This window comes from Magnolia sinica, chromosome 10, assembly GCF_029962835.1.
Source record: "Magnolia sinica isolate HGM2019 chromosome 10, MsV1, whole genome shotgun sequence".
NCBI classification, from domain to species: Eukaryota; Viridiplantae; Streptophyta; class Magnoliopsida; order Magnoliales; family Magnoliaceae; genus Magnolia; species Magnolia sinica.
In genome coordinates this window covers 13366893-13511071 of record NC_080582.1, presented here as the reverse complement: position 1 = coordinate 13511071, position 144179 = coordinate 13366893, and the positions used below count along the sequence as shown (strand labels likewise).

The following is a 144179-nucleotide window of genomic DNA, read 5'->3' as shown; positions in this document are numbered from 1 at the left end:
AATGGCCACATTCGAAGTGGAAGAAGCTGTGGTCACGATCGAAGCAGATTAATTGGTTACATCTACCAAAATCGTGTCATATCTTAATAACTCATGGAATTACAAATTGATGTTTGGATAGGTATGTTTGGATAGCAGGGCTTTTAAAAAGTACTTAATAGTTAATACACTAAATGTTTCAAGTGGAAATAAAAAACGGAAGCCACAACAATCAAGCTAGGGTTTTTTAGCCTTCTACACAAACTTGATAATCGATATAAAAATAATTTTTAAAAAAGATTGATTTTTCATTCGATATAAAAAAAAAAAAACCTAGATTTTTATAAACAAGCAAGATAAGCTATGATAAGAGAGGACAACCAAACATGCCCATATTTTATAAAGTTGTGATAGCCGCAATTAGTTGTTGGTGAGAAGTTCATGTAGTTATCTGAGTGTGGAAACCTACCCGGTGCATATACATCATCGAACAGGTGAACACCCCAAAAGTTAAGCCGATTCGATCATCAAGTGGGGTTGGAGGTTTTTGGGTAGTTGTCCATTTTTTATTTTTTATTTTTTATTTTTTTTATATGGTGCGGCTTCTTTGATGGTTGGATTAGCATAATTTTTTAGTTGTCCCATTTCATGATAGCATGACCGATTGGATGTTAGTATAAAAACTCAAAAACTCAACCTGATATCTAGTTGGGGTAGTTCGCTTAAATACTCAATTTCACTTGACTAGATGTTTAAAAATTAAATTAGGAATTTAATTACACTACTAATAAATATTTAAAATAGTATGAATATAAAAATATAAAGTGATATTTACTGCAAAATTCTTTACGTTTTACCAATTAATGCACAGAAGATTAGGAATATCAGGGAGAAAATAACAAAAAATGTCCTCAGCTAATTTTTATCTTTAAAAACTACTGGAAAGTAAGATTTATTGGACCCCCATGGTATGCATATAACATTCAATCCGTCAAACATATGCACCCCACCATTTAGATGGACTAAACTTGAATAGGGATATTTTGAATGGTGTATATCATTTTTTGTGGATTGGCTCACTTTATGATTTGATTCACGGTTACTTTGGTTAATCAAATAATAATGTTCGTATGCATCTGTTGGATGGGTTGGATGTGAAACAAATACTGTGTGGGCCTTACAATTCTCGGTTCTCCACTTCATTGGAAAAAAAAAAAAAAAGGGTAGTAATGTAATTTCTTCTCCACAAAATCGAATATTGGTTCCTCGAGGCACTATCTAGTAAAATCTAAATCCCGGTAAAATTTCGGGATAAAAATCCCAAATACAAAACCAATTCTTAGTTAATTGGTAAATCTTCTTATTAAGCTTGGCACATGCAATTTTCCTTTTAATTAATTTTCATGCCAAGTCACGGCGAGTCGACTCGTTGTCGAGTCTAAACCGAGTCAGCCAATTCATATTCTAGGAGCACTTAGAGAACAAAGAAACAAACCCTATCCATTTTTGAAGAGCCGTGTCGGATGCATGGACCATTTATGTGGCGACACATTTTGGTCCACCAAGTTCGACATGTGGACGTATTCCACCCACTCACTCCTTCATTTCATTTTATTTTATTCGAACCGCTACGTCACCCCCAAAAAATGACAATGTGATGATTCGGACGGCGACGTTTCGCTAATTCAGAACCTTAATTAAAATTAGGCATTTGTTAAAGAACTTAAGCACCTTTATTTTCTTTGTTGTTAGTGGATGAAGACATTAATAATCGTACGTAAGCAAATATTCATGCGTGAAATCTTCTATTGCTCTGTAATGCACCCAACACCAATATAAAAATACACCCACCAAAAAGGAAACATAGATTAGAAATAGACGACAATGTGAGCCATTTGCTATGTATACATATCCAAAAGTATCATTACCAACAAGAATAATAATAAGAGAAATGATAGGTTAAGCCCCACTGATCTGTACCTTTTTTCCTGCAAATGTATAATGTCTGTGGGAAATCTGTGCCATGGAAAAGGTGGGGCCTCACCACGAGTATCACCTGGTGCAAAAATCAGGCGAATCCAGCCGTCGGATATGCCAAACCTATGCGTTGGTTTAGATCACAAGCGTCCATTGATTTATATGGTATGGCCCACCTGATTAATCAATCAGCACCATTTTCTTGTGATGTGATCTTCAAAGTGGGCCCACTTTACTTACGTGCCGGATGTTCACCGCCTGTGACGTGTCGGCGTAAAAATGTGTAGTACATAAGTTCATTGTACTAAGAACAGCACCTTATCACTGATTAGGTAAGAGGAAATCCCTAATCAACTCTTACTAATCTAATAGAATAATTATGTGGTACGGATCCCTACATCTTTACATGGTGTACATGGTTTTTCAACTATGACAAATGACCCTATAGAAGATCGGAACCGTTGGTTTGATGCATACCTGTGGATGGATAATTACCCAAAAACAGTTTTCTATTATTGAAAATGGGCCGATCGGAACCATTGGTTTGATGTCTGTCTGTGGATGAAAAATTACCCAAAAATCTTTCAGATTGGAAAGTCCTAGTGACCAAAATTAGTTTTCTTTTTAATTGTCTATCTACAGGCCACAAATCCAAAAAATAATGTCCTAAAAGATAAAATTTCTTATAAAAGAAATTTTAGAATATGGTCCATTCAAGGATGGACAGAGAAACCGATAATCTGAATTACTGAATCATGGGACCCACTTAGCAAATTTGAATAACCATGTGTATGCTAGATGTAGGGTACATATCATATCATTCTTAGATCTAACAATAGCATTAAACTAAAAAGCTTGTTGAAATACATTCCACCGTATTAGTGAAGTATGCTTTGGGATTATAGACGTTCGATGTCAGGTCATATTTAGTAATTCAAATTGTTAATATGATGAAATACAAAGATGAAGGTGTCTGCATCAAAAAATCTTTGGAGATTGAAAAATCTTAGCCTTTTGATTGAATAGCTCACAAAGCAACAGCTAAAGAGATAGTCTATACTCAGAAAAAGGTTAAATAGAGAAAGTGCTAAAGTATTCTGACCGGAAATTTCATTATTAGCTATCTTCCATTGACAGTGAGGCCTTAGTTTTTTTTTTTTTTTTTTTTTAAAATTTATTATTATTATTTTTTTCTGTTAGCTTGTTAGTACATCCACTGTAAGTTCACACTTTACTGTTAGCCACCCTCACTAGGGAATCGATACCAAAACCTCAGTGTTGAAGTGAGGTATCTTTCACTCAGTCTACCACTTGAACTATGGACCTGGGTGTTTGTGAGGCCATAGTTTGTGAACGGTTAGATTCACTAATGACTATAATATCCTATTGCAATATATGATGTATTCTAGCAAACTTTGTAAACTAACACAAGGTAGCAACGTATAAGTAAACTTGCACACTCTCGTGTGGGAACACATCACATGTGTGTAAGATCCATGCTGTTCATCAGGTGGGCCCCACTATTTATGTGTGGGCCGAAAACTAGTTGGCCTACTTATACGATGGTCATGTAGACAAAAGAAATGAATGGTTATTATTGAGTATGTATGATGGTCCATCTTAAGGTTTGTGTTCTGATTTATTTGGGTAGAGGAATCTGTCTTTTCAAGTAGGGAGTAAATAGGTTGTTGGGCCATGTATCGACGTCACTTACGAGTCAATCAAACAAGAATCACATTCTCTGTGATGTGTGGCTCACCAGATGACATTGTGGGGCCTGATGATGAAAGACTTGGATCTTTCACACGTGTGCCATGATGGGACTTGTTAGTGGTGCATATGAGAGAGAGAGATAGAGAGAGAGAGAGAAGCTTATCCTCTCTCAGCCAATCTCATCAAATCCCAAAATCACATAAAAGAAGGAGAGGAGATTAGTGGGGGAAGTGGAGACAAAACCCATATGGTGGTACCACGAAATTGCTACTCCATCATCTGAAAATAGAGAGAGAGAGAGAGAGAGAGAGAGAGAGGAGCACTGGCCATCGATGGCTTTTGGTTGAGTTGACGGGTCACTCAATCAGGTGGCACCGTGGTGCACTCTGCACCCACGCGCGTCCGTTAAAGGGGCCCGCGACATTATCCTGCGCCCCCCTCTGCCTGTCTTTCTCGAAGGGGTGGTTTCTCTTCGGTTCGTTGAGATTAAAATGTACTTGTTCGTTTCGACTGAAGTGTGTCACACACGGGACCGTTCATCTCGTGGGCCCTGTTTGTACGGTCCACGTCCGGAGAGAAAAATCATAGGATGATGCTATGGGGACTTTTACCGTTTGAACGTGGTCCTTTGACCCTTTTTTACTTTTACCGTCCATCTGACGACTACGGACTAGAAAACTACTTTTACATTGGACTATGAATTAATTACAACCGTTTCAGTTGCCTGGACTGAGCTCCATCCATCGCTAGCATGGTGGGATTTGATTGGATATCAGGGATGGAGCTCACAAAAAGCATGTTTGCAAGTTGTTTTCGTGAAATGACTCAACCTATTTTTAACGACATTCAATTATCGAATTAAATCCTACCACGTCAGAGGAAAGGAATCTCTGCCCGCAGTACCCAAACTCTGTCCGCTGCAAGAGCTGGTCGACTTAAAGAAGCTTTTGGGCTGTTTGTTTTTTCAAAGCCAGTGTATTTACACCGTAAATAAGTAATTATTACGGGTCACCGTGTTTGAAAATTTATAAGAACTTGTGCCTTTGAAACCGGTTTGAAAGAGCTAATTTTAATTTTTGAACACACAATAATGTATATGATATTCCGTTCTATCCATCTATTTTACTACAATATTTTGAAGCACGAGATAAAAAAATGAAGCAGATCCAACACTCAAGTGGCCCACACCAAAAGAAACAGTAGCCCCATAAAGTTTCAAACGGTAAGTATTCGATTCCCTTTTTCGTATGGCGTGGTCCACTTGATTTTTGGATATAACTCATTTTTTTGCTTATGATATAAATTCAGCTGGAATAATGGATGAACGGTGTGGATAAGCGAAATGCATCACAATGGGACCCACGGATGTTTTGTAATATTCTCAATTTTCTTATAAAAAATTAAGTTGTCAAATCAGGTACCGGTGAAAATGTTATAAAATGCATGATGAAATAATTATTACTCTTTTACGTGGTATTTACCACTGCATTGAAAAATCAAACAAGCCCTTATGGAACTCACCATGATGGCGGCATAATATCTATTCTCTACATAGATGTATATCAGCTTATTTTAGGTCAAGTAAGGCCTATCTAAAACTCAAGTGAGCAAAAAGAGAAGAAAAAAAACCCAGTAGTGATGAGAATATTTGTCTATCATTGAAAGCTTCTTTGGGGCCACTGAAGTTTCAGGTCATGTTGATATTTGGATTTTCCTTCGATCTAGTGGAACTAACCTTATGAATGAGTTAGATGATTTATAAACATCACCGCTGGTATATGAAGATTTCAGTGGTGACATCCCCATCTTACTAACCATTTGGGTGTAGCCTACTTGAATTTTGGGTCAGCCCATTTTTTTGGATTCACATCCTAACACAAAGTAGCATAAAAGATGAACAGAGTAAATGTTATACATACGTCCAGTGTTTAGAGTGTTGGTATTGTTTACACCCATTTTTGGTATCCTGATGTGGACCAATTAAAGACCGCCACGTGTCAACACCATGAGATTGCAACTGGTGCAAGACATGTTTTTACCTGAGATTATCGTTGATTGTGTTTCCTTGGGCAATGTGCATTCGGTCATAAATTTAAAGACACAAGTCTTTATGCCTAGATTTTGGAAAGTAAATTGTCACATGCCGCGTGGCCACGATTATCATGTTTATTAATGGATAACGTGTCCACTATATCTATAAGAGACTTGTCAAGAAAACAGATCTTATCATAAATTTAGCGATGATACTCTTGGTGAGGCCATCTCTCACAATCATTCTAAAATATGAGATCTTTCCATATACGTTAAGAGAGTGTAACATTCCAAATGATTCCAAAGACCCGAAGATCATACTAGTATCCAAGCGAACCTAGCCACAGGTTAGACCCGAGATAGATGTATCGGTCCGATCAGGCCTTTCTCCCCATACCTTAATCAAAATAAAGAGAATGAGAGAACTAGATTCAGAATCTAATTTGACCACTTCCCGATCAAAGGTTTGAGAGATCTTGATGTGATGGATCTTATATATCCATCTATTTCTTCCAGCACTCCAAATCATCAAGATGGCGAAATCTTGCAGATGACTGACCTCAATTTCTTAGGGGGATCCCTTCCAGATTAGCTCATGAGGTTTCTGAAATCCGATCGATAGCCTAAATTTAGAAAAACTTTAATGATCTCGAGCTTGATCTTTAATAGTACATGAAGATCTTTACAAATGATTAGTTATGAGAAGAAGATCTGGGAAGCCATCAAGTACAAATTGAGTTGGAACTCTTTCTTTTCAATGCAAGCCGTAGTTCTGAAGCGATTAAATGGATATTCACATATGTAGAATAGTGATGTAAGCACGAAAGATTTATAAGCAACAAGGAAACCCTTGTCAAATTTTCTATTATCGTATTTATTTCATACTTTCTTTACAGAGATATTGTACACATATATAGGGAGATTAACAACCCTATTCTTGGCTATACATAAATATTATATAATCAATCAATGAGTTGTACAATCACAAATATAATCTTTCTGATTTTCTCTTAATTGACAACTCATTGATTGATTTGACGACAACTCATTGATTGATTTGACAACTCATGCCAACACTCCCCCTCAAGTGAAAGCATCCAAATTTTCAATGGGCAACTTGTTTAGTGAGTTGTAGAAATCCTTACTTGATATGACCTTTATAAGAATATTCGTCAGTTGGTCTTCGGACTTCATGAATGGAAATCGAATTATTTTATCTTCAAGATTCTCTTTGATAAAGTGTCTATCGACCTCCATGTGTTTGGTACGATCATGCTGGATTGGATTGTGAGCAATGTCGATAGCTGCATTGTTATCACAAAGAGGTCTATCTCGGATGTAGGAGCAAACCTAATTTCAGTTAGAAGTCTTTTGAGCTACAAGAGTTCACAAAGTCTTTTAGCCATTTCATGGAACTCTGCTTTAGCACTTGATAATGCCACCACTTTTTGCTTCTTACTTCTCTATGTAACAAGATTCCCTCCAACAAACATAAAGTATCCTAATGTGGATCTTCTGTCTGTGGTATTTCCCGCCTAATCTGTGTTTGTATAACCATTAACTCTAAGATGTTTATTTTTTGAAAATATAAGCCCTTTTCCTGGAGAGGATTTCAAGTATCGTAAAATCCGGATCACCGCCTTCATATGATCCTTACTAGTTTGATGTATGAATTGACTTACTACACTCACTGCGTAGGCAATATCTGGACGAGTATGAGAGAGGTAAATAAGTTTACCAACTAATCTCTAGTACCTTCATTTGTCCATCGGCATTTGGTTTGAATATTCTTCGAGCTTGTGGTTCTGAATGATTGGAGTGTCTGCTGGCTTACAATCCAACATTCCAACCTCACATAATAAGTCTAATATATATTTTTGCTAAGAAAGAAATATAGCTCGCCTTGATCTAGCAACCTCTATTCCTAGAAAATATTTGAGTCCTCTTAGATTTTTCATCTCGAACTCAGCTGCCAATTGTTTCTGAAGCTTAATGATTTCCTCTTTATCATCCCCTGTGATGATCATATCATCGACATATACAATTAAAGTTGTTACCTTGCCCTGTTGGTGTTTCAAAAATAATGTATGATCTGAATTACTTTGGTGGAAGCCATATTTCTTCATTGCCAGACTGAACCTCCCAAACCATGCTTGTAACATCCTTGATTTTCATTGTTTTGGATTTTCAAAAATCCATCAATTTTTTTTAAAATTTTATTTAATTAACCTAAATATTACTTAACGACCATTAGCACTTAATGTCAGTGTATACAGGGGTGGTACCAGTAAAGAGCCGCACCAGTCCGATTAATCAGCCGTAGGAAGCTAATGAATCCACCCGATTACTTGAACATCAGGTGTAGTGTAACGTCCCGCCTGACCAGAACAGTGTCCTGAGGCGTTCACGTAGGATTTGCTACAGGACTGTTTGTTTAAGCCACTCGTAGTGAGGTATCACAAATAAATTAGACCAAGATTAGCCTAATTGAATAGCTCAGACGGGTCCTGATAGATCCTGGTGCGGGCCTCCAAGCCAAATGGCCGTTAACACCTAGCGACAGCCCGTGCAGGCTATACCGCGACACGGGAATGTCAGAAAATTATAAAAATTTAAGGAAACATAGATCTCATTGGGCTTGGGGATTATCGCGGACCACGGACCCAGTGAACACCCAGAAGTGGAATCTTACACTTGCTAGATGCGCCCCACTAATGCCAGAATTGGAATCTGACACGGGTAAATAAAATTAAGATTTCAGGCATTTCAGCCGTCGGATTTCTTCCAAATTTACGGTAAAGGTCTAATATATTTTTCTACGCCCACCCACAAAATCTGGGTCCCGATCGTGGTACGGTGATCGTTGATCGCGAATCAGACCCGTGCGACCAAACCCCATATCCGATCATCCCCAAAATTTGCATGACCCTTCATTGGGACATAGAGCACTTATCCTATAAGTTTCATGTCCAAAGGGCCACCAGAACTGCCCTAATTCTCCAAACAAACTCTAGACCGCTTGTTGGCGGGCCACTAGTTCCAAAACTATAGAATAATGACCGTCTCATTGGGCTTGACGTCTATCACGGGAATCGGACCTGGGTACTGTCCAGAACCGGTCAACTTGAACCAAAGGACGAGTGCATGAGAAGTGCAAATACCCTAAAGGATGGAGTTGGAACTTAAGTGAATTAAGTCGTCCACTCTTATGCAAAGTTGAGGATTTTGGACCGTCGGTTTGCGACTAAACTTTACCCATGGAGTAAGGATATTTTTCTGCTCATATTCGTATAATCGCGGCCCTGATCGACTATCGGTGACCATTGAACAATTTTTTAATTATATCTGTCGATCGACGCGTCCAAATGGCGGGCCGATCATATACCTACGTAGATCATCATTAGGACCAATTATCTAACGGTGGGTGTCGACTCCTACACCCCATAGTGGGCCTTAGAGCTTAGAAAAATTCTCTCATAGGTCTAGTATAGTAAAAACCTAGCACTTGGAGCCATTTGCACCAATCTGGCATTATAAAAGGGCATCATTTGGGACACCCCTCTCCCCATACGAATTTACCCTAGGAAGAGAAAGAGAGAAAGAGGAGAAAAGAGGAGAAAGAGAGAGGGAGAGTGAAGAAGGGAGTGAAGGTGGACCCTAGATCGAGGTGGGGCTCAAAGAATCAAACCCCACAACTCCCTACCTCTTCTCCAAGAAGAATCTCTCCTCTGCGGCCCCCCATTCATCCCATTGATCGTCTAGGTAAGACCCATCGCCCCTTTTTCCTTAAAATCCTTGTGATGAGAAGGAATTTCATGAATTTCTAACATGCAAATGGTTGTTTTAGGGAATCCGACCGTCCAACCCCAAAAGCCCTCATTCCTAGGTCGTTTCCAAGATCTCAACGATCCATAGGTACGAACTATTATCCTTAGGTGGCCTAACACTAATTATAGTTGGAGTTTAATGATTTTGTTTGCTTGGTATGTTGTATGGAAGAATCTAGAGGAACCTAGGGATGATACGTTGTTGGAATTGTATGAATTGTATGTTTATTTCTCTTTGATGTTAATCTTGTCTCTCATGATCTAGTGTATGGATGATTACATGCTCATATTTAGTTGATTTCTTTTTCTTATATGTGTTGCTTCATATTGTGTATGATTCATTTGCTCTTATGTGATTGATCCCTTGAGGTGTAGGAGGTGTTTAACTTCCTCACCAACCCACACCACACACATACACCTTATTCATGATATTAATAATTTTCTTGCTAGAGAAATTTGAATTGTATGTTGAGCAACATGAGAACGTGGTGTTGAATATGCTTGATGTTACATTAGTAGTTGGCATCCTATGAATCACTATTCCTACCCTTGGGTTGGTCAGGAACATGAGGAGAGCGAAGTTGGTTCCGTTGGTAGGACCACCTTGAGGCTAAACCCATGGGTTTGGGCGAGTACGTGTGGGCGACAGTAGTTAGACTACATGGGTCGCTTGTACCCGATGTCGTTCCGCCACATACTTGCTTAGGCTCGTGCGGTTTAGTCCACTGGCTGACCCACCTGGTTTGTTAACCTTGTTTGCTCACATATGTATGGAAACTGGAACACCCTACCACCGTTGTAGCCCATCGATACCAGATGGAATATTGATCCACAGTCTCGTGAGCTGGGCATGGTGGAATGGGATATTGTGTCCGAGCTGTCGGCCTACGCTGGGGTGACGCGCCTCCCCGTAGTGACCGCGAGCGATCCCACATTCAGCACCCCCCATGTGCTTGAAGTCGGGGATGGGGAAAACCCGACGGGGTCAAGGATCGCGAGGTCTCGGCCTCACACATTGGGGGGCCTTGGCCTCACAACTAGTTCAGGGCATTTGATATGTGGGGTGTATTAGATTCCCAAATCTGCTGGATGAATGGACTTAACTAAGAATCCGGTTAACATCATCATTGCATGACATTAGCTAGGTTGGCGACTCGGCAGTCGAGGTCGCTCTGAGGGAGTGTTGACATATGCGATCGTTAGACGGAGTCGCTCGAGGGAGAGTTGTGGTGAGGGTATACATCATATCATCCACCATGCATGTGCATTAATAAGATTAGTTAGGTATCTGTGAATGATTGCTTTTCATTAAATTTCTATTATAACTGATGCTTGGTGCAACTTAAGACTAATAGCACCCACTAAGTTGATCACTCACTCTCACTCTGGGACGGTGTTTTAAAACACCAACCAGACCCGTTCATAGATGCAGGTGATACAGACTTCGTGGAGTCTGGCGATGCGAGCCTTGAGGAGGAGGACAAGTTCTCTTACTTTCAGCTGATGAACGTGCCCTCATCGGACCTGTAGATGGCACGTTGGGTCGCTGCGCAGAGGGCTCAGCTTTATTCTTTTTTGGACATATTATTCTTTTGTGATTTTGTTAGGTGATGCCATGTGCAACCCTTTATTTTTTTTAGGCATGCATACATGTGTGTGTGTGTATGCTAGTTCTCTTTCATTTCAGTCGACAGGTGCCGTTGTGCTTCATGTTCCAGGAACTCCAGGCTGCGCATTTAAACCCGATTAAATGCATATTAAGGAAAATCGGTTATAAGTGACACCCGGGGACTCGAGAGTCGAGTGTATGCGCGACCCCCGATTTCCAGGGTGTTACAATGCTCGAGGAGATTGTTTTAATCCATATAGAGCTCGCTGCAATTTGCACACAACTTCAGCTTTTGAAGATGCTGTGTAGCTTGGAGGAGTATCTATGTAAACTTCCTATTCAAGATCTCCATGGAGAAATGTGTTCTTTACATCAAACTGGTGCAATGGCCAGTCCAAGTTGACTGCGAGAGATAACAGGACCCTGACTGTATTTAACTTGGCTACTGGCAAAAAAGTTTCTTGATAATCTACACCATATGTCTAAGTATATCCCTTTGCGACTAGCCTTGCCTTGTATCGTCCTATAGATCCATCTGCCTTGTGTTTAACAGAGAAGACCCATTTGCACCCAACTATTTTTTTTCCTTTGGGCAATGGAACCAAGGTCCATATTTGATTCTTTAGTAGTGCTCTCATTTCTTCCTCTATTGCATGTGTCCACTTGAGATCAGCTAAAGCTTCCTAAACTGTAGTGGGAATATGACATGTAGACAGCTCATGTGAGAATGTCTTGAGAGGTTCAGGTAGCTTTTCGGTGGAAACATAGTTGGCAATTGGATACCTCGACTTTCTTTCTTCAATGTCTGGAGGGTATTTGTTTGGTGGCTTGCCACGATTATACCTGAAAGGTAAGGTATACCCAATAGACGTATATATGTTATTCATAAATGAGGGTGTAATGAAATTGTTTACCTCAGGAATATTCTCAGGAGATGGGTCTGCAAGCACTGAGAGATGAGAGATGGGGGGATTCGGGTTCTTCTCCTGATGATGTGAGCTCAGTTGCCAAAGGCCTTATAGATTCAAAGGATATGTCAGGCCCTGAAGATATATTTTTCGATTCATCGCCAATCATTGGTGTGTCATTCCGATCTTCAAACTAGTCAAAACTCAGTCAATTCAACTCTTCATCTAGTGTCTCCCCCTGAAGAGAAAAAGTGGATGCCAAAGAAGGATAGAACAGATCGGATTCCAGAAAGGTGACATCCATAGTCACATAGGTACGCTTGGTAGCAGGATCATAGCAGCGGTAGCCTTTTTGATGCGTAACATAGCCCAAGAAGAGGCACCGAAGGGCACATTGGTTAAGTTTGGTGCGCTGGTTCTTAGGGAGGTGCACATATGCCACACACCCAAATATGCGAGGAGAGAGCATTAGGGTCGTAGGTAGAGAGACCAAGGCTAACAGAGACTGTAATGGGGTCTTAAAATTTAATATTTTGAAAGAAAAGCGATTGATTAAATGTACAATAGTGGTAATAGCATCGGGCCAATGTCGTGTGGGAACATGAGTGCCTAGAAGGAGAGCCCGGGCAGTCTCAAGAATATGCCGATTCTTCCGTTCAGCAACTCCATTTTGCTGAGGAGTCTGAGGATATGAGGTCTCGTAAATAAGACCATATTGTTGAAAATAGGAATGAAAGTGGTGATTAACATATTCACCACCATTGTCAAAGCGGAGAATCCGAATATGAGCGGAAAACTGGGTCTGAACCATAACATGAAATGATTGAAAGATACGAAACACTTCATCCTTATGTTTCATCAAATATAGCCAGGTCATCCGGGTGCAATCATCAACAAATATCACAAACCACCGTACACCAGATATAGTAGATAAAGGAGAGGGTCCCCATACATCAGAATGAATTAAAGCAAAATGTGTATCACTTTTATTTATACTTAATGGATAAATAACATGATGACTTTTTGTTAAAATACAAATATCATAGTGAAATTCAGAAGTCTCCACATTAGAGAATAAATCAGAAAATAAATGCCGTAAATACCCAAATGACGGATGTCCCAACGACGATGCCACAGCCAAATCTGTCGAGCCTTAGAACCAAGTGTAGAAGACATGTGATGCGCACGACCCAAACTGAAATATTCCATATAGTATAATCCCCCCTCTTAGTACCATGCCCAATTATCTCTTTAGTGAGAATATCTTCAATAAGACAAAAATCAGAAAATATTAACACCACACAATTTAGATCTGTAGTAACTTGGCTACCAGATAATAGTTTGTGAGATAAAGAGAGAACAAGCAGAGTGTTGGGTAAATGAAGAGAGGGTGATAGGGTTATAGATCCGACTCCTGTGACAGGTGAGGTCACTCCATTAACACTCGCAATGCTGGTGCGCCTTGGAGGTGAGTGATGGGAGAAATCTGTGGGATCAAACGTCATATGATCCATGGCCCCAGAATCGAGGAGCCAATCACTACTGTCCACATCATGACTACGACTAAGCAAGGCATGACAGATGTTACCTAGATCCGCAGGAGAGAAGTCTGATTTAGGTGATGCAGTGGGTGGGATGAGAGAGAGATAAGGTTCGGCTGCTGCCACAGCAGCCTTTCCCCCGCCTTCAGCCGTACCATCTCATTTTTTTCTGGCTTGAAGCTCGTGCCACCAATCGGGGTACCCATGCAACTGGAAGTAGTTTTCACGTATATGCTTTATATTGCCACAATGAGAGCATTTGAGACCATCAGATAAGGTACGGGCTTTAGAGGAAGATTTTCCAGTATACTGAGAAGTCGATCCAGACAGTCCAAGTTTTAGGCCTTTCAAAGCAAGCACCGCCCTTGGAGGTGGTTCGTGGTCGCCAGTGTTCATCACCACCTGGCGAAGAGCCTCCCTGCGGACATGGGCATATGCTTGCTCCATGGTGGGAAACGGGTGCATCTGCAATACGCCGCTGCGAATATTGTCCAACCTGTCATCAAGACCATCCAAGAATACATAGACCCGATCTTCTTGGAGAAGATTATTATAACGTTCAATATCGGCAAGGCACTCCATCGGATTGGGATGTCGAAAATCAATCTCACGTTAGAGGCCTTGCAAATCGGTGTAGTAGTTTTCCAGGGAGCCACCTACTTGGCAGAGACGTGAGACGCGCCGCCGGAGATCATAGACTTGAGAGGTATCGCCACTATCAAAATAGGTGGTAGCAATTGAATCCCAAACCATTTTGGCCGTGGAAAATTGAATGAAATTGCCAATTAATGCCGGATCCATGGATTTAATCAACCATCCTTTGACAATGGCGTTGTCAGTACGCCATTTGTGAAAGGAAAGATTAGTCGGAGATGGCGGAGGTAACTCGCCATTGATGTAGCCTAACTTGTCTTTGCCAGAGATGTACATCTCGACAACTTGAGACCATAAAGCATAATTGGAACCATCTAACTTGATGCTGATCGGGACAGTCGCAGGTTCAGTAAACATGGTCGAGGCCTGAGCTTTGGACAGAGCTTCAGCCATTTTTGTGGTGAATATTTCAGAGAGGAGCGTATTATGGTTGATGGAGGAGTCACCGGACTTCGTCGGGGTTTTGGTGTCTCCCATATGTGAAGGTGGCGGCGGAAGAAGGCTATGAACAAGGGTTAGACGTAAACCAAGAGCCAGAAATCGACTGGCTCTGATACCATGTCAAATTTTCTATTATCATATTTCTTTCATACTTTCTTTACAGAGATATTGTACAAATATATAGGGAGATTAACAACCCTATTCTTGGCTATACATAGATATTGTACAATCAATCAATGAGTTGTACAACACGAATATAATCCTTCTGATTTTCTCTTAATTGACAACTCATTGATTGATTTGACAACAACTCATTGATTGATTTGACAAGTCACGCCAACAACCCTAACAAGGGTTTTCGCCGCCTCAAGAAGCTATAAAAGGAGCAATCGAAGAAGAGCACATGGCCCTACGCTAAACACAATAATTTATCTTTTTATTTATCTTTCTTTTTCCTAGCATAATGTAGCTTAGTTTACTGCTACTGCCTAGTGGCTCTTGCTACAATTCCTTAGAATAGAGATAGGCTTTCTGCAGTCTTAAGTTATAGATCGTGATCATCTAAGTTTCGATTTGGTTGATCATATTCACTTTGTTTCATCTGTTCTGATAGGTGTATTAGGTATCAATTATCTTTTGTTTATTCATTTGGTTATATCGCATTTTGTCGATTATAACAAACATTATTTCATAATATTAATGAAATCAGTAACATTTTGCCTTTCTTTAATTTGAATGTGTATCTTTGATCCTTTGAGAATTATTTTGAACTTTACGTGTTGGTGAAAGAACAAGTCCTTAGGTTTGTAAACTCATGTTTATTAATATTACAAGGTAAAAAGAACTCATTAAAAAAGATTAGCCTTCTTACCTTTTACTAGTTGCTTGAATGGAGCAAAATATTAGTGATTGAGAGGACTCTGGACCTCCGATCATAGTCTCCAATCTATCTATCTTGAAGAAGGGAACACCAATAATTCAATCAACCCCTGAGTTAGGTAGACTCTACATGCTCGTGCATCCTACTCATACACATGTATGCAAAATCTAGACCCTCAGTCACATAAGTGGATTAGTTTGATTGAATTGAGTGCAGCAAGTATTATAAGATGTATTGATGATGGGGATAAGTAAACATGTAATAGTGAAGTCAGAGCAGATTGTGTCCTGCTCTCGCCCAGACGAAATCAATCCAAGCAAGGGGTCTATGGGGCCCACCACGACGTATGGGTCTTGTCCACAATGCTCATCCATTTTTTTAAATCATTTTAGGAAATGAGCTTGAAAATTAAATAGATCCAAGCTTCAAGTGAACCATAAAGTGGGGATTGAATGCCCACAATTAAAAACTTCATAGGGTTTACAGAGAAATTTTTAATCAAACATAAATTTGGGTTTTCCCTTCATCTAGGTCTATGTGATATCATGAACAAGTTGGATGACAAATAAACACCATGATGGCCCTAGGAAGGGTTCAACCGTGGGTATCATTGCCACCGTTGTTTCCTGCGGTTTGGTCCACTTGAACCTTGGATCTATTTTATTTTTGGCTAATACCCTACAATAATATATAAAAATTGATGAATTACATGGATAAAACCCATACATCATAATGTGCCCCACGGAGCCTTGCCTGGACAAAAATCCTTGCGTGGACCTATTTCTGTCTAGGCAGGTGCCAAGACACAATCGACTTTCAAGTGAAGCATAGGAAAACATTGAGCAAATGTGAAATTTTTTTATGAAACTTAAGGAGATTTCAAAAGACATGTGTTTATCATGTAAAATTAAAAATATTGTAAAAAATAATTATACATAATAAATTTTTATTTTATAATAGTTTAACAATGTATTGTAAAAAAATAAAATAAAATCATTTAAAGTAAATATTTAAAATTTGTACCAATCAATAAGCTAACCAACGTTTATTAATATACAAAATTTTATTAATTAACAGTATTAAAAAAAAACATTTTTCAATATAAAATTTGAATTTCACCAATTTCTCCAAAATTTTCACTTAAATATTAATTTTTACCGACAAATCCATGTCAATCATGAAGATCATGCATGGACACAGATTTTCATGCAATCTATGATAACATCTGAGGAAAAAGAAAAGGTTTCCATGGATTACTGGTTACCTTTGATTCAATAATAGTAAAAATGATCAAAATTACATCAAAAAAAGAATTTAAAAATGAAATTATTTTAAAATTTTAAAAATTTCTACTACTTTTCAACAGATGCTTCATTATTACAAAGGATATTATTGATGATATCATGTATACTAAGAAACTTTTGTAAGGAATACTTCTCAAAATATTATGGATATCAATATTGCCAAATATTATTGATATTGTTGAAAACGAAGTTCCATGACATCAGCTATATTTAAAGAAACTGGATGGTGCCACCTTGGTTGTGTTGACATCACCAAGTTCTGTGGGCCCCATCATGATGAATGTGTTATATCTACACTGTTCATCCATTTTGTGAGCTTATTTTAGTCCATGATACCAAAAATGAGGCACTTACAAAGCTCCAGTGGACCACATCATAGAAAGTAGTGGGAATTGAATGGCTACCATTGAAAACTTCTTGAGGGCTGCATAAGTTTTGGATCAAGCTGATACTTATTTTTCCTTTCATCTAGGTACGTGTGACATTATGAACAGGTTGGATGGTAGATAAACATTATGATGGGCAGTAGGAAGGTTTCAACGGTCCCCACTGCTTTAAGTGGTGGGGTCCACCTGAGCTTTGGATCTGTATCACTTTTGGGCTGACTCTCTAAAATGATCTCACCAAATGGATGGATGGTGTGGATATAACACATACATCACGGTGAGACCCACAAAACTTGTTGACGTGGACAGCGGCACACCACACAATTCGCTTCCACATGTAAAATAATATATACTTCGAAAGTTTGGCCCACAAATTTTTTTGTTGTATAGGCTCCTCACAACCAATTGAGACACGGAATTCACGTCCATCTCGTTGAGACTAGGACCCACCAGATGAACGATCCGGATTAATAGACTGTACGGATACTTGTATGATGGACCGGTGGCAACGAACCGGTACGGTACATTGCAATTTGTCCTTTTTATCATTATCATTGGGTTACCGCCGGTAGCCGTTAAATCGAGTCTCCTCCGTACGTGACGTACGCGTCACCAGGAAATGTCCCTTGTGCACCTTTTCCACGACCCCAACCTTCCCATCATCTCTCCTTCAAATTCTCCTATACACTGCGAGAATATGGTAATCAATACACATGCATTCAGAAATCTTGTGTTTAGAATATAATGACTAAAAATAAACCGTTCGAATTCCTTGAAACTACATATGAGTTTCATAAAATATTTTTTATTTAACGATTTATGCCCTTGATTGTTGGTCTTGTTTTTATTGAATGTAGAGTGTTGAATTTATCATTCAAATATCCACTAATCGACAAGTTAAAAACTGAAGTCCGTATCCCAATTGAGTTCCATTAATTTTTACGGTTTGATTTGAGTTTCATATATACCACGTGGACAATTTTTAGTGCCTGCGTATCATCTATTATACACTCTGGCAGAGTATCGAAGTTTTTTTCTCAATGCGCTTACTCAAGCGAGAAAATACCTTTCGACGCTGCTCTAGCACATGAGCATGTATATTATCGGAAATTTATCGCTTCATATCATATCGGGAGAAATTGAAAATAAAGCAAAAATAGCAGCAGAATCTCAGGAGAAAATGATATTGAGACATTAGGCCTCGTCAGGGGTGTCAATGGGCCAGGGCTCGGGCCTACAAATTCAGGAATTGAATAGGGTCGGCCAGACAGTTCAAAATCCAGACCAAGACCAACCCCAGGCTCGACCTGTTGACAGCACTAGGCCTCGTTTTAGTTGGGGGTAATTTTTTACTATAGATGCGACCTTCCACCCACTTTTCTTTTTTAAGTTCAAATAAAATTTACTTTACTAATCTAGACTTTTATCCATGCGAACAACCTAATAAAACCGAAAATACTTCTACTTTTCCAACTGCTTTTACTTAAAAATTAAGAATATTTTTATCAAAAACTCTCTACTTTTATAACATATGTTTTCGATGGTTTAGGGAAAAAAAAAAAAACCGCATAAAAAGTAAGCGCCTACCGTGCTAATCTTTTCTTTAGTTTGAGAAATACTCCAATGCTCTCATGAGCACCAAGAATGATAGTGCTCCTAGTTGCATTGGTTTATATGGACAGATCATTTGATCAATCTAGACCGTTGATTAACTCAAAAACATATTTCATAGTTACCACATAAAGTTAGAACTGATCGTATCATATAATCCATAATTAGTTAATACTTATTCTCTAGAGCCTTCCATTTTCGATGCCATGGATCGGACAGTACAATTGCTTAAAAAAAAGTGATGCTTTAGAACAATAAGCAATCCATGATGGGCATACCAAGTAGATTCGGTCGAATTGTTAAATGGACCTATTTTCGTGTAAACAATATTAACTGTCCACATTAAAGACCATTAATCAAATGGTTAATTTTTTGTTGTATTATTGTGATATTTTCCGTTTAGCACATGAAATTTACGTTGGATGTAATTAACAGTCTAGATCAATGGATTGAACAGTCTACATGTCTCAATACAACTAAGAGCCCTATGACTTGTAGTGCTTTCATGGAGCATTTTCTCTTTAAATCTCTTTTGGGAGGCCTCATAATTAGAGTAACGGATTCGCGCCGGTGAAATCGGGTGCTATTCGTGACACATGTGCAAGCGGCATGCGCGTTGAATATCCGAGCCATTTGTCGTATGGAGCCACCATGAAAATACCCTGTCCAAATATTCAGGTCAGTCCACCGATTAGGAACGCACTTGGTTAGCGTACCATCTGGTCTCTGAGCTAGAGCGTGGTCGTGGGCCCACATGATTAACGGACTGGATATCGCAAGCGTCGTTAATGTGGGCACTTCTGAAGTGAAGATTCCTTGTATTTCATGCGCTCGAATCCATCATGTAATGTAGTGGCGTGCGGGCCCGCTGACGAAATCGGATTGAGTACTGAATAACTTGGTACGCTTTTATCGCACTGAGTAAACTGTGTTGGACCCACTGTGAATATATGTGATTTATACACACCGTCCATCCATTTTTCTAGCTCATTTTAATGGTTTATTCAAATGTTGAAGCATATGCGAATATGAAGTTGAACACACCAGAAGAAACAGTGAGAATAATGATATCCACCGTTGAAACCTTCCCAGGGCCCACAGTGATGTTTATTTGTCATCCACCATGTTCATAGGATCACACAGACATGGATGAAGGAAAACAAAAATTCTATGGCCCCTAAGAATATTTCAACCGTAGATGTTCAATTCACACTGTTTCATGTGGTGTAGTCCACTTGAGATTTGGGTATGCTTCATTTTTGGGCTTAAGCCCTAAAATTATATGATAAAATGGATGGATAGTGTGGATAAAATACATAAATCACGGTGGGCCCCACGATCGTACTGAGTTACTTAGTATGCAATCCACTTCCCCTGCTTGGTGCTCATGAGATCCGAGCTTTCATCTGGTGTGCCACATTATTTAGATCTTCTAGCCTAAAATTATGCTATTTTGCTCCTCAGGTGGGCCACACTATTAGCCATCAATCTATGGCCCACCCGAGGAATTAAATGGCCTGATTTTTTCAATAGATCTAAGTAGTGTGGTCCACCTGATGAAAAGCTTGGATGCCTCACATGTATCGTATTAGCATGTAAAACATGCATGAGATCCAAACCTTGCACCATACTAATTCTGAAATTGCGGTGGAACCACTATTACTGAAGTATGTCCAAATGTCCTAGAGGGGTGAATATGACTTTTTTAAAATTATTTTCAACTAAGAACAAACAATGCCTAACTTTAATAGAAAGAGTAAGGCAAAGTAACTCTATGGCTTTCAAGCCAATAGAGGGTTTAAATCCCATAGGCTTATGCATGATTTTTATATGAAGAACAAGGCTATAACGAATAGTATATATGATAGTGTGTATGATGTGATCTCTATCAGTACTTATACATCAACCAAATCATACGACATACAAGATATTTAATAATCATAAGCATAATTAGAATAATGCACAACAAGCAATCACAAACACAATCATATATAGTGGTTCGGTTACTTGCCTATTCCACTCCCGGCCGACACATTCTCTCCTAGAGTGTACCGATTTTACTATCTAATGGTTTTAAATCAGGTTAACCATGAACCTTCACAACCTTTATAAGGTTAACTAAGGGACCTACATAAGGTTCCCTTAAATGCCTATACAAGGCGACGAGTACCTAAGGCAACTCGTCGTACACAAGGACCACATATTCTCCCGTCGGAGGCCTACAAAGAGATCTTGGTGAGTTTGTTACTCAAACTCTGAATCTCAATCCTATACAAGAAAATGGGTTTAAACTCGTCAGACTCTGTATACTTACAAATAAGTGAGTGAGCCCCTTTCTTACACGATATGAAGATGTTCGATGATAATGAAGAGTCTTCAGCTCCCTTGAACCGTAATCGCTTATGATGCTTCGATGAATGCTCCAGGGTTGGAAGGTTTAGGATTTTATTCTTCTTTATTTATATGATATATATATTATCTTAAATACACATAGAGAAGGTTCTCATGAGCTATGCATTCAAGAGTTTCAATACTAAGATTTGCCTACAAATAGGTCAATTGGAAACTCAATGAATACTAGAGTTCATAATTCAATCTAAACACATAAGATGATGAGTCAATGCTTATGCTAAGATTGAATGGTGAACTTTAGTGAGAAAGAGAGTATAATCTCTATGAAATAACTCTCTCAAACTCTCTTGATTTTTAGCTCAATTTATTAAGAGGCAGCTTATGATATTTATAAAGAAGGAATCCTAACGGTAAAAAAATGAGCAGAAACCTATCATTGTCGATGTTATCGAGCAGACTTTGATTATATAGAAATTTGAATTTTGATGTTATCGAGCTTACATCGATTGCATCGATTTCTTACACACATATTCATTTTTGTATAGAACAGATTCTGGTTGATTTTATCGAGAGGTAGTTCGATCCAATTAGATTTCCTTTAGAAAATTACCTTTGGTTACTGGAAGATTTTGTGATGATATTCGATGATATCGATCATTATTTAATGCAATTGAATTTTGAATTTCAATGTTGGTATTCAATGTGATCGAAGAGATGTATTTTGCTGGGTGATTTGTTGGACAAAATATTTCTTATTTTCGATGTAATCGAACGGGCTTCGATACTATCGAAAACTTACTCTTAATGTAATCGAAGGTAACTCGATTATATCGATGAATACTTTTAAAATGTTTTCTGTGTAGAGGGAGTGCCCTAAGTCGATATTATCGAATAGTGTTTGATTCTATCAAAATTTGAATTTTGATAAGATCAAACTCCATTCGATAAAATTGAGATTTCTCAGCAGATGGTTCTTTTGTTGCTGGACAGAATGGACCTTATCTTCAATGCAATCGAACCATGTTCGATAGAATCGAAAATGACTTCGATTGCAAATCGATGCAATCGATTTTACCTGTGCAGTTCATGTTTTACTCTAACATTCCAAGTGTTCAACACTCAAGCTTACCAAAAATATTTTTCAATGAATTGGAGGTAAGACTAAGTTAAATGGGGCTCATTTACCTCAGGGGTTTGGTTAGGGAAGTGAGACTTCACTTATCTGTTCGGAGCACTCGAGCTTCTTCTTAATTGATGTCTTGATCTTGTAATCTTCATCTTCAGGCTCATTTGAAGACTGACTCAACACTCACGTAATTTAACAAACTATGGCACTTTCAGATCCTACTTTAGATACGGTTGTACTTTAATAGCTGTCTATTTTATTTCCTCTATAAGGTTCTCCAATGGAATGATAAAGACCTAGTTAAAGACAAACAATCATGTCCGGGGCTCTTGGGGCTCATTGTGATATACGTGTTTCGAACAAGAAACAAATGTATTATATTTGGAGAAATTATTTTATTCGAACATAACAAAGAGAAAATATAAAACAATTATTGTATTATTAATACTGAGTCCATTTACATCCTATAGTATCCCTTGATTCTAAGATAGATCATTTGAAATACATAAATTGAAATTAACAAAGCTTAGATGTTGAATCTCAAATTCTGCAGCATTTCGACAGTTGCTTCGGTCATCTCTCTAGGAATGTTGTTCAACCATTCAACTTTTCCTTTTTGAGCTTTGTCTTTTATGTGAAGGAGAGCTTGGAGCAATGAAGGTCGAACTGGATAATTTTAATAGCATCTCGACCCCTTTTTATAACTAGCTTCGTAATAATCTGGTTGCGTAACCCGCGCAACCAATTTGTTGGTTGTGCAGTCCGCGCAACTCATTAGTGGGTTGCGCAGCCGTGCAACCGATCTCCTTCTTTTCTCCTTACCTTCAGTCTTCCCTCAGAGCTTTGCTCTTCTTTCAGAATTCTTCTCTCTGTCTCAAATGAAAGGGGGAGTGGGGTATTTATAGGCCTCCACACGTGCCAACCCTCGATCTTTGTGTCATGGGGCCCACTTTGCATCAGATCTAACCGTTCATCTCGATTACTGTCTATTCTTAATTGCACTACCCGCGTAATAGTAAAATTGGTTGTACAATCCGCGCAACCCCTATAATAGTTAAACTGGTTGCGCGATCCGCGTAACAGATTACACTCTTTATGCAGTTAAAGTAACATATAAATAGTTGATTTTCTTCTTTCTCATTTCTTCTCTCCGTACTATCTTTTGATATTTAATCTTTCTTCATGATTTTTATGCTCTAACAGATGGCCCCTTGATCCGTTCTTTGTTCCCTTGAATCAAAGAGTCAGGATCAATTCTTTCCAAATTTCTGCACTTCCTTGAAGTCGTTGCGCGACCCGTGCAACGGGCGCCCGAGTTTGTACTCGACCCCATCTTCTATAAATAGTCGGTTAGATTTTACTTCTTCACTTTTTCTATCTGTAGCGAAACTCTATTTCTTTGGTTCCACCCCGCGCAACCAACATCTGCTGCGTAACCCGCGCAACGACTTCTCGTTCGCACAAGGATTTTAATTGTTGCCATGCAACTGACACTTAGGCTAATTTCCCAGACTTAGCCAAATTTCTGAACTTCTTCATTTCAGCATGGCCTGTACAAAAGAACTTTCATTATTGTCAATCCTCCCTCCGATCAACCTTCCCACCAGGAATTGCCAGATTCTGAGCCCTTTCAAGCTATGGCATCTCAAGTAACAGAATCCCATCAGGTAAGCGATTTAAAATAACCGCTACGTGCCTTGCTTATATAAAAGAACCAGTGCTCCCCACCTCAACTTCACTCAACACATTGAAACACTACCATCTCCCATCCACAGAGCCATCGCGATGGGGGATCTTGAAAGACCTCCAAAACACGGTCGTGAATACGACTAAGAAGAATGATTGAAGATGACAGCGCATCATTAAATAATCAGCCAAAAGCCTCTTGCCAGAGAAGATACTGCTCCCCCCCTCTAGACCAAAGAAGAATCGTCGAAACAAGGTTCATGAGTTTCAAGAGAAAATCGAGGAACGTAATAGGAAGAAACTCCACAATTCTTGGGAATCAATTCGTGCAATTCAAGGTGTCATAAAATTTGACAACCACTACAAGCAGGGCATTGTAGTGATTCTAGTCAGCATTCATCGCCATCACTCCATGCTAATTTGTGAGCCTAAGGATCATCTGACCACAGATTGGCTTACGCAGAGTCTTGGTCGTTCAGGGAACTAAGATTATTAGAAGGTATTCTGCAGCCGCCGAAACCAAGACAACAGATTGGTGACATCCATTCTATGATTTTCCTTGTCCCTTCCTACAACCTTCACAGCCTATATCTAACTTATTTCTATGAAACACTTCAGCAACGTTTCAGCAATCGTCGCCTCATCTTAAGGCCAGAGGAATTCAGAACAAGAGGTTTCCTGACTCCTCATAATTATTATTCCGAATGGGCTACGATGGTCTTAGTGAAACACGCGGGGACTTTGTCGAAGATTAACATCTTCATCGCGATTGAAGCAACGTCACATCCTTTCTACAAGGAGTCTTCCATTTTGAAAGCTTTTCTCAACTACTGGTCCCCTTCTACCAATTCTTTTCACCTCCCAGAAGGCGAAATGAGCATTACGCTATGGGATATTCACAGGATCACCGGTTTGCCGATAACCAAAAAATTCTTTGATGAATTTGTCCCCACCAATGAGGAACTTGCCTTAGTCTCTTCGCTTGACTGCATCCCCTCTATCTCAGAATCAACTACCGAACTTTTTAAGAAAATGTCGAAATTTCTGAACATTCACAAGATTCAGCCTATGCAATGGCTGGCTCACTTCAGCAGAGCTCTTCGGTAATTTTTCTTCTTCTTCAATTAACGCCTCTATTGCACCTTGATACATAATCTCGATTTCATTTGCTTATCTCTTTTTCTTCCAGGTTTAATAACAACCATTCATGAGAGCTTGAACGTCTTCGGAAGGGTATGAAAGATCATGCTGAGTATTCTGTTTATGGGGAGCTCGCAACGTTCATTGCTTACTGGCTAAGCATAGTGGTCTTCCCAAGCTCTAAGTCAGTAGACGCCATCCGCCCTTCGTTGTTTGTAGTAGCAGGTGCCATGGCTAAGGAAGTCAAATATTCTCTTGCTCCTCCCACTCTATGCTCGATTTACAGAGGTTTTGGAGAGATCGCTTCTCATGTAAAAAGTCCCTTGGTCAGTTCTGCTTCGACTTATATGTCATGACATTACTTTCTTGGCTGGCTTGGTGTCTATTTCCTATGGACTTTCGAAATGCCGGAAAAGGCTTACGTCCATCCTTCTCAAGTCCCTCTGTATTTTTTCATAAAAGAGCCATGACAAAGAGATCCTATGACTGGGCAAAAGATGTCATCCTCTAATGCTAAGATAAATTACTTTCATTTAAGTCTGCCTCGTTACATTGTAGACACAGAGAAATCAGACACAGAATCGCTCACTACAGGAGAAAGGGGATTCTTTCTGTCAATTAGATCATACAGTCTCCTATCGAGGGAAGGGACAGAGTTCTGGAGAGAACCACACTATCCTAGCCATTTTACCTGTCAATTCGGCTTCGATCAGGAAGTTCTAGAAGATTGTGGTTTTGTTACTTGAAGAATGCAGAGCTATGACACTGGCTCATTTAATTAGGCAATGGTTTGAAAGCAATTGTTAGGCCGAGCCGATTCTTCCTTCATCATCTCAGGTTGCGATCGTACTCCTCGAGCTTCATATAACCATATGAGATGGTAGGTGCACCAATCATATTTGGTAAGGAAAGGTCTGCTAATAACTAAGCCCATATGGCTTCCACCTCCCAGGCTCAAGGGTCACACCATTGAAGAGGGAGTCAGTTTCATAGCGGAGATCAGTCATGCCCCTTTTGCTGGCCATCACTGTGTAAAGATATCTGTGGATGAACCTATTCATGAGAGGAAGCCTGATAACACTCTCGAAGGGTGGATAGCCTGTAGTGACATTCGCGAGTTTGAAAAAATTCCTCTCCATCGTCCATGAAGAGAAGAAGTCACAGAAGATGCTTCCCCTTTGCCAAAGAATATCACTAATCCTCAAGATCAGCCAACCTCTTCTACCCATCCTCAACAACAGCCGACTTCTTCTCCTGCCCCTAGGACTGTCCATCATAGTCCTTATTCACCTATGACAAGGTCTCGAGCGCGCGCCCAAGCTTCTCCCCAAAAAGGGACCACTGCTAATGCTTCTACAGTTTTGGCCACTGCAGATCCTCAACCGGAGAGCCATCAGTCTCTTCCTTCTAAAGGGAAACAAGTTGTTGTTTAAGAGTCTAGCGAAGGAGATTCGGACGGTGAAAGTTCAACTTCTTTGTCTGGACATACTATTTTCGATGAAAACGAGATAGAAGGTGAAAATCAAGATGATGATTATGAGGAGGGGGAAGTCGATATTAGCGGTGAAGATAATACAATTACGGAAGATGTTCCTGCCGATGAAGGACATATACTCCCAACCTCCGAACCCCTATACTATGGGGAATATGATTATTCACCATGTAAGAGAACCTTACTGTCTTTGTTTACTTTTATTCTTTTCTCCTTTCCTGTCTTACATATTTTATTTCAGGCGATCATATTGCCAATACGAAGGCAAATAACACTTCTCCCATAGATTTACCTCCCGTCATACCAGCGGCTTCACTGAGATTCTTGATGCCTCCACGAGCAGTGGCACGTGAAATTGGCTTTTCGGTGGAGTCAACTGATTTACCAACTCCCACCACTGTCGATTCAAGTACTGAAGCTAGGGCTCCATCTTTTGCTGAGATGGTGGAACCTAATCCTTCTCTCGTTAGAGAGACGCAGCTGCTGTCTGTTCCGGCACCAGCAGAAGGTATATCCTTTTCCTCGTTTATACTTTCCATACTACCTGCACATACAGTTTTACTATAACTTTATACTTCTTATTTCTTAATAGGGAACTTACCCCAAAGTGGTACGGCAAGTTCTGGCTCTATTGAGACTTCATCAAATGTGTTGTCCTTTGAGAAGGTTTCTGCGTACAAATTGGCACTGATCAGGAACTTTATATTAGCTATTGTCGAGATATTCAAAGATCTTGATCAATGGTCAGATCTGGCTGTCGCTTTAGATGTCCTAGACAGTGCTGCACGGATGGCTAAAGTCGATGTTTCTTCTGTACGCGATGCTCTCTTAAGATTCCATAATTCGATAATTGTTTTGTCATCAGCTGAAATTACGATTGTCCGGCACGAAATTTTGGAGTATAAGAAGCAGCTTGCGTACTCTAAGGAGAAAGTTTCTTAGATTACTCCCCTTGTCTCTCGTCATGATCAAGAACAGTTATCTTTGTGAGAGCAACTGAAGACTTTTGTTGATAACAAGACAGCTATTTAGGATCGTATTACTCTTTTGAAGCAAGAAATCACTCCATTGGAGAAGCAAAGTTTGGAGGAAGATCTGAACATTGAAAGAGTAAAGGAAAAGATACAGTGCAGCCTTCACTCTATGGATTCTGAAAGATCTGAATTGGCTAAGAATGAAGAATTAATTGCCTCTTTGGAGGAAAAGCTAGTTGGTATCCCGGATCCTACCAAAATTATTTCAAATGCCAGACTAGAACATGCAGCTGCTCAAGTTAATCTTTAAAAAAATTTGCAACAATACTTAGCAGCATTAGGCATTACAGGAGAACTATAAGATGTGAAATTTTGATATTTTCTCTTTTGCTACTATAAGTACTTTCAGAATTGCAAATTATACAAGTATCTCATGATATTCTTGGTAATGATGCTCTTGCCTTGTTAATGTGATGTTTTGATTGATGCGTTATGATTGATGTATTATGTCTCTTTTTATTTATTTATTTATTTCTTGATATCCTCTTATGACTTGTGAGTAAGGGATTTCCTATATGATTCTTGTCTTAATTGGCGCTGCTAAGTTTTAGTTTAGTTTGATAATCACACACAGTTTAAGCTCTTGAGTAGTGGAGCCCACGCAGTTTTTTAGACTCTTGAGTAGTGGAGTCAGGTCTCACGTGATGGTCTTTATAACTCTTAAAAGTTCACTGGACTTCTCACAACTTGGTGAGTTCACAAACCGCGATCCATTAGAGGGGCCCAGTGAAGCTATTGGGGCTGTGAACTCGGTTGGATTTACGCACAGGGTTGGCCGCAGTAACTCTCTAGAGTTCATAGGGCTCGCAAGGCGACCTTAGGGGTACAAAATATAAGTCTGTCAGTCATCAATGAGTAGGTTTAAGCCCTTTCTCATGAGTTAATACTGAAATCAAGTCAGAAATCTTGGTGGTCTTACACATGGTTGGCCTATCTATGGACATGGCCAAAAAGTTCACACTGTAGCCCGCGTTTTCTTCGCCTATAAGGTTAGACCATTCACAGGAGGGCATTTTTCTCCGTTCCTCGTGACGTTATCGGAAAGCTATACAGACGGCATTGGTCTCACGTGTGACTGGCCGTTGAGGACTTTTAGTTGCTGGTTCCGTCCGCTGCCCGCATAGGTATGCATATGATGGCCTTCACGGGCTTTTTAGGGCTACTAGCTTCTCACTGCTGCCCGAATGGCGAAAGTGATAGGCCTTATGCGTAGCTGACCATTTTTAGGGCTTGGCTAGGCTACCTTAAAAGATAATAGTAGGTGGCCATCGTTGTCGCGAGGATGATAGACATCTCTGACTGAGATTGATACGTCACCACTTCTACTAATATCTTCAACAGTATTCATATGTGTTGTTCATAATATATTAGCTTGGTGATGATACCAATTTCAACAGAATTCTGTAGAGCTCGCCTGATGATGACGATGGTCACTTTCTTTTCGCAAAGGCAACTAGTATTCTTTCTTGATGCGATTGCAATCTTTGTTGGGTGCCAGGCATTCTCATCAAGCAAATTTAACTCCTTCAGTCTTATTTTTTACATTTTCATTGTCTGTAATGGACTGATGTACTGCTACTTTGAGTGACGGTACTTGTATTTCAATGGGGATCACTGCTTCTACGGTGTTGCTTTTGTTACTGTCCGGTGGGTAGTTCTGTATGCCCACAATGCTTCTTGTAACTTCTCATCCCAATCACGCTTGTTTCCTGTTACTATTTTCTTCAATATCTTGACTATCGTTTTATTAAACGCCTCTGCTAATCCATTGGCCGGTGGATAGTAAGGTATTGAAAACGAATGATGTATGCTGAATTTCTGACATAGCTTCTCCATGCCTCTGTTTTTGAAGAGAGTACCATCATCTGTAATAATTTTTCTTGAAATACCATGGCGGTATATTAATGCGTGTCATATGAAATTAACCATATCTTTCTCCTTAACACTGTGTAATGCAACTGCTTCTATTTACTTGGAGAAATAATCTGTTGCTACTAAGATATACTGCTTTCCTTTGGATGAAGGCAGATTTATAGGACCAATGACGTCAAGTCCTGAAGCAGATAAGGGCCAAGAGGCGACTGACTGATACAGATCTTCTGGAGGAATGTGTATAACATCCCCGTGAATCTGAAATTCATGAGACCGCTTCGCATAATCTATCGCGTCTTTGAACATGATAGGCCAAAATACCCCATTCGATGTATTCTATGGAATAAATTTTGACCAGCTTGATGTGCCTCACATTCTCCAGAGTGTGCTTCTCGCAATGTCTGGCCTGCTTCTTATTCGTCTAAGCAACGTAACAGCATTCCATTGTAAGATTTTCTATACAGCACTTCGGTGCATATGATGAATCTACTTGACCTTGCTTGATTTGTTATCTCTGACTGAATCTTCTAGCAAGATATTATATTTAAGATAATCTATGAAAGGCTGACGCCAATCATCTATCATTACTTCTAAACACGATATAGGAAGTGTCTCCACAATTTCATCAATGACCTCTAAAGATGACAAAAATCTTCTTTCTTTTATAGTTACTTGGAGAGAGCTTCGATTTGGGCAGGACAGAGCCGCTGCCAAGCTGGCCAAAGCATCTGCTCTTGCATTTTCAGACCGCAGCATATGCTTGATTTCGACATGACAGAACTGTTCTAGCAATTGCTTTGCTTTTCGACAATATGGTAAAAGCTCTTGCTTTCTCATCTTGAATTTAGTCGTCAATTGATTTATGATCAATTTAGAATCCTCGAAGATATGCAGCATTTTTATCTTTATTTCCTGAGCTATTTCCATTCCGATGATGAGGGCTCTGCATTCGGCCTTATTGTTTGTGCATGTAGCTCCCAATGTGAAAGAGTAAGGTAACAAATCACCTTGAGGAGTAATAAATATCACTCTTGCCCCCGCTCCTGATGCTTAAGAAGCACCATCAAAATACATCTCTCATAGGCTTTGTGACTCAACCAACATAACTTGTTCATCTGGAAAATCATCACTGATGGTTTCACATTCTGCTACAGGGTGCGCTACAAGGAAGTCCGTCACTGCTTGTCCTTTTACCGCTTTTACCGGCTTATATATAATAATATATTTCGAAAGTAACAACATCCATTTAGCCAATCTCCCAGACAACATCAGTTTTGTCATTAAAAACTTTATCAGATCTGCTCTTGAAATCAAAGTTATGTCATAGGAGAGACAATAGTGTCAATTTTTTACCGCAAATATCAGCGCTAAACATTCTTTCTCGATTGGAAAGTAGTTGCATTCCGCAACCATCAGAGTTCTGCTTAAATAATAAAGAGCGGTCTCTTTCCCAGATTTATTCACCTGTGCCAACAAAGCTCCTAAAGAATTCTCGGCTGTAAATATATACAAAATCAGTGGCTTCCCTTTTATTAGGGCTATCAATACCGGTGGTTGTTTGAGCAATTCCTTTATTGAGTCAAATGCATTCTGACAAGCTTGGTCCCATACAAACTCTGTACCTTTCTTCATCAAATGAGAAAATGGCTGACATCACCCTGCCAGATTTGAAATGAAACAGCGTATGTATGCCAGCTTTCCTTGCAAACTTTTCAATTCTTTTAATGTCTTTAGTGGCGGCATATTTTGAATGGCTCTGACTATCCCTGGATCTATCTCAATGCCCCTATGTCAAACAACAAAACCGAGAAATTTACCTGAAGACACCTCAAATGCACATTTAGCTAGATTCATCTTCAGCTGTTTCTTTCTAAGTCGACGGAAAACCGTTGCCAAATGTTTGTGATGCTTCTGATGATCTCCTGACTTGACTACTAAGTCATTGATATAACACTTAACATGTTTGTGTATCATGTCTTAAAAGATATTCTACATTACTCTCTGATATATCGCCCCGATATTTTTGAGACCAAATAGTATAACTTTATAGCAATAAATTCTCAGCGAAGTTCTGAATGTTGTTGCTTCTTCATCTTCAGGTGTCATTCTAATCTGATTATACCCTGCATAGCCATCCATGAAGGACATGATAGCATACTGAGTCGTACTGTTAATCAGTAATTCAGTTATCGGGAGAGAATTGGACAGGCTTCCTTTAAATCCCTAAAGTCAATGCATACCCTGACTTGTCTATTTTTCTTCTTCACTGGAACAATGTTCGATATCCACTTGAGATACTTGACCTCCCTGATAAACCCAACTTTTATCAACTTATTCACTTCTTCTTCTATCAGGGAACCAAGTCCGGATGAAATCGCCTTTGCGCTTGTTTAACTGGCCTTTTCTCTTTAGAAATATTTAATCAATGCATCGCTACGGAAGGCTCCAAACCCGGCATCTCTGCATATGTCCAAGCGAAGACGTCTTTATTTTCTTTGAGAAGTTGAACGCATTTCTCAGACTTCTGTTCAGAAAGACCAACGCTAACGAATGTGTTCCTCGACTCTTCCTCTGTACTCAGGTTTATTTCTCGCAAACTTTCTATCGTCGGTTGCCCCCCGTCTTCCATTTGCTTCGGAGCCATTTCAAGATGTTCGACTATTTTAGGACCTTCCAATAACTGCTCAGTTGCAACCATGTTCACTGATGATTCTCCCCCCAATCCTTGAAATTTTTCTCGCTTTTCCTGACCAACTCTAATAGGAATTTGAATTCCTCTCCCATGATTCAAGCCGGTGGGTTCTTCGTAATCAAAACTCATGTTTCTCATGATTTTCTTGCTTGTCGGGCTATATTTTTTGAGATCTTACGGTGTCAGCATACCGTGGTACACATTATTCTTGGTCTCTTCTCCTGTCTTTGCTTCCACTGAGGCGTAAAATTCTATTGGTTCTGGGCATTTTGCGCTAGCCCTGACCTGAAATCTTCCTCGAGCAGCCGAAAATGACTTATTTCTTTCAACATATGGCAATGGCACTGTATAATTGGATTGTAAAATTTTTAATTGTTCAGGTGATAACAGAGTTAGTGGCGGTTGCCCTGGTTGTCTCAGATATTTCGGCACAAAATAGAATTTCTTCTTTACTTCTGTAGTCCTGGATGATTCTGCCTTTTCTGTTTCTTCTTTTATCACTTTTGCTTGAATGTCCTTTAGGACTTCACTTTCATCATTCTTTCTTTCTTCTTTAACGAACCCTTTATAATAACTGGCGTCTGCAAAGAAGGACTCGACCTCTGTATATGGCTTCGCATCAGCCATTACTTTATACTGTATCCCACCTTTAAGTATTTGAAACATTGATGCAGAGTAGAGGGTACAATGTTGTACTGATGTATCCATGACCTTCCTAGGAGAAGATTGTATGTTGTCACTGCATTTATAATGTGGCATACAACATCAGTAGTCAGCTCTCCTATCTCCAGCGTCACTGTAATTTTACCAAGTGCACGTTGCCTATCTTGATTGAAGCCCTATATGATCATTCCACTAAGGCGTAGATCAGAACAACGATAACCTAGTTTACTCAACATCGAGAATGGTAAGAGGTTCACCATAGACCCATTATCTATCATAATCCTCTTAACCTTTTTTCCACGGATATGGCCTTCTATCATTAGCGGCCTGTTATGCTTTGCATCGCAGATCAAATCATCATCGGAGAAGAAAACGAATGGTAGATAGTTTTCTTGCTCATCATACTCTTTGCGTTCCATCTCTGCCAGTAAGATTTCTCTGACATCATGATTGGACAATGCTTGGACCAGGCTCTGCCGAAATTCCTCTGACAACTTAAGTGCATCTTAGACGCTTAATCGAGCCAGTATACCATTCAAATGACTTACTACATCATAAGTTACTTTAGTCGTCTCACTCTTTTGTTCTTTTTCATCACCATTGTTTTGCCTTTCAGCGACTTCTTTTCTCATAATCCATGCTTTCTACTTCACAGGGCTTGTTATTTTCTTTTCCGATCGTAACGTAATCACCGCTACCCTCTTTGTCGTCTTACGATCCTCTTTCTCTTTCATTTCTCGGATCGTGAGCATATTCACCATCGTCATCGTACCCCTTTCTTTTTCTTTTCCAATTACTATTTCACCCTTGTCTATTATTCATTGTATTATACATTTCAATGTATAACAATTCTCCGTCGGATGTCCCACCAGGTGATGATAGCGGAAAAAATCTCTCTCTGGTTCTTGTCACATCTTCAGGCCATTTGGGTTCTAGTAATTCCATCATACTGGCTTTTAGCAGTTGGTTCATCATAGGAACAACATCTTCCCTATCGAATGCGAACCCCTGGTGAGAATTGAGCATCTTGGGCCCTTTTCCACTACATCTGTTTCTTAGCTGATTTAATTCTTTCCGTTCCGGCCTCTTATCTCTTGAGTCTTTTATATCTTTGTTTCTCTTTTCACAATCGACGGTATTTACAGCCATCCTGATGGGTGCCCTCCTAGCTGTCTCATAGTGAAACGCTGGCATCTTCCGAGTCATCAATTCTAAAGCATAAGCCTTAGTGGCTAGGTCACAAAAAGTTCTAATATCGGCGCTGGTGAGTCCAAACGCGATTCTCGTTTCTATAGAGTTTAGACACATCTTGACCTATTTCTTTTCTTCCGACAGATGCCTACACGAGGCTCCCAATGTCTTCCATCTGTGTATAAACTTTTCTACTGGTTTGCACGGAAGCCAATTCCGTAATACTAACATCACATTCTAAAGAGAAGAAGTTTGACATAAAGGCATCCTGCATTTATTCTTAAGTACGTATCGACCTCGGGACCAAGCTAGAATACCATCGGAATGCTTTATTTGTCAGGGATGACCCGAACAATCGCAAGCAATATTGCAGTATCATAGAAAAATTTTCCATGCTAGTAATGAAGTGCATTAAGTGTTCCTCTGGCGATCCTTCTCCATTAAACTTCTGAATATTTGGATATTTGAAGTTATCTGGAAACGGGATATCTTTTACCTCTCTTAGATACAGCGTTTGGTATCTAAAATGGCCAATATTTTCACGCTCTCTTTCCACTCTGACAGTTTCTTCGACGTCTTATGTCATGGTTCTCGTTGCTGAGACAAACCCCAATGATCTTGTCCCCTGTGGTTGAAAGCCTTCGAGTTGGTTTTCTTGTCCATTCATTGTGCCCATCATCGGGGGAGCCGCTATCTGGGCTACATTGTGTGCGAGGGTTGTTAAGGCTTCTCTGAGGTTTCTACACTCTTGCATTAGTTCTCTTTGTGCTTCTGTCATTTCGTTCATACGATCTTCCGTAGTCGACATATTTTCTTGGCTTGTTTCGGCCATATGTATTGCAACTTCTCCACTTTTCGACGAAGCTATAGTTGGAGTGGGGTGGGAATATGTCAATGTGATAGGACTTACGAAGAGAGAGGAGGATGGAGTTTCATTCGACTTCTCTACGCTTCTATTGCCATTGATCGATTAGGGTGATACAGACATTGGTGAACTTGCTAATAATGTCTTACCTTTCTGCTCTTTCGTCCAGGTGACCCTTGGGGCGACCAAAGCCAGGAAGTGCACGACGTTAACTATGGAACTATCCGCCTGAGATATATCACAGGAGGGGCGAGTTCAGGATTCCTCCTAGCTGCATTACGCGTTATCGGCCCTCTAACTCTTAGCGATGGTGGATTCATTCTGGGGCTTCTTGTATTCCGTGCTCTTATCCTACGAGACATCACAACAGTCCAACCCTTATCTCGTTCCAGTGATTGAGGCGAAGCAAATACAACCACAACTATTGCTCGAGTGAGGTTTTTTTTTTCTTGTAGGAAGTCGAGTCATGTAATCAGGGGGTTGGTTCAATGCATATTCTATCGTGAATCTGATCGGAGTGAAACGGAAGCTCACTTTCCTTGCAAAGATTACCATTAGTTGTAATTTGCAGTTGGATTTAGAAACCTTCAATTATAAAATATAATTATAGTTAGTACTTGAAAAATTGAATAATCTATCTTAGAGATGAAGGGAAGATGTTCCTACTGAGAGTTGCCATTTTGGCATCGAAAGTCGCCAAACTACAATGAAAATTCTATAATACTCTTAATGTTGGTATTGAAATAACAATAATTCCCCAGCAGAGTCGCCATTTTGTTGCAAAAAAAAATAAATGCACTATATTTGGAGAAATTATTTTATTCGAACAAAAAAAAGAGAATATATAAAACAATCATTGTATTATTAATACTGAGTCCATTTACATCCCTTTAGTATCCCTTAATTCTAAGATAGATCATTTGAAATACATAAATTGAAGTTAGCAAAGCTTAGATGTCGAATCTCAAATTTCGCAGCATTTTGACAGTTGCTTCGATCATCTCTCTAGGAGGAATGTTGTTTGACCATTCAACTTTTCCTTTTTGAGCTTTGTCTTTTATGTAAATGAGAGCTTGGAGCAATGAAGGTCGAACTAGACGATTTCAACAGTATCTCGACTCCTTTTTATAACTTGCTTCGTAATGATCTAGTTGCGCGACCCCGTAACCAGTTTGTTAGTTGCACGGCCCGCGCAACCAATCTCCTTCTTTACTCCTCACCTTTAGTCTTCTCTCAGAGTTCTGCTCCTCTTCCAGAATTCTTCTCTCTGTCTCAAATGAGAGGGAGAGTGGGGTATTTATAGGCCTCCACACGTGACAACCCTCGATCTTTGTGCCATGGGGCTCACTTTACATCAGATCTGACCATTCATCTCGATTACTATCTGCTCTTGATTGCGCTACCCACGTAACGGTAAAATTGGTTGCGCGATCTGTGCAACCCCTGTAATGGTTAAACTGGTTGGCGATCCGCGTAACGGATTACACTCTTTATGCAGTTAAAGTAACATATTGCGCAATCTGCATAACTACTATTGGTTGTGCAACCCGCGCAACTTCAATTTGGTTGCGTGACCCGCGCAACAGCAAAACACTTGATTTTTTTTATTTCTCATTTCTTCTCTCCATATTATCTTCTGATCTTCAATCTTTCTTCGTGATTTTTATGCTCTAACAATATGTGTTTTATCAAAGCCGTCCATCCATTTTTAAAGGTCATTTTAGAGCATGAACCTTTAAAAAAAAAGATCTAAGGCTTAAGTGGGCAACACCATAGGAAGCAGTGGTGATAGTCACCTCACCTTTGAAACCTTCCTAGGACCCACAGTGATGTTTATTTTCCATCTAACCTGTTCATATGAAGTAAAAACATAAATATCAGCTTCACCCAAAACTTCTATGACCCTTAAGAGTTTTTCAGTGGTAAACATTCAATCTATATTGTTTCATGTAGTGTGGTCCACTTGAGTATTTGATTTATCTCATTTTTTTACGTAATCACCTAAAATGATTTTTTCAATATGGATGGACGACCTAGATAAAACACATACATCACGATGGACCTTAAAGAGCCCTTGAGAGGATCGTCCGTCTCTAGCCAAGTCCTGGTGGGGGTAGTACCCAATCCTTACCCAATAAAGAGGACTGTCAGATCGGCACAATTTTTGTATTATGGCACATCAAAGGTGGACCCTTCCAAATAATCAGTTCAGATTTCATGATTTCATGTATGTTTTCACCATCTCACATGTATATGGATGGTGATCATTAAATGAAACTGATAAGATGGTGGCCCCAATGATTTATGGACACCTTACATGGGATGATCTCGTCCCCATTGTTCATCACCAATAATAAACAATTAAATAATTAAACCTTAAAGTAAGGGATGCAACTCAGGCTGGTTAGGTTGGTTTGGTTGGTGACTCCAAAGCCAGCTAGTTAGCTGGTGTTAAAGCTCTGTGAGCCCTACCATCACGTATGTGTTTTATCCCCACCATCCATCCATTTTTCCAACTCATTTTAAGGCATGAGCCCAAAAATAAGGCAGATCCAACAATGTAATGGATAAAAGGAAGAGATAATGATGTCTCTCTCTACACTGTTTGTAGGTGATACTCAAGAGTTGAATGTCCAAGGATTTATTTTTCTTTAATATCTTGGGCAAAGGAAACATTAAAGTCATCCACACAAGTGGACCATATATGTCTAAAATGTGTGACAGATAAAAGGAACAGATAATAATCTCTCTTTCTCTCTCTCACATTTTCTTCTTTCTCTGCACTCTCTGCAAGTGATGCCTAAGGGCTGACTGTTCAAGGCTTTCTTTTTCTAATATTTAGAGTTCTTCTCCCTCTACATTAGGATTTTTATATCAGGATGAATTAGACTTTCACAAAACACCAATTATTGCTCTCTTCTACTCTATTGTCTTCCTCATGAACTATTATATTAAAAGTATGTAATTTATTTATATCTAATGTATCCAAATAAATTTAATCATTCCACTTTTATGGCTATTACTATTGACACAAACTCATGCGAATCAAATGATGGACCACATCGGGTCTATTCTATAAGAACATTACCAAGTATACTCAAAATCATTTTAATAGTTCAAATAAGAGTTTAACGATTGAAATTATTTGTAAAACCTTTTAAAATTGTTTGAGTAATAAGTTTAGTGAAAAATTACTTAAAGAACATTTGATATCCATGATCTAAATTATAAATAAGTTTCTAGAAAACTAGTTAATCCCTTATTGACTTGCCTGAGTTTCAACATGCTTTTATAGATGCATCTACCCACGCCCATTTTTATTAGCTACATAATGACCCTTTAAAACAAGCTAAGGTATATGTAATCAAGATCTTTATTTCTTATACATTTTCCAATCTAATGATTACTCAAAGATAATATATCATAAAGTCGATCATAGTCCGGGCATGATGAGTTTTATGATTTAGACACTTAACCTTGTCACCCATGTAAGTGCTCAATACATTTTATCCAAGAGCATATTTTTATATCACCCCCACACTCATATGAGGGATTGAAAAAATGTATATTGATTTTTCATACTCAATAGTGAAGATTTTTCAACTTCACTCGTCATTAGTCCCCTCACACAAAATAACTACATACAAACGAATAACTATATGTTTATCTTATAACTTGCTAGGTGGTCATGATTAACAGAGTATTGAATTTTATAAACCATAACTAACAATTGTATCCACTCTCAAGTAGCAAAGGATAATCAATGGAATTCGTCTCTTTTAATCCATATTTATGATGATCGGAATAATCTTGCATATTAATTATAACATAATCACATATACATTTAGGATTCACAATCATCATGATCTAGGGTCAAGATCATCAATATCACTAGAAACCATCAATGTCATCAATGTATAAGATTCATATTAGTTTTCAAGAGCACACTCTAACAAGTCATTCATGTTAAGTTATTAATTTGAGCTCGATTGATAATTTCTTTTGATCTAATAAACCCAACTTGCACCCGATTATATTATATTATACTCCCGGGTGGTGCATATCGAAAGAGGAAAGTGATTTACATGATAGAGAGAGGCAAAAGAACAGAAGTTATATGATTATTTAGATGACTAAGATGATTGGTACTTCTACACTTTGAACTTCGTGGCATATGTCAGCTTAATCAAATTGTCAAAGTTGTGGAACCCACCTTAGATATACTAGTCTTTTAAATTTATGTTGATTTGATGACTCTAGTCTCTAATTAATAAGCATTTATTCATTAAATTTCATCTGTTAAGTATTTTCATTTGGCTATTAATATTCACCCAATGGTCAACCAATTAAAAAATCAAATTACAATTATATTTAATATCATTTTAAATCAAATTCTATGATTCTTATAATTTATTTGAAAATTTTAATTTTCTTTCGTACAATTGTTTTTTAGTGACAATGTATCAACCATATTACTGTAATAGAGTACTAAAGTTTCAATCAAGAGTTGAAGAGATGTATGGTAACCCAACACTACATTAAATGATATCAGATCCAGTACAAGGTTTGTACGTACACAAAAGCATACAAACCCTTATCTACCATCCAATTGAAATCCAACGGTGTGCATCTTACCCGTTGAAGAGGGAACTTTACCAATTTAAAATGTTACATGCGAGTAACTTACAATCCCTTGAGCGCGCGTATCCCAATCCCCCATTAAATGTTTACGCACATGGTCCTTGGGAGTTTGGGCTCCTAAAAACCTTTGTTGGGCCCACCATAATATGTATGTGAAATCTAATTCGTCCATCATTTTCATGAGATCAATATGTGACTTCATATTAAAAATTAGGCTGATTGGAATATAAAATGGGTTATATCACTAGAAAATGTAAAGATGAAATACGTACGATTAAAATGCACTTCTTACTAATTGGAGTTTTGAATGAAGCTAATATTTTATTTTCCCCTCCGTCCTTATGGAACTAATCTGCTAAACATGTTGGATGACATTTAAACATAATAGTAGGCCCATGAAAGATTCGTTCATAGGCATTCTCAAATCCAATGTTCCGTGTTGTGCCCACTAAAGCTTTAGATTTACTTGATTTTTCTAATGAATGAATCAAATGAATATTAAAAAATTATAGACAAAATAGATATTACGTTAGGATCATTGTGGGTCCTATGGGAACATTCAACTTGTGTCTACCTAATTTATAGTAATTTCCTTCCATAACAATGGCTTAATAGAATACATTCTTACTTATTGTAATAGAAAACTATGTACTATATTCATTGGAATTGAGTTTTTTTCTCAATGATCCAAATTATTGATAAGGTAGGTTCCCCCTTAGATGATGGATATTTCAAAGATTGATAAGATTGGGTATTTCAACCCTTCTATTACACAAAAATTATGATAACGACTGTCTATTTTAAAGTAAAACAACAAAATTTCAAATGGTTGAAATAATCGAATATAAGAGATTTTATTTGTTGTAATTACTATTGAAGTTGAGACCAATTATATAAACGATTTAGATCATTGAAAGATTTTGTATTCAATGGATAAAATATTGAGATATCATATTATAATTTGTTGAGATGTATTTGAGTTTCCACGCATAGCTCACTGGTAGAGAGAAAACGTTTCAACAATGAGGTCATGAGTTCAGTGGTAGACCATTGATGGTACATACCATAAATGGGAATCTCTAAATTAATCCTAAAACCTAAGCCCTACATGTTACATATGTAAATTCACTTTCTTTCTCATGTGATAACTTATATCTAAATCTAACATACCACCAATGAGAACCTTTAAATTTCTCTTAACACATTCAAATCTCATATGAGAACCCTTATATAAATGGTACATACCATTAATGGAAGCCTCTAAATTGCTCCTAAAATTTCTAAGTTAAATGGTGTGGCCTTGTTGGATTTTCAACTAAGATAATTTGTATATTCACTTCACCGTATTGAGTTACACAAATAAATGGTTTTAATATATAGTAACTTATTGTCTTGAGTTTTCGACATGATAATTTGTATCTTTACTTCATCGTAATGAATTATACAAATAAACAGTTTTAATGTATAGTAATGCAGACCTTTTAATAAATGTCATCAATCTCATCTTTAAAATTACCCTATCGTGATATTAATCTTTAATACCGGTTTAACTGGACCATTAATTACTAGTTTTTAGGTTGTCATGTACTTGTCTACCATTTGCTTGTCCCACATGCACTTTAATTTAAATTGTCAAAATTGTTTATCTTAAATATCAACAAAATCTAATTGTTCCACCTCAATATTAAGCCATTTATCTCAATGTCACTCTAATTAAATAACCTTTATTTACACTTCATTATAGTTTAATGGAGTTTGACAGACTTTGTGGACTCCAACATACATTAATGTACTTCAACATTTTTTTAGTTAGCTTGTTAGTACACCCACTGTCAGTTCACACTTCACTATTAGCCACCCCCACTTGGGAATCGAAGTCAAGACCTCAATGTTGAAATGAGGTATCTTTCACTCAGTCTACCGCTTGAGCTATGGATCTGAGTGTAATGTACTTCAATATACTTCAATGGTCTTTGATGGACTTTGACACACAAGTTAGAGTGTATCAAAGTCCACATAAATCATTCAATTAAGCTAATATTGATTATGAACTAATTGATTAAGCCCATATAAAAGAAGAATGGTTGGATTATATCTATTGTAATATAATATAATTGGATGCTTTTAAGAAAGAACTGTATAATTATACTAACACTGAACTTATACACCCCAAATGATGGTATTGAAGAGCGAGGGAGACATACTAAGAAAGTTTTAAAGTGGTATAATATTTAGTATCAAATTATGCTGATGGAGTCTATATTTTGGAATTTCGATATCTCATGTGCGGGCACTCATGTCCTCCTTAGCCCCTATTCTAATTATTCATCGCAAACTATAATATAATTGATACATTCATCTTTAATATTATTTTAATTGTTATATTTGTATTAGTATACTAAAACTATCATTTTTTTATTATGAGTGCGCTTTGACTCATCATTTCAATAAAAGTGAAATCGAACCTTTGATCTTGGACATTAGTCTTATCTTTTTAAAAAAAATATATAAGTCAAATCTAGCTGTTCAACTTCAATATTAATCTAATTAGCATGTTCATCTTTAATATCCTTTCAATTAAATGAACTTAGTTGACTTTGACAATATTTATAAGTACCTAAATACAATTTCTCTTAACACATCCAAATTTTAATATAAGTGGAATTGAACCTAAATAGTCTTCAACAAACTTTGATGAAAAACTATCAAAGTTTATCAAAGTCTATTGAAGTATGTCAAAGTTTGTTGATATCCATCTAAGTTAATTGAAGTTTATTGAGATGTGTCAAAGTATGTAGTTGAAGCTTGTCAAAATTGGTCAAAGTATATCAAATATCATTTAATTCTTTTAAAGTAAATCGAAGTTTTTTTTTTCCAACTACATCAAAGTATGTCAAATTTTATCAAAGCACATATAAGCATAACTTAAGGTTAATATAAAGAAAAAATAGTTTTATAAGGCGAAAATTCAAGAATAACGATCAAATTTTAATGATGTTTAAGATGGGTGATCTAATTCCACTAATAGTGAAGTCGAACAATCCAAACAGATCGGCAATAAATTGATGGTCCAATTAGGCCAACGTTAAAGATGAAAAGTTATGATTAATAATCAATTAGATATCAATCATTAACCAATCAAAACATCATTTTACTATAATTTTTTACATAAAATATTTAAAGTATATAGATGGTTACATTGAGTTATACATAAGGCATATTATAAATTTTTTTAGTGCATATACATTGTGTATAATATCTTTCTCAAATATAAAGCATTCTAATAAATTGTTCCATGCAAGTAAGTATTCTTTCAAGAGTACATTTGAACCCTTTTAGTTTGAATATTTTTACTCCCATTTATATATATAAAGCTTTATATTAGATCAAGCATCATATTAAATTATTAAAATACATTCATTTGGGTAAAAACTTTTTCTATGTCAAATAAAAGCTAAAATTTTAGCTATCCCTAAAAAGTAACTATGGAGTTAAAATAGTCCCTCCTTACTAGCATTATATAAAATATATAGTATAAAAAATATTTATATATACCAAATAAGCTTTGTTAAGCCCACGTGTACACAAGTCAGTGAAGAATCGCACCACGGTATACGACAGGTGCAATATCCAAGCAATCCCTTAGTAAGGTACCCACTATGGGAATGCAATATTCAAGCTATCCCTTAGTAAGGTACCCACTATATAGGAATATAATATCTAAGCTATACCTTAGTAGGGTACCCACTATGTAGATTGTCAGTCCCAAGAATTAGAGCCTAATTATGTTTATATTATGTTCTTATACATGTATAATGAGGTTGTCCAAGGCTCCACATTATTGATCGAGATGAATGAAAATGAAGAATTAATTAAGATTGTTGATGCAAAGGTATTCTGAATTAACCATTTTTAATATCATGCGTCATTAATCCAAGAAAACAAAGAGATTGAGAAAGATGCTTCTCATAGAATTAGGGTTGGATGATGGAAGGTAGGGATGTGTCTTTGGAGTTTTATGTGATTATTGTATTCCAAAAAAATTGAAAGTAAAATTTTATAAAATAGCGATATAACTATTAGTGTTTTACCAGATAAAATGTCTAGTCATTAAAGAACAACGTGTTTATTAGATGAGTATATTGGAATTCTTAAAATATTTAGTCATTAGATCCATAGCTCAACTAGCAGACTAAGAGGAGATACCTTGTTTCAACACTTGAGCTCTTGGTATCAATCCCTAGTGGGGGTGGCTAACATGGAGTGTGTGTACTAACAAGCTAACCCAAAAAAAAAAAAAAAGATGTGATGGATGAGTCACAAGACAATGATAGAATTAAGAATAAATGCCTATATTCAATTGGTAATATCAGGGGCAAAGCGCAAAACAATGACAAGAAGTAGTAAGAAGAGACTTGAGTACCCATAGTTTAACAAAGTTTATGATATATAATAATTTTTTATAGTTGATTCCAATTAACAAAGATAAGGTTTTGACGAAAATTTATGTATGATCTAGGCCATCCATCAGAAGAGACCACTAGGTAAATTACCCATGGTTGGTTTACTACTCAAGTGGACTACAATCAACTAAAAAGATATATAGGAATTGGCTAAAATTTTCTAATTTCATAGCACACCTACCTAGTGGACCACCTTTATCTTAGTATTTATACTGGGAGGCCAACATGGAGGCCAACATGATGGACGGCTTGGATATTTTACCAATGTGCCCCATGGTGGCATTCTACATGATAGCAAAGCCTAATGCCCAATATTTCAATTACTTTATAATAATTAACGAATAATTAAATCTAAATATTGTACTTCACAATGGTACATGCACTATATATGCTACTCCATTTATCCAATGAAATAGTGCCACCATGAAAGTGGGACACACTAAAATTCAAGCTTACCCACCTTCATAAGGGACACCGGGTACGTTCCCAAGTTTTTGGGTGGATCTTCATTGTTTTGACAACATGGACCACTTCATGATTAGATATATAGTCTTGAATTTTGGGCCATACAATAACCACGATGGGTCTCAATCAATGCATGTGTTGGGTGGCATACACATACCACGATGGACTCCAAATCAAAGTGCCTTAAAATGAGAATTGAAAGGTACCTGAGAAAAACTTCAATGCTTGACAAAGAAGTGGGACGTATTGATAACGATATCCAACACCCTAAGAAATAGTGGTATGAATATTAGTGCAATACCCATTAACACTAACAAGTACAAATACAAGAATAGGTTATTGACTTATCGGGTCCAAGCAAACTCCGGCTTGCCAAGGACCCGCCTACACCCCTGACTCACCCCGACTGAGTCAGACCCGGCTCGACTCAGGAGAGTAGCTAGAGTAGAACTATAGGTACAGGTGCCCTGTAGCAGACCCGAACCCGGCGCATTGCCACCCCTGTCTGAAATGCTTATCTGCATGTAGGACATGACATTCGTTTGTTGAATTTGGTGGTTGATTATTTTCATCCTGACCGTCCAATTTATAAGCTCTAAAATCAGACAGTTGAGATCATTTATTTTATATGATTTCAGGCTAAGGATACCTCCGTAGTGGGCTCCACAATCTGGACGGTCTGGATGGAGGAGCGTATATGCCACAAGTACATCGTTGGGTGGATGAGTACGAGGTGTACTGTACCCAGTACGTCTTCTTCAAGGACCACTAGTTTCTCTCCACGTGATAAACACATTGGAATGTATTTTTCGTTCTAATATCTCGTCTGGATTATCTCGTGATAATCTCGTCAGCAAAATCGCTCATGTACTCAACCTGAGCATATGTACATTTATCCTCGGGCCAGCTGTTTGTACAAACGAACTCATGTTTTGATGATCCAGACCGTTGATCTAATGTTTCAAAGCATTAATCATCCGCCTTAAATTACTTTTAGTTGGAAGATCCTCACCGTCCAATATTGATCTTTTTATATCGTAATTCTTTTCTTAACCATCTATACGCAGATGGCCTATTGCAAGGCCATGATTCTCAATAAGGCATAGTTCTATAAGGCCCACCAGATCAACGTTCGAGATCAATGAAGAGTGGTCCTTACTTGATCTACGAACCTGGGCTAGGGAGTAGGGATCGATTGCCTGAGAATGTGCCAAATATCCTCGGGCCCTGAGTTCCTAAAGGTGGAGCCAAGGGTTGAGTGATTCAGACCGTTGATGTGACATGCCCCACCATGGGTAGACCGTATCCCAAATATCTCTCGATGGGACAATCCTAACCCTTGGATTAGCACCCTGAAAATATATGGTCAGGAGAAAAAGGGAAATGTCCACGTACAAACACGACATGTGAGCTTTCACATGCGTCTTTCCCTCCATTTGGGACACCGGACTCATGCAAAAGATGCGCCATGACATGGAGATCACCTGCCATTGGCTGTTGATTGATTTCAACGGTGTGAACTGACCAACGAATGGATCAGCTTGATTTTTACCTCAGGTGATCTTCATCGCATGGTCCACGTTTTGGACGGATCAGATGTTCTGTTTAAATGGAAAAAAGGTTAAAGATTAGATAACATGGATCTTCCAATGTACGGTGGTCTATCCACAAAGGACCTATCAGATTCTGTCAATCGCGTACTACTGAAGATCGTGCGATTAACCTCACTCATCACAAAGATTTCTCTACGCGTTCGTCATCCATTTGAGGATATTATATAGGGTCCTGACAAAGGACTTGAGTGATGTCTTGACAAGTGGGGTCCATTTTTTCATGTATGATGGCCCCAGCTTAGATGATGGTAAATTCCGTAAAATTTTCACAGGTTGGAAGATCCTAACCATTCAATCACTGGCCCTTCACTGGGGAACCTCCATCCATGATGGGGCCCATCAAATCAACGGTCTGAACAGTCGCGATATGATCCAACGGACACTTGATGCATCAGCCTCTACAGATGTACAGTACATCTCTTTGGATTTTCAGTTCGTGTAAGTGATTCAGTAATCCAAACCATTGATATAATGGGTCCCACTAGGGATCACCCACTAGAAAGTTCTGCAAGAATGGCGAAGATCAACATCTCCAATTTGGGGTCCATTACAAAGATCATCCCTCTAGAAAGTGAGTCCAATCCACTCATTGCATGCACCACACCTGTACATCGATTCAGACCACCACATCCGTCCATTTATCTCAATGGTGTGGCCTTCCAAACATGCAGACCGAACAGATTTCTATGGCAAGTGATCTTCATGGTGGGGCCCAACATTTTCACGGCTCGGATGCCATACAGAAATGTCATTTTAGCAGGAAAGAGGGGCTGTACGCAAATGTTACCATGCAGCCGACTACATGTAATTATTATCAGTTCTGATAGTAAGATATAGTGATGCCTCATAGAGAAGGGCAAGGGCAGAGAAGAAGAGAAAAGTGTAAGGGCATTTTAGGAACTCTAATAACTAATATTGGCTGTTTGATTGTGATGGGGCCCACCTACAAGTGGTCTTTGAGTCATCATGTATTTATGCAGAAAAGAGGTTTCCCCCAACTCCCCACCTCATTACGTCAGATACGGCTTTATTATCTCACGCTTGCGACTCTAATCTACAACTAATTCCAATTAGATTATTAGATATTAGAACTCTTTCCCTCTAGTAGATGATCTGGTAGAGCCTGCAGTACAGGAATTTGGTACATCCATTCCTCCGTAATACAAGTATCAGAGTAACCTGCCGATCTGGACCGTCTATTTAATGGGCACGATCATGGATGGTACATGTTTCACAAAATCACATGCTTTGCTTCACTTTATCTTGTTGAATTTCAACCGTTAGGTTTTGGAGCAGATGACTTGGATGGCTGGTATCGTCTGACCCATTTGTATTTTGATCGGATTTCTATCCGCAATAGGGGGGAATAAATGGACGGTTCAGATTAGCACATCATCATACAGATGTGTAGAATTTGAAGAGATGGATGTAGCGTAGTACGGATGTACTGGGTCTACCGTATCATCTCCTGATGGAGATTGACTTGTGGAGATATGTGAACTCGTTTCTGCCTTCTTTCTTTATCAAAACATTCCCTATTTAATAATTGTCATTCCACAAGAAAACAAGTTTCTTTTTTTATTCTCCCATGTAAGGATTTGAATCCATGGGGGGACCTTTGGCCCACCTGCACCATCCATCCATCCATGCATGGATAACCCATGGATGGATATGTATGGATAATGGATATTATAGTTCAGATAAGAGAAGCCTATCACCCATCTGCCTAACAAGTTGCATACAAGTTGCATGCATGCATGCTTGTAAATATCATCCGAGCCGACTCAGCTGAGTCATCTCGACCATAGTTCAAAAACCCGAAAACCAGCTCTACTCAGGTTCATCCTGGTCAGGTTGACTCAAAGACCCAACCCGACTCGATATTTAATAATTATGTAAATTAAAAAATAATAATAATAGGAATAGATACTTGACATATTTAAGATAAGTAATATAAATTGCAAAAACTAGAACCAAACACTTCAATGATGCTTTGGTTAGGTGCATCTCTCCTTGCACATGACTCACAAGGTGACTCAATTCAAGTCACTAAGGGGGTTTGGATCATAAGTTGCTTAAGATAAGTTACTTACGCGGGCAGTAGCTTATCTTAGTTTTTACTTATTAAGAACATAAGTATGTTTGGTATAAAAAAAAAAACATACCTACCAGCTTCCTCTCTTTCATCTCTCCTATGCCTCCCTTCAACAACCAATAAAAAGTAAAAACGCTTTAAAAAAAAAAAACTATAGTAATTAAGGTTCAAAGTATGATATCACTACAAGTTTCATTGACTGAGGATGTGAAAACAATATCGATCTTGCCAATAATATAGCCAATAATTGAAAATGCGAGGGAAACCATGAAAAAAAACAGTACAATTTTTAAATGAAACTTCAGTAAATGCTAAAATATAAATATTTGCATATTTAGGAAATATCAATTACAAAAAGAATGCACACATAATACTTTCACATTTAATGAGGGCCTAAAAACACGTTATCTCGTCAAAAACTGAAAAGGAAACAAGACTCTAGTCTTAATATCACCCATGCTGCATGCTGCAGTAAATGATAATATCGTGATATGATTGATATTATTGTCGACAATTTGTACACCACATACAACCCTGCGCTCATAGAAGAAAATTGAAATGATTTTTTTTTTAATACACAGATTTTTGGTAATCTCAATATATCGGCGATATTATCCAAATATTGACAATAAATTAGTGATACAAGTGACATCTGGAATTAAAACAGTTGAATACATTAGTCAAATACATTGACCACATAAGCAACACCTGAAATTTTCACACTCAAAAATATTGGTGGTACCTTGGCAATATTGAGTGATACACCGCCGATAATTAGAATTTTTGAGACTTAGTGTTATCGATATCATTGAGCTAGAGATACGGATAATATCGAGGATACTCCGAACAATGACAGCAAGTCACGTGGAGTCGAGTCGACAAGTCATTATAAGTGACTGTCGAGAGACACAGACAGAGTTTCCAAATGACTTAGCTCAGAATCTTGCTGAGACGACTCAGCTGAGTTTTGAGTCGATATCAAAAAAGAAGGTGCTTGACGAACTCCAAAACCACTATTTAAAAAACCATGCTTGCATGTCAAACACACTAATCCATGCATAAGATGGTGTGGGCTCGTATGCATCCATTCATGCATGTATTAATGCTATGTCACTACGTACATGTATGTATGTAACTGCACCAACGCATGTATACAAATTTATAAAAGATTAAAATAAAATAAAAATAAAAATAAAAAATAGATGCAAACCATACATACATGGATCTTCATTGGACATCATAAGGGAGGAACCTGAGGCCTGGAGCTTTATAGTGTCCTTGTACCCTGAGTTTCTCAAAGCGGGCCCCATGGGATCCACACCATTGAGCTAATGGCACCCACAAAGGATGGCCCATCACACAACTTTTCCAAATCGAACGATCCAGACAATCCAATCTCAAAACATTTTTTGTTGAATTGGAACAATCACTGACTGCCAATCACAAGTTCAGAATTCTTTACATCATGAGAATTTTGGGGAACAGCCCATCTCTGGTGGGACGCATCATATCATCGGTCTGGATCACTGAATGCCACGCTCAACATATACAAACTCATGTGAGAAGTCTACACATAGATGCTGTCGATCCATGGTACAATTCCTCTAATATATGGTGTTGATTGTCTGCTCTTTAAGCAGCTGTGATACTGTTGCTCTTTAGTTGCTGATGGTGGGCCACATCCCCGGGCCTTTTCTATTCTATAAAAACCCCCACCACTCCCCACTCTTCCCTCCCTTAATCTCAACAAACTGCAATTCTCTCCCCACCCAACCTTTCCCACTCTTCATTTTCTTCAACTCCAATCCTCTCCAATTCAACACAGAAATTCAAAACCATGCATCCCGGCGAGGTTGCGGGCATGCGATACCTACAACCCGTAAGCCCACCTCCCTACCCGGCTCACTTTAGCGCAATGCAAAACAACATGCCCGCCTTCCACTACAACAGCTTCCTCAGGCCTTATCCTACACCCACTTTCCACATGACAGCTCCCGTCCATGAATTCGCCCCACAGACACCGTCCCTCAGCAACAACTCGACTTCTGACGAAGCAGATGAGCTCCAGATGAGCGTGATTGATGAGAGGAAGCAGCGGCGGATGATATCGAACAGGGAGTCAGCCCGCCGATCGCGGATGCGTAAGCAAAAGCACCTCGATGAGCTCTGGTCGCAGGTCCTCCGGCTACGGACAGAGAACCGCCAGCTCATCGACAAGCTGAACCACGTGTCCGAGTGCCATGACCGGGTCCTACACGAGAACGAAAGGCTCAGGGAGGAAGCTTCCGATCTCCGACGGACACTCCAAGACCTGCAGCTTGATGATCCTTACACTGTTTTGAGAGAGATGGAGGAAGTCCCCTGCAACACTGCGCATCTCAGAGCCGAGTCAACAAACCAACCTGTCACTTCTTCTATGAATTTGCTTCATTGAGAGTGGATCTTCTTTCTTTTCTTTTCTTCTTTTGTTCCTGTCCTGTCACAAATGAAGGTTCACTCCCTCCTTCCTTTCATTTGAGCTGTACGGAATCGAAAATTGAGCATGCAATAACAGCTTTTGAGTATCTCATTTCAAATTTCCAGTGTTGAAAAGAATCTGAACTTGATCACGACATCGTGAATTGAATATGAGGACACATTTGGGTGTCCCGTTACCCAAGGTGAATGGGACATGTTACATCCAAATTGCAGTTGAGCGGGAAAAGTAGGAAACCAAAGCAAGCTTAATACAGGCTTTCATTTCCCATGCCGACCCAAACACAAATTACATCCATCGAGTAAGATGCCGTGAAATTGGGATTCAGCCTAATCTAGATTTCAGCGGGCCCCATGCCCTCTGCATCAAATTCAGCACACTTTAAGCACCTCTTTCCTGTGGATAATTGTGGTTTCTGTTTTAGAAAGAAATTAAACCACACCTTCACCCTCCCTCCATAACTGAATTATGAAGAAGAAAGCATTAAGGGCAGTGAATTTGACATGAAGAGCATAGAGCCCACCAAAATCAGGATTTGGCTTAATCCAATTTTCCAAGATCTCCTACCCAAACAAACTGTAATTAGGAATCTCACACAACCACAACAACTGAGCAGCGTACCCAACGGACCCTAAGATCTTGGGTGTCCTCCTGATTCATATATATATATATATATATATATATATATATGAAAAAGAAAGAAACAAATCTGCTCTCGCATCAGTTTTCATCTCATCTCTGTGGCACACACCTCATGGCCCAAAGAAGAAAGTACATTAGGATGGTGTCTGTGCCAGCTTGTTTGATGCACATGAGCAGGTTCTGGCATCACCGTCTCTTCGACAATCATTTTGAGCACACGCCGGAACCTGGATGAGGGACAAGATTGAAATTCATTGAGAAAAATAAAAATTTAACAAAATTCAATTTGTTTCCAGGCAAAAGGAAGCAATAATTCTATCAGGTGTACTGAAACAAAGGGGAGCGGAATTCAGAGTGGGTAGCCCTTGTTGGGGACATGTTACAGAGAGACTGCAGGTGGAGGTCCCAAGGGCCTTGTACGATGTTTGGACATGGCAGTGGAAATGACGCTGGTGGTAGTGACATTTCATAACAGGGACATTACCATAAGAAGTAAAAGGAAAAGAACACCTGAAAAGGCCTCTCCACTAATAGTCAGCATACTGTTCTTAACTTTTGATGAGAGCATCAGAACCTGGCCCCGGCTTGCTGAGTGACTGGGTCAGCTGGGCTGACTGTTTCCGCATCTTCTTTTCTTAACTTCTCTTGAAATTCAAGTTTCCATCATGATACACTGGACCAGTGTATACAGGAGAAGAGAACATGCAGTAGCTCCATCGACTGACATAATGTCCAGAGATGGGTTTTTAGTTGTTTACAAAATGTCATGGGAAATGTAGAGAAAATCTTATACATTTTCAACACCTGACAATAAGCATTATGATCCAGAAACATCTCTACCGTGTAACAGAAATTTCCAGGGGCAAAACATTGGATGTGTTCAGTCATTCAAAACGATTAAATCATGTAATATTAAAGTAAATGAGAAGGGCTTTTAATCAGCTTAAAGGGCTTTTAGGCCCTGTTTCGGATTCAGGAAATGAGAATGTGAATTCGGTAAATCCATGAACTTGTCAAAAGCATGGATTTTCGTTGGATTTGGAATTGAAAAATTCCAAACTCCACTGTTTGGGAATCAAACTACAAATCCAGGGATTTGGGGAGCATTTATTGTAAGTGGGAGTGCATTTATTGCAAAGTAGTTACGTTTTTTGTTCTTATAAGAGTTCCTCATTTTGAGGATTTGCTGAGTCTTGGGTATTTTGTGGATTTGGATTTGCCCAAAATTCATGGATTCACGGAAATGTTGATTTGGAAAATCCAAGAATTTGGCCAAATCCCCAACAAAAAACAAATTGGGGAGACGTGAAATCCATGGATTTAACAAAGGGATTCCTCAAATCCCTCACTCCTAACAAGGGAGATTTGGAATTGATGGATTTGGCAAATCCTCAACAGAAAACAAACAGGAAATATCGAAATCCATTGATTTCACAAGTCCCTTCCCCAAATCCCTCACCCCAAACAGCCTCTTACGTAATTTGGGATAAAGCTATGTCTAAGACCTTTCTCCACCAAAAGAGATTTTTTTAAAAGTTTCTACAACTCTTTAGGATAAAGCTATGTCTAAGACCTTTCTCCACCAAAAGAGACCTACTTTTTTTTTTTTTTTTTAGACAACTCCCCCCTCTCCTACCACTTGCTCTCTCTCCACGTGGAATGCACATGCCAGTTTTACTAGCGAATCTAATGCTCCTAGGAAAACACCAATGGTGCATGCATTTGTGCACTACAAAGGATGAGGTAATCCTAAAATATGGCTGGTGCACGATTGGAACAGCTCACCAACTGGTCCATCATAAAGGTTGCAACTCTCTCTCTCTCTCTCTCTCTCTCTCTCTCTCTCTCTGGTCGACCGACCTCCCTCCCTCTCTCTCTCTGGTCGATGGGCTTTTGAGTTTCTAGATTTTGCGCAGCCCTAGACCCTACAAGAAATAGACAACACACAACCTCCATCATTTAGCGGTTCCAAATGATCTTCTGCCGCATGTCTACGTCAACAAAGGATTGTCTTAAGCGACATACTCACAAGCTTACGATTTTGGGAAAACATCGAACTTATTATATATTGCTTTGAAATACAATCATGTTAATATGGTGATTTTGGATAGAAGTATGAATATGATATGGTATGATAGGTTATGAAAGATTTGTTTGCATCTAATTCCTTGAGATACTTTGGGTATTTTTCAGACTTCTGAGACTTGCAATTAGATTCAACACCCTTACGATTATACAATTCAAAGTGATCTCGACAACATTTTCAAACAACGTTGAAAAATGCTGTTGTAAAATAGAAATGGAAATTCAGTTGAAATCCTGTTACACTGGACAAGATTGGTACAAACCAAGAATACATAGAAATAGTAACTCATATTAGATCAACCACTACTCATTCTCATACATTTTTCCAAATCTGTCTGATGCTTTAATCCTGGTAGTTTGATGCAAAACCCTCTGTCGGTCTTTCATTAGCATGTTGTCTTCTTCTTGCCTAGTTTTTCTTGTTTCTTGAACTTGCTTGTTTGTCTTTCAGAGTGCTGAGCTCTCTCCCTTGTGTTCTTCTTCTTTAAGTGGTCAACTCTCTAACTCTTACTGATTGTTGTTCTCCCTCCATCTAATAAGGCAGGTAGTTCCTATAGTTATTGCATTGCACTCATTGTCCATTCCGTTCTCTCTCTTCTCTTTGCTTATAAAACAGGGTTAACGTAGTAAGAGTACAACCAGTAAGTGCATTGCTAAGATTAGAAAAGACCAGAATAGTGGCCAGCAAAAAAAACTAAAGCCCATCATTGCATGTTCAAAAAGTGGAACACAGGTCTCACCCACCTTATCCCTATCACATTCAAACTCCTCAATCCCATTCCCTCAGTAACTTATCCAAGAGAATCCCTAGAGAGAAAATAGAGAGAGGTGTAATGAGAAAATTCATTGTCCATTAGGCCACCTCTAAATGATCTAAACTGTTGATCATGTCCAAGGAACATCCTAACCTTAGAATCAAAGAGGTGATCAAATCCTTTTTGCTCCCGTAGTAGTAAGGTGGACCGTTGGTGAAGGCCGTCCATCTTCAGTTTTGTACCAGGGTCCCTAAGATCATGTAGATACCATCAGATCCTATGGGCCACCCATCTGGGCCTTTCAAAGTGGTAAGCCACTGTGCTACTCAATCCCTTCCAAGGTATTAAAAAACAGTTACGTAACAGCGGCAACAGCTATGATGTAACGGCCAATATGAGCTTAAAAAATGGCCTGTAATGGCCATAACAGCCATCAAGGGCCTGTAACGGGCCAATATGAGCTTGTAACAGACTGATACAGGGCCGATACATCTATTCCTTTAAAAACATTTTCAACCATTGCAGGGCTGTTATCACCCATATTATAGAGGTCATACAGCTGACTGTTACCATTACCAAATACCTTGAGAGATGATCTACTCTGAGATAATCTTCATTCACCTCATGTTAATTCAGATTCTTGGATGTTTGTTTTCCTTATTTTCTTCTGCACAGGAGCGAAGATACACTACTGCTTTGGATGGTATCTGGCACTTTGGAAAGAAAGAGCCCAAAGAAACAAAGATAGTAACCAGTATTTTTTCTGTACCCCATGCTGAAGATCTGCTTCTTTTTCCCTGAAAGGTTATGAAAAAGGCTCAGAATTAAAAACAAAACTACAACCAAGACAAAAATGACCACGCAAACCGCCGTCTCTGCCTCCTGCTCACAGAGGTATCACATGTTAGGAATTACCATAGAGTGCTTTTGCAAGTTATCGATCATCAAGACTTTCTTTCTGCCCACCAAACACGAGAAGACCACAACTTTGGGAGCAATATCATAATGCCAGAAATGGAAGGCGTAATTCTCCCCACCACCCCAAGCGGAAGAGCAAATTATCTTGAAGAAGGAAGCAAGTGAAAACTTCCCTGAACTATGGCATTTCCAAACCATTTCATCTTTACCACCAGGAGGAGACATAAATCAAAGCCTCTCCAAAAGGGACGAGCTCTTCAAATTCCAAGTCGGACAAGCCTCTTCTACAAGGGGGAGACCAGCATATACTTCCACCCAAACCCGAGAAACTTTCCACCACCTTAACATCTACTGATGGCGCTAGCTGAGCTAGGTGAGGGTAGATTTGAGAGAAGGGGATGTCACCTCACCACTAATCCGCCCAAAATCTGACCCTAGAACCATCGCCTATAGAGAATGAGATTCCCTTTTTGAATTCTGCCAATAAAGCCATAATCGACTTACAAGTATAAGAAGCTTTGTAAAGTGAACTCCTTAGCTTCCCATCCTCTCTAGCTAATCCCATACTTGGATGGAATGACTTCCCTCCAAAGAAAGCCTTCCTCCGTGGCGAATCTCCATAACCACTTTGCAACCAAAGCACGATTCATATTGAGAAGATCTCACAGCCCAGCCCCGCCTTCTTCAATAGGTTTGCAAACATCTTTCCAACTCAAAAGGTGGAATTTGAAACCTTCATGGCAGCCTTTCCAAAAGAAATCCCTTCTTAGCTTCTCCAATTTGATTCTAACCAAGCTTGGGCGTTTGAATAAAGACATGAAATAAAGCGGCATATTGGAGAAAGCTGCTTTAATAAGAGTTAACCTCCCTCCCCACAAAAGGTAACGGCTCTTCCAAGAGGCCAATTTTCTTACTATCCTCTCCACCACCTTATCCCAAAGGTGAGCAGGAGGTTTACCAATACATAAAGGGAGCCCCGAGAAAGAATAAGGAAAAGATCCCACCTTGCATCCTATAATCGAAGCCAACGAGGAGACCTCATTATGGGCTAAGTGGATGCCCAAGACCTCACTCTTTTCCATGTTCACTTTCAGCCCAGAAACCGCCTCAAAACAGACGATGATCTTACACCAATTGTCCAACATGAAAGGATCAGCTTCACAAAAAATGGTGTCGTCCGCATATTGAAGGTATGATAGGGGCTTCCCAACTTTCAACACTTGAAACCCACGAAAGAGATCTGAATCTTGACCTCTTGCTAGCATACGACTAAAAGCTTCTGCCACCACCCTAGAGGATTTAAAGAACCCTTTCGGACTTCAATTAATAAGCACCGAGAAAATCACGGAACTAACACAAATGTGGACCCATTTTCTCCATTTGTCGTCACACCCCATCCTTGCTAATACATAATCAAGAAAGTCACATTCCATGTGGTCATACGCCTTCTCAATGTCCAACTTGAAAACTATACATGGCTTTCTATCCTTATATCTGGCATCCAAACACTCATGTGCTATCAACGCACAATCTAAGATTTGCCGACCTCCCAAAAACGCTCCTTGATTATTAGAGATGATATCACCAATAATTTCCCGGAAATGTAAGGCCAAGATTTTCACTATAATTTTGTGAGGGCTGCCTATTATATTGATAGGGTGGAAATCTTTTATATTCTCAACTCCCTCAATTTAAAGAATAATAGCAACAAAAGACACACTGTAAGCTAGATCAAGGCGACTCAAAATTAAAAAAAAAAATTCTTCTTTAATGAGGCTCATCACATCTTGCCTTAAAATATTCCAAAAAACTTTGAAGAAAGCCATTAGTTTTGTTTCTCTTCTTTACCTTTATACTTAATCATTGCCATTTCCTATTACTTTAAATTGCGTTTGGTTGCACCAAATATCATGAAATTTGTTAAATTTCATTATTAATTGATCTAATTTGGCGCAACCAAACACAACCTTGATTAAAAATCTAGTAGTGTGTACGTTACACACTATAACGCTATGCTACACACTATTCACTATTTAAAACGTTGGTTAAAAACATACTTGTTGATGAAGACATCACATCATGTATACCTTTGCGTACGTATCAAATAAGGAGGTGGGTTGTACCAATTTCTCTGTGGCTAGGCGAGTATCTATATTGAAGACCCCATGTGCATGTGTGAGCATCTGGAAGACCCCACACCAGGAAGATGCACATGGGTTGCTTTAGGGAATGATTTGGACAGTTGGATTTGAGGGACATGATGATCGGGTAGTTGGATCGCATGGATTACATGATCGGTTTGTTGAACATGAACCATTCTCGTCATCATAGAACACGTTTATGTTTTAGGATTTAGTTTATGATTGATTTATGCTTTAGGACACCTTATGTGTGGTTTAATTTGATTTTTCATTAAGCTAGGGTTATTTTGTAATTTTGAAAAGTCTTGAGACTATAGAGGGGGGGGGGGGGGGGGGTTTTTTAATTAACAAAAAAAAAAGGAGAACTCTCTTGTTTTCTCTCCCTAATCTTCATGTGATGTAAGGATATCTTCCATGTGACTTAAAAGGAAGATTGGTACGAAGCCTATCTTCATCACGGAAGTGCGAGGCTTCCTTCTATTCCCATATTTATATCTTTTCGTCAACAATTGAGATATTTCTTCAAGTTTCCTCTTTTCTTCTTCCTCCTTTCTCCAAAATTCATCAACAACCTTCTGATTCTTCCCCTTTACACCTTTCTCGACAAGCCGAACCATAAACAATAAAAAACCCAACCCTACCTAGCCCACACATGTAACCGTACAGCCACACATGTGAATCCATAGGGCTAGCTGTACGGTCCCACCCATTGTCCCTTTGGCCTTCCACTACCCTTACAACAAAACGCCTTCCTACCTATAAAGCCTAACCCTAACCTTAAAATTCTCAAATCTCTCAATTTCCCCAAATTCCCAAACCCTAGATCTTCAAATCCTTCAATTCACCTAAAATTCCTAGCTTCACCCACCCCCAAATCTAGTAAACCCTAGATAGTATTAGACATTTCTCTTTAAAATAGGCCTAACCCTATGCTATTGGGATGTTTCTACATCCATTAGATCCTATTTTCTTATGTTTAATGGTCTTGCAGGATGATGCTTGGCAACATAGACTTAAACTATACATGATTTCCTTCTAAAATCGTGATATTTGTGATGATGGTAGCAAGGTTTATAGTTTTCATTAATTAATTTAAATTTGTTAATTGATCTCTCACATTATTTGAGTTCATGCATTGGTCCTACATCACTCACACTGTCACACACATACTAAATCTCATTGTATTAAAGCATTCTTTTGCATAATTTTATTTTATGATATGAAGTTCGAGATGAATTTGGAAAATTACAAAAAAAGAGGACTTAAATATGTACAAGCTTAAAATTCTAAGTCACGAAGAAGAAAGCTATGGTTTTTTAGGGGCACAGAGATGAAAAATCTGATTTCTGATGTGTGGATTATGAAGTGACCGGATTTCAAACCTGCCAATGCAGGAGCTGATGCTCATTTTACACAACCCAAGGAGGATGTAGAAGAGGATAAAATGATAACTCCAAAGAACTATTTATTGAACAAACAGTTGAGGAATCTATCTCCAATAAGAAAGCTTTGGATGTTACCCAGGAGTGCCAGATCAATTAAAGAAAGTCACAAGCAGACTCCTCGGGAGCTGTTTGGTAGATGCCTAAAGATGAGTTCATGTAATTTTAATTAATTGTAATTATGTATTGGAGATGATATTCCCTTTTGGTAAGGATTAAAAATAATCATGATAACCAACAATCATGATCTCTAATACACAATTATGATTAAGTAAACAAGAGATGAACTCATTTTTAGGCATCTACAAAATAGGCCCTAAACGTTTGAAGAAACCTTGAAATCTCTTTATGGCAAAAACCAAGCAAGATCTTTTCAAGTTGATGGAGATTGTAGGCAAATACAAGGGCATATAGTCGTTAAAAGATAAAAAGATGGTAAAGGAACACACAAATCTGACAGTCTGACCATTGAATTTTTATCACTGATGGATTAGATGTAGATCCAACCAAAGGATCTCAACGCTCAACACTAGATCTCAAGTCCCATAACACATCTAATAATCTTCCTGTAAAATGTACCAAAAAAATAGCAGTGCTGTAATCCAAATCAATCCAGTAATCATGAACTATATCATGGAAAAAATAGCAGAACTCATAAAAAAAGGGTTCAGAACCCTAAACAGGGTCATGCCATCTCTAGTCAAATGGTCTATTTGCTTCAAAAGAAAATCTAATCACGCCTTTCTTTCTCTTGGAAAGAACTTAACATATAAAAGAATCATACAGATATACTAAATCTAGACCATTGAATAAATCCAATCCTAGAGCACTACATAGATCTAACATAGACCAATCCACTCGTCCGATCATTGATCCATTTTACTGAATAATCTTTGCTTTTGCACAAGAAGCACAACCTCCAAGTTTTATCATGATTTTACCATTTTCACCCTTACACATCCCTATCTGATCTAATGGCTTCTTGTCATATCTATCGGCTGCAGGGCGTCTCTAATGCAATTGCATGGAGTCCAAAACAGACCCACCCACTGTTCCTCGTATCATTTTTTCATCATGATGAACTCATATCTGAATTGCATCAGCCCCAGTTGGAAAGAACTTTTTTTTTTTTTTTGTTAGACATTGAGTTTGTTCTCCTTTTTCAGTGCTAACAGTTTTAGGTAGCTGCAATCTGATTTCCATCGTACACTACTGAGAGACACCAGAAATCTTCTTTTTTTTTAATGCTTCATTCCATGTGGGATGTAGCACTGTTTGCATCCTCTGTTCCTGAAAGCATGTGTTCTCTGTTTTGTGCAATCACAGGACTTCGATCGTAGTACCACAGTCAACCAGAGTAGAAGATAAGACATTTTATTGGCATGCAGTTACACCACAACTATCTCGATACTTGTTCCCAGTTTAAAACGAGACTGGGTACTGATGGGACGCCTTAATCTCCTTCCTATTCTGAAACCACCTAGCTTTCTAAGAATATAAAGCAGTTCACTCTTTATTTTCAAATTTTCCACCATCTACCTTAAATGAGATTTTTAAACTTCCACTGCAATGATCTCAAATCACACATCTTTCCTCCAAAGGTACAAGTAGTATTAAGAAGAACATTCTGTTTCCAATCTTCTTTCTCCACAAGTTGGCAGCCAAAGTCGCTTCGACAGATCAACATCAGTGCCACCTCATCACCATCTTATGTGTAAACTCTAAACTTCTTTTGCTCCACCAAGTTCATCACCCTCTCTTCCAATTCTCCTCTCCCTTCTGTCTTGTTTGACAAGAGGTACACTTGTCCAAAAATTCCACTTCAGGCTCTTGATGCAGGACATGGAAAATTAAATATGATATGCAAGATTGCAGGCTTAGATCACACCAATTCAGAAACAATCACACAAATTCCACATCCCACATGAAAATCCAAACATTCAATTAAAGGGGAATCTATGCGGGTCCAAGCCGACACAGGCTAGGACTGGACCAATAAAATTATAAACCAAACAATGTCAAAGGGAAATAAAATCAACTACTCATGCATAAAAATCAGTCCCTAATCCAAGGGATTCCCTAATTTCAATTCAAGGAACCCTAAGGTAATAAAAAGGGGCAAATCAATTAGGGATCATGTAATATAGGGTTAGGATTCATTAAAAAATGACTATGAGAGGATAAAGAGGATAAAAACCTGAGCCAAAAGATGATCCCGCGTGTGGACAACAACAATGACCCATACGCACGTGCGTGTGATTCCGGCCGCACGTGTGTGGGCTCTACTATTCAGAAAAATGCCACCTTCGCCCTGGTCGGCCAGGATGAACTCCAAAACCCCCAAATCTCAGCTCGATCCGATGTACGGTTTGTGCGTGGTGCTCCGCCTAAGTTTTAGCCCTCCTGTAGGGCTAGATTCTGAAATTCTGTTGTAGAGAGAAAAACGCATTGAGCTTGTACCTTTTCGCACTGGTTTGATGCACTGAAAAAAAAGATGATGGAAGATGGGGGTGAATTGGGATTGATGTGGCTTCGCGCCACCGTAGTTAGCCCTTCGAAAAGGAGGGCTTCGCACCCACTTTTGAATTCTTCCACAACTCACGAAGAGAGCAGAAAAATAAAGCAGGAATTTTTTTATTAACTTCAATGAATGAAAAGAACTACAAGGGGTGCCTATTTATAGGGAGAACCCTATACCCAAAAACTCGCATCATGTGCGACACCTATTACTTAGCGATTAAGTAAACTAAAATAAAAATTAAATGAGGAAATCTAAAGCGTTCACGATGTTCTAAATAATAACAATAAGCAAAACCTAAAATATAAAACCAATCCGACGAGTGGGCCACGATCATGAGATCCCATGATGGGCTTTTCTTGACTATTGGGCTACTTTTCTGAACCAAAACTTGTCTTCTAGTTAGGAGGCCCTTCCTGGACGTCGTCATCCACCAAGTTCATCACCCTCTCTTCCAATTCTCCTCTCCCTTCTCTGTCTTGTTTGACAAGAGGTACACTTGTCCAAAAATTCCACTTCAGGCTCTTGAACAGTTTGGGTCTGTAGTTTCATTTTGACACATCTCAGTTGTGAGAGAACAGACAGCTTCTCAATAACCTCCTCACATTTCTGCATCCCCCATAGCTAGGTTCATCAGATCCGGAACAGAAAAAGACCTCCATCCGTGAACTTGCTAAAAGAACTGAAGACAACCAAACCTTTTTTCTTCGGCCACTCAGCGAACTTCACCAAGAGTAAAGATCATAGCCATTGACAACTTAAGGAGAATGAACTTATACTAGAAGAAGATCACATTTGAACTAACATATAAAGGACTACATAATCCCTTCATAAGCATGACATAAGTTACAAATTACGAATAATGACAAATAAAATTATTTATTGAAATGCAATTATTAATAATCCATCCCTCTATACCTGTGTATGGTTCATTTGCTGATTGTTGAAACAGTGAAGAGAAACGAAGGAATATATTCCATAGTTTTTACTTCATACCTTATTTTGATCAATTCATTTGTCTCGAGTTTTTCGTGCAAACTACTTACGTGTTGAACAAAGAAATAGTGCCCATTTTCAGGAGTCCATGAAACTTTGATCAAAACGCCATTTCCAGGTTACTGGATACTAACAGGTCACAATTAGCACATGGAAATTAAAACTAATCACCTATCCCACCAGACCATTCTTCATCCCAACATATAACATCAATGCAAGCTCCAACCAGAGTGAAATACTCAGCAGCAACTTAAGGTGAGACAGAACATATGCAGAACAAAGACAGCCATATAATAGTACTAGGGTCCTTACTCATGCCTCGGTGGTAGACTCACAAGAGTTTCAACACAAGGTCATGGGTTTGAGTACCCATTGTGGTGAAATTACACTGTGGTGTGTGGGTGGGTGGGTGGGTGTGTGTGTGTGTGGGGGGAGGGGGGGGTGCTGTACAAGCTATAATGCCATTGATACAAGACCGATACAGCCATACGTGCCGAGAATTGATTCTTTTTCTTTACAAATTGTCTTACTTTTTCCCGTTATTCTTTTGTTTTTTTTTTTTTTTTTAAATTTCAAAAATACTGGAAGCTAAGAAAGTCATTTTAGACTAGATGTAGGCCTATTTTGGGGATAAAAAATAAAAAAGGATTTTAGTGGATAAGAAAAATTGGAAAAAGGGTAAACCATCACCTCATTTCTGTTTTCATCTTCTCTTTATGATATAAAGGACCTTAATCCACGAAATCAAACTTGATTTGAGTTCAATTGGGGCCTGTTTGGTTCACTTTTAGCAGGTCAAGAAAAGAAAAGGATTCATCATGATCACCATCAAACTCAAGAAAAGAAAAAGATTCATCACCATCGCCGTCATCGTTGTCATCATCTAAGGATTCATGATGAAAGTCTGACATCGATTGTTGACCAACCGCTACCCACCTTTGATAGGGGCTTGGGGCCGAAATAAGAGCTTAGAATTCCATAGGCGCTATGTAATAGACTATTATACAGGTTTATTACAATCAATGTAGCACTTGATTTCTTGAAATCTCCCATTTTCTTCATATTTTTACACTAATGTTTTTGCCTAAAAATTTTGACCGATACAGTCCGATGGGGGCTGATACAGATTCAATACACCCATATTGTATTGGTTTTCAACCAGGCCAATACACCCAACGGTAACATTATTTAGAACCATGCCCGCATGTGGTGCACGTGTGACACCAAGATGTGATGAGGCCATACCCAAAATCACATTGGTCCAATGATCCTACTCTAATTGAAGGACTCTTATCGAAGAATGGTTGGATACACCATTATATACATATCCAAAACACAAGGAAAAAAAAAAATCCTCATCATAACTGTCAAACACAAGAAAAGAAAAAGATTCATCATCGTCATCTAAGGATTCATGATGAAAGTTGTGGCGAAAGTTTGACGTCGATCGTTGACCAAACGCAGCCCTCCTTCATCTGGGCTAGGGACTGGGAATAAGAGCACAAAACTCCCACAAGCACTATGTAATAGACTACAACATAGGTTGATTACAACCAATGAGGCATTTGATTTCTTGAATTTCTCTCTTCTTCCATTTTCTTGAAAATTTTACACTTTTTTCTTTAAAAAAAATAAAAATAAAAATAAAATAAAATAAAATTGACCAATACAGTTTGATAGCAGCCGATACAGTTATAATAAGCCATATTGTATAAATTTTCAATTGGGCCAATACACCCTCTAGTAAAGTTATTTAGAACACACCCACATGTGGTGCACATGTGAAACTAAGACATTTTCTGATGGGCCATACCAATGATCCCACTACCAATTAAAGGACTCTTGAGAATTACGAATTGGCAATTAGAAATATGTCCAATGAAGTTGAGATAGCCATGATTCAGGAAACCAAAAGGGAAGTGGTTCAAAAAGTTGGGTCTTGGAAGAGGGGGGAGAGAAGGGATGGAGAATTTCAATAACATTCAATTCGCTCAAGAGAAGTTTGGAGGTTCTCAAATCACAACTAGTATGAGGGGTTTATCAACTTAATTCGATCAGTGGGATCTCATTGATCTTCTGCATAAGGGGGCTAGGTTTGCCTAGTCAAACAAACAAGTCCCACTTGTGATGTGTTGGTTGATCGTTTCCTAATAATGGGAATTGGAGTTCCAAAGGTGGGGGTTGATTTTCCGGGCTTTGTGGGTTTAGTGGAGGAATGGTGGTCCTCTTGATCTCTAGTACTGTGGATTATCACAAATGTCTGAAATTGAAGATGCTCAAGGAGAAGCTAAAAGTTTGGAATTCGAGTGTTGGGAATGTCTTGATTTTTTTTAAGTGTGCTTCCGTCAATGAGGTTGAAAATTTAAAGGGAGGTGGAATTAGTGTGTTTATTTGATGATAGGCTTCTCTACAAAGAATCCAATTTTTAGGAGCTAAGTATGATTCTTAGAAGGAAAGAAGCCCATTGTCATCAATTATCAAGGGATACATGATTGAAAGAAGGTGATAAGAACTCTGCCTATTTCCACAGAGTTGCAAGCGCTAGATGGAGAGCAAATTGTATCATTGTAGCAAATAACGGTTCCCAGATGTTGTTCGACAAAGGGGAGATCTGCTCCCTGTTTGTCAACTCTTTCTATTCGAGTTTTTTAGAGGAGTTTGTGGAGAGGCCAATTTTGAAGGGATTTACTTTGATAATATTTCCCTTCAAGAGGCAACAAGCCTAGAAGTAGTATTTTCAGTGGAAGTGATCAAGGCGACTAGCTTTAATACTCTTGGTGGCCACAACCCTAGAAGTGGTATTTTCAGTGGAAGCAGACTTTTTTTTTCTTCTTCTTCTTTTTTCTTTTTCTTTTCTTTTTCAAAAGGAAACAAAAATTTTATTCAAGAAAGCACCGAGAAGACATAAAAGCTACAACCCAAAAATCCTTTAAAAGGGTGCAATACAATATTTCAACCCATCTATACAAGAGGCCCATTCTACAACACTTAACATTGCCTGACTAAGGATTCGTTCCCTGGGGTTGCTTTCATTTCGGAAGCACCTCCCATTCCTTAATCGCCCAAAGACCTAGCAACAAGCATAATCTCCAAAAATCCCTAGATTGCTTCTGAAGTCCCACCCCATGCCAAGCCATGAATAGACCTCCCACAGAGCTTGCCATCACCTAAGCCATGTCGAAACTCCTAAGGAAGCCACATCCGTTGTAGATGACAAGTAAAAACTAAATAAAGAATGCAATTTTGACAACCTATCAAGTGCCTTAGTCTAATTGTAAGCTCCATTTGTTTGAATCCTATGTAAAATAGACACGCCAATCATGAGCATGCCGCGAAAGAACTTGTTTAAGAGCTGACGAAATTGCAAAGACCTTGGAATTGAAAATGATTTTTCCAACACCCTCTTCCTTGAAGGCAAGACTTTTGAGTGCATACTTCATCAATATCACACATAATGCGCAAATTGGCAATGAATAAATAGATGATTGACTAACTCGGCATGTGACATACATATAAGGCATACATTAGGAATCACCATTGACTGCTTTTAAAGGTTGTCCATGATTAGGATTCTTTCCCTTCCAACCAACCACCCAAAAGGCCGCTACTTTCAGGGAAGCTACATAAGACCACACATGCCTCGTCACCCTGTGCCCACTTCCCCTCTTATGTGATTGAAGAGAATAATATGACTATATGGAAAAGCTACTTGACTTGTCCAACCACCAAATCATTATGTCCTGCTCCCCTCTCACTAGGTAGGCAACACAACCGTATGCGATCGAAGAGTGGCACAAGCTCCTCCACCTCTTCATCAAGAAGGAATCTACGACAAGGGGACTACAACACTCGATCTCCACTATAAGACAAGCACCTAACCACCTTAATATTACCTCCCATGAATAGATGGGCAATTCGCGGGATGCTTGTAAGGAACACTCATTGATCCACACATCTTCTCAAAAATGGTTTTTTTTCTCTATTGCCAAGGGAGTAGTCAACACCTTCGAAGAAATTACGCTTTACATTCCAAATTGTTAATGCGCTATACAACAAGTTTAGTATTCCACCCACCATCCAGGCATCTATACTTGTCCGCCATTATTCCCTCCATAATGTGCCCTCCTCCGTTCCAAATCCCCACAACCACTTCCCCAATAACATGAGATTCATCACCTCCAAATCCCTTATACTAGCTCATCCATCTTCGAATAGTTTGCACACCTCTACCTTAAGAGATGAAACTTTTTTCTCTTCCAAACCTACCATAAGAAGTCCTGCCTCGACTTTTCCAATCTAACCAACACCACTGTCAGACATTTAAGCAACAACATGAAGTAGACTGGAAAGTTCGATAGGGCTGCATTGGTTAAGGTAATGTAACAACTACGATAGAGATATCGGCTCTTCCACCTTACTTTCTTTCAAACCTGTCCATGACTCTATCCCAGAGGTTTTATGTTAGCTTCCGAATACAAAAAGGCACGCCGAAGTAAGTGGAAGGAAAGGATCATGCCATGCTCCTAAAACACCGACCATTTGATCAACCTCCATCTTAGACATATGAACACCTTGCATCTCGCTTTTAGCTTATATTAACTTTCAGCCTCGAAACCACTTCAAAACACCTAAGAATCATACTTAGCTTATCCACCTTGCTGACCTCGATGTCACAAAACAGAATCATGTCATCAACAAACTAGAGAGATTGAGGAGCTTGATCTTCCAACTCTAAACCCTCCAAAAAGACCAACCTCCCGTCCACAATCCAATATTCTGCTCAATGCTTCAATCAACACCATAAAAAGAAGTGGAGATGATGATCTCCTTGTCCGATGCCTCTTGAACTCCGAAAGTAGCCTTTAGGGGACCCATTAATCAAAATTGAAAACTTGGTTGAACTCACTTCCTCATCCACTCCCTCCATTTTGTACCACATCCAATCCAACCAAGCATGTAATATAAAATGTCCCAATCGACATGATCATGGCCTTCTCAATATCTAGCTTACATACGATACCTTATGCCCCATCCGTGTACCTCGAATCCATGTGATCATGAGCTATTAGTGCACTATCTAGGATTCGCTGCCCTATAACAAAAGCTCTTTGATTTTTAGATATGACGCTTACTAGAATTGTCATGAACCTTGAGGCTAAAACTTTGGCAAGAATCTTCTACAGTCGTCCAATATGACTTATGGGTCTGAAGTCCTTTAGGCTTTCTGCACTTGTCACCTTAGGAACGATGGCTAAGCATGTTCCGAGATTTGCCAATAGCCACCCTCCTTTAAAAAATTCCGCCATAAAAGTTCACCACATCTCCTTTCACAACTTCTCAAAATACCTGGAAAAAAACAAGGGGGACCCATCCAGACCCAGAGTTTTATCCCTCCCTATAGAGAACACAATTGCCTTCACTTCGTCTTCCGAAAAAGGTCTCTTAAGAGACTCGACCTCTTCCTTTGATAAATTGTTAAAAGTTAATTTATTTAGCTTTAATCCCCTCCATCCTTGTGACCCCATCGACTCTCTATAAAAGCGAACCACAACTTCACAAACCTTGACTTTCTCCTCTACTCTTCTACCCTCCATAAAAATGTTACTTATCTTGTTGCACCTGGCCCTAGCACACACAATATTATGGAAGAATCTTCTGTTTTTATCACCCTCCTTTAGCTACATAGCCCTCGATCGTTGCCTCTATTTGATCTCTTCTTCCTTAAGGTGGACTAAGTAATTTTGCGCGAGCGTCTTACAAAGGGTTTTCTGCTCCTCCAACAGATCTGAACCTTCCACCTGTGTTAAGAGCTTGGATGTTATTTGAAATATTTTCGGTTCCAAGCTCCCTCTTCTCCAACACTTCCCTCTTCAAAACTTTTAACTTTTTTATTTCAGGAGTTAACTTTTGGCACAACTTGAATCTTGCATAGCCTTCCACCTTGAAGGTCCCGCATCGTTCTTTTTTTACCTTGGAGAATCCCTCCACCTATAGCCATATTAGCTCGAATCTGAAAGGCTTCAGGCCCCAATTCTCTCCTTTATCTTCAAACAAGATATGGCAATAAAATGAAACAAGCTTCGGTACCCACGTTAAGATACTAGCGAAAACCATTCCACCCAATCAGTCGAGACTAAGAGTTTGTCGATACTTGACATTACCACTCGATCTCTAACCATTCAACCACATGTACTTCCCACCTCCCATCACAAGGTTGATTTGTGCATTCCAGTCCACCCACTCAACAAAGACTGATGCAGACATTAGTGGTGCACCCTTTAGAGTGTACCAGAGGAGGAGGCATTGCTGACAAAGTATCGAAGCGGATGAGTTGATGTGGATAGACGTCGGATCCATCAGACCCATTTTCTAATATGCTACAAGTGCAGGAGCAGCATGACCACGGGTCCATGGGGCAGATTTCACATCATGTCGCACGGGTGTTTTAATTTTAGGCTTTTTTTTTAAATTCTTTTCCTTGTTTTCAGGGGCTTTAATGCACCTTTTGTTTTTTCCATGACTTACATATACACGGTGAGAAACCCCATTTTATTAGTGAATGAATAAGAATTCGTATACTTTCTTCCTCTTTAACAAAAGATATTAGGGTTTCAGGATTAGCCCTTGAGTGTTAAGGATTCCACCCTGATTTCAGATTTTCATTCTTTATAGATCTTCGAGGTGCAGGAAAAGGTACGAATCAACCGTCTTCTTTTCTTTGATGCCCTAAAATTCGTACTCTCTTTCATATCGAACCCATCTCTTCTTCATCTCTTTCATTCCTCTCTAGATATCCCCTTTTGATTTGAACGGAAAAGAGGGATGGCTAATCAGGAGAATCGGATCCAAACTTGATTGTGGACTGGCTTATGCTAGATCTGAGATATCGTCATATCCCTAGGTCCTCCCTTTTTTACTATTTACATGATTTATGCTAATGGGCATAATCTTGACGCAATGATTTCATCTCTGTGTTGAGATTTGCTTAATCCATTTTATTGAAAACAGTTAGTTGATAATATTATTATTTAAATCTCTTCAACCTGATTATACATACATATAGGGTTAGGCCATCACATGTCATGCATCAAAAACCCTCATGCTACGGGTAATTCTACTTTCGGTAGAGTTCTCAAATGTAAATCTGTTGACATTGAAGTCACCACCCCCACGCTAGGGGTAGGCAACCTTGGTGTGAGTTGCGCTTAGTTCAGCCTGCAATTCATTTGTTTTTGCCACTACATTTGAGCCATAAATTGTTGGAAATCAACCCAAATTTGCCTAGGCCATCATGATACCTGTAGCAACCCCTGTCACATCTATAGCCACCCAATCCTTGGATTTCACATCCCATAAAGAGTTCAGCAATCTCATGTCGAAACTCTGAATTTAGTTTCCTAAAGGTCATAACCTGGGCCTTAATTCTTCTGCACACATCCCCAATCTATACCCTCTTCTCCTTACTCCCCAACCCCCTCATGTTCTAGCTTAAAATCCTCATTTACGCACTAACTTTCCCCTCCTTCCTTCCCTCCCCTCCCCCTCTCTGTGGCCTTTGAGAGATCGAAATGTCTTCCTATGGGAGACGAAGTGTTGCTTCTATCTACCACGGGCCTCCATTGACTAAAGCTGCTCATAGTAGTCTTCTTCATTGTCCCCAAAAGTAACTTTGATTTGACTCCTAACATGATTCAGGGCTTCTCTGATCCAATGCTTGCCTCTTACCACCTCAATGTGGCTAGATAGCCTGCTTTTAGACTCTTCCATTGGCCTTGTCCTTCCCTCAAAAGAACTCACCTCTCCCCCTTCCGCAACTGTCACCTCAAGTGAAACAATCTCCATCACTTCCTTTTGCCTGCCTAGAAAGTGCCTTACCCTTTAGTCTTCCATCTCCAATTCGTCAAGCACTACCACCAGGGTATGTGCCACCTCATCTACAAGCTCGCTAACCTTGCAATGCCTATTCAGTTCTGCCTTCCTCGCTTCCAATAGAAAAAGTTTGAGAGTCGTTGTTGCCTTGATCAAGAGAGAAGACTTCAATCCGCAGTTTACAAGCTTTGGAAAAAAGGCTCAGTCCCTTGAGCAACTACTAAAGGAGTCATACCACGTGTGGCACCGATAACTATAAGTAGCCATCACACATACCCCCTTGCACATGTGTGGGAGAAGTGTGTGTGCTAGGTTGACTATCCCCCTTGCACATGTTCTCACCACCTCTTTGAAATCTCCATAGGTTGATCTCTCCCAATGGCATGTGTCCTTCGGCCCACCATGCATTGACTTCAGACGAAAGCATGTGTCCTCCAAACCTAACACTGCTTGCTTCAAGCCAAGCCAAGCCTCGCAACAGCACGTGTCTCCCAACCACCAGTTCGAGCCATGAACCATCTTTTCAAACCCAGCCTCATCCCCGAAGCCACAAGTCCGGGCGCCACTTGTCCTACCCTTGTCGCCTCTCTCGTCAGCTAAGACGTCGTCTTCTCCCGCCCTTCCATGCAACAAACCACATGTTAGTATTACATCTTCTCCTATTGGGTGGACAATTTCCCTCTTTCGTTCTTCCAAAAATGTTGGTTCGTGGTTAAAAGGATGTTATGGAGGCCATCACAGAGTTCTTTTCTCAAGCTCCATTTTGCAAGCAGCTTAGTGTGTCCTTTATATCTCTAGTTTCTAAAAGAGGGGGCTGAGTACATGACAAACTACAGACCTATTAGTCTTATCAATAGCGTATACCAGAGCCTATCTAGGGTCCTCGCCTCCCATCTAAAGAAGGTAATTTTAGCTATCTCTTGCAACCAGATTGCTTTTATTCAAAGGAGATGCTTGCCTGAGAGTCCATTTGTTGCAAACGAGGTTGTTCACAAGTACAAGAAATCTATGCAGCTGGGTTTATCCTTGAAGTGGATCTTGAGAAGCCTTATGACTATGCCAATTGGAGATTCTTTTTTCATTTGCTTTCACAATGAGGTTTTGGGCAGTGATGGACCAAGTGGTGTTAAAATGTGCATTTCCTATGTGGTTCCCTCTGCAAATTAATGGGACTCTTAGAGGCTTCTTCAATTGGGAAAGAGGGTTAAGGCAGGGTGATCCCTTCTCTCCCCTTCTCTTCTCTTTTTTTGCAAATGATATTTCCAAGATGCTGGACACGGAGTATTACATGTTGGCATGATTGGGGGTATGGGCTTCAAAAACCCAACAATTAGCAACTCACTTGTTCAGGATACAAATGCTACAGCGTTGTTTGGAGATTGTTTGGAGAGGGATACCTGTAACTTTAGAGACATACTTATCATATTAGAAGCCATGTCAGATTTGCTGGTTAACATGAACAAAAGTAGCATCACTGGAATCAATATGGAGAGTAGTCTGGTTGCTTCAATTCCTTAGGTCTTGCAGTGTTGTGGATTTACCATTGAAACTCATGGGAATTCCAATGGTGAATGGTAGAGTGAGTGATGAAGTTTGGGTGGAGGTTATCAAAAAAACTTTGGAAGAGGCAATTTGGAATGCCAAGTATCTATCCTTTGGCAGTGGAATTCCAATGGTGAATGGTAGAGTGAGTGATGAAGTTTGGGTGGAGCTTATCAAAAAAACTTTGGAAGAGGCAATTTGGAATGCCAAGTATCTATCCTTTGGCGGTGGAATTGTTTTGATCAAAGCGGTGTTAGCCTCTATTCACGAATTCTTGCTCTGGGTGTTGCTGCACCATGAAGATTGTAGGGATCATTGAATCTATCCAAAAGCAGTTCCTTTGGTATGACTAGCAGAACTCCCAGATGTTCCATTTAGTGCAATGGCAGCAGGTGTGCAAGTCATTGACTAGTGGGGGCTGGCATCAGAGATGCTTGCTTGTCCAACATTGCCTTGCAGGCCAAGTGGGCCTGACACCTAGGTAATGGGGTTCCATTGCTTATCATGTTTCTTCTTGAGGCCAAGTATAGGCTTGCTGGCTAGGATATAAAAGCAGGAAGGGGTAGATCAGGGTCTTTCTGTGGCGCAGTTGGCAAGTTCTTTCTGCTCTAATCTCATGTGGTTCCATGTTGGAGGTGGCTCTAACATTCAGTTTTGAGAAGACACCTAGCTGCTCCGTAGCCCAGTGTTTTGAATGGACAGGGGGAGTAGTTGTATGGTGCCTTGTCTTTGACAGAGACCACAAAGATGAGGAGATTCTAGGGTTGGCCTAAATGCTGCAACTGCTCTCCTGTGTTTACGTCCTAGTAATCAACAAAGATTATATAATCTGGTATCCTAGTGCTAATGGGTCATTCTCAGTAAAGCCAATGGTTCATTATCTCTTTGGTGGTAGTAGACTGGAAGGCCCTAGTTTGGGCAAATATTTGGTCCGCTCTGGTCCTAGAGAAGATCAAGGGATTTGTGTGGACAGCTTGTTTGAACATGATATTGATGGAAGATCACTCAAAATCTAGGGGCTGCTTGCTACCGAGTAGATGAATGCAACCTATATTGAGCTTTGGACAAAATGGTGGACCATCTCTTGGTGCATTGCACTTTTTCCTGGGAGGTTTTGGTCAGCTGCCCTCCCTAGGTTTGATATCTTGTTGGTGTTCCCAAAACATGTCAGGGAAGTCATTGCTAACTGGTGCTCAAGGGCTTGGGACCCAATAGCTCCTTGTGGCAGATAGTGGGTCACAGGACTTTATGGGCCCTATGGCTAGAACGGAATCAGCGGATCTTCTAGGGTAATCAAGCTTCGCCCAGTTATGTTTCAAAGATCTTTGCTTTTCTTAGCGAGGGGGCTAAGGTTGTCCCCGTTTCTGTTGACTTCCATGCTGTGCTGCACTGCAAATGGAGGGAGGTTTGGATGTCTAGATCGCATCCAGTTAGTCTCGGGATAGATGGTTACCACCTTCCTTACTTGCAATGCAATTTTGAAGGCTGCTCTTTGGGCAACCCTAACCTTGCAAGTATTAGGGGGCTGGTGCAGAATAGTAGTGGGGAGACACTTGTTAGATTCTTGGGTCCCATTGGTTTAGACTTGGATTTGTGGATATTTCAGCCATGTGGAAAATGGTCAAAGTCATGGACAATTTAAATCTGAGCCCGGCAATTATTGAAGGCAACTCAAAGAATGTCATCTCTTGGATTTCAGGAGGCAACTACCCTTGGAGATCTACGAACATGATCGAGGACAATCTTGACTTGAGAACCCAGCATCATCTTCTATTGGCTCATGTGACTAGGAATTCTGAACAGCTAGGCGGATCTTCTTGCCAAAAACAGTCTTTAGTATTGGACATGGTTCGAGAAGATCCATGGGCCGGTGTCCTTTAAAGGGAACTTGTGCGTTGGTTTTGTGGCTTTTGTTAGTGCTCCATTGCAGGCTGTGACACTGCATTTCATTTCGAGTCCATAGTTGGCTCCTTAATTTCTTTTCCCCTTATCAATTAAATTGGTTATTCATTATAGAGAGAGGTAGAGAGAAAGAGAGAGAGAGAGAGAGAGAGTCTATGACTCTACATTCAATGGGCAAAAGTTCTTTTAATAAGAGGCTAGAATTGAATTAATCAACAATGGAAAAGGATGGCAGCGTAATGGGCATCAATAAAAGGGGAACTGCTGAAACGTCCCCCTTTTCAACAATTGCAGGAAGTGTCCTGAATTTCCCATTTCATTCAAACATTGGTAGAAATGACCAAACTACCATTGATAACACTTTAGAAGGGTGCACTCACTCCACAATGGTTGAAGTATAGTCAATCACCAAGGTTTCCAGGCCAATTGGAAAAGATCAAGCTGGTCTGTCTGATTTTTCAATGTCAAGAAGTTCCAACATTTCCCCCCGTGAGGAACAATATGATGCAGGACAACTAACCACTTGCTCTAAAAGCTCGAGAACTGATAGAGCATGGTAAATTAATCCCTTTATCTCATAGCCCAGGCCCCACATCCCATGGGTTAGGACCTCTAAAAGCTCGAGAACTGATAGAGCATGGCAAATTAATCCATTTATCTCATAGCTCAGGTCCCACATCCCATGGGTTAGGACCTCAGCTGAACCTCCTTCGTGGGCCCCACTTCACATAGGTTCCTGATGAGGACATCACGTCACATACAACCTTACATACGTATCAGAGGAGGATGTGGGCTGCGCCGATTTCCCTGTGGCTAGGCGAGTACCCGTGATTGTGCTAAAGACCTCATGTGCATGTGCAAGCATCTGGAAGACCCTACACTGGTAAGATGCACATGGGCTACTTTATGGAGTGACCCAGACCGTTGGATCGGAGGGACGCGACGATCAGACCATTAGATCGCATGGATCACATGATCGGGCCATTGATCGTTGATTGTTCACATCAGTTTTAGACTTTATCATATTTTAGGATTTAGTTTTTTATTATTTTATATTTGGACACATTATGATTGTTTTAGTTAATTTTATTTAGACTGGGGCTAGTCTCGTTAAAGTTCACAAGACAGAGATTTTTATAATTTTTGAAACTTCTTAGATCTATAAAAAGAGTAGGACATGCAACCTCTTCCTCATTGAATTTCGTAATATATATATATATATATAAAGAAGAGAAAAGCTCTTGCTTTCTTCTCCCATCTTCATGCGATTTGAAGATACTTCCATGCGATCCCTACACCGTCTTCTTCTTTTTCTTCCCCATCCAAGTATTTCCTTCAAATTCTTAATTCTCTCATCTTAAATCTTTGTCTTCTCCCAAACTCAACTTTCTCATATCCATCCGCAATCCAAATCCTAACCCTAAACCTAAAATTCTCCATTTTCCTACTTTCTCAAATTACCCAAACCCTAATTTTTACCCTAGGTTGTATTAGGTTTCCTATTTCGAAATAGACTATACCTTATGCTAATTGGATGTCCCTACATCCATTAGATCCCAGTTTCTTTTTATTTAATGATCTTGTGTTATAACGTTGGTAGCTTAGGTCAGGATTATGCATGATTTTCTTTTGATTTCATGATATTCGTGATGAATATACCGACGGTTGTGTTTTTTTGTTAAATATCTTAATTCGGTTATTTGATCTCACATGTTACTTAGTTCATGCATTAGTCCTGCATCAGTTCCACTTCACACGAGACACCCACCTCACACAGGTGGGGCTCGCCTCACACGGGCCGCCTATCCTAAGTGTGCCCCTGCATCCCACAGACCACCCCACTCCAGCCACTTGAGCCCAGTGTGAAAATACCCCTACATTAATCACCCCCGGTGAGAAGTCTTAAACGTGAGACCTCCCGCTCCGATACCACTTTGATGCAGGATAACTAATCACTTGTTCTAAAAGCTCAAACTGATAAAGCATGGCAAATTAATCCATTTATCTCATATCCCAAGCCCCATCCCATGGGTTAGGACCTCGGCCAAACCCCCTCGTGGACCCCACTTCAAATGGGTTCCGCTTCACATGGGCCGCCCACTCCAAGTATGTTTCTACATCCCACAAGCCACCCCACTCAAGCACATGTGAAAATGCCCCTGCACTACAATACCAAAGCTAGATTTAGGTATATGCCTGCCCCAATTTACTAAATTGGGGCAACTCATCCTCAATACACATAGAATGCATGTATGCCAATCCAGACTGTGGAAATTGTCATCTCCTAGCGAATAAAGCAAGCCCAAAAACTACATTCAGACAACCTTAACCATATGAGTTCACCTGTTGAATTTGGATGGCTGACCTCTTACTGTCCATTTGAAGTACATCAATTGAATGGTTAGAAACATCCAATTACAATTGGAACCCATGATTGCGACAGTCCAGATTGATATGCATGCCTGCTGTGTCTACTAGATGAGTTGCCACAATTTAATATTGTTCATAATGCACATAGCAGTCCGGCGTATGGTGGTTGATACGGAATACTGATGAACACTTCCATCATACACATGGCATACATGTACAACAATCAGACTGCCCATAGGGACCCCATTCAGATGGGGCATGGTGCAAAGATTAAATTGACCCAATGATCCAACCAACTCGATTGGGATCCATCAAACAGAAGATTGAAAATGCTCCAAGCAAAATCAAACCATTCAGATTGTTCAATAAATCTGATTTCCAGGCCACCCATCCACATTGGGGCCCACAATTTTGGCAGCCTCAACAGACCAACAACAAAGCAACCCCTAAATCTATCCCCTAAAGGCTTCCAGATTCCGCCAATGCAATGTAAACAATATTCCTCAGATGCTAAAAACCAAACAACATACAAATCAGCGGAAGAATTACAAGAGTTTCAGTGGTGTCATTTCAGGAACATTTCCTGGATACCAAAAACCACTTCATATTCCTCAAAATTCAACCCCACCTCACGTAAACCGACACATGCCACGATATCTTAATGGAATGGCCAGCATAAACAAACAAATCTCTTATTGTAAAGTGGTTAGAATCCTACAAAGATGGAATTTTCTATCTTCCCAGTCGACCCAAAACTACTATAAGAAATAGGGATGGATACCGCGCAAGCAATGATCTTTCATTACACTAGATATTATGTTTCGTCAACGCCTGCAATTTAATTTCTCAATGATTTGCAATGAAAGAGAATGTGCGTGTGGGTGTATGTTTGGTGAAATTCAGAGATTTAAAAGCCCTAGAATCTTGAAGAATTACATGAGATGAAATGAAAGGATGATGGGATTTAACAAGAAAAAAGAAGAAGAAGAAGAAAATGAATTAAAATCGAAAAGGACATTTCAAGGAATCGTACATGAAATGCAGATGAGAGTTGAAGCTGGACATATCACCCTTTGAATGTGGAGAGAGAGAGAGAGAGAGAGAATTGTTCTGTAGCTGTATACAGTAGTTCTGTACGGTAGAGGGAACAGAAGGTTTTCACCCGAAAATGATATTTTACGTTCGTCGCGATGAAGGATTTTCGGTTCGCAGCGAGTCAAGCCACGATGGAAGCGGATTGGCTGGTGTACCTCACATCAGCTATATAGTCGCACCAGCTATACAGCTGCTATAGTGACGTTAGCAAGTTCCGTGGGTCCCATCATGAGGTATGTGTTATATCTAAATCTTCCATCCATTTGACAAGCTCGTATTAAAGCTTGAGATGAAAAATAAGACATATCTAACTATCAAGTGGATCACACTGAAAAAAGCGGTGGGGGATTGAATGTCCACCATTGAAATCCTTTTTGGAGTCACGGAAGTTTTGGATCAATATTAAATTTGTAAATTTGTTTTTCCTATTCATGCAGGCATATGTGACCTTATAAACAGCTTAGATAGAAAATAGACATTATGGTAGGCCCTACGAATTATTTAATAGTGGAAATCACTATCTCCACTGCTATTTGTGGCATGGTCAACGTGCTCTTTTGATATGATTCATTGTTTAGATAGTGTTCTAAAATAATTTCTAAAAATAGATAAACTATGTAGATATAATAACTACATTATTATGGGGGCCATGTAACTTTGATCTCCTTTTAAGCGTAACTCGGAGCTCGAGGAGCGTCGGTGCTCATCACAACATATGCAGATTGTGTACTACCCCGCCTGTCCCTATCTCCGAACGTGCAGGTTTGTAGGCGGGCCTATCATGATATATCTATACATTCAAGCTATCAATCACTTTTCTCATATTATTTTAAGGCATCAAAATAAAAATGAGACAGATCAAGCAATAAGTGGACCACACCAAATAATAAGCTTGGCTGCATTAAAATGCAAAAAGCTTTAAATGTCAGTTGCATTAAATGTAACAGTTACACCGAATGATAAGCTTGGTTGCATTAAAATGCAAAAAGATTTAAATGTCAGTTGCATTAAATGTAAGAGTTACCTGTGGTGTGGTCCATTTGATCGTTGGATCTGCCTCATTTTTATTTGGATGCCTTAAAATAATATAAGAAAAGTAATAGACAGCTTAGATGTATAAATACATACCTGCTCACAAACCTGCCCGTTCGGAGCTAGGGACGTGCAGGGTTCTAATGCAGTCCGCGTCCACCTGTACAACTGGTGTGGGAAACCAGCCAATCCACTTCCTGCTGCGGTACGATGGGGCGGACGCGGATTTCCTGCGAAAGGCAGTGGATTGCACACCAGCTGTATACCTGCTGCAGGTATATGTCATGTGGAGGCCAGCACTGACGCAGTGACGCTCCTCGAGCTCCAAGTTCTACAGACAGTTCAAGAGAGACCAAAGTTAAATGGCCTACATTGATGTATTTATTATATTTATATCATTAATATATTTTTAGAGATCATTTTACAGCATTATCCAAAAAATGAATCATATCCAAAAATCACCTTGACCACGCCACAAATAGAAGTGGAGATACTGATTTTCACCGTTAAAAACTTTGTAGGGCCAACCATAATGTTTATTTTCCATCCAATCTGTTTCTAAGTTCAAAAATACTTGAATTAAGAGGAAAAATAAATTTCATAATGATCCAAAACTTCTATTACCCCAAAAAGACTTTCAATGGTAGACGTTCAATCCTCCACTACTTTTGCAGTGTGGTACACTTGATAGTTAAATCTATCTTATTTTTTGTCTCAAGCATTAAGATAAGCTCACAAAATGGATGGAAGGTTTGGATATAACACATACCTCATGATAAGACTCACAAAACTTACTTACATCAATACAGCGGCTAGTGTGAGGTACGTGTTGTGCGAATGCGAGCACTCCTCTTAGCTCTAAGTTATACAAACGGTTCAAAGGAGGTCAAAGTTACATGGGCCTCACATTGATGCATTTATTATATCTATACTGTTAATCTATTTTAGAGATCATTTTAGAGCATTATTCAAAAAATGAATTATATTCAAAAATCTTTTGGACCACACCACATACCTAGTAAAATAGACGGAAGGTTTGGATATAACACCTACCTCATTATAAGACCCACGGAGCTTGCTGACATCAATACAGCACCTATATAGCTATTGTTAGGTACACTACCCAATCGGCTTCCTAAGATAGGAATAACAACTGAAATATGGTACCTCCAAAGACCGGCCTAGGCAGGGACGGAGCTCAGGTGGTTTCGCCAACACCACTCTCAGCTGGGAGCGGATTAGGTGAGACCCGAGATCCACAATGTGGGACTGTGGGGCTCACAGTGATGTATGTACCTTAAATTCACACTGTCCAAGCATTTTGACAGCTCATTTTAGGGCATGATCCCAAAAATGAAGCTGACTCAAATTTTAGATAGGCCACACCAAAGGAAACAGTCAGTGATTGAATCCTCGCCATTAAAAACTTCAAAGATTCCATGAGAATGTTAATGATCGATCCAACCTATTGATAATATAAAGAACACCTAAATGAAGAGACCACACAAATATCATCTTAATCCAATGCTTTTGTGTCTCATAAGAAATTTTTAATGATTAATCACCACTTTTCCTATACTAGGACAGTCCATGTAAGATTTAGGTCTGCTTCATTTTTATTTTTATTTTATCATACTTTAAAACAAGTTTTCAATACAAATGGACAGCATAGATGTAGTCAAATACATTACAGTGATCCCCCAGTGGCAGGGGTCCCACCCACCTAGGCATGGATCCGGCTTCAACCTAATCCGCTCCCATCTTGCCGAGAAATTATGTGTGTGTTTGATATCCATGTTGTCCATCCGTTCTCCCACTCATTTTATCATGAGCCAAAAAATGAAGTAGATCAAGTGGACCACACCACAGGAAACGGTACTGGCCGAATAGCTACCATTAAAGACGTTCGAGGGCACAAAAGTTTTAGATCAAGCTTATATTTATTTTTTTGCCTTAGCTGAGGTTTGAGGGACATGGTGTGCTCCACTTGAGCTTCAAATCTGCTTCATTTCTAGTTGATAAGGTAAAATGGCATGTAAAAATGGATGATGGCATGGATATAAAACATATACATCACGTTGGGCCCAGTCACATGCACCACTACTTGGGTTGGGTTGCAGTTTGGGTGGACTCCGAGTCCCTATTTGTGGGGCCTACGGTTTACGTGCCTTATATCCACACCATCCATCCATTTTGAAAGCTTATTTTAGGGCATAATCAGAAAAATGAAGCAGCTTCAAATCTTAGGTGGATCATATCACAAGAAACAGTAGAGATTGAATCTCCACCATTAAAAAAATTATGGGGACCACTAGAACGTTCATTTGCCATCTAACCTGTTGATAAGGTCACAAAGACCTGGATGAAGCGAAGATACAAATATCAGCTTGATTGAAAACTTTGGTGACCATAACCATTTTTTTCTTGTATTATTGTCCACCTGAGATTTGAATCTTATCAATTTTACCCTAAAATGAGTTTTCAAAATGGATGGACGGTGTGGATATAAAGAACATACATCACAGTAGGCCCCACTGTCAGAGATCCATTCACAGAAGCCACACTCAGGTGTGTCAATGGGCTGGGCTCGGGCCAAAAAAAAATCAAAATTTTGAATATTGCTACGCGGCCTGAAACAGTTCTAAATCTGGGCCGAGACCTATCCTAGGCCCGGCCCGTTGATAGCCTTAGCTGCACGGAAACGGATTGGCTGCCAACCCTGACAATAGCTAGTAGTCGGTGCTCTGTGGGCCCCACAATGATGTATATGTTTCATCCATACCGTTCATCCATTTTTCCAGATAATTTTATGTATAGATCCAAAAATGAGGTTGATCCAAATCTCAGTTGGACCGCACAGTGTTGATTGAACACCCATCATTAAAAACTTCTTATGGGACACAAAATTTTTGGATCGAGCTGATATATTTTTTTCGGTTCATCTAATTCTGTATGACCTAATCAACAGGTTATATGTCAACTAACCATTACAGTGGACCCTAGGAGGTTTTTAATGGTGGACATTCAATCACTACTGTTTTCCCATGGTGTGGTCCAACTGAGATTTATATCTACCTCATTTTTGTGATCAAAACTAAAATTATCTTTCAAAATGGATGGACGGCGTGGATAAAACACATACAGCATGGTAGGGTCCACATAGCACCAACCACTAGCCTCCTGGGATTCATTCTACATCCACGCCATCCATCTATTTTTGCAAGTCATTTTAAGTGATGTGCCTAAAAATGGCATATTCAAATCTCAAGTGGACCATATTATAGGAAAGCGTTTCTGTGTGTGTATATATATATATATATATATATATATATATATATATATATGTATATACACACACACACGCAAACACTCACTTGCTTGCGAACCAGTTCGTACGTACTACGTACGAACTTTTTTGAGAACCCATCATATGTGATGTGGATCCAAAATCTGAACCGTTCATGTGAAGCAGCACCTCCTGAAACCTCCCAGGCCCAAGTTTTACCTTGATCTAAAACTTTTATGGGCCATGAAAAATGAAAACAGTTTTCTCATTTGATTTGCATTTATCTGTGCTATGGCCCACCAAAATTTTAGATCAGGCTGAAAAGTTTTCATGAGGGGTTTTATGGGATTCCGCATCACATGGACTGTTCAGATTAGACACACATGGCACGTGTGCAAAGGTGCGCATGTGCGTAGGTGCGTAGGGGAGCATGACTCTCTCTCTCTATATATATATATATATATATATATATATATATATATATATATATATATATATATATATATATCTTGATCAGACTCGGTGCTTTTGATCAGGTTGGACTTCTTCCAGATCAGTCCAGGCCAAACTCAGACTTGAATGAGTCAGGCTTGCCTCATCACCTAAAATTATCTGGAAAAACGGATTAATGGCTTCGATATAGAATACATGCATCAATGTGGGGCCCACAGTATGGGCCATGGCCGGGCTGGGCCGCACTTAATCCGCTCCACTCCTGGCAGGGTGGGAAGCAATCTGCGTCCTCTCTCTAAAGTAAATGTGGCTGGGAAATCTGCAAATCAGGCCCACCCATATGCATGGACCTAACATGGATGATTTATGTCTCAAAATTTATAATTATTAGACAATCTTATCCATCTTATCTATGTCCATTAAAGTGACCATGGAAGTCATAGGTTTTAATATGAACAATTAAGCCAGCCATATGGGTGGACCTATCAATACATCAACATACCATGTGCTTTCTGATGCATGGTTTGGATGGCTTAATTTGAGTTGTACACACATGTGCAATTTTCTCAGTGCCTGGGTATCAACCTTCCCACTCTACCATAGCAACAAAGTTCTATTCATGTATTAAGAGAGAAATAATCTAATGGGTTAAGTGTGTATTTAGACCCTCCATTGGATCAAGTCCAGTCTTCGTAAGCTGCATGCAGTTAAAAAAATCATATTGCTCTGATGATCAAAACCGTTCAATACTGGGACACGAACGTGAATCGACAAAAATCCGCTGTACAAGATAGTTCCAGTCATTGATTTTTTTGGACCATCAGATTCTTTTGATTCTTGCAAAGTGGACGGGAAAGAACAATAGACTGGACCTAATGGACTGTCCAGATAGGTCATGCAAATGCATTGAGTTCACATGCAACTGGTGCATGGAACGGTAGCCTCCACACACATCGGTTGATTCCTACATATATGTGTTAAAGGCCCCTCAGTATATATTGATAGACCAAGCTTAAGTTTTTAGAGAAAGTGGTGATTTGATATGGTATTAGAGAGGAAGGTCTTGTGTTTGAATAATGGTAATAACAAATATGCCCTCCTCAATATATTCTCACACAGGTGATCATTTATAGTCTGAGTTGTGAGTGTTCCTCTACTCTTGCCTAACATATTACATGTGTGGGGAGTGTTAAAGTCCCTTAATATACATTGATACATCATCATATGACAACTTAAGTTTTTTGAGAAAGTGGTGATTGGACAATATGAGCCTACCGGTGCTATTTCTGAATTACCTCCGATGTATTCATTTCTCGTTCTATCCTTGCTTGTCTTGTTACTCATCTATCTCAGCATATCTTCATTTCAGTTACACTTATTACATGGATATGTTATTCCTTAACTATCCAACATTTAGCTCGTTTTATCACCATCTTATAAAATTCATCTTTCATTTTAAGTGGTACATGATTATCACATACAACTTCATAAGTACATTTCTATTTCTTCCGCTCAACTTGAATTCAATGGGCAACATCCCTCTCAATCTCTCCAAGCTCATGAATTATTAATCCCAAATGTTGAAAGTGGTCATTTTGGGATACTTCCTAGTTTGTATTCGTAACTCATTCTTTTTTTCTATTCATACTGTTATTAAAACTAAACTCTAAACATTCTGTTTAGTCCAATTAGTCATAAATCCTTTAGATTCTAAAGCATTTCGCAAATCTAGCTTTGTGTTTATGCATTCTCTTGCCTCGTCAATTAAAACTATGTAATTTGTGAACAACATACACAAGAATATCCCCTTAAATCTTAATTTAGTGAGTTAAATTTTAATTAAATTACGGATGATTTACAAGTTTTGATTGCCACATGTCAACCGTCAAACTCTAAAAAACTGACATATTTCACTTGATTCTAAAAATCTTGTGATGTTTCTCTGCAATAAACCATTCAAATCATATCCTTCCGTTAGTATTACAAGATTTTCAAAATCACAATAATTTTCAGCTCTTTGTAATTTTATTGGAAATTACTGTGACTTTAGTGAGAATTATTTTAAAATTTTAATAATTCATTATATATATAATTAAATGATTTAAATTCATGACAAGTATGTTCCATTTTTTACTTTCAGGATATTTTCCAAGAGACTTCAAAATTTAAAACCTTCCCAGATATTCTTGAACCAAGAAATTGATGACAACAGGATTTTGTCACTATGATCTCCTGCTTTTCTCTCATTTTTCTCTTTTTTTAGTCAATAATAACCAACAGGAAACTGTATCATGCTCAAGAAATCTCCACCACTCCGTAACAAGGAAGAGTAGTTTTTTTTTTCCCCTTCTTTTTTCTTTTTCTTTTGTTTTTTTCACACCCACGTACACCACAACTGCTACTTGAACCCGTAGTTGGTTTTTTCTTTTTTCTTTTTTCCTTTTTTCCACACAAACTCACACCCACATACACCACAACTGGTACTTGAACCCGTAGTTGTTTTTTTTTCACACACCCACATACACCACAACTGGTACTTGAACCCATAACCTTAACCTTGAAACTCTTGCAAGTCTACCAAGAGAAGTTGGTGTTACTATCTAGAGAGTCAACATAAATATGAGAGAATTTAATATTAATAATATTTAAAAAGAAAAAAAAAGAGAGAGGGTTGACACACGGAAAAGAATTTAGCTTTCATGTATTGTAGAGACAAATGATGCGGTAACACCCCCAGTAGTATAAGATTATCATACTAGAAAATGTTCTCACATGTATAGAATTTCTTTCTTGGCATATCATGAATATCACCTGCAATGAAAATTAAATCAATCTGACTCATCAATTACACCAAACCATCAAGCTGAACGAATAGCGATCAACCGCAACCCAACCCAAATCTTGTTAGGGTTTAGCATTCAATAGTTAGATCTAGGGCTGGGTTGGGCTTAGGCCCGAATCCTCTTGAAGTTTGGTTGGGTTGGGTTGACCCTCAACCAAGCTGATCATTTGCATGTATGATTCATATAAGGATTCTCACCAATAGACAAGATGGATTTACATATACAACATGGAAGGCCCCACAGCTTGCATGTTTTACGCAGCTGAGAAAACATGTGTTGTAGACAATTCCTGTCCAATTCAATACTCTATTTTGTACACATGGTATACATACCCATCGTCGTTAAGTCAAGGTCCCGAAATTAGATTGGCTGAAGAATTATATCCTCTGATTCATGGATGCTTGTTTGTTGAAATAGGACCATTGGGTACTATTCAGTTTTAACTGTCCAGTGACTCTTGGACAGTCAAATCATAAAGACTTGTTTGTTGAAAAAGGACCAATCCAATATTTCAGATTATCAGGTAAGAATATATATATATATATATATATATATATATATATATATATATATATATATATATATATATATATATATATATATATATATTCCACCTGGGACCCATAATTGGACAGTTTACTTTGAATTACTAATATGCCATGAATGGAATTTCTAAGTGCCCGCATATCATCCATCATGCTTTGCCAGAGTATCAAAGTTTTTCTCAATTAAATCAGTCCTCAAAATTGAGTGCTAACCCAGAAACTCGACTTCAATGTCTATCTGAGTCAACTCAACTGGAAGACTAGACAGTTTTTCACTGGATTTGTTAGTTAAGAATAAAATTAAAGGTATCGAAAAGAATCAAAAGCACAACCCTTGGGGCGTCTTTTGCAGGAACTTCTACAAAAAAGAAGTTGACTCAGTTCAAGTTACCACAAGTCCTATCAACTCGACTGAGTCAATGAGCCTACTCGACAAGTCTACCATCAAGTCTCCTAGCGAATCAGCTTGAGATCTAGTCAAGTTGACTCAGCCGAGTTTTGAGCAAGTCGCCAATTTCTAGAACTACAGGGATATCTGATCTTATGATGGAGTCGAGTTACCAAATATGCAACTGATACAAGTCACCAAATATGTGACAAACATACAACAAAAGATCAAAATGATAAATAAAATCAATCAGGAAAAAATAATAATATGATCAACTCATGCAAGAAATGAAGAGAAAAACTCACAAAAAATGGGTAAATCTAAAGATTGAAATGGCTATGTAAAAGCCTTTTTTCAGAGTAACTTGGATTGATTTGTCAATGCACAGAGCTTGCAAAAAGGCATTAAAAACCCGTTTAATGATACAACAGAGATGGATTGTAATTTATTACCATGGTGCAGCTGACGCCTCCATGGGTTTGCTATCACTTTCTGCTTGAACAGCAACACCTAATATACCTTTCTCTTGGGCTGGACTGTTGTTACAAAAACTGGGTCAATTGTCTATAAGTGTTTGGGCGTCATTTTTCTCTCCGTTTTTTTTTTTTTTCTCCTTGTTCTTTTTCCTTGGATTCCACGCATCCAAACACGCCCTTAGTCGAGCCTTTTCCAAATAATATGAGCATTAGATCAGATTTATCCCATTACAATGGCATATCCTTTTCCATTTGTCTGTCAAATGACATCAGATGTTTGTTTCTCCACTTCTTCCCTTTTCTCATAGGTAATTGATCCTTTCTGCGATGGTGAAAGCTCAACAACTCTTGGGTTGGCCTGTTGTAATAAAAACTGGGTCGTTGTTGGAATGAGTTCCGGCACCTTTTGATGCTCTATGTCTTGGCTTTCCAACTAGCTGGTGTTCTCGGACCGTAAGTAGAGGAAAGCCTTCTGGCCCATAAACTTTCATTGGGTGACCATGAAATTGAGAACCCAGTAATTGCGCACCATCTGAGATTCAATAAAGCAGAAGCTAGATACTCTCCCGACTCCTTAAAAATCTTGGTTATCCGTGATTCAGCTTCTGGGTCTTCGTCTAGAACAAGCTCCTCAAAATAGATCCTCTTATCTTGAAGAACGGACTCTTCTTCTGAAATCATTCGCATGCTCAAAACCTGCAATGCCTCTATAGCTGTGGTGAGAAAGCCTCTGTCGACATATGCAGAGAATGCATATGAGCAGGTTGCAGGGTCTGGCTGGATTTTTTCTTGGTGCATTCGCTCGACAATTAGCTCGATTATATCAATGCGGCCCTGAAACAATCATGAAAAAATGAAAGCGGTGGGACCATTTGTTTACCATTATCAAATGTGATAGAATTTGGTGAGTCATTACCTTGAGATATGCTTCTAAAAGAATAGTGTTGAATAGAAGTACATCAAGCTGAATTCCTTCAGTGCTAGCTTGGTCCAAAAGATTCAGTGCTTCGTCAAAATCTTCATTCGCTAACAGAATCTTGAAAAGTAAAAACCACCTTGACAGTTAGCAGATGGATACAGTATCATGGTTTTTAGCTGGAATACATAATTCAGATGCCATGGGAAGTTTAAGGATGCATTTGCATCACGGTGTGTTTGGTTGCACCAAATATTATGAATTAGACTGATTAATCATAAACATCATGAAATTTCATGCTATTTGGTGCAACCAAATGCACCCTAAATTATCATATTGAATAGTGATAATTAGTCTAATAATGTGGACAACCTGTAATGTGTATCATCCTAAACACACTGATTAATCTTGGTTTTGGACACAGATGATACATACCGGAAACTGATATCTTAAAAATACCTTTAAAAAATATTTTTAAAATTGCACCATAGTATTGAATATAGATATAACTTCTATTGGCAAGAAAGTTACGGGGTGTGCTCCAATGGTACCAAGAAGATGTTGGGCCAAGGTGATATCTGCTACACATCCAACCCACCCATCAGATTTGTGACCTAATGTTACCACCATGTCCCATAAATTGGTTGATGCAAAACTCAGATGAGCCACTGAACAGGGAACAAGTTGGGTGGAAACTCCCACCCTTGATTTGAGCGGGGGCCCACCTAAGTTGCAAATGACTTATTTTTGTCCTGACACTTCATCAATGCCAGATGAAGGGTCTTAATGGCCTGGATTCCATATAAACAATATGGTGGGCCCCCATGTAAATCAAGGGTGGGCGTCCCCTCTGAACTTCTTTCCTGTGGTGAGGCTCACTTGATTCATGGATCAGCCTGAATTTAGGGACCTAGAGGTAGCATGCGCTAACACATCTGATGGACAGTTTGGATGACATGCATGCATCATGTGGGCCCCACATCTGTCCAGTACTACTAGGATGCACCCCAGAAGTTATTATAGTCATCTGTTAATCAAAAACTTCTCTCTCTCTCTCTCTCTCTCTCTCTCTCTCTCTCTCTCTCTCTCTCTCTCTCTCTCTCTCTCTCTCTCTCTCTCTCTCTCTCTCTCTCTCTCTCTCTCTCTCTCTCTCTCTCTCTCTCTCTCTCTCTCTCTCTCTCTCTCTCTCTCTCTCTCTCTCTCTCTCTCTCTCTCTCTCTCTTTTTCCGGCTGCTTGGCCATGTGCTTAATGATTTAGCAACCTGAATCAAGCCAACCTAATTACATATAATGCCCTCAACAAGCTTAATGATTTAGCAACCTGAATCAAGCCAACCTAATTACATATAATGCCCTCAACAAGCTTAATGATTTAGCAACCTGAATCAAGCCAACCTAATTACATATAATGCCCTCAACAAGCAAGAAACAGCTACCAATTCTCTACGTCCTCTTGTAAAGGTCCTACTTTAATATGCACCAGTATCAATATGTTGTGAAGTAATGCTTCTGTTTGATTTGACATAAGATCCAGCAAATAAAATTACCAATGAGATTAAGAAATACCAACTTGAATGGATTTACAAGAAATATGGTTACAAATTAGTGCTATGCTTGCAACTTGAATGGATTTGTAGTCTGATAGTTTTGTGAACTTTGCGCATCGGAAAAAAAAAAAAAGATCAAAGTACAAAGAAAAAAAAAATCCTGCTGTGTTTGCACAAGATGACATTTCTAGATAGCGTGAGACTAATGCTAGAGCATTTTGACCAAATATTATTTTCTACTCGCATATGATATCACAAGTAGTCAAAGTTCAATAAGCATAACAAATCAAAATAGTATGCAAGTAAAGCTGTGAAGCATGCCTTTATGAGTGCAGTGTAAGTACATGTCTCTGGAGAAAAACCATCACGGATCATCAGAGAGACCAGTGCAGATGCAGACTTGAAACATCTTATAATGCTGCAACAGTCAATCATGATGTTGTATGTGGCTGCATCAGGTGGCAAATCACATGATTTCATATTTTTAAAAACTTCTGTAGCATTGTGACTCTGCATGTCATGCAAAAAACAGTTAATTGCTATCAAGTACTGATGTAAATGGGGAAATCAAGTGCAAGTTTCAGAAAATGAATTAAGAGAAGTGCGGAGGCCACTTGAGAATCCTACTCTCACCACGCATGCCAATGGGGCACATGTGTCTGAGATCAGGACTGTTTATAAGGTTGTCACACTAAGTATGTGCAGCGGCCTGTAAATGAGGTTGATCCTATCAGAAAGTGTGCCACGTATACAACAGTTGAAAGGAATTGACTAGATATGTGGATTCTGTTTGGATTCCATGGATAACGTGATGACTAACCAATGATAACTTCCATGGTCACTGAAGAAAATAGGATAACAAAAATGGGATGCCTTTTTGGATAGCAAGTAAAATCCTCAGCTTCATTAGACAACAGTCACCTTGTTTCTTGTGCAAGACAATTCAGACTATGAATACGAGCAATGATTATTGTGTGTAATCCACGTATCCAAACAGCCCAGCTGTCTTTTCAGTAGAAAACAATTTCCATTTCTGCATGGAATCCGTGTATCTAAACAGGCCTTAAATGTCATCAAGACACAAAGCACACTTGTGGCCCACCTGATGACCTGTTATGACTGAAGGTCACCCATCCCATGAATGTTCATGTTTTTTGTGCCATAGCACATACACGGTGGGTATGATTACGTATGTGCCAATGGCTCATGTGGGGAGAGTAGGCTTCGAGATCCTGCTGTTGTAACTTTGTCTGCAATCATGAAACTATAAATATCAACACTGACTAAAAATTCCATGACACAAATGACAAACACACTTACTTCCTTGGCTTCCACAAGTGCATGCAGCACAGTATTGTACATAACTGTTCCTTTATATGCATATGTGTGACAGAACTGATTGTCTGCCACTTGTAAATACTGTATAAGCTCTCTTATCATGCCCTCAGCTCCAAGGGCTTTCAGCTGAAATAGAACCAGATAAGGTCTAATCATGCTACCATATAACGTCCTTACAATATAACTTCTGAGTAAAATAAATTATAAGATGCATGTGTTATGAAAATGACTGTCCATAGTCCATTATTTTCTGCAAACAGCAATCAGGGGCCCACTTAGATTGAAAATCATGCAAACTATATAAGGCCACAATGCAAGGAAGGGAACTGCTGGCGGAATTTAGCTCTTGCAATTCCTAAATGTGCAATATCACATCAAAGTGGAAAAGGAAAATTACAAAGCTATTTGTTAACTGAATTATAGCCACTCGATGACATTTGCATATCAATAAGAACTCTCAGCATGATAGGAATTCACAATTTCTTGTATGTCATTAATTTACACCTCCTGGAACCATGCCCAAGATGCATTTACATGTTGTAGACAAAAGCTTTAAATAACAATCTACTATATATTTTTTGAAAGATATAAAACACTAGAGGTAAAATACATGGACACAATGCAATACTAGATGTGTGAAGTATCCAAATGCCTCATTAGTTGGGTTGGAGGTCAGTGCCTGGTGCCATGTCATCAAAGGAGGAAGGTTGATGCCTTGTGGGTGGCTGATCATGAATCTTCTACCAATTGACCTTTTAAAAGCCAACGCCAACTTGGGACTAAGATGTTTACGATGCTATCTAAAAACACATACAATCTGGGGCTTGAACACATTACCCTGATGTTAGAAACATCTAGTGTAGAAATTTATGTGTCCATGTAGTGCATGCTATCTTTGTGAACAAACAGGCACAAACAAGAAACCTAGAAATTGTACAAGAATGCCTTGAACCTTCTGAACTAGATAAAATGCAATGCAAATTATGAGCACAAGAAGCTCAAGCCATACTTGCACAGTGATACTAAAAGCCAGAGCGAATTGAGCAGATTCAGGTGCACAGGAACTGAAGCAGGTTCAGGTGTGGAAGAAGTAAAAATCACAATGATGGGGTATAGTTGCAAGAAGCGTGAAGCAATGTGGCAACAGATTTGGGTGTGAGAGCATGGATTCATCTGTTTTTTAAAATGTTTTCCATGTATAAATGGGAAGGAAGTGGGAGAGGGAGTGCGAATCTGTAGTGTGGTTTGAAGCAGGAGAGGCACCTAGTTAACAAGGATTGTGCAACTAAGATAGGAAGCTCCTAGAAGGCTTCTATATGGAACAACATTAATGAATTCAAATAACTATTATCAATAATCATAATCATAACCTCGTCCCAGCTATTCAGGATCAACCTTATAACTCCCATTTCACTAGAAATTCCCAAGGCCCTCAGTCCTACAAGTGAAAAAAACTCCCATATCCATTCTCACAACCTCTCTCCAAGTCCTTTAAGCTTCATCTCATTCTCCTTTCAGGCCCCCCAACCCCAATTGAAGTTCCCTTAATCGCGACATTTACAAATTTTCCTGGCACATGGACAAACCAGCTCAATCATCTGTCCATCATTTTGTCTCATTTGGGACTACTCCCAAGTTGCTTCCAATTACCTCATGTTCAATCCTTCCTAGTCTTTCCACCCATCTATCTCAACATCCTGATGCAAGACAATTAACCACTTGCTCTAAAAGCTCAAACTGTTAGAGCATGGCGAATTAATCCCTTTATCTCATAGCCTAGGCCCCACATCTCATGGGTTATGACCTCGGCCGAACCTCCCTCATGGGCCCCAAATCACATGGGTACCGCCTCACACGAGCCACCCGAATCACACGGGTGGGGCCCGCCTCTCACGAGCCACCCGCCTCACACAGGCCGCTCACCCCGAGTGTGTCCCCGCATCCCACAAGCTACCCCACTCGAGCCCGATGTGAAAATGCTCCTATATTACATCCTCTTTTCTGCAAAGTTCATTCTTCGTACATGTGACCTCTAAGTTGCCCATCACTAGGTCATAATCTAATGGTTTTCTAATAAAGATTTCACTTGTTTCATCAGAACATGTGGCAATCACACAACACTCCAGAGGCACATCTCCACTTCATCAATTCTATCGGGAACATGTGAATGATAGAACCAAGATAATGGCATAGATCACCTTGAGGAATATCCTAGCCATCAAAGATAGATATAGTTGAACGAAGTGGCAGCAGATTCAGGTGCAGGAATGATGAAGGGTCTAGCAGAAATGCTAGCAAATATAAATACCTAGGATCCAAGAGAACAGAATAGATCACTTTGAGGAATCCTCAGCCATGAATGCCAACTATAGTTGAAGGAAGCATGAAGCAAAGCAGCAATTTGAGCCCAAAGCGTGATTCGAAGCAAGAATGGAGGCTAGCTTGAACATTTATGGAGTTAATATTCTAAGTGAAACCTCTTATCAATGACATTTCCTACTTGGAGTTGCATTCTGGATCTGCTAATTTTAATCCTCTAGATTCTAAACCCCCCGAATATCTGATTTGGCATTCCTTCTCTAGGCTAAACAACTCCAAGTCACGGCAAATAACATTAGAGAAAATGTAAGGGCTTAATGCAGATGCCTGCTGGAGACCCACCGGCAACAAGAATGTAATTGCAGCTGTTCTCATATTCTGACTCGTAAGTTTGATCCCTAGTAGTTGCTGAACTTTGTACGTCTCCTTTGTTCCTCTAAACAGGTATCATGATTACGGTTGGCTATGGGTCAGGCCAGTGTTAGGACAGGATTCAGCCCTAGCCTTACAGGGCTGAGCTGGCCAAAGAAGGATCAAAGGTTCAAAATAGTCCAATATAACTAACATATGCACGCACGCACAAAGGTATCATCCATCAATGATGAGTGATAATTTCATTAAAAGGCAAAAAGCCAATATGTACAAAAGAATATTAGAAACCCGATAAAGAAAATGATACTTGCACCCCGATGGAAGTTGAATCAACTGTTCAACCCTGCCTCCCATTCTATAACAAAAGATTTAGCCCTCATGAAAACATATATCGCTTTCTCGCTTTTGTTCTTGAAACATCGACCATTTCTTTCTAGCCATAGTGCCCAAAGACCCGGTAGACAAGTCAGTCTCCATGACTTTTTCTCTGAGTTCCCTATAACCCCTCCATGCCAAGATAGCACAAAATCGTCTATAGTGGCTGGAAGCACCCACAGTACCCCAAAGAACTGAAAGAAACAGTTCCAAACCTCTCTTACAAAAGGACATAATAGGAACAAATGATTCACCTATTCCACGTCTTGGAGACAAAGAAGACATACATTCGGAAGAACCATGTTTCTCTTACAAAGATTGTCAATTGTTAGCACCTTGTTCCTTCCAACTAGACATCCAAAAACCACAACCTTCAACGGAGCCCCATATTGCCATACATATGTCATCGAAGACTCATAAGTTTGATCCCTAGTAGTTGTTGAACTCATAAGTTTGATCCCTAAGCTGTTCCCATATTCTGACTCATAAGTTGGATCCCTAGTAGTTGTTGAACTCTGTACATCTCCTCTGTTCTTGTGAACAGGTATCATGATTAGGGTTGGCAATGGGTTAGGCTACACACACACAAACAAAAGGATTGGATCAAACTACACATGTTGAATGGGAATTGCTAACAAGTGTCTTTTAAACTGTCCTTTCTTCTATTACAGGTGGGCCACTTGATGATTCGACCACGCCAGAAATCAGGCCTAGATTTGAAGCTCGGACCTAGCCCGTAGGACAAGTTTAGGGGCCCAAACCCTTAATCTACAAGGCATGCTTACATCACTCATTTGGCATTTTCTTTTTCAGATTTCTTTTTTTTTTTCTTTTTTCAAAAGACTAGTTAGGCTAAACTAATCTGATTTAGCCTATTATTTTTTCACACTACCATAGGTACATCATCTATCCCCACAATTTTTCTTGTCTTCATCTTTGCTAAGGCAACCTTTAATGGCTTTTTGAATTTATATTTAATAATTTAATGATTGTTTTTCCCAACACCTAGTTGGGAAAAGACTACAATGACAACAATTTAAAGACTTTTTGTGACATTAAAATATCTTGATTTGAAAATGATTTAAAGCTAGAAATATTAGAAAGTTGATTCAGTCAAAGATGGCCTTATAGGAATTGAACAGCAGTAGACAGGAGCTAGGTGCAACAAGAGGCTAAAAATCGGTAGCGAGGGTGAGATTCTGAAGCAGGACCAGCACCTTTGCAAGAAGGTGCTTGCAACTATGGTTCAAGTACAAGAAGTGCATATATTGCAACCTACTACCAATCAGTGCACAAGACTATTTAAGCCTGAGAGCAAATTTTAGAACAAAAAGAAGTGCAACATTTTAGTTGATGATTGCAAGTTAGAATTGAAATAGGAAAAAAAAAAAAAGGGACCTCATTCGAAGGGGCAGTATTACCAAATTCTCCATTGATATACGACTATGTTGAACTCCATTTTTCACCATATCCATCTCTATAGCACGTATCCGTTTTGAAGCATCAACCTTTGACAACATATTGCCCTTCTCATAAGGAGCATTCACATTACCAAATAAGGAAAACAGCAGCTCATAAGTCCTGATATCGTACTTGATTTTCAAATGCTTCATTTTAGCCAATACTCGGACTGCACGTTCAGGTTGATCCTGCAGCAAGCATTCAATAAAAATTACATCATCCATTCATCATGTGTAAATATCACGAAAAATCTATACTATACAAATACTAAGAGTAGAACAAGAGATTCACAGGAGATCCGAGAGGTTTCCAGCCAAAAAAAAAAAAAACAGAGTAATGGCTGTGCAGCCTGGAGTGGCCATGTAGGATTTCAACTTTGTGGGAAGTTTTTGCATTGGATTTTGTTTTTTTTTTTTTTTTGTTTTTTCACAGGATTACCCTGCAAAATAACACAATGGAATCCAACGTCGTGCAGCAGACCATATAATTATTTTGATTTTTTTTTTCTTGCAACTGTAGGACCTTTCGGTTTTCCAATCCAACTGACCCTAAAGTAGCTTATGACCTTGTCTTTTAGAATTCAGAAAAAAGTAACTTTAATTACTGTTCTTATGCAGTAAACCCATAGAAGTAAAATATGACCCTTTTTTTTCTCCATTGCAGCATCATTTTCTATGCATAGAATTCTCTTTGTTGCAAAGTCAAAAAAAACCAGAAATACCTAGGAAGGATTCCATATTCTTTTTTTTCCTTTTTTGAAGAGTAAGGATTCCATATTCAATGAAAGAAATGAAAGATAAAAAGTGGAATAAAGAAACTTTTGGTAGGCTTCAGGTACAATTGGCAAAAGAAAGGGTTTAATTTTTTTCCCTTACCTTATATAAAGGGTAGTTCTGTCCTATTGCATTTCGTATACACACTCATGGTAATTTTTCTTACTTCATATATAACAAAGAAATCAAAGGAAAGAACATGTATCTTATAAAAATTCTTTGGAGTTGGCAATACCATCAATTACATCCCCGATACCAGTGATAATATCTCCAATGCAGGGTAACATCTATAAATAGTCGGAAAGTGACAGAAAATTGAAAACAAAAAAAAATACGAATAACCCACAAAATCACCATTTTGTGGGATTTTTTATTTATCATTATTTGGAATTTTGCTCCATAAGGGCCTATTTGTTTCCATGGACTACCACAGTAATGTAGTGTAAAACTCACATCATTACATCTTACTTGTGATTGGATATTGCCAATTGTCAAATCACTGCAATCCTTCCGAATCACGCAAGACACAGATTGGCGGAATTGTGTTTAAGTGGATAGTTTGGTGGGCCCCACCATGATGTATGTGTTATATCCACACTGTCCATCCATCTTGTGTGATCATTTTACGGTATGAGACAATAAATGAGGTAGATCCAAAGCAAAAATGAACCACACCATAGCTAGCAGTGGGGATTGGACGCATGCCATTGAAAACTTTTTGGGGTCTACATAAATGTTCGATCAAGCTGATATTTGTGTTTTCCCTTCATCCGGGTTTGTTTGACCTTATGAACAAGTTGATGGAAAATAAGCATCCTAGTGGGCTGTAGGAAGGTTTCAACGGTGGGCATCATTATCCTCGATGCTTTTTGTGGTGTGGTTCACATGAGCTTTGGGTCTTCCTCACTTTTGGAGACATACCCTAAAATCATATTACAAAATTGATGAATAGTGTGGATAAAACAGGTATTGATGAAATTGCATCCAAGCGTATCTAATGAGGGAAAGTACTTTACATGTATGGACGTGGAGCCATGAGAGGCATATTGCATATGGTCGTAAAATCTTTTTACTTCTAACTACCATGGTAATGATAATCATTACTCATTTACTATACATTACACTACTTTATTGTGGAACTTGCCAAAACAAACAGGCCCTAAGTGATTTGGATCAATGTTGCCTTCTAATGAATCACAGTTTGGATTTGGGAGAGAATTCTTGACTCGAAGCGAAGACGAACTAGAGCTGAAAGGTGACCAAAAATCCATAGAAGCTTCTGTTTTTCTTTTTTCTTTTGTTAGCATGGATTGCAATGGAAATCAATGTGTGTGCACGATTCTCATGTATTGATGTGGATTTCCAGCAAAAAATTAACATTTAAGTGGAAATTCGGGGAAACTAGGGAAATCCCAATTTCTTCATTTTTATATTAGAAAATATATGCTTTCCACTGTTAATTAATATGGAAAATTTATATATTGATGAGTGTTGGCTGATCCATTGATTGGCTATAAATTTTATATTTTATAGTGATTATTTTTCGATAGCACATGGCTTAGGCTCTGATAAAATGGACAATTATTATGCATGTGCGCGTGTCTACATACATATATACATATATGCAATATTTTGATTCCTAAATGCGTAAACTTGTCTCTTTAACATCACCTAAAATTTCACTGAAATTTTCCACCTTTTTCCCAACGTTTCTCCAATGTTTCCCTTAGACAACGATATTTTTACAAGTATCCACAATAATACCAGTGATACCAATTCATGTTTCCATATCCCTAGCCATCATACATGTAACAATACTGATACTTTGAACACTGTTGGCAACAGGCTGTTACCTGCTGCTTTTTTTAAGGACTTTGGGCAACCTGTTGGAAGTAGCGCAGACTTCTACCAAGAAAGAAGCCTACATTACAGTTCTTTATTCATTAATCAATTCATTCATACAATACATTATGAAATGAAAGCCCTATCTATCTGGGCACTGGTCTATCCATGTGTAACTGTGCTTATGAGATCAGGCAAACTATGGAGAAAATTGACGGTAAAGAATTTCAAGTATTCAAAAAAAAAATTACCATAGCATCACATGCAGCAAGCAAGGCATTAAAAGGATGGATGTGCTTTGATGAACTCTCGACAATTTGATCCAGCAGAGCCTCCGCTAAGTCCAGTTCCAAGCTTCTGCTGTAACCCACTAAGAGGGTTGCAAGAGTAGCACTATATGGCTTCAAGCTTCTCTTTTCCATCTCTTTGACCTGAAGGATCAGAAAGTGGAAGAATCAGGTCTTACACCACAATATTGAAAATAAGGGCCTGTTTGGTTATATGCTTCTTGCAACTGCAGAATTGTTTCTTGAGACTTATGTGAAAAGTGCATGTTTGGTAAGCATGTATAAGAACAATTTCCTACAAAAATTGCTTTTGCCATAAACAAGTTTAATTAAGAAGCACAGCAAATGTGTTAAATAGTTTGGCAGCGGGCTATCCAATAAAATCTTAATTACCCCCCAAAAAAATTGTTAATTAAACGACGCATCTGACCATTCTCCACTTTTCCCACTAGTGTGGTCCACTATAGTTTCAGATAGGCCGGATTTTTCGGTTCACGTCCTAAAATGAGCTGCTCAAGATGATCAACGGATTGGATGGCTCACCTGCATGGGCCCCCCAGCCTTTCGTTGCATGAATTCAGTACACGTATGCATGTCTTTGAGAGAGATGACTCAGGATGTATCTTTCCTGTACGTAACCCCGCCTACAGGGAGTCTTATAAGTGGAAGCCTTGTTGGGCCCACCATGGTGTCCATGTGACATCCACCTCATCCATTAGTTTCACCAGTTCACGAACCCAAAAATGAGGCAGATCCAAAACTCAGCATAGGCCATTCCAGACAAAAAAAAATGGTGATTGAACGCCCACCACTAAAAACTTTGAGGGGGCCACAGAAGTTTTGGATCAGGACAATACCTTTTACCATTCCACCTAGTGGGAATAACCTTATGAACAGTTTAGATGGCATATAAACATCATGATGGCTCCCCTGAAAGTCACTTGCGGGCATTCAATCCCCACTGTTTCCAGTGGCATAGCCCACTTGAGACATGGGTCCACTGCATTTTTGGAGTCAAATCCCAACATGATATGGAGAAATTGATGGATGAAGTGGATGTCACAAAGTTGTGCCTGAGTGTAGAGGCGTCCAGCTCTATATTCTTGTGCAATAAACCTTCCAACTGATGGACTGATTTTTTTTAATTTCCGGTGAGTGATTTTAACAGGTTGCATTTCATGAAAAGTGCAAATTTGAAGAAGTGTTTTTCTAAAATCAATTAATTACGTGGCTAACCAAACACACAGAGTCTGGAAAAAGTAGTTTTCAGAACTAAACACACACACACACACAAAATGCTCTTTTTTAGCAAAGCCAAGCAAGCCCTAAGAGAAATGAGGGTGTCTAAGCATGTTTAGGGCATGTTTGGATTACTGGTAAACAGGGGGAATGCAAGGGAAAGCAAATTTGTGACAATACGTGGATGGTAAATTGACATCAACGCTGGGGGAAAAAAACCCTTTCTGTTTTGCTAAAGATAAGTCTTAGATAATCTTTTCCTTTGCATTTTCCCATGTTTGGATTGCAATCCCACAAAAGGAAAACTCTTTTCCCTTCATTTTGGCCATTTAAAACTTCACATCAGAGGGAAACATCTTTTGCCACCATTTCACTTTTTGGGGGAAAAAAAAAAAAGTTTTATTCCCTTGTTGAGTTGGGAAAGGCAAAGGCAAATAGTTTGCCACGGCCTTCACTTCCCAAGAAAAGTGCAAATGTCTTGTCGACTTAAGTTGAATGCTTTCCCTAGTTTGCCCTCAATCCAACGTCCTTAACAAAGAAACATGGAAGTAAATTCATTGCATTCATGGGGGAAATGTAAATTTTGCATTTACCAGTCCAACATAGGAAGGTGATCATATGCATGTGAAGGTTAAGGCCCTACATGAGGGCCTTTTCTTCTCCTCTCAATGGTCCAGTGATTATTGAAGGGACCTCCGAAAATGTCACAACATGGGCTTCCAGCGATTGGGTAGGGGAGGAATTGGGGGATGGCATTGTTTTAGGCAATGCCGTGAGAGATTTGAGATGTTCGATACAATTCGTAAAGAGACTGTCATCTGAAAAACATGGAAGTGGCGTAGTCATCTAAGGAACATGTAACAGCACAGTAAATATTTTAATAAGAAATGAATAATACAATAGCCTTCTCTAGCAACCATGACCATCTCCTGGTGATTCTAGTTTGTGTCTAACTCAATGTTCGGGTGTTGGGGAAGGAATAGGCACCTCCCCATCCATAGCTGCTAACAGAGACTTATTAGGGTCCTGATAGACTTTGGTTGGCCAGAACTTTTCAGAAATGTCGCCTCCCTCCGATGACTAGAATATGATTAAAAGCAAAAGGAACATGTAACTAGAGTAAAAGGAAGCGAGAATGAGGTTGAATCCATGGATGGTAGGAAGTGACTTTTATTCTTCTTCCCATGCAATAATATATAATATATTGCTTACAGAAGGCTTTCCAAAGGATTTGGAATACAATGGAGTTCTCTTGCCATTTTGGAAATATGAGAAGGTTATGGAGGTCATAATTGAACATTGCAAGTGAAAGCATATTGGTAAGGGTTTTGCCTTTGTTTGACTTATGGGTAGGAAGCCGAAGCAAAAATTATGGCTTAGCTGGACAATGGTTTTTCTAGAAGTATATTGAAGTTAGGGCTTGTGAAATATGGCCTTCAAGTGCTTAATCTAAAACCTACCATCCTCAAGTCAAGAAGAAGAATCCTGTTGATGTTGGGCAAAACCTCAATATGAGGAGAGTCCTTGATTCCAAGTAGGCAGGGAAGGAGTTGTTCGATCATTCATAAAGACTCCTAACTCAAGGTTTCGAGCCAAGGTAATCCGTATTGGTAACAGTGGCCATAACGGTCACCACCGTTACCAATAGGGTATCGGTCGTAACGGTCGATATAGGGCATAACGACTGCTACGACCCCCCGTAACGGTTCAAAAAAAAATTTGCTCGAAAAAAATTGGAAAAATATCTAAAAAACCTAAGATAATGTAAATATTCCAAATCTAAATTCATTTTTTGTTTTGAACATGTTTATGGTAGCATAACGGTCCACTATTTGGTAAGAGTGTTGTATTGGGTTGTCAGGTGAATTTATGAATATGGTAATGTGTCTCTAATATTTACACATCACAATTAAGCATTAGAAATAGAAATCGGAAAAAAAAAAAAAAAAAAAAAATGTATGCATACCACTTTTTTCGATTTTTGGAAAAAAAAATGGCCCTCGGAACTTCTATTTGCCCAAATCGCTTTAATCTACTATTTTAATCTTAAAAACTTTAATACAAGTGGTTGAAATCTGTTGTAGAATATAGGAAAGTTTTTGGAATGAGAAAGGTGGAAAAAATGAGGAAAAAATGGATTCAAATAGAAAAAAAGAAGTGGTCGTTTTTTGACCATTACGGGGATAATGGTCGTTATGCCCCATAATGACCGTTTTCGCCCCTGTAACGGCTGATACAGTCTATAAAAAAAACCACCCTGTTTCACCCCCATATCGCGTAACAGTCATAGCCGTTACCTATACATAACGGTCTTTACGGCCATATCTCAAGGGATACAGAACACCTTGTTTCGATCACAAAGGGATTTAGAAGAGAGATCTAGATAAGTGTGGGTATCCATCCACCAGCAGTGCGCCTATGCACACTTGGGATGAAGATAATTTTTGCTGGATAGGGGAGAGCATTGGGATGATTATGGAATTGGATCATTTATCTTTGTGAAGATGATATGCTGAGAGCCCATGTCAGAGTGAGGATGTCAAAACTCTGATGAAATTAACCATAACACATCACTCAGGGTGAGAGGGAAGTTGTTCAATATCCTCATCACTGAAGACATTTACTCGGTGATGGAGTCTCACCAGAGCCTAAGAAAGATGTCGTTCATTTCCTCGTTGGGATCTAAGGGTGATGTCCTTTGTCCTATGCAATCCAGGACTCGTATCCTTATATACCCTAGATATAATTTCCCTTATATTTTAAAAAAGTTATGTTGTATACCAACAAAAATGGCAACACAATGGTTTTTTTTTTTTTTTTCTTTGAGAGGTGCCAACACAATAGTTAGGCATTCATAACAACTACTTAGGAACTTGGCCATCTTTGTGAACCCAAGACAATGTACAAATTGTGAAGTGGACAGTGCATGTCATATGAGCTGGTTTAGTTACATTCACAAGAAAAGCAATTAATTTATGAAGAAAACTTACCACTTTCATGCCATAAGTAATACCTCTCTCAGAAACCACAACTTTCACTAAGCCATCAAATGTGTGTTGTGACGGTTCCAACCCAATGTTATCCATCTACAAATAGACAGAGCCATTAACTTAGTGAATCAAATGTTTAATTCTTTTGCATGCATGTACATACATAAAAAAATTACATACACACATCCCTCCATCCATGTGAAGGTACTCTCACCTACAAGCAGTGTTCGAAATATCGGTATCGCGTAACGTATCGCACCCTTGGGATACGGATACATATCAGTTATCGCATGGGATATATCAATTGTATTGCGTAATGTATCGTTGTTGTTGGAAACATGGGGAAACATGGGGAAATTAGTCAAATTTTTCAATGAAACTTCAATGTTTGTTACAAAAGACATCAATACACACTTATAGATCAAAACATTAAATAAAAAAAAAAAAAAACAAGTGCACATAATAGGTTTTCTTTGTATGGGGTCCTAATCTATATGTTGTCTAACTGAATTGATGCAAGTATATTCAAAGTCTATTCATATAATTTATAAATGTAAGAACACGGTTGGAAACACAAGAAATACATTCAAAAGCAAAAGAAGAATCACTAGATGAGGTTACTTGCATGTTTGATTTTATGTTTGGATACAAAGATTGACACCGATTTGCAAGAAATTGGAAATTTTTTATTTTTTTTCAATTTTCCGCAACTTACCCATTTCCTCCAAATCTTGAAATCGAACTCCCAATCCATTATTTTTCATACAAAACATGAAAAATCATAGATTTGTAACAATTTGACACTAATTTAACATGATTTACAGAAGAAGAAGGAAAAAAAAAAGGTTGAAAATAAAAAAATGCTCAACAGATCGAACATACGGGACATATCCCACTACTTGTGAGTTTTATATCACACAGGTGGGATACAAGATATATCATGGGATATATCGGCCGATATCTTCGATACTTAAAACACTGCATACAAGTAGTGCTAAATGCAATTGGTTGGGGTATGGGGCATATTGTGGAGTATGTATTGCATCCAACTGGTCTAACATGGTTGCCCTATAATGGAATGGGATGCCCCAAAAATCATTCTGATCCAACCATTAGGTGGGCCAACATGTGAATTTCAAGGTTGTTGGTCATGTAGCCCACATGATGATTGCATCAGAATGATTTTTGGGTCATCCTATTTTCACGATGGGGCAATCCCATTCAATGGATTGGATGACATACACAAACGAGGGCCCCACACACAGCTAGTTGCATGTTTTCCCATCTACAACTGGTGGCATGTGAGTGAATATGTGTACATACATATGGTTGAGGTTTGTACAAGACAAGGAAACTGACAACCAAAAAAAAAAGAGGCAAACACCCCCACCCAATTTTAAATATAGACGATATCGGGCGATATATCCCATAACCCACGATATATCTTGTATCCCACCCGTGCAATACGAAACGCACAAGTAGTGCCGACATATCCCACATGTTCGATCCGATGAGCATTTTCAATTTCCAATTTATTTTTTTGTTGAAATTATGTTAAATTAGTGTCAAATGGTTACAAATCCATTGGTTCTTCATGTTTTGCATGAAAAATCATAGAAATGGAGCTTTGATTTCGATATACATTGGTTCTTCATGTTCTCTATGTTTGTTTTTCGAAATTTTCTTTCTACTAGCTGTAAATTGAGACTAATTTTGAAGTATTTTAGAGTATTTGATGAAATGATCATCACATACATTCTAATTTTGAAATTTGAGTATAGGTGGTCCGATTTGGAAAAAAATTAGAGAAAATTCAAAATTTCCCCAATTTTTCCCAAATTGCTTACAATGTTACACTCCAAACATGAAATCAAGCATGTATGAGGGCTGATCTACTTATTTGTTAAGTTCTCGTCAATTTTCGAAAGATAAAAATAATTTTTGATTAAAAATTATTAAAATACTATTTTATTATTTTTTTAAATTTCCCTTCAACCAGTTGTCAATTGAGACTAATGTCGAAAAATTTAGGAGTGTTTGATGAAATGATAATAACATACACTCTAAATTTTATGCATTGAATTGAATATAGTTGCATTAGTTCAGTTAGACAACGCATATGTGCACTTCTTTTTTGAGATGTGATAACTGATGATTTAAGAGTGAGTATTAAGGTCTTTTTTTAACAATCTCTGAAGTTTCATTGAAAAATTCAACAAAATTCCCAAAATTTCCTCATGTTTCCCAAAAAGTGCGATAAATTAATAGATACAAACGATATATCATGTGCAATAACCGATACGTATCTGTATCCCAAGGATGTAATACGTAACACGATACCGATATTTCGAACACTGCACCCACCCATCATGCATGCACACACCCACCCTAATGCACATCCACACACACCCATGCATGCACATGCACACGCACACACCTATGCACGTGCACATTCTACCATTCCTGCTCTACTCCAAGGTCCAAACAGTGGGAGAATACATCTTTTCTTTGGTATATCAGTACCCTCATTTTAAGCTGGTAATGTTCCAGATTTCTCCTATTATGAGCTAGTCACGAAAGAATCAAATCTTGATTCAAAACATCACAAGGAAATCAAATATTGAAGACTGTTTTGGAACTCTTTAAGACTAGAACAAAATCAAGCAAAACGGAATGCACAAGGAAATGGTATCAGCAACAAACTGTCAACGATAAGATATAAAAACTTGCAACAGTCATCTGACATTGCAACATGTGATAATTATAAAGCTACCTGTAGGAACAACTGCTCAGCCAGCTCACAGTTCCGTGATCGTGCACATGCATGTATCACATCGCTGAAGGACCACCTCAAAATCTTCATAACTGGTAGTGTTGCAATATCTTTTAGGATGCCAAATCCACCACCGTCAAGTTCCATATCCACCATGTCCGGATCAGATTGCAACACCTGTTTAGCAGAAAGATACAGACCACCAGTTCTAGGAACATCAGCAACAGGAGAGAATTGAGGCGAACTTCCATTGTTTCCTTCGTCAACAGAAGGTATATTTCCCGGTATTGCTGTGCTGTGTTCTGTTGCATTATCAATGTGAGGCAGATCTACCAAAAGGCTGTCTGTGCTAATTTTCTGTTCCCCAATTTTCACTGGAATGCTTTCAAGTGCTGAAAGTCCGGAGTATCCATTCTCTGTCATGCCACATCTCTTATTTAAGGGTATAGGAATATCTAATCTTGATGATTGGTATCGCCCATCAGCTGACATCCTAACAGATGCACTTCCCTTTAAAGCTAGAGCCACCATACGTTGCAAGACATTGTACGCAGATCGTAGATCACTCAACCTCGCAAAGGACCAAACAAATTTACGCAGAGAAATAATGCTTGGATTATAGTATTTGATACAATCCTTCCAAATCTCATGGACTGCAGACAGATTTTGCTGCAAAACTGCAAGCTGCAAAACTTTCAAGAATTATAATCAAATAACTAAATTGCAATAACTACCAACAGCAACATACAGAGGAACTAAATTAACAGTTTAATCTCCTCAAACATAGGTGTCAGGGAAATCAAATTCACAGCAACGATGATCAACATGGACACATAAACTGCTGGATTTCTCCTTTAGGGCCTGTTTGGATAGTGGAAAAAAAAAAAAAAGGCAAACCAAAAAGAAGGAAATTTGTAATGATTATCCAATGATAATTTCCTAAGATTTCCATGACCACTGTTGAAAAAGGGAATCCCATTGATTCCAGTTTTGGGGCTCTTGTTTGGATGGCAAGTGAAAATCTCATAAAGCTCTCACAACAGTTACCTTGTATCTTTTGCATGAGAATTTGACTCTGGTTTTTGGGTAATGATTGCTTTTTGACATTCAATCATTTCATCTGCTATCGAAATATAGTGAAACATCCCATCATGGGAAAACATCCATTTTATTTTCTTCTCCTGCCTCCTGCTATCCAAACAGGCCCTTCAATAGACTCATAAAGCTTGTATGTTCTCATTAAACAAATTCACAACGAGTAGAGAAGGTCCAAGACAAGCCTCCAAAAGACTCCACTACCAGTTTAAGAGTTTCATAACATTGCAAAATCGGAGAGATGGTGAATGTCATTGTTACTGAGGGGGGACAACAAATTGGGTAGAAGATAATGGATAAAAAGTTTTCTTCTAGAGGAAACAGCAAAACCAGACTGTTTACGAGAAATTTGGCAGCAAAGTCACAGTAACGGATTATAATATAGAGAACATAATAGTGCAATTTTGAAAACAGTAACATGATTTAGAGAGGAAACGAAAGAGGAGAAAAACTACAAAATACAAATATCAGCATGAAAAAGGTTTCTGTGCAGTAAGTTTTGTGTTTTGTCAATGCCATTGGAAACAAACTTGTGAGCCCTTGGTGTACTACAAACCTTGAGAAGTTCACAGTAGGTTATTTCAGACTTCCCCATCTGTCTGCCTTCCATCAACTCTAAACAATAGTCAGCATGAACTGAACTTTGCAACTCAGCACATCCATTCAAGAAAATGTTGTACATACGTAGATTGGGGTTGGTGTCATGGTTTCCCCCAAGAAAAGTCAGCCAATTAAATGCCTGAACATAGAAACATTAGAATTAAAAAAAATAAGCATGGTGTAAAGAAAACCACTATTTCATAACAAAATCAAGTATAGAAAAATGGCAGCAATGAATCCATTATATCTATTATCTAATTGCAGAGATTTGAGAGTCCCACATGCACATTTACACACAAATAGCTGAGCAAGAAGCCATAATATATGAATAGATTACACATACATGTGTGTGCACAGGTGTGTGGGAGATGATGACATGGAGTCGACTTCATCACTATTTATGATGTCGGGACACTTGCACCATCCAATCAATCAATTCTGCCTGTCCAGTTTCAGCACACATTTCACACGCTAATATGAAAAAAATCAACGAATCAGAGGATCAATCAATCTGTAAGATAGCCTCCTTTCTGTAGCCATTTGTTTTCAAAAGCTATGGATAGATCATTAGGATGACCTGATTTAGAACCATAAGCGATCCATGATGAGCTGCAACAAGTAAATGTATCAAAATGTTGTTGGACCTATTTTTATACAAATCATCTTAACTGTCCATTGTATGGCCTATTGATTGGATGGTTAGAATGGTCCGAGAGGCATGACTTTTTCAGGGTAGCCCATGAAGTGCTAGCTAGACCTAGTAGACAGTCCGGATCAGTTGATTGGACTGTCCCGATGCCCACCCAAGCATTAGAAACATATCCTTGTACATTCCCAAAGGAGTAATACATAACATTGGTCAACCCCTTAGGACCTAAACCATCACCAATATTATTCATGATTAGTTTAAAGAGTATTTTGACATTTTGGTATTGATCGGAAGAAGTAAAAAGGGCCCATTGCCCAAATCCTCCAAAGACAGCCAAACACCATGAGGAATTTCAACTGAAAGATGGGTTAGAAAAGAGAGCAGAGAAACAATGTGCAGATTTTAACACTAAGATAAATGGAATATTAAAACTTCATGCTCGAGTGCTCCATTTTCACATGGGAATAGCCCAACTGAAAAAAGGCCCCAACAACCACAAGAAGACATCACATAAAGACAAGAATAAATAGATGATGAGGGTTTGTCTCATCCGAGACAACAAATGAGAGTAGCCACCTTTGAGAGAGCTCCAAACTTCCAGAGGAAAGCCATATGACAGGGACCCGTAGAACCCTGAAGATGAGCCAACATAACCCCCCTTCCCAGATGCAAAGCAACTTTCAACTACAATATTAGCAGAAGGGCACAAATTGGCCAGGGAAGTGAAAATATTGATTCAGAGAACAGTCACCACACCATGTATCCTCCCATAAACGAATTCTAAACTAGGGGCCAAAATTGGAGCCATAAAATCCACAGATTTCCAAATAAAAGAGGCCCTATAGAGGGAAGAGTTCTTAGTCCACAACCCCAGAGGAGAGGTCCCATATTTAGCAGCCATAACTCTCCTACAGAGGTTGGATTCTTCCACCCCAGATCTCCACACCCATTTACCAAGGAGGGTCAAATTAACCACATCGAAATGATTGATTCCTGCACCACCTTCAGACACAAGCTTCCAGACTTCAATCTAACTAAGAAGGTCAAACTTCTTTATGGTCAAACCTCCCACCTAAAGAAAGTCCCTTCTCATCTTGTCAATACGATTAAGAACCGATTTGGGACACTTAAATAAGAAGAGGAAGTAGATGGGGAGATTAGAAAGTGAAGCCTTAATGAGAGTAATTCTACAACCAAGAGAGAGCAAATACACATTAATTTTATTTAATAGTTTAGTTCTAAAACTAATTTTAGCACAATACCATTAAAGTAATTGTAAAGCTATTACATTATATAAATAAAGGATAGTTAGATACCACTTCAAAAACTTACAACTACTCAAAGATTCCAATGAATCCACAGAACCCTAGAATTTCAAATTTCCCCAATTGCCCAAACCTAGAAACCCTACTTTCATAAAATTTGGTATAGCTCTTAATTCAAAAGGCCATATCCCCATTTTTTTCATAAATTATAATCTTCCAAATTTTCCCAATCCGACCCTAAACTTCCTGATTTCCCCAACTCCCCCAAATTTCCCAGCCCAAAATCATAATTCTCATAAAATCCATAAATTTTCCAAACCCTTAACATCTAAATTTTCAATATCCTCGAATCCTATAATCTCTTCCAATTCCCCTGAAATCACCAATTTATCTTATATCTCATTCTCATACATGGCAAAAATGGAAACTCACAGTGCTTTTAAGAAGTCCAATCATCATCATCTAAGCCTTATCCCAATTAATTGGGTTGGTTACATGAATCATGTCCCATTGTTCCACTCTATCAAGGGCCATAACTTCAGTTAGACCATAGGTCATCAATTCTTTTCTTACTACCTCTACCCACATCATTTTGGGCCTTCCCCTTGCCCTTTTAAAGCCTTCAACTTGCCCTTTTAAGAAGTCCAATGTGTTGCTTAAAACACTAATCGAAAAAAGAAATCAAGAAGAAAATCTCATAAGTTTATAAGAAGTCTAAGAAATTTGGGAGAATAGATATTTTTCGTAAATCGAATCTCTAATCTAAAAGAAATGGGTAAAATGTGCTCAAAGGAGGTTTATAAGACGTCTTTCCACCCTTACCAGATATCAATATACCAAAATTACCTTTTCTAAAGGTACCCAGAGAGTTATATGCTTATTATCTAGATTGCACATGTTAGTGTCAATTCAATCAAACTAGGCCACACGTGTAAATGAGGGCCTGGATTGGTTGTTCGTGTGAGATTAAGATGTGTGGGCATGCCAGAGTCTACTTGACTCAAAAGGTTTGGATTGAATTGTTGGTGTACCCTGTGTTGAGATGGACAGATTGGAGACTGGACTGGGACCCAGTTATCCTCTCAATCACCGATTTGCGCTCCGTTCAGGCAATTTGTGAAAGGGTAGGGGTTAGTCCTTCCGAAGAGTTCTTTTTGCCTTGTGACAATAGACATGAGTCTATAGACTTAAGGACTTTTTCTTTCACCAATCTTTTGGCTTGTATGTCTCTCAAATGAACAAGAATACACAAATAAATGAAATTAGGCTAAACAGTGCCTATTTTATTGATGTTTAAAATATATGGTTCAATATAATCAATAGAGTAACAATCAACCAGTAAAAACTTAACGAAGAACAAGAAAGACAGATACTTGATACGTCTATCGAAACAGACAATCGAGGCGGATGGTCAGCAAGATATAATCAGATTGGTATGATCAACCAAATCGGAACTCAATTGATCATGATCCTATAAATTAAGGTTGATGATATTTACTCCTACTCCTAAGGTACTGTAGCGGGAGTCGCTATGTAGTAGCTATCTATGCTAGACTAAACTAAGGAAAGGAAAGATAAATATAAAGTAGATAGTTGTGTTTGGCATGGGGCCTCGAGCTCTTCTTCATGTGCTCCTTTTATAGCCTGTCGAGGCGGTGAAACCCCTTGCTGGGGTTCCTTGTGGCTTCTGAATCCTTCATGCCCATGTCGTAATTCTGCGTATGGGAATCTCCTTAATTGATCCACAACTACCAGCTTGCCTTGGAAAGAAAGAACCCCGATCATATCTAGAACTGTTGGCTTCTTAGATCTTCTTCTCCTAGCTGATCCTTCACGGAGATATTCTTGGCCCACTAAAGATCAGGTCTGGAACAACCAAAGTTTCTCTGATGAAGACAACCAAACCAAGATCCGTAAACCTCAAGAGCTAAACCTAGGCCGGCCATGTCCAGTCAACATCTTTGTTGATAACCCACTTTATCAACTTCGAGGTGTTAGATGGTCCAAATCAAACCACCTCCTGTATTTAACCATCCGTAAGGTGGTGGTTTCAAGTGAGGTGGGATTTGACAGCCGATACTGATCTATTATTGGACCAGAATGGATCTAATTCCCCCATTCTCTTAATTCTGGTTAATGTATGGGAAGGGGAACCTGATCAAGCTGATGTGTCTGTCTCCTCCGACTTAGGCCCGAACCAAAGTCGGATTGGCTTGGACAATGATCCGACCCCCTGATATTCAGAACCTTCTCGAGCGTTGCTGGTTCTCTGAACGTCTCTGGGAAGATCTCCCATTTTGGAAGGGTTGTGAGAGACGGCCTCACCGAGAATATCATAACCAGATATGTGATTAGATCTGTTCTCTCGGCGGATCTTTTATAGCCATGCCAGATACACTGTCCCACTAATTGGGCACGATAAACGTGGCATCCAACGATTCATCTCCTTAAGGGCATGCGTAAGGTCTGTGCCATCGCATTAATAATGGAATGCATAACACCGAAAGACGATCAACTGAAGATCTATTCGGGTGTGACGTGTGAGTACAACTACCGTTTGTGCCAAACACAGTGTCACCACGTGGCAGTTTTCTATTAAGCCATGTTAGGGCGCCGAAAATGGGTGTAAATAGCACCAAGGGACAACTAGGCATCAAGTGCCAGGTACACACCCAGGCAGACCTAGGCCCATGACTAAAACGCATGAACTCGGAACCCATTTGGGGCCTGTTTGATTTTTCGGCTCAACTGTAATTACCATGTAAATGGGTAATAATTATTTACCCAGGTAATTACTACATCTTTCCCAATGCAGATGTGACAACTTACTTTTTTAACACTTAAATCGAGAAATTTACAAAATCAATGAGGCAAATTCAAAGCTCAAGTGGACCACACCAAAGGAAACAGCGGAAATTGAACGCCTACAATTAAAAACTTCTTAGGGCCCTTAAAAGTTTAGAATCAAGCTGATATTTTTGTTTTCCCCTTATCCATGACTGTGTGACCCTATGAACTGATTAATTGATGAAAAAAACTTCATTATGGACCCAGTGAAGGAAATAACTTTCAACGGTGGACGAATTAAGGCCACTTTTTCCTTTCGTGTGGCCCATTCGAGTGTTGGATCGGCCTCAATTTTCAGCTCATGCTCCAAAATGTTCTAATAAAATAGAAGGACGGTGCGGATATATCCTATACATTACGGTGGGGTCTACAGATTTAAGTCAACACTTTTGTATCGATTTTCGAAGTGGAATTACTCTCACATTTTCAAACTAGGTGAAAAAGTAATAATTACTTATTTACCATGATTTACCTGTATCATGGAAAATCAAACAGGCCCTTGACTACACTGCCCGACCCATTTCCTGCAAACCTAACTTCCTGAAAATAATTGTTTACATCACTCCTTGAAAGCCTAGAGGCCATAGGCCATGCAATGCATTTCCTCGCACTAGTTGGAACACCTCTTCTCCTTAAGCTGCTTTGTATACCCAATGTTCTATTTACAACCAGTCTATTATCTAAAACTCTAGTATCAAGTTTCTGGAAATTTCAAGGTGGATTGATTTTATCAATTGGTATGTATACATACTTTCTTAAATTGAGTTCATTTCATCTTGCTTGCCCCATCAAGTATGAAAGGAACAGTTGAAGTGATAAAATCCCTTGATATACATTGATACACCACACTCTGACAGCTTAAGCTTTTGGAGTAAATGGTTGTTTGACATGGTATCAAAGCGGAAGGTCCGATGTTCGAATCTCGAGAGCAACAAATATGCCTCGCTAATATATTATTCTCCCACGGGGGGTCAGGAAAATCGGGTCCGGCCCAGGGACCGGGAAATCAAGCCCTATGAAGCAACAACAGGTCTCGTAAACTCAGGAAGCAAGAATGGTGAAGAAATCCTTGTATTTATCACATAATTCAAATATTCATTTATATTGAAAAATAAATAAAGAAATTAACTTATCAGGTGGATATGTGTGTGTGTGTGTGTGTGTGTGTGTGTGAGAGAGAGAGAGAGAGAGAGAGAGATTGAGACTTGTGGTATCTAGATTGGTAGAAGATGAAACTTCAAGTACAAAATGAATTGAACGAAAGGTTGACTTGATTGAATTACAGTAACAAAGTGGGTGATCGGAGATAGAGGAGGTTTGGAAGTGAAGCCAACCAAGACTTGCATGAGGGAACAACACCTTTGCTAGAATATTTTTGCTACTAAGTTTTGGTCCTTTGCTCCTCTCACATTAAAGGGCCCTACCTGCCAAAGTGTTATTATTTTGGGTATTTGGAAACAATGGAACAATGGTTCAGAAGCATCGAAGCATTGAACCTAGAAGCATGGAACAATGGCTCCAGAGAGGAAAATGAACCTAGAAGCGTCATTGGTGTAAGTAATAACATTATTCATTGGCATGTCACAAACGCATACTGCCATTACATGTACATTTTACTAGTTGTCAATGACTTGATAAATCATTTTGAGGGTAAAAAAATAAAGCATCAAAATGTTTGGCAATAAGCTACTGATGGCAGTAAAATGCAGCAACAACAAATAGTAGCACTTAATTATCATAATTTTAAAAAAATAAATTAAATTAAATATACCTCCTTTAAGTAACCGCCTTTACTAAGAGCTCGAATGATGAACATGTAACATCTTCTGTTCATGACTATCTCTCTTTCTTCCATAATTCTCCATGTTTCCATAACAAACTTCAAGAAACAGAAACATCTCTAATAAACTACAAGCATCTAAAAAGTAACCAGTTGTCTGATCAAGCACTCGATTTTTCAAGAAAGTAAACTTCAAGAACTGTCTCATCTTGTTGAATTAGAAGACGATATGATAGATGCACATTCAAATGTTTTCAAATTCAATAAGCCATCTTTAAAAAATAAAGGGAATTGGACAGCATTAAACTAGAACCAAATAATCATTATCAACATACCAACATTAGAAATTATGCCTGATAGCAATTGCACCCGTTCATAGCATTTGTACATGCCAGTCCCCAACCCGGATAAAAGAGGTTTGATGTCTGGTTGGTAATCATTCATGAAATTTTTGGCAAGCTAACATGAGAATGAATCATGTTTGAATCTTAATCAAGCTAGGGCACCACCACACAGGAGTGACACACGTTTTGTAAACCAAGCTGTGGTGATCAGTGAGCAAGGATGTGTGAGGGTGTAACATGGAACCGATGCACCACAAATTATAAACCCTGATTGTGGTGGAAAGTGTGCCCATTCCTCCCACCCTCCAATAAAACGAAACACCTCTATAAATTGCTACGTCTAAAGGGAAAACAGTTGTCTAATCAAGAACTAGATTTTTCGAGAAAATACTTTACAAAATGCGCATTCAGATATTTTCAACCCAACTTACAAAAGGAAAGGGAATTGGGCGGCATTAAACTAGAGAACCAAATAAACATAAACAGAGTATCACAATGTGAACTTATGCCTGGTAGCATTTGCACCAGTACGCTACATGCTACATAGACAACGCTACACGTTACGTAGCTCACCTTACAAGTTATTTTTCACTATAACATTAAAATCAACTAATGTTTGTAATGATTTGTTACATTTTCTATCTTCAATAAAAATTAGTTAATCTTTTCAATGCTTTTAGTAAAATAATATAAGTAACAATATTAAATTAGTTTCATTGCTCTTTCTTTACCTTTATACTTAATCATTTCCCTTTCCTATTACTTTAGGTTGCGTTTGCTTGCACCAAATATTATGAAATTTTGTTAAATTTCATTATTAATCGGTCTAATTTGGTGTAGAATATCATGAAATTGGTGCAACTATGCGCAACCTTGAAATCTAGAAGTAGCATGTAGCTTACGCTATACACAATGTAGCTTACGCCTCACGCTTTAGAGGGGGGAACGCTACGCTACACACTATTCGCTATTTAAAACATTGATCTACACATGCTGGTCCCCAACCTAGATAAAAGAGAGTTGATGGCAGGTAGGCAATGGTCATCAAGCAAACATGGGAGTTAATCATGTTTTGAATCTTAATCAAGCTAGGTCACTCCATGGAAGCAATGCACCACATTTTGTAAACCCAAGTGGTGGTGGTCACTGAACAAGGATGTATTAGGGTGTTCTATGGAAGCGATGTTCCACACTTTCAAAACCCCAGTTGTCATGGTAAGTGTGCAAAGGTGTTCCCAACTGTTTATCAAACTTTTTCCAAGCTAAGTAGCTAACATGAGAGGGAATCATGTGTTGAATCTTAGACAAGCTAGGGAGGCCCATGGAAGCGACACACCATATTTTGAAACATAGTTATGATGGTCAGTGAGCAAGGATGTACTACGGTTTTCCATGAAACCGAAGTGCCACAATTTATAAACACCTTGGTTTCAGTGGAAACTGTGCAAAAGGTGCCCCCAAGAGCGACAATACAACAACGCCTAGTTTCAGTGGAAAGTAGGCAGCCCGAACATTTGCTTCTGAGACAGAGTGAGGATGTTTCCAAAGTAACGCTGCAGGAAAAAGTTCAGGCAGGAGGGAGCATATGGATTAATACTTGTGCTTCAGAATTAGATCTACATGAATCTTAATTGAGCTAGGAGCTCCATGGAAGTGACATGCCACTTTTTGTTAACCAAGTCGGGGTGGTCACTGTTCTGGTATTGGTATTGCACTATGTTTTGCACCCTTGGGATGCAGAAATATCGTGGGAAACATCAGGAAATATCACATGTATCGTGTGATGTCTCACAATTTGAGGGAAACATTGGAAGAACTTTAGGAAAATTGTGGAATTTTTCAGCAAAACTTCAGAAGATGTTAAAAGACACATGATTTCCCACTCAAAACTCAAAATATAACAGAAAAAGAATGGATAATAGTTTTCCATTGTTTAGGGGACAAAACAATGCATTATCAGCCATAAGTGATTAAACTACATCCAAAATGAGTTCATATCATTATGTCATACAATACATGCAATAAAACACAAACAATACAACCGAAAACTAAAAAGAACAACAAATAATACATGACTGCAGAACCAAAATGAGTTCCCTACCATGGCGATTGTCCATTATATTTGAAAAAATATGGGATTTAGCTTCAGGAAGAACATTCTGTTTGCACATGCAAGAGAGGGTAAATGTAATCACCAACACCCTTCTTAATCGCATTCATGCCCTTGTGACATGGAGTTTGAACTTTTTTCCTTTTTTGTTTTTTTTAGGTGAGGTGTTGAACTTAAATTGCGGGGAAAAAGTACTCGTGCCAATTGTAGATTCACCACTCACACATAATTGCCACAAGTAGAGAAAAAAAAAATCCAATAATGGATCACGAAATTAATTTGCAGCAGTTTATAGATTATTCAACATAAGCAAAAGAAAGAGACCATTCTTATGGGCTATTTGGAGGGAAACGAATGGTCAATGCTTCCAAAATAGGATTGGTTCGGTGTCAGGCAAAGCTAGATGTAGTAGGATGGGGATCTCCTGTTTAAAGGCTCTTGTTAATTGTAATTTGTCTCTCTTATTTGGGTTGTAGCTTTTTGTGCCTTTTTCTTGGCACTTTCTTTCAATAAAATTTCTTCAACTTAAATAAAATAAATTTTTATTTATTTTATTTTTTTTTAAAGATCTTAAAAAAATAAAATAAAAATAAAAAATAAAAAATATTAAGATTACACTGAAAACATCATTTTGAATGATGAATTTTGTATTCTTGTTGTAGATTCAATCAGATCATTTAAAGTAAAATTACTCCTTGATTCATATGCAACTCGAAATAAACGTTAAGTCTTACGCAGATTCATGTATTCATTCAAAGTAAAGATGCATCTAACCAGAAGTTCAAAATGTAAAATGCTCTGTTCAGCAAAACTTATGGGGACAAATACCAACTTCGGCAGATCATTCTGCATACCAACGGATCGGGAGATCTCGCACAATAGTCCAGAATGAAAAGAAAATCATCATCTCTTAAACCGTTCCCATGTCCAAGATTTGAAAGAAGCTTGGAGGCCTGGTCTCTCTCCCCCGAGCAAAGTGCATTAACAATTTGAACTTGCATAGACCTTGCAACTGATTGTTCCCAGGATCTGAAATGACCTAAACCTGCAATTGGAGGCATCATACTGTAATGAGATCCTCATAAATTATCAAATAATAGTCCAATTTTATCTCTTCCCCATGAAGGGAATATGATGCAGGACATGGAAAATTAAATATGATATGTAAGATTTCAGGCTTAGATCCTACCAATTCAGAAACAATCACACAAATTCCACGTCCCACATGAAAATCCAAACATTCAATTAAAAAGGGGAATCTATGCGGGTCCAAGCCGACACAGGCTAGGACTGGACCAATAAAAATTATAAACCAAACGATGTCAAAGGGAAATAAAATCAACTACTCATGCATAAAAATCAGTCCCTAATCCAAGGGATTCCCTAATTTCAATTCAAGGAACCATAAGGTGATAAAAAGGGGCAAATCAATTAGGGATCATATAATCTAGGGTTAGGATTCATGAAAAACGGCTATGAGAGGATTGAGAGGATAAAAACCTGAGCCAAAAGATGATCCCGCATGTGGACAATAACAATGGCCCAGACGGACGTGCGTGTGATCCCGGCCGCACGTGTGTGGGGCCCACTATTCAGAAAAAGGCCACCTTGGCCCTGGTCGGCCAGGGATGGACTCCAAAACCCCCAAATCTCAGCTCGATCCGATGTACGGTTTGTGCGTGGTGCTCCGCCGAAGTTTCAGCTCGCCTGCGGGCCGAAATCTAGAAACCTGCTGTAATGAAGAAATCTGATGCAACAAAAGGACAAATTTGAAGTACGGATGGTGGGGGAAGATGGAAAAAAAGATGATGGAAGATGGGGGTGAATTGGGATCGATGTGGCTTCGCACCACGGTAGTTAGCCCTTCGAAAAGGGAGGGCTTCGCACCCACTTTTGAATTCTTCCACAACTCATGAAGAGAGCAGAAAAATAAAGCAGGAATTTTGTATTAACTTCAATGAATCAAAAGAACTACAAGGGGTGCCTATTTATAAGGAGAATCCTATACCCAAAAACTCGCACCATGTGCGACACCTATTACTTAGCGATGAAATAAACTAAAATAAAAATCAAACAAGGAAATCTAAAGCGTTCACGATATTCTAAATAATAACAATAAGCAAAACCTAAAATATAAAACTAATCCGACGAGTGGGCCACGATCATGAGATCCCATGGTGGGCTTTTCTTGACTATCGGGCCACTTTTCTGAACTAAAACTTGACTTCTAGCTAGGAGGCCCACCCTGGACGTCGTCATCGAGCCAGATCGATGGTGAGGTCCTCCTTCTACGTACGTACATGCATAGGGGGGCGGCGTGAGTGCGCGTGTACGCGTGATGTCCCCATCAGAATACCACAAACTTAATTCTTTGTTATTCTTTAAGGGTTGCCATCAACTTAGATCATGGCAACTAGCATTGAGAAACAGAAAACAGAGGTCTTGAACAATTCAAAGATCGCTTTGTATGGAATTAGTTGCTCACACATTTTTTCAGTTCCTCAAGGTGTCAGAAGTAGTGACTAAGGAAAATTCAGCGCCCTAACATGTTCTTGCATTTAATATCATCATCATCATCATCATCATAATCATCGAAATTTTATCCTCTCTTAACAATTCGGGGTAGGCTTTTAAATGGTAGATTGGCAAAAGTTTGTGATCACCTACCCATTGGACAGCTACCTACCTCTTTCACCCCGATTATAGGACCAGCCATGGTAGAGCTCCTATTGCATTCTATTAAATGCAATATTTTAATATTTGATAATTTTCAACACCTTCTCTCTGTTTAATGACAATTGTAAACACCTCCCCCCTGTTTTAGGTTATTGCAAAGACCTCCCCTCCATTTGGAACTGTTAGACTGATAGTGACATCATAGGGATTTGTACCAAGCAAATACTCTCCTTTTGAGGATTTTGTTTTGCGGCCCACCGTTATGTATAAATCACATTCAACAGGGTCACTCCACTATAAAAAATTGAACACTCAAAAATTCAGGCTAATCCAATCATAAGGTTGGTCGCCCCATAGAAAACAATGGATAACCACCCAGAAACCTCCAAATTCATGTGGTTTGCCACCTGATGGTTGGATCAGCCTGCTTTTTGGGTGTCCCATTTCATGGTGGGGTAACCATGCCAAACAGGTTGGATGACATACATGCACAAAAGGGAGCCCACACATCCACAACTAGTTGCATATGAGATATGGGAATAACAGTCAATTGCTCAATGATAATGGTCCTAATAGATGGTGTTAGTATCTGCATGATATAATATGGATGCTGGTACTTGTAGGATATCTTTAACCATATCCTATTTTGTTATGTCCATTGCTTTCAAAAACCATAATCTTTTTCACGGTATCAACTCGTCAGATGAGATACACGTACCATGCCCTAGATTTATGGCAAAGTTGTGCCATATTACTGCCATGTATCATGTGAAAATATAAGACAAGAGCACTTCCACATGAATATAGACATGTATACTTATCAACAATGCAAACTGAGACAGGCTCCACGGGCTTGGCCACAAACCCGAAATGAGCTAGGCTTTCCTTGACATGGACCAAGCTTGGCCAACATGTCAAGACTGTTAGAGCTGGGCCTAATTTAGGAATAAATTGGTTGGGCTTGTGACTCCATTTTTGCAAGATTTCCTATCAAAGCCTGGTCTTAACCCAAGAGGCCCATTTTTGGCTAACACAAGGTGAGCCCAAGTGTAAATTTTTAACCAAGAGGTTGGGAGGGGACCTGATCTTATATCCTAAACATAAATGGGCCATAATAAGAATTACACAGGTGCAACCCAAGCCCAATCCACAAACAGCCCTATATGCTTAAAGCTTGCAGTTTTTGCATCCCTATAGCCCTGGACACTTCTATTGGTGGAAATATACCTGAAGATCAAGAGATGAGATCTACATATCCAAGGAGGCTGTCTTACACTTAAATATCACCATCATCAAAGCGTTGTCCTAACTAATTGCGGTTGGCTACATGAATCATGTTCCACCATTCAACCCTACCAAGGACAATAAATATCCTTAGTTAAACCATATGTCATCAACACTTTTCTTACTACCTCCACCCACCTTCTGGGCCTTCCATTGCCTCTTGTAGCCTTCAACTTAAACCAACTCCGAACTGGTGCAATTCTTGGTCTCTACTACACATTGTGAAACCATCTTATAGTCTACTCTCCCTCAGCTTATTACGAATTGGTTCTACTCTTAAGTTCCCTGGAATACATTCATTTCTCATTCTATTTTTTCATTGTCTTGCCACTCATCCATCTCAACAGCCTCATTTCAGCTATAGTCAATCTAAGAACTTAGTGTTCCTTGACTGCCAAACGTTATGTCCCATAGAGCATGGCTCGTTTTATAGTTCTCCTATAAAATCTCACCTTCAGCTTGGTTGTTAAGCAACGTTTACATAAAACTCTAGCAATACATCTGCACTTCATCCACCCAACTCTAATTCTATGAGCAACATCCTTCTCAATTTCTCTCCATTTTCATGAATTATTTTATTAAAGGCTTGCTTGCAAACAAGCAGGAAAAGAATGCAACAAGGGGGGAAAAAAAAATTTAACATTTAGATTCTAAAGTATCCCTCCATCGTCCTAGCTTTGTGTTTACTCCTTCCATGTCTCATTAATCAAATATTAGTCATCTGCAATCAACATGCACCACAGACCTTTTCCTGTAAATGACAAGTTAAATCGTCCATAACCAATGACAAAAGATATGAACCCAACACCTGTAGGCCTACCATAATTGGAAACTCTCCACTAGTTTCCTCACATTACTTACCAACTCTCTCATAGTCATACATGACCTTAATCATGTCCGTATTCTCTTGAGTCTCATTTCTTTCCCAACTCCCACCAGATTATCTCTAGGGACCCTATTATATGCCATATCTAAGTCAACAAAGACCATGCAGAGAACCTTTCTCTGCTCCGTGAACTTCTCCATCAACTGTCCAAGTAAGCAAATAACACCTATGGTTGACCTCGCTAGCATAAATCCTAACTGATTCTCTGATACATCCATCTCATGCCATAGGGTCCTTACTCTTGCTCCGGTGGTACTCTTAGGAGTTTCAAGACCGGGTCAAGGGTTCGAGTACCCATAGGTGGTGAAATCCCACAACGGCGTGAGTGTGTGGGGGTGTGTGTGCGTGTGTTAAAAAAAAAAAAAAAAAATCCGTCTCATGCCATAATCGTTGCTGAATCCCTCTCTCCAGAATTTCAGAGCAGTCTTACACTTGCGTACATAGAAACTTAATCTAGAAATCAATTCCAGAATTTGTTTCAGCCCCCCACCTGTACAAACTGCTGGCCTAAACAAAACAGCAAGTAATTCAGGCAAACTAGTGTGCATTTCCTCATAAATAATATGATGAATACAATATAACTACAACAAATCTTGAACAAAAAGATAATAATAAATTTTATGTTCAGTAGAAGAAACATATGAAACAGTTTCATATGAATAGCCTTCACTCTACCTTCCACGAACATTCGAGAGAATTCCATTCTTCCCACGACATTGCTTCGTGCCTAAACAACAATGCCAAAGGTCAATCACCCAATATATAAACAATAACCCTTTGCAGAAATTACAAACTTCGTATTTTAATTTTGACAAAAGGAACAAGTAACATACTTCACATGATCTGGGTGAATAAAGAGAATCTGCAACCAATGGAAGACGAGCTCTCAAACTGTAATGTGAGGAAAAAATTTTAATCATGTCTCATATATGTCCATATAGAAGATATTATGCTTGGCCAAGCAAAATGGTAACTACCTGATGGTGCTAAACTTTTTCCCCTTGGATACAGATTGCAGGTTATCATTTTGCAAGTCAAATCAACATTCAAACATTTAGGGTGGAGGAGAGTTTTGGGCATAGCCCCAGGGTGGGTCGACATGAATAGTCTGGATCACATTTCAGGTGGTCAAATCTGTGGTGATGTTGGCTAAGGAAAAAAACACCATTTTGCTTGGATGAGGACCATATAATATCATATGTATGTAGGTAGGAGGTAAGGACTTACAGAGATCTGTACATGCTCCGAAATTTCCTTGATTCTGATGAAGGAAAGAAACCTTACTGCTTCTGCATAGGGTTTTTGCTTGAAATGAGGTCCTCTTTCCGAGAGACAGATGGAACTGCTTCCAATTATTCATCTACCTGTTTCTCCCAAAAAAAGAAACAAGTTTGGAACTTGCAGTTACCCAATGGAAAACTACTTCTGAACTGTAGAGAGGACAGCAAGGCTCTTCTATAGGAATTTGGGTATTGTTGCGAGTTGATAGGATTGATGAGATGAAAGAATGGAAATTGCCCCTGGCTTAAAAAGAAAAGAGGGATGCTATTGCTAGTATTCAAGTCACTGCATAAAAGTTCAATTCAGCTCTCTTACAGTATACGTGGCAAACATTTCTAGTGATAAGGACTGTTGACCAGGTGGCTCAAAGTGCAGATGGGTTATAGGTCAAAAATTGAAGTGGTTGAACAGCCCTAACCATCCAGCTCTTGTGACCTTTTCTGGTTGAATTTTGCTCTAATTTTTCATTTTTCAGGCCACTGATTTGACGTCTACAGCAATCCAATCCCCTTGAATTTTGGGATATGGGCTATCCACTTGGTGGGCCACCAGACTAACAGTTCTGATCACCAAAAATATTTGCCACGTGTGAAGGGAACTGCATAGAACTTCTATGCAACAAGCTGCATAGCAACAAGCCTCTCAAAATATATATAGTGAACATATCCTAGGACAAGGGTACGATGCAACTTTGGGATCCTGTAAGCAACCCTATGTGACACAAGAGGGTAATGTTATCATTCAGAAAGCAACGACTGGTTTTGCTTTTTCAGCTAGGACTCAACAGGCCACGAATCTCACCAACTACACAGTTTGCTCAGGCATATGATTAAGTGAATTGTGCAGCCCACAAGTCGGAGATCCAGATCACTTATCATGTGCTCCATCATGGCTGAGAGATGACAAAAAATCTTCTACATTGTTCATATAATCCCCTGACCAACAACCTACAAATAGGTGCTCAAGAATAAAGTACAACAATGGTCACATTCAATGGAGATTGGGCTAGAGATCCAAAGGGTTAGGATCAATCTAAAATTTTTAAAAAAAAAAAAAAAAACTGACCATCGAGCCAGATGTTTTTGGTTCAGTCAGGTTAGGTTCAATTGCCAGTTAAAACTGGTCAGGTTGTAATGCCAGCATAGTAACATAGATAATTTATTTATAACATTAAAATATAAAACTAAGGGCAAAATGGTGAAGATGCCCAGATCTGCCATTTGGACAATGGCACATTATCTGCCAAATTGGTGGTAAGGACCATCTTGTTCTTATGCCATTTGTACCATTTGAATGGGACTGAATAACATATGATTCCTTTATAATGGTTAGTTGTCTCCATGGTTTAGCAGAGTATGAAGCTCAGGCCCAACCTTAGCCTCCATTTACCTCAAATGTTTTCATTCTATTGTGCTCTTTGATTTCAACTTTTTTTTCCTTTCTTTTTCAATGAATCACAAGTAAAAATTATATTGAAAAACTCAAAGAAAAGGGAGCAAAAGATCCATCAAGGCAATGGATAAGAGTCCCATGTACGTAAAGATCATCTATGGACTCCTTCCCTTGCAAGAGAATCCACAATACAATTAGCCTCTCTTGGCACCTAAAGAAAGCTAATAATCATGGTGTGGATATGAAGCCTAAATGCATTTAATGTGAAAGATAGTTTCCACAGAGGATCACCTTTCTCCTAAGCCCATGCAATCTTTCGGACCTATGGTGAACATAAGTATTCTCACCCTATGTACAAAGTGGATGTACACAGAGAACACGGTGGGGCCCCACTGGTCTCTGTAGATGATTATAGTCCGACAACAATTCTTGGCAAAACATGGTTTCATAAAGTCGATCCAAATTCTTGGCAAAACATTTGGTCGGTTCCGGTCCGGTTCCACGGTTCCACCGGTTCGATGTGCACCCCTACTATTGACTTAGAGGAAGCTTATGATATGGTCCCTAGAGAGTAAATTTGGTAGTGTCGGGAGAGTAAGGTGTTTCAAGAGGATATATTGACACGATTTAGGATATGTATGAGGGAGAAGTAACAGTGGAGAGACGAGTGAGTTCCCAATCACTGTGGGTTTGCACCAAGGGTCGGCATTGAACTCCTACCTTTTCGCATTGGTTATGGACAAGTTAACAAGGCATTTGTAGGAAGAGATCTCATGGTATATGTTGTTTGCAAATGACATAGTTTTGATTGATAAGGCAAGGGAGGGCATCAACACGAAGATAGATTTACGAACAGGTGCTTTAGAATCTAAAAGATTAACAATAAGTCGGACTAAAACAGAGTATATGGTGAGCAATTTTAGTAACAATAGGAGTGAAAACGAAGAATCATTTAAGATTGGTAACTAAGAAGTTACCCAAAATAACCACTTCCGATATCTCAGGTTAATAATTCATGATAGTAGAGAGATTGAGAAGGATATTGCCCATAGAATCCAAGATGGGTGGAAGAAATGAATATGTGCATCTGGAGTTTTATCTGATAGTCATTACTAAAACTGAAAGGGAAATTTTATAGGATAGCTATAAGACCAACCATGCTTCATGTGAAAGAATGTTGGGCAGTTAAGGAACAACATGTTCATAGGACAAGTGTAGCTGAAATGAGGATGTTGAGAAGGATTCGTGGCAAGATGAGTAAAGATAGAATTTTAAATAAATGCATTCCAGGGAACTTGGGAGTAACACTATAGGGTAACAAGATGAAGGAAAGTAGACTTAAAAGGTTTAGTAATGTGCAATGGAGACCAAGAACTATATCAGGAAAGAATTAATTACAAATATTTTCCTTCCACGTTTGCTGAATCTCTTTAATTAATTCTTTCCTAATAAACTGTACCGGTTAGAAGGAATGAATTTGTTCAAATTGAAGGCTCTAAAAGGGAAAGGGGAAGGCTCCAACGGACGCAGGTTGAGGTCGTAATAAGAGAGTTGATGACTTATGTTCTAACTGAAATTGTGGCCTTTGATAGAATCAAATGATGGAAAATGATTCATGTAGCTGACTCCAATTAGTTGGGATAAGGCTTAGATTATGATGATTATTTTAATCCTTGGGGCATGTTTGGCAGACACCTAAAAATGAGTTTGTCTCATTTTAATTAATTGAAATTAAGGATTAGAGACTATGATCTCTGATAAGAAATGTGGTATTAGAATCATAATCTCTAGACTGTAAGTTGCATTAGTTGTAAAGTTTTATTATTATTATTATTATTATTATTATTATTATTATTATTATTATTATGTGAAATTTCACTTGTAAAAGAGTTAGAAGATGTAAACATTTGAAAAAGGAGAGATGAGTTTTCACCCCAACGCTCATTGTTGCTTCTCTCTCTCTCTCTCTCTCTCTCTCTCTCTCTCTCTCTCTCGCCCGCGCGCGCGCGACCGGAGGCGGTTTCTGACTTTCTGGCGAGTTACTCACTATCTTCCTTCCTTCCAGCCAGTAGAGGGGGTTCCAGTGAGCATCTGTCTCTTGCTATACCTGTCTTCAGCATTCAGAGGGAAGAAAACGGAGAAGGCAGCTCTCCTCTATTCCGAGCTATGTTCGGCCCACACACGTGCAATGTCATGTACATGCTACACATGTGTCACCGTGGCATGATGGGTACAAGATCCAATCCATCTATTAGAACAACGCCATTGTATTGATGCTCTAGCCCAAGAATCAGTTTGACCCATGCGTTAGGTGGGCCATAGTTCAGATGGCTGAATTTTTCTAACCCATCACATGTTTCCAATATTGGGCCCCATATTTTGCATGGACCTGATTTATTTTCGAGATACGTTTACAAAGTAGGACCAACTAGATGGATGGATTGGACCTCACATCCGTTTGCCATGCTGTCACATGTATGGGTTGCTCTTGAGCTTTATTGCACACACGTGGGAAGTGGATTGCGTACTGAGTAACTCAGTAGGCTAAGCGTCTTGAGTAAACTCCATGGGGTCCACCGTGATTTATGTATTTTATCCACTCCGTACATCCATTTTACCAAATAATATTAAGGGTTGAGCCCAAAAAGGAAGCATCTCCAAAACTCAAGTGGACCACGCCATGGGAAACAATGTGAATTGAACATCTACCATTGAAACTTTTGATCAAGTTGATATTTGTGTTTTCCCTTAATCCATGTCAGTGTGATCTTATCAACAAGTTGGATGACAAATAAACATTACTGTAGGCCTTAGAAAAGTTGCTACAATGAAAATCATTGTTCCTACTATTTATGTGTAGGGTGTACACGAACCGAGTTAGCTCGGTTAGCTCGCTTGATTCGACTCGGTTCGAAGCTAAGTTCGAGCCGAGTCGAGCTGATTTTTTTTGAGCTCGAAAAAATTTCGAACCAAGTTCGAGCTTGCCCGAGCTCGACTTGACTCGGATCGAATTCCAACTAGAATTGAACTCGGATCGAACTAGTTCGGTGACTCGGTTACTTTGATATTGATGTTGCTCACCAAGTGTTTTTTTGAAATGACTCAACAAAGTGTCGGCTAGTGGCAAGGAAGGTATGTATATAAAACAAATATAATTTTTTCTTGATTTTGATGTTGCCTAGAAGGTGTTTGATGAAAATACTTGTAAACAGCTGCTGCTGTTTTACACACAGTGAGAAATTGAAAGTGCACAGCTTGTGTTTGTGAAAATGCCGCAGAGGCTCGATTTTGGCTCGAACTCAGCTCGAACTGGCCCGAGCTGCTGACCGAACCAAGCCAAGCTGGCCAGTCAGGCTCGAATACCAAGCCGAGCCGAGCTGAGCCGAGCCGAGTTCGATCTGGGGTCAGCTCAACTGGGTGTACACCCCTATTTTATTTGGTATGGTCTACTTGAGTTTTGGATATGCTTAAATTTTTGGCTCAACCCTCAAAAATAAACTGAAAAAATGGATAGATTGTGGATAAATCATATACATTCGCCGTGGGGGCAACTGAGTTTACTCTGTACGACAAAATGCACCGAGTAACTCAGTATCCAATCAGATTCAACACATGTGAGGGGTGTCAGCGGCAAGGTTGGAGCTGGGCCAAGCTTTATCCAAGCACAGCTCACCTTCAACATATACCCAAAATCAGCCTGAGCGCATGATAGGCTAAAACAATCGAGCCCAAGCCTTGACTTTCAGACACACACACAGGAGAAGATGAAGAAGAAGAAAAAGAAAAACAAAAGGAACTTTCATATTTCAGCTCTTCCTCATTGTATAATTTTTTCCTACATTTCAGATTGAAGACCTAAAATAGAACTATCAAACAAACATAGGAGCTGAAAAAATGGAATATAAAAAGAATCAAGAATTGGAAAAGGTTAAATCTTCTCATTTTTCCTTCTTTTTTTGTGTGTTGTGGAAGTTTTTAACCTGAAATTTCTGGAATATGGCTTTCATCTTTTTCTACTTTCTTTTGATTCAGATATTATCATGAGTACGGTCAAGAAGAATCTTTCTCCCAACATAAAATACGCAATATTAAAAGATTGAAAAATCTACATCAATAAACATCCAAAAGGAAAAATATATTGATATACTCACCATCAACTTCTCTGATGGCAGAGCGTTTTCTTGAGTTGTGGGTGATTGGCCACAAAAGAAGGGAGATGCGGATCGCCTTTCTCTCTTCCTTCGCTTCTTGGAATCGTTTTGCCTCACTCGCGACACAGGATCTAGAGTCACCTACAACACGGCTTTGAGGCCCACCATATGGTAGATGTAGTTTGGCTAGTGACGCTGTTGCTAGTGATTGGTGCTGTGTGGGCGCCACCATAATCTATGTGTTTTATCCACACCGTCCATCCATTTTTATACATCATTTTAATGACTTATCCCATAAATGAGTCAAATCAAAATCTTGGGTGGACCACAGCATGGGAAAACAGTAGTGATTGGACGTCTACCATTAAAAACCTCCTAGGGCCCACTGTATCGACATCCAACCGGTAGATTATGCCAAAAACAAATATCAGCTTGATCCAAAACTTTTGTAGCCCCGAGAAGCTTTTTATGGTGAGAATTCAATCAACACTGTATGGCCCACTTGAGATTTTGATCTATCTCAGTTTTGGGTTCATGTCATAAATTTATCTAAAAAAATGGATGGAAGGCATGGATGAGACACACACATCATGTTGGGGTCAACATAGCACCAACCACTAGCCATTGGCGAGTGTAGCGTGCAGGAGAGCAGCTAGTCCATTTCTCCATTTTTTGCTTAGAGTTGGGCAATCCCGACCCAATCCAGTGGATCTATTTAGAATCGACCATATTCGAACCGATCCGACGGCTTGGATCGGTGCAAATCGAGTAAGCCAGTTCAGATCCGAAAACTTTTTAGATCGAGTTCGGATCCATACCTATTCGGACCGATCCGATTCGATTGGATCGAATCCGGACCGGATCTAGTATTTTTATTACTATGTATTCAGTATTTTTATTAATATATAGTTATTTACTATCCGAACTGATCATGTTGATTGAGCAATTCTAACACACGATTTGTGGACACTTGTTTCCTGAAATACGAACCGACCAATAAATGGCCACCAATCTGATGTTCAGATAATCAAGATTAATGAGACACCAACACTAGAAATCGTAATTTTTACAGTTTGATCAGACTTAACCATGTGCCACGCGTACAATTGAAAGCGATTTCTAAGTGCTCGTGTATCACCCATCACACTCCGCCAGAGCATCAAAGCTTTTCTCTTTGAAAAACCACCTTTTCTAATGGCTTCTTGCAAGCCCCTGCAAAAACTTGAATTTCTGAAAATTCCAATCTGAACCCTTCCATTTTCATTTTTATATGAAATTTCAGAAATCTCCCTCCTGAAGTTTCTCTCTCTCTCTCTCAGTTCAATTAAAGAACAATTCGCTCTGGTTTTCCCGATTTTCTCTCGTTTTACTCAACCTGCGAGCCTCTTAGAGAAATTAGGGTTTGAAGATGCTTTCTTGAAGAAATACTAGTTTTCTTACCAAGTAAATCCTATCCAAATACAAAATGATAATAATTATTATTATTAATTAATTAATTAATTAATTAATCTGGACCGATCCGAACCGTGCCAATCCGATCCGACTCGGTTTCCTGGCCGAGTCGGACTCGGATGGGTCCGAGTCAGGTGAAGCGGATTCGATCCCGGATCGGATCAAGTTCGGGTCAAACCATTGAGATTTCGGATCGAGTTGGACCCAATCCGATCCGTTCCGGACCGATGTGGCCATGATATCAAAAATTAGTCAGATCCAGTCTAAGATTTTCCGTAAGTATAGATACGGAATGGATAGCTTAAGTTGGCCAAATCTACTTTGACCGTTGGATATTTGGATTTAAGCAAAAACTAGTGGGCCCATGCTAGTACTGGTTTTGTCTAAATACATGAGGGGTGGTGGTGCTTCCCTGTTTCCACGTGTGCAGGGTACTATGGCACGAGTAAGATTAGGAGGAGAAGAACAGTGATGGGCCTGATTATTGGGCCTGTATTGGGATTATTGGGCTTTTGGTTTTATGGGACACATTGGGTCCCGACCCAATACGATGGTATAAAGAGGGTCTCTATATGGGACTCTTATCATTTGCGGCCCATCAACAGCAAAGATCTTTCATCACCACCATCCAATGCTGCTAAAAGGCATGGCTCAAATCTCGAAGCAGGCCCAATTCAGGCCCCCCATATCTCTCTGAGCTGAACACAATCATATGTTAGTCTCTGTGGTTGAGATGAAGCTCCCTAAATTTGATTGCTCAGTAAATGGGCCCCACAATGAACATGGTAGTCAGTGGCCCATATGATACATTCTTTGAGCCCAGCAATGATGATAACCTTTCAATCCATGCGTACGTGTTTGTGTGCTTTCGATTGCCATGATGTGTGTTAGCTTTTATAATACAATAGTGGTGTGGGTCCCTGGGCTGGGCCTACGTGAACAGTCCAGTCATCAATCCACGTGTATGGCGTGGGTCCTGTGAGAGCATACACTAACGTCTTAATCAGGACAGTCCAGTCATCAAGCACGCCACGTGTACAAGATAAAATAGATGGTAGGAGAAAGATAACCAACGGTGATGTGTGTTGTAGTATTTGATGTCTTAAATTGAGTCAGATACAGGTCTTGCGGATGTTAATGATAGATTGTTTGATGACACCTTCGATGGCATTGAACAATTCTGAATCCCATTGATATTTTTTAGATTTTCTTCAATTGCTCGTTGGACTAACTAGACACCTTTTTAATGCCATCGAGATTTTTCGAAAAATTATATTTTGTCTCTGGACAATTGAGGTGTTAGTTTGATGCCATCGAATGATTAATTTTGATGCCATCAATGAGTGTTCGATGTCATTGACAAATTCTACGCAGAATACATTTTGCAGGATTTGTTTCCTATTTTGTTTGGGATTCCATTTTAACTTATAAATATAGATGTAAAGGAGATTGGGAGGTAATTATAAGAGTTTTTAAATTGTCCAAGGGTTTCAAAGGGTGTAGTAAGGGTGAGATTCGAAATTGTTCAAATTGAATAATCTCTTTTTCTTTGTAATTTCTGCTTTCATAGTGTTATCTATCACTTTGTGCCTTGGTTTTTTAATTTCCACAATGGTTTTTCCACATTAAAATCATTAAATGCTTTTTGTGTTTTGCTGGGTGCTTTTGGATTTCTATCCTTGACCCGTATCCGTGTGCTTCTACAGTTCCCCCAACATGTGTGGTCCACCTGACTGTTGGACTTGATTATGGGGAGAGGACTATCCCGGTAAGAGCTACCGTGGGGTGCACCTTGATGATGTGTTGTATATCCACACCGTCCATTTGTTTCTCTGGCCCATTTTAGAGCGAGGTACCAAAAATTCTCCAAAAATAAATTTCATGTTGACTGCACCATAGGAAACAGTGGTGATTGAATGCTTCGCCATTAAAAATTCCGATATGGATGAAGGGGAAAGTAGAAAGATCAGATTCATCCAAAAATTTTGCGGCCCTTTAAAAAAAGTTTTGAATAGTTATTCATTACCGTTTCTACTAGTATGGTCCACCTAAGATTTGGATCTTCTTATGATTTGGGATCGCGTCCTAAAATAAAATGGAAAAACAGATGGAAGGCGTGGATATACATAAAATACATCAAAGTGGGCCCCACATGGTTAGGGTTACCCGGGTAATAGCTAATCCGCTCCCTTGATTATGGCCATGATACCTGCACTGGGTGGGCCACTAGATCGATTCTACTTTGCACACGTATTTGTGACAAATCTCCTCTTCCAATGCAAAATAAAAGAGTTTTCCTGAACATGAATGTGATTGGACAAATCTCCGGTGTCCACCCATTTAGTGTTTGGACAGCTGATATGGTTGAATGTGACCACCCTTTTGAATGTAGCTTACTGCATGGCTACGATAGTCCAATTACCTTATATTTTGGGATATGACGTATCAGCATCATGGCCCACCAGATCAACAGCCTAGATCACCCAAAAAGTGAATCCTACTTGAACAAATTCGGGGCCTAAAAAAAATAGTGCATGCACACGCTACTTTTAGAAGAATGCAAGGCCTCCTCACATGCTGTCAAATGGGCGGGTAGTCCCGACGGGCCTTTGGGCTTGCCCAGATTGGGCATGGACTGTGGTTAGAGGTGTACACGAGTCACGCCAAGCCGAGCTTTGCCCAGCTCGTGCTCGACTTGGACAGCTTGAGTCTCCGCTTGTGCTCAGTTCAGCTCAGCCTTCGAGCTTGGAACAACAACTCATGCTCGACTTGACCTTTGAGCTTGGAATAGCAGCTCATGCTCGGCTTGGCCTTCGAGCTTGGAACAGTAGCTCGTGCTCGGCTCGGCCAGTAGCTCGGTCCAATCCAAGCCGAGTTCGAGCTAAGTTTTCGAGTCGAGTTCAAGTCCGAGTCTTCAAACCGGTTTCGAGTTCGAGTTTTCGATCCGAGTTTCAAGTTCTGAGTTCGATCATTGAGCCGATATGGGCAAAAGGGAGGGAGAAATGTGTTAGGGTCGGGCGATTTCGGCGAAAGGGAGGGAGAAATGTGTTAGGGTTGTTGGGTTGGGCGAGTAGGGTGGGCGAATGAGGGTTTTTTTTTAAAAAAAACCCTTATATATTCACTTAAAACTCGATCCGAGTCGAGCTCAATACCGAGTCGAGCTAGGTTTAGCTCGGACTTGACTCAAAATATTCCGGGCTCCCAAAAAAAGACTCGACTCAGTTTGAATAAAGTTTCGATTCAAGTCGAGCTTTTTTGAGCCGAGTCGAGCGAGTTACCAACCTAACTCTGCTCGTGCACAGCTCGTGGTGTTTCAGGCTCGAAGGCTGGCTCGGGCTTAAATTGTAAATCAGGCTGGACTTAGGCTAGCACCTTAAAAGCCCATAAACTCAGCTTAGGCCAATAGATCTTTTCTAAACCTAATCTCTCTCTCTCTCTCTCTCTCTCTCTCTCTCTCTCTCTCTCTCTCTCTCTCATGAGGCACATCCAAGTATCATTTATGCATGGAGATATTCAAGGCTCCGACTCAGGGCAGACATAGTTGGACTTTGTGTGTCTCGAGTCGGTATCAACTGGTCTATTTCAGCCCGTCATGGGCCTGGGCTGAATTTAGGCTTAGGTTCAGAGTTGCAGGCTGGGCTTGGACCAAGCTCGGCCCGGACTTAACTCGGCTCATTGACAGCCCTACTTACATGGTTTACAAGGCCACGTGACAAGCAAAGATCTCACGTATAAAGGGTGCATATAAATGGCCAACTTGGATAAAAATATGCATCAATGTGAGACTATAAATGTAGTAGATTTCGAAATCCACTAAAAATCACTTAATACCATGCATTAAATAGCTATAATGTAAAATTTTGCTTGATCCACTCATCAAGTGGGCCACATCATAAAAAAGAACGAATACCTACTTCCATGCCAACAAACATGGGTCTGAACATTGGCATTTCTCAAATCACTTAAATGTTGAATATTACTACCAAATTTTGGCACAAAAGACCCAAAAACACTCATGGGTTACTTGTCTTGATGAACTTTCAAGTGGAGTTCAGTTTTCGAGTTTGGCCTGTCCAACAAATGAATGGTCAGTTATGGGTGAATCTGAATTGAGCCGGATCGAGGTCAAGCTTGGAGGCACTAATGAGCAAAGCCTCGGACTGGTAGCGTCCAACCCGAGTTGATTTCAAGGGCTCTTGCAGAATTACAGCATCGACCTGAGACTCCGAAGAAGTTGTCACACATCCAACGAGCAGGATCTTGGAACGGTAGCAACACAACTGAGCCAACCCGTGTAACATCCTGGGTTTTCAAGGGCCATGTAAGAACTCGGCTCCCGAATTGACCATCACACAACCGTCCAACATACCTCCGACCCGATCCTCTTTCCTTAGCGCGTCAATAATCAGCTCATCCGTGGGCTCGGATCGCCGAACAAAATCTGAGCCGCGAGGTTGGCTCGAATGATAGCTCAATCAGCAATGGCATTAATGGACAAAATCCAGTAACGCATGACATGAGTAATGCCTAGCACACGATCTCCGGGTAACGGCCAACGACCGCACACACGTAGCTCTCACGTAGTGGCGATGACCGTGCCGAGATTATCAGACACGTTCAGCATGACCCAAATGTATAAATATGAATCATTTCTATAGGAATATGTATGCAATATCTAGTACTCTCACCCTCCTCTACACTACTTATACCTGGTTTCCTAGCCTGACTTTGATATTGGAGAGTCCCCTGCTCTAGCCAGGGTATTCTTTGTCTTCCATTTGTGCAGGACCAGGGTTTGATCCGAGCACACGGAGCTCGGCGGAGGGTGATCCAGATTTTAGCATCAACATGGTATATACCAAAGAACGTACCAAAAGCCTATTGATTGGATAGTAAAGATTGTTTGATGGGGCAGTTTTCATATGAGGGGCCACTCGGGTGGCTTCGAATGAGTGGTTTTGATCACCGAAGTCGAGCTCATGAAAGGTTGGAACCATGGTTTTAAGATTCAAACAAGTCAATGAATGAGTTGGTTTGACTCACCCACTCTTTTTATCATGGTTGGAGCTCCTTATTAGTTGTACTTAACTGCTTCCTAGTTATAGTTCATTTCTCTGTATATTTATGAAGAGCCTATTGGGTTTAATCATTCCACAGCATTTGGGCATAGGTGCCAATATTTTTGTGCCAGTTTTGAACTTTTGTTCAGGTAGGCTACACTAGCTAGATATTCTGTCAAAAAATCAGGCCTAGTTTGCCATAATATACAAAATAAATGGATGGTTGAAAAATGTATACTATAATACCTAAGTGTCTGGCTTTTTTAATGTAATGGGAAGAAAACAACTTGACCTTTGAGCAGAGTTAGGGACTGAGGATTGATTTAATATCTCTCTGAGGGCAGTAAAATCTTTTCTATTATCAGAGCTTGGTGCTAACTCTCACTCCTCCATGCTTCTCTTTCGTTCGCAATAGAGAAGAAACCATTGTTTCTTAAAACTATTTTCGGAGTGGTATTATATAATGGGGACATGAACGAACTGTACAGAACACACGATTGTGAGTTCTATCTAGAACTTTTTCTTATGATTCAATCCTCAATGCATAGGTGGGCCATAAATTCTAAAACAATATCATAATCAATGAGATTGAGAGAACAACATACTTCCTACATGTGGCACGTGTGCCACATGTGCATGGGTAAGGTTCCACTAGCCCATGGTACTAGCAAATCTTGAACAATCCATGTCAAGTACTCAGAAAACTTAACTAGGCACATCAAGTAAAAGTGGCCAGAGATAACTTCACCGCAGCGAGACAAGCTTTCTATGTTATCCCAAAACCCTCTCTCTCTCTCTCTCTCTCTCATGTATATGTACAAGAGAAACTAACATATAGTGCTCCATAAAAGTACATGTAGTTTTCTTACACATATAAGCAACTTGTCTTCTCTTCCCTTACATCTACCATCTTGTACAATTAACTAAGTGACGCAGAGATGAACGTGATGAGGATAACTACTCTGCATCTATGGAGCTTCTCTGGACTCCTCACAGAGACTTCTCGAATCCACTAGGAAAGAAAGCAGAAAGTAGAAATAAATTCTAATAATTTCAAAATTGATTAATTCATGAATAAAAACGAGTTCACAACCCTTTAAATATGGGTACCAAGCAATGTGAAAGAAATCAGAATCAAACTACAACTAAAACTCCTAGAATCCGTGACTTACTATAAATAGTAAACTTATTATTTATAGAGGGTCGTGATGTCTACTAGTGTGCAAGGTTTTCGGCCAAAAATAGTAAGTGTCTTATTTGGCTTCACCAAACCGTTCTCCTAATTATTCTAAGCTCTTTTCATGTTGGACGCAACTCCTAAAGCCTAATGGATGAAAAGTTATAATCAAACTAAAACTTATTATTTATAGTAAAAACAAAATTAAAACAGGAAAATAACCATCGATCCAGGAGTATTTCACAAATTTGGGCTGCGTAACTTGGCGTAGCAAGGTTGGTTGGCTAAAGTAGCTCGTTCTACCCCAAAAACATATATTTTAACTCATTCCGGAGTGTGAGATACGCCCAATCTAAGGTCTGACGGTCCGGATCACTTCTGCCGTCGACCGGGCCTTTTTTGATCCATCTTGGCTATAAAACTATCCGCGACCCGCTCTACATCACTAAGGCCACAACTTGGGTCTAGGTTAGCCCGAACCCATTTGACTCAGCTCAAGTTTGGATCAGGTCAGGTAGGGTTGTTAAGGTCCTCAAGTTAGGATCAGGTGAAAAATGCCAACCTGATTTGAATTCAGGTTAGGCAAATTTAGGTTATTTAGGTTGAATTGGAAATAATTGATGGTATTTGGGTTGGGTTGGGTTGGAGTTGTGCACCTCATGTTGGAATTTGAGTTGGGTGTTCTTGAGGTTAGGTTTTTAATAGGTTGACCTTCAACCCAATCCAAGCCGCCCATCTTTATGCAAATGCTAATATAATCATACTATCCACGATCCAAGGATACTCACATTGTGCTCTGGTTTTTAATTTGTGCACGTGTGAATCATGTTTCCATCGCTCAGACCCTCAATCCATTGACCTCCATGGTGCATGTCCCTGCCCCAAAAGTCCATTTGACAAGACAATCCCAATCTTTTGGAGGAGTGGATTAGGTGAGACCCGAGGTGGGTGGGACCCCTGACTGTGGGCCCACTGTGATGTATGTGATTACATCCATGCCATCCATCTCTATTGAAAGCTCATTTTAGGGCATGATCCAAAAAATGAAACAGTTCTAAATCCCTGATGGACCATAGTTCAGGAAACAGTGGTTATTGACCATTAAAAACTTCAAACTTATTGTGGGCCAGAAAAGCTTGGGATAAAGATGATATTCGTGTGGTCTCTTCATCCATGTGTATGTGAACTTATCAACAGGTTGGATGGAAAATAAACATTCTGGTGGAATCCATGAAGTTTTTAATGATGGAGATTCAATCAAAACTGTTTCCTTTGGTGTGGTCCACCTAAAATTTGAGTCAGCTTCATTTTTGGGATCATGCCAAACGAGCTTTTAAAATGGTTTGACGGTGTGGATTTAAGACACATACATCACTGTGAGCCCCACAATCAGGGGTCCCACCCACCTTGCTGGATCCGGGGTCTCACCTAATCCACTCCCATCTTTTGGGGCCACTTTGATGCAACTTCAGCTATAAAAGCTTTTATCCTGGCAGAAGCAACGTTCGCCGTCGGTTTTCTGAACCAAGATTTCCAATTTTCATGGGCCACAAAAGCCTCATTATCCGAAACAAGGGTTTCATCTCCAAACAATTATTCCGATGGCGCATCTAAATGGGCCCTCAATCCTATGTAAGATAAAAACATGGGCAGTCCATATTCATCTGAAGATGCCCGAGATTGATGGCTGGGATCTTCTGATTTGTACCATTTCTGAGTCATCGTCCATCAATCATGGGTCTTATTAGACCAACGGATTGGATCGCCTGAACAACAAGTCCTAGTTTTCCAGACCAAGAATGCAAGAGCACCGTCCATATCCTCGGGTCAAGCACCATATAATTCATTCTAGTCAAAGTGCCTCGACGGCTGATCTAGAGACCGCAAAACATCTTTAAATGTGGGCGTATTATATTAACATGACATTAATTATCTTATTTTATACTTCCGTATGCCAAATTGTATCCTTTGGTGTTCAAAAGTCATATGTAATTCTTATATATTAATCGATATAGGAATTATTTTATATACTTTGAGGGTATGGTGGACCCTAAGAGAGTACGTAGGGACAGTCAATGAGATGAATTATATTAGTTTGATGATTGGCATTGAATAAATAGTTTTAAGGAGATTGGATGCTTAGGATCTTATATTTAGTGTAATTTTGAAATATGCCAGGAAAAGATGGCCTACATTTTCAATGGCCTAGATCAACATTCATGGTCCACATTTTTCTTTCAATTATGAAAGTATAAGTCATCCACACTGCATTCGCCAATGTGGCATTACTTGTAATGTTCCAAGCCGTACATCAGATGGTCCCATCATGTAGATGCCTCTAACTAAAAATCAGTCATGTGCAGTGATAAGATCAGACACCAAGCATACAGGGAAGAATGGATCACTAAACATCATTTAACTATGTTTTTCTTGTAGGAAACATGGTGGAGATAATGGTGCATGAAATATTCAAATTAAATAAATCAACAATAAATAAAACTTTATACCTGTTAAGATGATTGTGAAAGTAGGCACAGATTAGGCAGCTTTTTTTGAGATAGTTTGCATCTCTCGGTAGAACTTCTTCGATATAAAAGGTTTGTAGTGCTCTATTCTTAAGAGACAATTGACCAATGTTGACAATGTATGCACATCATGTGAGACCCAATACTAGGAACAGCATCATACCATTTTCACACGCCAAGGGGTATAAGAAAGATGAGAACTTTTGAAAAGAGAGAAACCAAAAAAGATATATAAGAACTAAGAGACAAATACCCTTTCATATGTTAGGCAAAAGATTACTTAACCCATCATATGTTAGCATCGATTAAGATCCAAATCCCTGACTTTAGCATTTGAGGGTCTCCAACATTAGCTAAGGACTTCTTTGTTCATTCTTTGTGCAGGTTCATGAGTGGGGGAAGGCAGACTAGATTTCTCCATCAACATAATCATCATGACAATGCTACACCACACATTTCTGGTTTAGTCCACATTGAAATAATCAAAAGAAAACCAAGCTCACCTTCAATAAAAGAAAAGGATACAGAACTCAAGTGGGCCACACCACAAGGGCGGGAATAGAAATGCCACCGTTGAAACCTTCCAATGACCCGCCATGATTTTTACGTGTCATTGAAACAGTTCATGATTTGAGTCTCACCTAGATGAAGGGAGAATAAGTTCATGATTTGAGTCTCACCTAGATGAAGGGAGAATACAAATATTAGCATAAACCAGAAGGTTTCAACTATGTTTCTTCAAACCCCTCTTTCTTACTTGTGGCCCACCTTGACCTTTAGGATCTGCCTAATTTGTTAGCTCACATCATAATATTAATTGGGGCAACAGATGGATGGAGTTGAATAACACAGACATCATAGTGGACCCATAATACTTTAGCTAACAATGAGAGAGTGATAGTGGGGGCTATATGGAGGATGCCTAAAATCTAAGTCATTCAATGGGCTCTGCAGATAAAATCTAATATAAACATTGCTAAGCAAATACAATCATATTTTCCAAAATACCGACACTTTTATTTCCAAAACTTTTTTGTGTCCCTTAAAATCCAAATAGTTTAATATTAGTGAAAACTAATTATGCATTAAAATTGTAAAATTTTTCCCTCAATTTTAAGAAAAAGGCATTCTTTGAAATTTTATAAAACATTAAATGAAAATTTAAAAATAAAGAAAAAATATTTATGAAAATTTAAAAATCTACGAACTTAAAAATAATTATTTGCATTTATCCAAGTGCATGGATTTTACTCCTATTCCTTTCCTTCCATTCTCGTCTCCCCTTCTTAACGACTCTCCTTGTTGATGATGTATCGATGGATATAGATATATGAAAAAGGGTACATATGAGTTACATGTGACATACAAACAGGGGAGTGAAATAGCCCGTCGCGTCGCGTCGTGCACACGGACACGGATTCGGCTCGGCATGGCTTGGCTCGGCTGGCGCGCGCGTGTGGTTAATGGCATAGATTAGAGCTATTGACATAGCCCCCACATGACCAAATTCATATGCCCCCGAAAGGGGCTCAAGCCCTAGGCAAAAAAACTATCTTATAAACAAGATAGTTTACCTTTTCAAATCTGATGTTGGACAAAACCCACAACACAAAAGTACTACAACTTTTCAAAATTGGAGGAAAATTACCGAAAATTTGAAAATTCAAATTTTAATGCTATTTTAAAACAAAATACAACAGGAGCTATATGGAGGATGCCTAAAATCTAAGTCATTCAAAGGGCTCTGCAGATAAAATCTAATATAAACATTGCTAAGCAATACAATTCATATTTTCCAAAATACCGACACTTTTATTTCCAAAACTTTTTTGTGTCCCTTAAAATCCAAATAGAAGATTAGTGAAAACTAATTATGCATTAAAATTGTAAACTTTTTCTCTCAATTTTAAGAAAAAAGCCATTCTTTGAAATTTTATAAAACATTAAATTCGATCCCCATCAATAGGCTCGGCTGTTGTTTTTCTGCAACAAAGGCGAATGATAGTGCAACTGAATAATTTGAAATCAGAATTGGCATGGAATTTTACTCCTTTTCCAACTTCATATTTCCCTCAATGTAGCCTGAATTTTCATGTTCTCAAGTATAGATATATGAAAAAGGGTACATATGAGTTACATGTGACATACAAACAGGGGAGTGAAATAGGTGGCCTTACCATGGGGGCCTACCTTGATGATGTGCTGTATATTCATCCACCCATTTACCTTTCTAGTCATTTTATGATATGGTCTAAAAAATTAAGCAAACCCAAATCTCAAATGGACCACAATATTATTTAAACAATGGTGACTGAATGGCCACAGTTAAAAAATTTTCAAAGCCTAATATAATGATTATTTGCCATCCAACTTGTTTATAAGGTCAAGATAACCTGGATGAAGGAAAAAAATAAAAATCAGTTTCAGACAAAACTTTTATGGCACACAAAAAGGTTTCTTTTTAATGGTTATTCACCACTGTTAATTTCTAGTGGTATGGTCCACTTGAGATTTTTATCTCTTTAATATTTTGGATCACATACTAAATAAGATGAAAAAATGGATGGACAACGGGATCACATACTAAATGAGCTGAAAAAATGGATGGACAACGGGATCACTCACTAGATGAGCTGAAAAAATTGGATGGACGACCTTGCTATACAACATATTCACAACATATTCATCAAGGTGGCCCTATACAGATCCTTGCTCTTGCTCTGGTGGTAGACTCTCAGGAGTTTCAACACCCGGTCAAGGGTTCGAGTATCCATAGATGGTGAAAGCCACTACGGCGGGTGTGTGTGTGGAAGGTGGGCCAGTACCTTAAGGATAAGGGTAACACCTAATCGGCTCCCTATAAGTAGATACACACGCGAAACATGAAACATATGAAAATATTAGGGACGCGGGTTAGCTACTGAACCGACGGTAGCGAGACTCCCTATTAAAGTGATGTCACCACGTTCTTGGGCCCTACTATGATGTATATGTTGTATCCACACCGTCCATCAATTTAGAGAGATCATTTTACGGAATGAGATGAAGAATGAAACAGATCCGAAGCTTAAGTGAACCCCACCACAGAAATCAGTGGGGATTGAACGACTACCCTTAAAATTTTTATTAGGGCCACGGAAGTTTTCAATGAAGACGTTATTTATGTTTCATCTTATTACATGTCTATTTTAACTTATAAACAGGTTGGATCTCAAATAAACATCATGGCGGGCCCCAAGAGGATTTCAACGGTGCGTCAATGTCCCCACTATTTTCTGTGTTGGGGTCCACTTAATCTTTGGAGCTATCTTATTCTTTGGTTGATGCCCTAGAATGATATCTCCAAATTGATGGACGGCATGGATACAATACATACATCATTGTGGGGTCCACAGGACATGGTGACGTCATTTAAGTAGCCAGTTGGCAACTGTCGGGTTCAATAGCCAATCCGCGGGAAACGGATTGGCTACTCGCCCCGACCAATGGCTGGTGGTCAATGCTATGTGGGCCCTATCATGATGTATGTGTTTCATCCATGCCATCTATCTATTTTTCTAGATAATTTCACAGTATGAAATAAAAAATGAGGTATATCCCAATATCAAGTGATCCACATTACAGGAAATAGTATTATATAAATGTTAATCATTAAAAACTTTTTAGCGCCCATAAAAGTTTTGGATCAAGATGATCTTTGTTTTTCTTTTCCTTCATCTGGTTGTGTATGACCTAATCAACATATAAACAGTACAGTGGGCGTTGGGAGGATTTTAATGGTGTATATCCAATCACTATTGTTTCCCTGTGGTGTAGTTCACTTGAGATTTATATCCCTCTCATTTTTGAGATCAAGCCCTAAAATGATGTGTAAAAATGGATGAACGGAATGGATGAAACACATACATCATGGTGGGGCCCACAGAGCACCGACCATCAGCCACCGGGCTGGTGGCAGGGGGAGTAGCCAATCCGTTTCCCAATCTGCATCCCAATATTAGAATCTAATATACTAGAAATTGGTATTTTTTGGATGGCGTGTGTGGCTCCACGGAATTCCACGTGGCATTAAACGAGCGAGAATCTTCATTTATATGAACGTGGACATGTAGAAAAAATAAGAAAAAATATATGAACTTAGGAAAAGTCAATACACGTAAGCTGTACTTAACAATGCTTCATCTCGAAATCTATCAAAAAATAAAAAAAGGTCAAAGTCAAAGAATTGAAGACCCTGGTAACTCTCTTTTCCTTGAGCTTTTCAGTTTGGTCGACTGCATTTTCGGATTCTTACGCAGTAATAAACTTGCTCGTTCACCACCATTTAAAAATAACGTTGTGAATCATCCAACTTACATATGGCTCACCTGAATGGCTATCCAGACCATCCAATTTGTGGGACAGATAGGGTATCGAGTGTTAGTAAAAAATTTCAGGCTTGATGGTTTATCAAATGGATGGTTCAAAAGTAAAATACTGAGTGGTCCGAATTCGTAGGGAAAACCAATGGATAATATCGTTTTTTTTATTGTAGTTTTGTGCTATGCTCCATCTAAAATTAGATCAGCTATTTGGACGGTCTAGATTGTCGTTTGACCATGTCATGAACCACCATTTGTTTGTAGCCCAATAAACAATATATTCAGACATTATATACGAGAGCGGCGCCGACCCACGCTTCTCCACACGCACCTTCAGGAACAGTGATTATCACGTGTGTCTGCAAATCTGTGAAAGGTGGGCCACATCATGTAGATGGCCTGGCCCAAAAATCAGATTGGCTCACTCATTAGATGGGACATGTATGAACCGAGGCATTGGATGATTGAAGAAGTAAACTTTATCAGCTATTCTATTTGAAAAATGTAGACTCGTTTGGCCTATTAGGTTGTCGGATGGGGATTATGTAAGAATTTTATAAGGAGGGTGTTATTGATCAACGGTCTGAATTATCCTAAGGGTTGGATAGTGTGATTAGGAATGCCATTGGATTCCACTCAGTTGTGATGCATTTAAAATTATATAAGGGATTTCACCCAATTGTGATGCATTTAAATCGTGTAAGGGGTGGTGCGCTACAAGTGTGTAACACACATTATTTCAATTAGATTAGATTACCAAATTCGTGTGCAACCTTAGGGAAACGAGTTTTGATAGGTTTCAAACTCCTTAACCTTCTAAAGTATATAAATAAGGCTAAATTCCCAAGTTTACATATAATATAAGCTTTTATTTCCAATCTAATGCTTCTCCAAAGGTGTAAGGTACGGAAGACTTGTGCATTAAACCTACAACAATGATGCCCCAGTTAGATAAATTATTTAATTTATTTAATCTCCATATTTAATGTATATTATAGTTCTTTGTAATTCTGCATATAGTTTATAAATTAATGTACACTCATTTGGCCTATGAGGATGTTAGGTGGCGACCGGTGTGGGATTAGAATCGCCTAGCTTTAGTGTTGCACACACTATGATATTTGTGTTTTATATATATACATGTTGTTCACCTGTTTTGCCAACTCATCTTAGAACACAGCCTGAAATATGAAGTAAATCTAATTGCCATGTAGACAACAATAAAGGAAACAATGAGGATTGAATGCTCACTGTTAAAAACTTTTTATGGCCACCGTAATGTTTATTTGCGATCCAAGTGGTTGATAAGGCCATTTGGACATGAATGAAAGAAAAACAAAAGTATACGACTTGATCCAAATTTGTTGTGGTTCAATCGTCCCGTTTCCTATGGTGGTCCACGTGAGATTTGATTTGATTTAATATTAGGCTCATGCTCTAAAATGAGCTGGCAAAATGGACGGACGGTATGGGTACACATAGGTGGCCACTAGATTTTTCAATACTTTGTCAAATATCGAATGTTTGTATACATGGGGTGGCCCAACTGATGAATTGATCAGCCCGATTTGGTCCAGGTTCAGCTGCATGTGATAGGTTAAACCTGATACACGACTTGGATGTCAGCCATAGATTCCAAACACAACCGACGGATGACATCTCACAGTCACCGAATGGTGGGGCCCACCACACCCTAGGATGGTATGTGTCTTAAGAAACAGATCCATACCTGAGCAAGTGGTGAGTGTCCCCACCACATCAACACCCTTTAATCATTTTACAAGCCATGCATTGTCTCAATCCCTTTTTTACAGAGCTATTTGCAATCTATTTTCATATGATAGCTGTGATCTCATACCAACCGTTGAATGGAATCTAATGCAAGGGATTACTGGGGTTGTTAATTTAGGAAAAGCAATGGTTTTCTTTTCTGTCATCAAATGAAGTCAAACGTCTAAATAAATCAGGCAGCGTTGAACGGTCGATATCATCTGATATCTGTGCAATGGATGGATATGCATGTAAACCAGCTGGACGATAGATTTGTGATTATGGTACACTCTCCTCAGCCAGAGGAGTTCCTTGCGGGAGTCGAATTGCGCACCATGGCAAACACCACCGACCTCCATGCTGTGTGCTACCAGAAGAGCTCCGTAGGGCCATCATGGTTTTATCTACGACGTCCATCCATTTTTTCCTATCATTTTAGGGCATGAATCCAAAAATTAAGCAGATCCAAATCTCAGGTGGACCACACTGTAGGAAACAGTGGTGATTGAACGGTCACCGTTAAAAGCTTCCTACGGCCCACTGTAATGTTATTTTACATCCAACCCGTTGATTAGGTCACACAGACCTCGATGAAGTGTGCTACACCACTCAATCGGACTCCCTCGTTCTGCATGTGTTACAACTCATGCTGATCTAGCATGTATGGATGCATATGGGCCGCACATGCTGCCATGGGTGGATGATCTGATCTCTTCATCTTCTGTGCGCCTGCATGGGCCATGATCCAAAAATAACGTTGAATAAATGATGATTTCTTCTCCACAGAACGTGGGCTTTTAGTGGTTATTCATTCAGCCGTCTGTTTTAAGCCCATTGCTTGATGATCAATATCACCCATTTATTTGTTTTATTTTGGAAAATGGCCCATTAACATTACCTTTCAAGAGATGAACGGTTCTGATCACCTATCCATAGTCCATGTTAGCCCCACCCAGCGACGCATACAAAGGGAAACGCGTCTAGATTGTGCTAAATGGTGTAGTCTAGCGTTCATGTTGTCACGTAGCAATCAATACATCATAAAAGCCACGTCCCTCTAGGAGTTAAATGTTACTCTGGCAGAGCGTGATGCTCCATGCTCATGCACTCAAAAAATGGTACGGTAGTATATACACTTACCAAAATTTAAACCACCCAAATAATAGATAATTAGGTAGATATGATATATGTCAAAAATATTATTTATTAGACAGCTT

General features: G+C 39.1%; 2 protein-coding genes and 1 long non-coding RNA gene across 11 annotated transcripts; 1 reads left to right on the top strand and 2 right to left on the bottom strand.

Moving 5' to 3' along the window:
* Nucleotides 1–49872: 49872 nt before the first annotated feature.
* Nucleotides 49873–50827, top strand: LOC131258023 (basic leucine zipper 43-like). The gene has a single exon (XM_058259050.1). The coding sequence runs from the start codon at nucleotides 50089–50091 to the stop codon at nucleotides 50683–50685; it is 597 nt and encodes a 198-aa protein (XP_058115033.1). The 5' UTR covers nucleotides 49873–50088; the 3' UTR covers nucleotides 50686–50827.
* A 650-nt stretch (nucleotides 50828–51477) lies between these two features.
* Nucleotides 51478–77011, bottom strand: LOC131258024 (uncharacterized). Its single transcript, XR_009177774.1, has 3 exons — nucleotides 76941–77011; nucleotides 59160–59276; nucleotides 51478–52089 (listed from the first exon to the last, which is right to left on the bottom strand). It is a non-coding gene; the product is annotated as an uncharacterized LOC131258024 (long non-coding RNA).
* Nucleotides 77012–85850: 8839 nt separating this feature from the next.
* Nucleotides 85851–126782, bottom strand: LOC131258021 (pentatricopeptide repeat-containing protein At1g76280). Of its 9 annotated transcripts, XM_058259043.1 has the most exons (16): nucleotides 126618–126782; nucleotides 121876–122021; nucleotides 121021–121157; nucleotides 120627–120684; nucleotides 120469–120520; nucleotides 115802–115992; nucleotides 112485–112592; nucleotides 105909–106091; nucleotides 104258–104941; nucleotides 101485–101580; nucleotides 97220–97399; nucleotides 94314–94541; nucleotides 89809–89952; nucleotides 88810–88998; nucleotides 86942–87061; nucleotides 85851–86859 (listed from the first exon to the last, which is right to left on the bottom strand). In XM_058259043.1, exons 3-16 carry the CDS (start codon nucleotides 121032–121034, stop codon nucleotides 86440–86442), a joined length of 2667 nt encoding a protein of 888 aa, XP_058115026.1. In that variant the 5' UTR covers nucleotides 121035–121157; nucleotides 121876–122021; nucleotides 126618–126782; the 3' UTR covers nucleotides 85851–86439. The 9 variants fall into 9 exon arrangements, 8 of the variants coding, with proteins under 8 accessions (XP_058115026.1, XP_058115025.1, XP_058115027.1 ...); XM_058259042.1 differs by lacking the exon at nucleotides 121876–122021; XM_058259044.1 differs by lacking the exon at nucleotides 121876–122021 and having other exon boundaries at nucleotides 121021–121054.
* Nucleotides 126783–144179: the final 17397 nt, after the last annotated feature.

Bases quoted from the DNA above. Each gene is read 5' to 3' on its own strand.
- LOC131258023 (XM_058259050.1), top strand. From the start codon at position 50,089: ATGCATCCCGGCGAGGTTGCGGGCATGCGATACCTACAACCCGTAAGC.
- LOC131258021 (XM_058259043.1), bottom strand. The intron at 94,542-97,219 runs GTAATTTTTTTT...TGCTTGCTGCAG, and splicing joins TTGCTGCATGTGATGCTATG to GATCAACCTGAACGTGCAGT. The intron at 87,062-88,809 runs GCATGCTTCACA...TTACTTTTCAAG, and splicing joins CTTACACTGCACTCATAAAG to ATTCTGTTAGCGAATGAAGA.